The sequence below is a fragment of the Haliotis asinina genome, chromosome 1, assembly GCF_037392515.1.
Source record: "Haliotis asinina isolate JCU_RB_2024 chromosome 1, JCU_Hal_asi_v2, whole genome shotgun sequence".
Taxonomy (NCBI): Eukaryota; Metazoa; Mollusca; class Gastropoda; order Lepetellida; family Haliotidae; genus Haliotis; species Haliotis asinina.
Window position 1 is genome coordinate 95,739,774 of NC_090280.1, and position 144,179 is coordinate 95,883,952.

At 40.2% G+C, this 144,179-nt stretch overlaps 6 protein-coding genes across 7 annotated transcripts; 3 read left to right on the forward strand and 3 right to left on the reverse strand.

Annotated features, from left to right (window-relative positions):
- Nucleotides 1-10,039: 10,039 nt before the first annotated feature.
- LOC137255814 (ketosamine-3-kinase-like) lies at nucleotides 10,040-21,510 on the reverse strand. 2 transcript variants are annotated; one of them, XM_067793370.1, is made up of 9 exons: nucleotides 21,323-21,510; nucleotides 20,257-20,428; nucleotides 19,381-19,464; nucleotides 18,788-18,888; nucleotides 17,921-18,080; nucleotides 16,168-16,218; nucleotides 15,564-15,705; nucleotides 13,803-13,977; nucleotides 10,040-11,714 (listed from the first exon to the last, which is right to left on the reverse strand). In XM_067793370.1, the coding sequence occupies exons 2-9, from the start codon at nucleotides 20,395-20,397 to the stop codon at nucleotides 11,636-11,638; spliced, it is 933 nt and encodes a 310-aa protein (XP_067649471.1). In that variant the 5' UTR covers nucleotides 20,398-20,428; nucleotides 21,323-21,510; the 3' UTR covers nucleotides 10,040-11,635. The 2 variants fall into 2 exon arrangements, with proteins under 2 accessions (XP_067649471.1, XP_067649478.1); XM_067793377.1 differs by lacking the exon at nucleotides 21,323-21,510 and having other exon boundaries at nucleotides 20,257-20,445.
- Nucleotides 21,455-30,742, forward strand: LOC137255810 (N-lysine methyltransferase setd6-like). Its single transcript, XM_067793357.1, has 11 exons — nucleotides 21,455-21,662; nucleotides 22,081-22,225; nucleotides 23,433-23,580; nucleotides 24,152-24,280; nucleotides 26,490-26,724; nucleotides 27,061-27,159; nucleotides 27,891-27,989; nucleotides 29,062-29,139; nucleotides 29,514-29,613; nucleotides 29,997-30,042; nucleotides 30,563-30,742. Exons 1-11 carry the CDS (start codon nucleotides 21,462-21,464, stop codon nucleotides 30,714-30,716), a joined length of 1,434 nt encoding a protein of 477 aa, XP_067649458.1. The 5' UTR covers nucleotides 21,455-21,461; the 3' UTR covers nucleotides 30,717-30,742.
- A 4,421-nt stretch (nucleotides 30,743-35,163) lies between these two features.
- On the reverse strand, nucleotides 35,164-51,432 carry LOC137255826 (ran-specific GTPase-activating protein-like). The gene is made up of 6 exons (XM_067793392.1): nucleotides 50,956-51,432; nucleotides 47,518-47,621; nucleotides 47,059-47,216; nucleotides 38,727-38,855; nucleotides 37,130-37,201; nucleotides 35,164-35,712 (listed from the first exon to the last, which is right to left on the reverse strand). Exons 1-6 carry the CDS (start codon nucleotides 50,968-50,970, stop codon nucleotides 35,549-35,551), a joined length of 642 nt encoding a protein of 213 aa, XP_067649493.1. The 5' UTR covers nucleotides 50,971-51,432; the 3' UTR covers nucleotides 35,164-35,548.
- On the forward strand, nucleotides 51,065-72,454 carry LOC137255800 (tRNA (uracil-5-)-methyltransferase homolog A-like). The gene is made up of 20 exons (XM_067793344.1): nucleotides 51,065-51,293; nucleotides 52,479-52,853; nucleotides 53,743-53,834; nucleotides 54,701-54,776; nucleotides 55,453-55,504; nucleotides 55,880-55,940; nucleotides 57,519-57,573; nucleotides 58,129-58,208; nucleotides 59,710-59,758; nucleotides 61,547-61,610; nucleotides 62,406-62,512; nucleotides 63,914-64,060; nucleotides 66,304-66,407; nucleotides 66,814-66,862; nucleotides 67,070-67,130; nucleotides 67,640-67,761; nucleotides 68,644-68,719; nucleotides 69,425-69,541; nucleotides 70,821-70,917; nucleotides 71,833-72,454. Exons 2-20 carry the CDS (start codon nucleotides 52,587-52,589, stop codon nucleotides 72,308-72,310), a joined length of 2,154 nt encoding a protein of 717 aa, XP_067649445.1. The 5' UTR covers nucleotides 51,065-51,293; nucleotides 52,479-52,586; the 3' UTR covers nucleotides 72,311-72,454.
- Nucleotides 72,455-74,050: 1,596 nt separating this feature from the next.
- On the reverse strand, nucleotides 74,051-83,891 carry LOC137284683 (ceramide synthase-like). Its single transcript, XM_067816599.1, has 5 exons — nucleotides 83,744-83,891; nucleotides 81,596-81,679; nucleotides 79,629-79,833; nucleotides 79,115-79,210; nucleotides 74,051-78,146 (listed from the first exon to the last, which is right to left on the reverse strand). The coding sequence occupies exons 1-5, from the start codon at nucleotides 83,884-83,886 to the stop codon at nucleotides 77,874-77,876; spliced, it is 801 nt and encodes a 266-aa protein (XP_067672700.1). The 5' UTR covers nucleotides 83,887-83,891; the 3' UTR covers nucleotides 74,051-77,873.
- Nucleotides 83,892-95,512: 11,621 nt separating this feature from the next.
- LOC137284693 (potassium voltage-gated channel protein egl-36-like) lies at nucleotides 95,513-104,044 on the forward strand. Its single transcript, XM_067816609.1, has 4 exons — nucleotides 95,513-95,679; nucleotides 97,535-97,731; nucleotides 101,157-101,635; nucleotides 102,628-104,044. Exons 2-4 carry the CDS (start codon nucleotides 97,644-97,646, stop codon nucleotides 103,477-103,479), a joined length of 1,419 nt encoding a protein of 472 aa, XP_067672710.1. The 5' UTR covers nucleotides 95,513-95,679; nucleotides 97,535-97,643; the 3' UTR covers nucleotides 103,480-104,044.
- Nucleotides 104,045-144,179: the final 40,135 nt, after the last annotated feature.

Here is a 144,179-nt window from a genome sequence, read left to right on the forward strand (position 1 = left end):
GCTGCCGAGAGAGTGCGTAGTTTGAAGAACATCCAGATGACCAAACAGATAGAAAGGACTGATATACTGGTACTGACGAGGACAATAATGGCATTTGTGTCAGGCCAGGAGCTAGGGATCTGAATCATCTGACCATCGAGGAGGGGTTCCGCTAGATTCTGGAAGATGGTCTGATCATTTTTGGCGCGCTCAGCAATTCGCCTGAGACTTAAATGGGTATTCTTATCTTGTGCAAGTATATTGGAAATTTTGTGAGAGTAAATATGAAAGTCTGGAATTTTAACTTGGATGGCCTTTTTGAAATGGGTGTCACCTGCAATGGTAGCAAGGGTGGAAGGATCAAAGAAATGCTGTAGGAGAGCAAGATTCAAAGGGTGCAAATGTGTCGGTTTATCAGATGTGTTGTGACAGGTGCCAAAAGGTGCAGGATAATAAAGTGTTTCTGTGGAAAGTGTACAAGATCAGGGAGTGCCAAGGACACAGAAGGTACAGCCAGGAACCATACGACGTTGACCTGGGCATGTTAGTGAGAGAAAGGGTTTTTGGTAGACCAGGACATGGGAGGGATCAACGGGAATAGGTTGCGATGGTTGGGGATGAGTTACGTATCTAAAATTACACATGGACTTGATATCACTTCTTCTATCCTGGAAGAGAGCAATTGTACATGATGGATTTTTCGAAGCTTGAAGAGGAAAGCGAAAGGGACAGTGAAGAAGTGACTCGCCTGTGCAAGACGATAGCTGAGAGGTGTCAAGTGTAGCATAGTGCTTAGAATCAAATGAGATAGTAAAATATGCTGGGAGATCCAGAAGCTGAGTAGAATGAGATGATGTTTGATTGACTGGTACAGGGAGGGAAAGAATTTTGTACAGATGAAAAGGCTTGCTGAGACAGGAAATAGGAAACTTGATGGACACATAGATGTTTAGTTTGGTTCTAGCATATAAGAATTGGGCATGTGCATAGTAGAAGGAAGGATCTGTTTGTAGAAGATGAAAGCCTCTATACTTTTCAGATAGGAGACGTGACAGATGATGGATTGTTTGTTTTAAGACCTCAGGAGAGAGAAGAAGTGGTGACAGACGACCTTGAACCAAATCTAAAATGCCTGATTTCAGTTGATCCAACTGATGTTCAATATCATAAGCATGTCGTATTTGATCGGTTAGAAGAGTAGAAAGTACAACAAAGGTTGCCTGGAGAGACTTGGTATTTCTGTCAATGGTTTGTGTAACATATTGCATGGAGTCATGGTTGGCTTTGATACCTTGTAGTGCATTTGCAAACCGTTTGTCAATGAGTTGCATGAAGGAAGAGAGGTGTTGAGAGTGCTGTTGGAGTGTGTTTATGACATTCATTTCATGCTTTGTGAGAGTGTTAATGTGCTGTGCAAGGATGTTGACATCGTCTGTAGTTGCAGTGCGAAACAGAGTCTTAGAAAAGGCGCCAACAAAACTTAAAAGTGCCCGTTTGGACCTTGAGGGAGAATTCAATTTTGATTCCGGGATCAACTGCTCTATCTGTGCACGTGTGGTGTTGAGGTGTGAGATGCATTTGGTTTGCAAAGAAAGAAGGTGGGTTTGAATTTGTTGGATGAGAAGACATGTAGCATTTGAGGAAGGGCATGTTGACAAGGAAGGGATGGTTGGGTTAGATGGTAACCTAATCTCATACGTGTGAAGCCAGTATTCTGTTGCAAAATGTACTGGGGTTGATGGCTTAAACAGTACTCCATAATTTAGTCGCTGGATCGGTTTTTCAGCCAGGGCAGGATTCATAAATAGCAGCAGTAACGATAGGATAGTGGCTCCCCATGATGGACCTATGACAAAAAGAAACCAAGGGACAAGTCAGAGGGGATGACCATGATGCAGGAAAGTTGTGGCCTCAACATTTCACAGCGTAGCACTTATAAAACACAAGGCAATTGGATTACCTGTAAGGGTTGGTCAGAGCTCATCTATCTTGACCAAAGGTGACATATTGTCTGGAGGAATACCATGGAATATCACGACCTATGATTTTGCAAAATATCTGTGTTTCCGTTTTCGTCTGTGACCCGATCTGGTTCTGTAAGTGTGGTAATCACTTATCAGTTCAGGACTAAGGTTAGAGGCTGGCTCCCAGGTACGCTGTGGGTAACCTTCCCATTCAATTAGGTAATGGGTTTCTCCTGATCTCCTTCTGGTTTTGTGAATGCGCTTCACTGCATATAGTTGATCATCTTGTTGAGAAGATGGTGAGTGAGTGTCGTCTGGTGCATTGTCAGGTGAAATTGTTTGTTGGCTTGACATGTGTTGTGGTTTGCCAGGATTGTGAGGCTGTGAAGATGTTGAAGGAGTTGGAGTAACTGTTTGTGAAGTGTGTCTATGAGGATTGTCAGGCTGGGAGGATGTTGACTGAGTAGGTGTTGCCAGATGTTGGGTGGGTTGTGACACTTGCATACGTGGGGTGGGAGTTGTATAAGGCTTGAGTCTGTTGGCTTGTATGAAGGATTTATGTTCTTTGTTTGTGCTTGCATTCATCAGCTTGTAAGTGTGGTTCAGACCAATCCGAATGATTCTGTAAGGCCCTGTCCATTTCTTCGATAGTTTGGAAGAAAGGCCAGTTTTGACTGTGGGATCAGTCATTAGAACCTGATCGCCAACAGAATAGGAAGGTTCCTTGGCTCTGGTATCCAGGAGACCCTTGCTTTTGTCCTGTGCAGCAGACATGTTGTCCTTCGCAAGTGATTTAGCAACATTTAGATTTGACAAAAGGTCTTGGAGATAACCCTGTGCATCTTTGCCAAGAGTAGCTTTTGGCAGCAAGGTAGTGTCAAGGGGGAGATGCATTTCCTTCCCAAACAGGAGGTAGTGTGGCGAATACCCAGTAGACTGACAAGGTACATTGTGCATGGCCATCATTACACATGGAATGAGTTTGGCCCAGTTGGTTTGATCAGGGTCAGCATACGTTCGGAGAGCCTGTTCTATTACACTATTCCTCCGTTCACACATCCCATTAGTTTGGGGGTGATAGGACAAAGTGTAGTAGTGCTTGATATCCAAGAGTTCACAGAGGGCATTTACCAACTTGGAAGTGAACTGCCTACCTCGGTCAGTAAGAAGTGTACGAGGGGCACCAAATCGTGAAAACACTTCGTTAAACAGGATTGATGCAACCTCAGAAGCTTCTTGAGTGCGCATTGGAAAGCCTTCAGTCCATCGAGAGAAGGAATCCACGGCAAGGAGAACATACTTGTAACCTTCTTTAGTCTCAGGTAGTGGACCAAGGATGTCAACATGGACATGAGAGAATGTGTCTTCAATGGGCATAGGTACCACTGGAGCTGGCTTGGCACCTGTCCTTCTTTTGGATCGTTGACAGGCATCACAGGACTTGATATATTCTTCAATATCCTGGTATAGACCTGGCCAATAATACTTAGTCAGTATTGTTTGACGTGTGGCATCTCGTCCAAAGTGGCAACCACCAGCTTTGGAATCATGGTAAGCAAAGAGAAGCTCTTTGCGACAGCAAACAGGGACAGCTAGCTGTGTGACCATGGGAGGGCGGTTGTTTTTCTGACCTCTATGTTTTGCAAGATAGAAATGGTACAGAATACCGCCACGAATGTCATACTCCTGGGAGAGGCCTGTAAGACCCTTTACTTGAGCGTCTGTATAGGTGGAAGGAATTTCACCTTTCTCAATGTAGTCAATAATCGGACGAAGGTCCAATGACTTACGCTGTTTTTCTGCCAAGCCTTCATCATCTAGATCAGTTCCTATAGTAAAGACCATAGGTCCAGGGGGAGGTGGCTCTGATTTGTAGACAAAATCTACAGATATAGACGATGACATGTCATCTCTTTGCGTGTCATATGATGAAACATCATGTGATGGAAGTGGTGTAGTTGTAGACTTTGTGTGATTTGTATGCTGTGGAACTGTGTCTTTTGAGAACAGTGGTGATTTGTCTGAACATGGAGCTATGCATTTTTGACCTTGTTGATGTCTTTGCGATAAGGCTTTGGAGGATGTGGACATCATGTTGGCTGGTTTTAAATTAGCATGTGGATGAAAAGTGACATTTGAGCGTGTAGAGCTCTTGTTGCCTGCATTTGGATGAGCATACTGTTGAGAAGAGGCAGTCGAGGGTGTAGACCTCATGTTGCCTGCATTTGAATGAGCATACCGTTGAGAGGAGGCAGTCGAGGGTGTAGACCTCATGTTGCCTGCATTTGGATGAGCATACTGTTGAGAGGAGGCAGTCGAGGGTGTAGACCTCATGTTGCCTGCATTTGGATGAGCATACCGTTGAGAGGAGGCAGTCGAGGGTGTAGGCCTCATGTTGCCTGCATTTGGATGAGCATACTGTTGAGAGGAGGCAGTCGAGGGTGTAGACCTCATGTTGCCTGCATTTGGATGAGCATACTGTTGAGAGGAGGCAGTCGAGGGTGTAGACCTCATGTTGCCTGCATTTGGATGAGCATACTGTTGAGAGGAGGCCGTCGAGGGTGTAGACATCATGTTGCCTGCATTTGGATGAGCATACTGTTGAGAGGAGGCAGTCGAGGGTGTAGACCTCATGTTGCCTGCATTTGGATGAGCATACTGTTGAGAGGAGGCAGTCGAGGGTGTAGACCTCATGTTGCCTGCATTTGAATGAGCATACTGTTGAGAGGAGGCAGTCGAGGGTGTAGACCTCATGTTGCCTGCATTTGGATGAGCATACCGTTGAGAGGAGGCAGTCGAGGGTGTAGGCCTCATGTTGCCTGCATTTGGATGAGCATACTGTTGAGAGGAGGCAGTCGAGGGTGTAGACCTCATGTTGCCTGCATTTGGATGAGCATACCGTTGAGAGAGGGCAGTCGAGGGTGTAGACCTCATGTTGCCTGCATTTGGATGAGCACACTGTTGAGAGGAGACAGTCGAGGTAGTAGACCTCATGTTGCCGTGGGGGTGTGGAAATGACACTTGCTTGAAAGGGATGCCTGACTGGGGTGTGATATGTAAAGTTGGAGTGGGCAAGAGTGGTGATGAAGCAGTGGCAGCTATTTGTGCATATGTGCGTGCAGGAGTGATGGGTTTTGTTGAAATAGGTGGGGAAGGTATGTCTTCAGTGTTGGGCTTGTGTACCTGTTTGGCATGTGAGATGCGAGATAGGGCATCTGCATTTATGTTAGCTTTGCCCGGTCTGTGTATAATTTCAAAGTCATATTCTTGCAGCATCAGGGACCATCTACTAAGTCGACCAGAGTCAAGTTTTGTTTTCTTTAGCCAAGTAAGAGCTTTGTGATCTGTGTAGACGGAAAATGAACCATTGGCAAGATATACCCTGAAGATTTTTATACCTTCTAGGACAGCTAGGCATTCTAAATGCGTTATACCCCAATTCTTTTCTGTAGCATGGAGAGAGCGACCCCCATAACAAATTACACGTTCTCTGCCCTGTGAATCCAGTTGACCTAAAATATATCCTATTGCAGTTTGCGATGCATCAGTTGTAAGGATGAATGGTTTTGTTTGGTCAGGGTATGCAAGGATAGGTGCAGTTGTTAGAGCTTGTTTCAGCTTTTCAAATGCCTGTTGACAATGGCTGGACCATTCAAATGACACTTCTTTTTTCAGAAGGTTAAACAGTGGGGAAGCAATACTAGAAAAGTTGGCTACAAATTTGCGATAATATGATGCTAAGCCTAGGAAATGTCGCACGTCATGAACATTTTTAGGAGGTGGGATTTGTATGACTGAGTCTATTTTTGAGGGATCAACATGGATGCCATCTTTACTGAAGATATGTCCTAAATAGGGAACTTGTTTGGTGGCGAATTTGCACTTGTTTGGCTTTAAGGTGAGACCTGCATCTTTAATCTTTTGAAACACTGCCCTGAGGTGACTCAAATGTTCCGAAAAGGTTTTGGAAAATTTGATGATGTCATAAACATATATTAATATGTAACGCCAATTCATTTCTTTAAGTGCTTCTGAGATTGTTTGCTGAAAAGCCATTGGGGCATTTTTGAGACCAAAAGGGAGGTGATTCCATTCAAAAACGCCATCAGGTGTAATGAATGCTGATTTGTGTTTTGTATCGGGGTGAAGTGGTATTTGCCAACAACCACTAGCACAGTCAAGAACACAAAAAATTTTGGCATGGCTATCACCTACAGCATCAACAACATCTTCAAAACGTGGTAGAGGGAAAAATATGGGGTTGGTGACCGCATTCAGACGTCTATAATCTACGGCAAAACGGTAAGAAGAGTCACGTTTCTTAACCATGACAACAGGGGAGTGCCACTCTGAAGAACTAGGTTGAATGATATTAGCTTCTAACATTTCTTGTACTTGTCTAGAGCATTCTTTCCTAATGGCTGCATTTTGTCTGTAAAAGGGGAGTCTAATGGGTCTGGCATCACCTGTGTCTATTTTGTGATGATGTAAGTGAGTGTGTCCTAAGTCTGACCAATCTGTGGCAAAAACTGATGTGTGTGATTGTAGAAATGTGTGTAAATGTTGTCGTTGTTCTTGTGTGAGATCAGCATCGCTGAGATTGAAATCAATATCTTGTGAATGTGATATGTTAGCACTTGTAGTAGAAGGAGTGTCAGAATCAGAAGTGTCGGGGAGGTCAAGGACAGATGTAGGGTCAATCTCTGAGGCAACAGCAATGACAGTTTTTGAAAAATATAAAAATATATGAGGAAATATATGCACTGTAACAATATTGTTAGATCCCACAGAATATTGCCAAAAGTGCCGTTATTCTATACTCACTCCCTCGAAAGACAAAACGCTAATCCTCAAAGGTATGGTGTCTGGGGTTTTTTGTTTGGTTTATTGAAGACATATTTGGGGCCTGTGTTGGTGTTTGTCTATCCATATCACGAACTGGACATCTACAACGACGACGTTCTCTACGCCAGAAGTCCCGGTAGGACATGACCAGAAATTAATGAGAAGTTAAAGATTGTATTTTTTTTCACTCATTACTGACGTATTAAATGTGAATATTAGCAGAACATAACTCCAGATTCAAAGACAGGTGAACAGTACGTACTTTGTCAAGTCACCATGGGTAGCAATGCAGGCTTCAAAGTGCCTATCAAAGAAGTAAAAATGTCGTGGTCCATGCTGTTCCAATATCGGACCACCTCTTTTTTTCATTTCAGCAATATTTGTCAGATTTTTCTTATTGGTGTTTTCCTTCAGAAAGCCCCAAAGATTTTCTATTGGATTTAGGTCTGGGCAAAAAAAATAGCTTAGCTAATCTAATAATGTCAAATTTTGGGTCCGAAAGCATGCAGGCTTGTGAATACTTCGAACGATATTTTTGGTCGTTGTCCGGATGGGAAATCCGAAAATTTCCATAGAACACGTAAGCAGATGGAAGTAAGTGTCTGTCGAGAATATCTGTGTATCGTTCACTGTTCATTTTCCCTTCAAAATTGAGAAAGGGGCGTGGCACCCAACATGCACAGTTTTGCCACCCCACACGATAAATTTCGGACTGTACTTTGGGTGCTGATACAAAGCTTTTTCAGTTTGTGTGGTCGACAATTTCAGTGTATTAGGAAACAGCCACACAGAACTGTCATCTGAGATTACAGGAAGAATCGCTCTCCAGTTATAAACACATCATCCAAAACAGACATTGAACAGGTCTGTCCCGAGCATCGATGTGTGAGTTGGTACACTGATCACAGGGCATCAAAGTAAACAGCAATTGTGAAGAATTGTTTGTTTGATAACAACTAATGTTGCTGCCCTACATGACACTGCTCGGGCCAGAATGTGGTGGCAGTTCTGAGAGACATATTGTCGATGAAATCTGTCGCTACATTTGATGAAGTTTGCCATTCTTCATCCCTGTGATGAGCTTGAACACTTGAACGTATTTCACACTCATTTCGCGGGGCAGCTCTCCCTGAGAACATCGATCGGTTCTTGTCATGAGTAGTGTGAACATGCTTGGGACATCTGTAAGAACTCATTTAAGGAAAAGCATACATTGTCTTAAAGACCATTTAGTCGTACAGTCTACTTTTTATTTTGAAAGGTTGGTTTAAAATCCCAAGACTAAAACCTCTTAAAACGTGCGACAAGGCGACAACGTCTAGACTTTCTTAACCTGCCGTGTTTCGTTTCCAACAGTTCATTACTAAAATAATAATATTTCATTTGGAATTAATTAGCAACATTTTCAAGAACTGATGTCATTACTGGATAGTCCCCCCTTGTTTTATTTGGATGTCGAATATTATTAATGGGGCTGACTAAAAATCATCAAACTTAGATATTTGAAATACCTACTGTATTCAGAGCAGTTACTCATAACTGGAATATATTCGACAGCACTCAACGCAGCAAATATTGACTACTATCATCAGTTATTAAAATAAGCTCTAGGATGAAAACAATGTGAATGAGGGATGTTTGATGGTAGAATCCAACAAAGAAAGTGTTCACTTCATGCTTTGACAGAAAGAATGCTAAACATTATCAAAACGGCTTCTTTGAAAATAGCCGCCAGAAGACTGCATACAAGAGGTAGAGAACCCAACTGTCATACCTCTTTCTTAGATACATGGACGCGTATTTTTTCAGTTGACTTACCCGTAACAGATTGATCGTGTAAAACATGGAAATCCAACGATGCTGATGTGTCCGACTTTCCAGTCGAATCCATAAAACCCAAATTTAGTGCAACCAGCCCGGGTATACTATTCAAAACAAGTTAAAGAACGCCCGATACTTCACATATCTATAGTTTATACTCTGGTGAACTTATTGTAAGGTGAGAAATCAGTAGTTCCTTAACATTCTTTGAGTGGTATATACACAGGATACAAACAACAAAGCAGCCTCACGTTTCAGCAAGTCAGACTGGCATAGGAGATGGGACGCTGGAGAAATGATGTTTGGTGCATATTCGGTTAGATAAACTGGTGTAAATTCATTTAGGTGAAACAGATGTCAGAGGCAAGAAGTTAATGTGATATATCCCAGTCATCACGGAAAACTGTATTAAGTAAAATGTTTTAGTACAAGCAACACTGCCGTAGTACCAGACTGTTAGACGCATACATTATTGAGCGTTTAAGGTGGACCTTTGTGTTAGCTAACAAACATAAGTTCGATGTTAAGGATTGCATGTCTACCTTGATTTTGAATTCCATATTCATATTGTTAGAATTGTCGCACGTTGTGTTTTAGGCAGGTAGGTCATATCTCACTATTTGAGCCACAGTTCAAAAGACATGTAATGTTAAAACATCCTCACTCACTAAATCTTGATTTATTGGTAGCATTTCCAGTTTCTCTCCTTTCTCATATGTCCCAGCTGAAATGCCACACCCTCAGTTATATATGGTCACATACGTGTGAAGGATGGGCCTTCAGCCACCCATGCTAGAACCAAAAGGTCACTATGCCTTTCCTATGAGGCAACTAACGGGATCGACTGGTCAGACTCACTGACACGTGTCATCGGTTCGCAGTTGGGCAGATCGATGCTCATGTTGTTGATCACTGGTTTGTCTGGTCCAGAGTTATTTACACATCAGCACCATGTGGATGGAATATTGCCCAGTGAGGCGTAAAATTAAACTCACTCACATATGTGTGGTCAGTCCTTAATCAAGTGAATGTAGATACATACTGCTGCGTGGTTGCCATTGAGTTGTGTCAACAGTTTTAGCAGCAATCAGCAGTATATTTGAGCCTATCTGACAGTATTCTGTACATAATCATGTCTGGATCAGATAACCCAGTGATGAACAGCAAGATTATAGATCTACACAATAGGGATAGAATGAAGTGTAAAGCAAGTCAGTGAGCTTGACCACCTGATCTGTTAGTCGCCCGTGACGACAAGCATGGGTTCCTGAAATAGCCTGTCTGGGCTGGTCCGGATTCCATTATTTATTCTCTATCTCTCTCTCTCTCACGCACATAGAAGAAAGAGAGAGAGATGTGTATATACATATAACAATTTATCATGACTGGGCCTCCTACGGCCACACACTGTAAGAAGGTAACAAGAATTGTTTCCCTTCAATTTTGATTTATTCAAAATAACAACATAATACCATCAAATACACAGTGTCAACAATAACAATACAAACACAATGCCAGGACACTTTAAGTATAACTTATAAATTGCTGTAATTAAACACATCACATCATAAAGACTCCAACAGCTGGAGAATGCTTGGGTGTCACAGAATATACCAAGGGATTGACAAGTCAACAATCAGGCACCAAATCAACAAGACTAGTCCAAGTGGTAGTCACAGAAGGAAGGATTCAGGTACCGGTGATATATACATGGCTTGGTAGTCAAGCTACATAAACTATTACTGAAAGGTCAGTAAAGTTAACAATTGCAATAAATAGAGATTAAAAGGTTGTTTTCGTACATATTTTCTTTGCCTAGAGTGGATCACAGCTTTCTCACAACTAAAAAGTCTTGCAGCAGGCCACAAGAGACATTTGATGTCCGAGGTATAAATCTGACAAGAAATCATAGCAATGATGATTACTGGCTTCACAAGTAATCCTGCACATACATCTACGCATGAACATGACAAACAAATGCATCCATACACATATACATCCAAGTTCTCATACATGCACACACCTAATATGCATGCATGCACAAGTGTTTGCCCTGATGCAGAAAACCTGCATATTTCACGCACAAATTATTTTAAATGCACAGTGAATTTAGAAGCTTGCATCATTGCTTGCACAATTCTAACTGGGCCCTAACGTCAGATAACCAAAGCTTGTAATTTGTTGTTGTTTAAAACAACTTGGTTTACTATTTGCCAGTTACCTGATCTGCTTTACCTTGTTTTTTTATCATTATTAAACAATCACAGTTGATGTCTTGATGAAAGTTCCATACTGAAGTTGACTCCCAAAACATGTCCATGACTCCCTCTCCCGACACCAGGGAGTCATGATGACTCCTAAATTTTTATGATTAGTGCAAACACACACATCTAACATGCATGCATATACACATATTCAAGCACCAACACACACACCACACGAGACACACCGAGGACACCACCTAAGCAGACATACACCACTATCAACCTCACACATGCTACTGTATATGGTGTTCCTATTTTTTTCAAGACAATGATATGCTTAGGACATCATAACATATGAGCAGAGACCATTGGCTACATAGATGTAAATTTCATCTATAAAGATAAAAGTATTTTCTACCAAGATGTAAGCATCATTAACATAAATGTATATTTTAGACTGTGTCAGTAATATGCCTCCATTGTATATACTTACACAAATATCTCGTACACTGTCAGACAGATACTTCAATACTAACAACATGCAAATAAATGACAGTCTTCAACAAAGCAAAGTTAATGTCTCAACAATTCTCATCAGCCAGTTACAATAAAATTAAGTAAAATAAATGGAGGTAGGCATTAGTGACTATTAGCAGTAGATTATCAAGTTCACAAAACAATGAATAAGAACTATAAATAAAATATAATTCAAATTAATGCTCTATGGCACAAAATCCTCACAATTTAAAACAAAAAACGTCTTTGGCTGGATAGCACTTCAACATGCCTGCAAGTCTTTGAGACTGTAGACTGGTTCACACCTCAACGTTTCTGCAACTCTTTGACTAAGTGTTTGAGTATTCCCATGGAGGAACCTCTGTAACTGCTTCCAAAATGATTCCTGCATCAAAGAGAACAGAAAAAAATAACCCTAAGACAAGTTAGGGTGTACAGAGTTACTCCCCTTGAGCAAATCCCTCTAGTTTGTTTGCAAGGGTAATTGATAAATCTGGTTCTTGTGTGATGTTTCGGTGAAGTGTGCTGTCATAGACATTTGTTAACATGGAAGTATAAACTGATGTGAAAATGATGTAAAATAACTCCTGACTTGGAAAATAATTTGCACTAAAACATTTGTGGAGTAGTAAGAAACGAATAGGAACTGAGCAGAAAGTAGAGTGCACATTGAAGAATTTAGTTTTAGTTTGGTTTAGGAATATTCCAGAAATCTCATGGGCTTCGAGAAATCATCCTCGATATCTCCAGGGTATACGTTACGGTAAGTCTCCACTATACCCTGAACGCATCTACGGCTCTGCCAGATAAATTTATTACCTCCCTTGACTGTCTTTTCATCCAGTCAGGTGTCTACGCTGGGAAGTTAAGTGAACCAATTACAACTCACTTTCGTTTTTCGAATTATCTAACCGATTATACTTGGCAACAGAAACCATGCAGAGGTTCTCTGGAAGAGGTAGAAGGCGTTCTTGCATATGTTGTTTTAAAGTTTCGGACCTGTCAATTTGTTTGTATGATTTCCCTAAAAATGTGGGCAAACCTTTGCAGTTGCGACCGCTACCTTTGTTGACACTGGCAAGCTCTGTTATAACGGCAGCCTAGCTGATTGGCTAGTGTGAGAAGGCGGAGCCAGCAAAGGGAGGTAATACATTTATCTGGCAGAGCCGTAGATGCGTCCAGGGTATAGTGGAGACTTATCGGAGCGTATACCCTGGAGATTTCAAGGATGCGAGAAATGGGCTTTGCACATTGTACCTACCTCACTTACTTCCTCAGTCACATGCTTACACACTGTATGCTGTTTACTTTATTGAGAAGGATTGTTCCACTGAATAAACCAGTTTGGTAAAGAGTGGTTGATGCAATGAATAACTTTGTAAACCTATTATGCAGGAAACACAATCAATCACTGATGCAATTTAGCTGAGGCATACTACAAGTAGTTGAGTGCTTTTGAAGCTCTCCCAGTCTAGGTCCTCACGGCATCACAAACCGAGCAGTGTGGTTGAGATTACGTTAGTTTGTTTGTTGTTAAAAGGGTGGTCATAGTGGTGAAAGTGCTTGTCACACTGAGGCCCAGGTTTGATTCTCCGCATGGGCACAATGTGTGATGCCCATTTCTGGTGTCCCCCATGATATTGATGGAATATTGCTGAAAGTGGCGTACATTTAACTCGCTCATTCACTCACTCACATCCTTGTGTTTAATGTCACATTCAGCAATATTCCACCTTATGTAGCAGCAGTCTGTAAACAATTGAGTCTGGACCAGACAATCAAGTGTTCAACATTGTCAGCATCTATTTATTCAGTTGGGATACAAGGACATGCGCAGTGTATGAAATAAGCCCAAATCCCAGACAGACACCAAATTGGATTAAAAAAGACCGGACAATCCAAAGAAAATATCTGTTTTCAGCAACAATGAATAATACATTGATTTTGACACCTGAGACATGTATTTTCGGTATAACAGTCTATTCACAACAGTATGTTTCAAAGAAATCCGTCTCCAAGTTTGCAGAACTCTATGCATTGGAAGGTTTCACCGATAATATATATCAACACAGTGGTACGATAGGTCAATGTTCAAACAGTAATTGTCAACTAATGTCAAGTCGAAACATAACGCTCAATTTGGCATATATACATTGTATGGAACATGTCATTTAAAAGTTTCACCAGATCATCAGGTCGGCTAGTTTTCACTAGATCACCGGGCTGGCTAGCTGTAAATTTAGACTTTCCGTCATAAATCTAGACTGTCTTGGGTGGTTGGATGAGCCTTATTTCATAGACTAACATGTGCTAACCAAACATACATGCAGGTCTGACTACCCGATCCTGATAATCGCCACTTATGACAAGCTAAGGTTGCTGAAGACAAATTCTAACCAGAGATGGTTGAGGTTATGAAACTAGGAAGTTAAAGTAAACGCAGTTGAGGTTTTAAAAGTGAACGTGAACGTACCAGTGGTTCAGTTTATGGAAGAGTAGATACAGCTGTAGTCTTGTCTCGTAGCCTGGCTGTTTGGGCAGGACATTGAAGTAGTTGTTGAAAAATGCTGAATTAAAACCTCCAAACATGTTGGCAATTCCCAGGTCAAATTCTGCATGTCCATAGAAACTGCAGGGGTCAAAGATCACTGGAGAGAAAGCAGACACACAATCATTCATGTGGACCTGTAAAGTGGCTGACATACAGCTTGAAGATGTCACTCATGCAAATTGTGAAAGTAGACATTAAAATCTATGTTACTGTGGTCAAAACCAAATTGACAGTTTGCGGAACTGAACTTATCTCATGGATAACAGGACAGAGTAGAAATAAAGTTCTTCGAAGCTTAAATTCACATTTTTGCAATGAATGCAATGTCAAAGTAAATATATATGAATGAGTGAGTGAGTGAGTGAGTGAGTGAGTGAGTGAGTGAGTGAGTGAGTGAGTGAGTGAGTGAGTGAGTGAGTGAGTGAGTGAGTGAGTGTAATTTCACGCCTGTGGGATAAGTACCATCAAACGGGTGGGGTTGCAACGAGACCTGGGCGTGGTAGACCAAAATCAACGACACCACGACAGGATCGTCTCATTACGTTAATTGCTCTACGCGATAGGTTTAAATCGGCCCCTGCCATCAATAGAGAATTCCGCACACTCACTGGAAGACGCATTACAACCTCAACCGTTCAAAACCGACTCTATCAAGCTCGTCTGAAAGCAAGACGGCCTTTTAAGGGTGTCACCCTTTCAGCTCACCATAAGCGCCAAAGATTGGCATAGGCTAGGCAGCATCAGGGACGGGCTATGCGCCACTGGCGTTACACCATGTTCTCTGATGAGTCAAGGTTTTGCCTACGATTCACAGATGGCAGAAAACGTTGTTGGCGTCGGAGCGGGGAGTGATATGCCAGAGCAGCAATTCTTGACCATGATCGATATGGAGGTGATAGTGTCATGGTGTGTGGTGGGATTACACATGACAGACGATCAGATTTGGTCATCATTAACGGAGCCATGACTGGTCATCGATACGTTGACCAAATATTGCGTCCTGTTGTGGCTTCATTGGCTAGAGTTATCGGCCGAAATTTTGTATTCCAAGATGATGATGCCAGACCACATCGGGCCCGAATTGTCTCCGCTTATCTCCGACAAGAAGGTACCCAGACATTGGACTGGCCCTCTAAGTCCCCAGACCTGTCCCCGATTGAACATCTCTGGGACGTTCTTGGTCGAAGGGTGTACGCCAGGGACCCGCCAACCTGGCCCAGCTTGGTGCAGCTCTCCAAGAGGAATGGCGGGCAATACCACGGGCAACCATCCGGAAATTGATTAACAGCATGCCATCAAGGTGCTGTGAATGTGTTGCCCAACATGGTGGACACACCAGATATTGAACTTGACGCCGAAAATTGATTTAGTGGATATTTAAAGCAGTTTCAAATTCGCTATTATTTCATTAGTTCCCTTATTTCTTGTCAGTAGTATATATCATGATGTACCAGTTTAATGAGTGTAGAAAGGCCAAACTGATTCTGACCAGCAAAGGTTTGTGTCTAAGGGACACAATTCTGCACAGCAAATAATGTCACTCTGGGTGACTAGACAAGCACTGGCCTCCATGACAGGACAGACTGCAGTAATGGGAATGAACTGGGTAGTTGTAAACTTTTTTGAATGGCGCATGATGCATACACCTGACACAAGTATGTTCAGTCCAGTTACAAAATGTACCTGGTCTGTCTGACAGTTGCCCGACATTTCCAGCCCACAGATCCCCATGCAGCAAAGCAGGCTGAATGTCAAGGCCGTCGAACAACTTTGGCATGCTGGGAAGAATCTGTGACCACAGTTCACGAGCACCTTTGTCTCTATACTGAAAACAATCAAGAAGGACATCATTAGGATGCTCATATGAAAAGGGCTAGAAAAATCAAAGACTATTTCTTCCATAAAATGTGTCATTATTAATAATGAAAGAGTTTTGACTTATACCTCCCTCACATCAAACTATCAACAGAGTTCAAAATAACTGCCGACCCAGAGGCCCTGCGCGGGTTGTTATTGTATTGGGCCGTCAAATATTTGCAGGCCCTGTGGCCTTCAGTAATTTTCTTTTCAGGAAATTAATTTTTTTCTACAGAAATTTGATGTCATTTCATATAATGACAGAATCAAACAACGTAAAATTGTACAGGGTAATCTCTTTTTTGGGGGGGTTTGACCGTAACAATTTGGGCCTGCAGATTTCATTCAAGGCCTGTAAATTTTAAAGCCGGTCCTGATGGTCAACTGGCTAATCAAAGAATTGCAACTCTGACTATCAAGTACTTCTCACCTCAGATTCAAGCCTTTGGATTTGCTCTTCTATTTTCTGGGCATAAAATTGCTGAAAGTAAACAAAAACTAGTTTTACATTTGGGCAACCCTTCACTTACCCCAGCATTCATTTCCATGGTTCTCACAATCTCAGATTACCTGCCCTTGATTTCTCTGTGTCTGTTTAATTGGCTATGCTGCTAGGTCACAGTAAAAATGATTATGATTGCATTCTATAAAAAAAATGAAATATTGAGAAACAAATTGTCACATAAAAGAAAGTTCTCAAAAGTCTTTCTGATGGAAAGGGATTTCAAAGTAATACAATTTACCTCCCCTATCCTTTCCCTTACAACAAAATTTCATTGGTTGGTCCAAACTTGATGAAAATCAAGGGCAGGTAATTTCTGATCATGAGAACACTGAAACACTGGGATAAGTGTTGGTTCCCCGAAACATGACCACTGGAGATATCCTGGATGGATTTTACAATGTCTTACAGAAATATTTTTCATGCAACAAAATATGAAACAACCGACAAAAGGATAACTGCACAGTTCAGTAGAGATGGAATCAACAACACATGGCCTGTTTTGTATTCAATGTTTTACTTCAAAATGTTCCTTTAGTCATTTTTGGAGGACATCCACTATCAAGATATCTATCCACCATCCCCCTGTCTCTACAACTGTTACTCATCACCCACCTGCCTATTCAAGCATTACTCACCACCCACCTGTCTATCCAAGTGTTCTCACCACCCATCTGTCTTTCTAAATGTTATGCACCACCCACTTGTCTATCCAAGTGTTACTCACTACCCAGCTATCTATTGGAGAATTACTCACCACCCGCCCGTCTATCCAAGTGTTACCACTCAGATAACTATTCGAGCGTTACTCACCACCCACATGTCTATCCAAGTATTACTCAAGACCTACATGTCTATCCAAGTGTTAATCATCACCCAGCTATCCATTCGAGCATTACTCACCATCCACCTGTTTATACAAGTGTTACTCACCACATGTCTATCCAAGTGTTACCACCCACCTGTCAATCCAAGTGTTACCACTAAGCTATCTATTCAAGCATTACTCACCACCAAACTGTCTATCCAAGTGTTACTCACCACCCACCAGTCTATCCAAGTGTTACTCACCACCCACCTGTCTATCCAAGTGTTACCACTCACCTGTCTATCCAAGTGTCCTCACTACCATCCTGTCTATCCAAGTGCTACTCACCACCCAGCTATCTATTCGAGCATTACTCACCATCCACATGTCTATCCAAGTGTTACCACTCAACTGTCTATCCAAGTGTCCTCACTACCCTCCTGTCTATCCAAGGGTTACTCACCACCCAGCTATCTATTTGAGCATTACTCACCACCCACCAGTCTATCCAAGTGTTACTCACCACCCACCTGTCTATCCAAGTGTTACCACTCACCTGTCTATCCAAGTGTCCTCACTACCATCCTGTCTATCCAAGTGTTACTCACCACCCAGCTATCTATTCGAGCATTACTCACCATCCACATGTCTATCCAAGTGTTACCACTCAACTGTCTATCCAAGTGTCCTCACTACCCTCCTGTCTATCCAAGGGTTACTCATCACCCAGCTATCTATTTGAGCATTACTCACCACTCACCTGTCTATCCAAGTGTTACTCATCACCCACCTGTGTATCCAAAAGTTACTCACCATCCACTAGTCTATCAAGGTGTCACTCACTACCCACCTGTCTATCCAAGTGTTACTCACCACCCAACTATCTGTCCAAGCGTTATTCTGAGGAATATATCCACAACATGTCTCCACATCAAACCCGAACTTGTCCACGTAGTTGAGATCTGAGTCTCTGTGTATAGATTGCTGTTCCTTCAATATCCGCTGACCTATCTCAGCATTCTGTTGGTGAAGTCTGGAACAACAAACATGTACAATATAGTCAGTATTCATCATCTGCATCAATATTTCATCTTTGTAGCAGGTAAACCATCTGTTGCTAGGTTACAAGGCAAGAAGTCACTAATGAAAAAGGTAAAGTAATGCTTTAGTTTCGGGAATACAGATACATATGCATGATTTCTCCGCACCATTTTGTCAGATATGCATACAATTTGAACTGATTTCCACTTATAATGACATCCAACCTGTAATCTGGTATTCACAACACTTCAATAGCTATATAATAGCGGTCGGGTGTCTAATAGTTAAGCACTGGCTCATCACTGCGAAGACTCATGTTTGATTCCCCACATGACACAATGTGAAGCCCATTTCTGGTGTCCCATATTGCTCGAATATTGCTAAAAACTGCTCTGATACAAGACATGGCCCATCTTGACCAAGTTCAATTTTACGCCACACTCAGCAATGTTCCAGCTATATGTCGGTGGCCTGTAAATAATTTAGTCTGGACCAGACAATCGAGTGACAACATGAGCATCGCTCTGCCCAATTTGGATATAATGACATGTGTCAACCAAGTCAGCAAGACTGGCCACCCAATCCCATTAGTTGCCTCTTATGACAAGATTGGGTTACTGGAGATAATTCTAACAAAGACCTTCATGGGATTGTTAGTTCAGCATCACAAAGTAGAGACAGAGTCTGTCTAGGACCTACCTAGCTAGTTGCTGGCCGAGCACTGCTGAGTAGGAGGAGAGATTGCGCATGTCCAGATACTCCATTACCAATATGGCACCACCCTCAGGGTTTGTTAACACCTAAAACATGGTAATACAAATTAAAAATCCTTAACATAAGGCAAACACATGCATATGTCTTAATGTGGGTGAACTTTCCATCAGTGAGAAGACAGAGAAATTTAAGAAGTACTCTTGGCAATATCAGCAAGGACGAGATCGCCTAGAGGACCAGAGTCAGGGCCCTATTGCTCAAAGCTGTTTTATTTCAAATGTATTAGTAATTCCCTCACTTTAACAAACTTTGTGATGATCAAAGCACTAATATTGGTGTGTGTCAGGCTCTGCCTTAATGCTAAGGACAAGGTAAAATAAAAATCAAGTCTCCTTTTAGTTTGAACATACTAGATGAGGCTACCAGCCTCCTGCTCTCCGGCATATTGTATATCCTCTGGACTATCGAGACAGTTTGGGATCTGTATAAGGTCAAAGGGCAACATAAGGGTGTACCCATAACAAACCATTTAGATTTTATCCCTGAAAACTTGCTGAGGAACATGAGCCTCTTCTTACCTTGATGGGCTTTGGTACTCTCACTTCATCAGCTTTGTACAGAGCAACAAGACTTGCAAACTCTCCATCAAACATCTTCCGTGCCTGGAACAATAAGTGCCTGACAGTGACACACTGACTGATGTCTCAGGTGTGACAGATGGAACACTTACAAGATGATGTGACCAGCCAAATGAGAAAAAGGTAGTGATCTGCCCATCAGATGTGACGTCCAAAATGAAGTGAGAGTCAGATGGCAACTGGGTGTTCCAGTGTGATGTACCTTGCACAATGGGAGTGATCTCCCCTTCAGGTGTGACTTGCCTAAAAGAAATGACCTTCAAATCAGGTGTAACCTGCCAAAAGTGTATGACCTACCAAATACCTATCGAACAGAGTGACCTATCAAAGGGTGTGACTTGCTAAACAGGAATGACCTTACCATTGGTTTTGACTTCAAAATGACTAGGGGTGATCTACCAAAAGGTTGTGATTTTCCCATAGGAGTGACCAGCCCATGATAGGGTGTCACCTCCAACATGAAATTGAGTGACCTGTTAAAAGGTTTGACTTGACAAAAGGAGAGGCCTGCATACTGGTGTGACCTGCAAAATGGGAGTGACATGCCAAAAGGATGTGACATGCCAAAAGGATGTGACTTGCCAAAGAGGAGAGACAAGCCCAATGCGCCATAAAACTAATTGTCAGTGTAGGTGACAGAATGCATTGTTGTGACAGTCATTTAAGTTGCAAAACATTGGTTTGTCAATCAGCTTACTATAATAGTCAGTTATTGACAATCAGGGACCTTTCTCATCTGGCATTATCAGTTACATATTGCAGCCTTTGCACAACATTTTTGAAGCAAGTAAGCTAATAAGCATATTTTGTATTCACCTCTGATTCACGGTTCATCTTGACGAAGACTAGACCCTCATCAGTCTCATATGCCACGCCCTCACTGATGCAACCTCCCCCGCCCATTCTGGTTCTCTTCAGCACCGAGGTGCCAAGTTCCTGTTTCAGCATCTCCTCCATACCCAACACAGGCACTCAGGAATTCCTCTCCCTTCAGTGAATGCGGAGGTTATATAAGGCAATTTCTTGATAAATACATTTCAATGTCGGAGTTCTTTTGTTTGTTTGTTTGTTGCTCAATGCCACACTTTGCATCATTACAGCTTCATGGCATTGGTCTGTAAGTAACTGATGCAAAATCACACAATCCAGTGACCAACATCATGAGCATCGATCTAGTGATATGACGACGTGTCAACCAACATCCATATTTACCTTGAGCGTGTGAGTTTAGTTTTACGCCACACTCAGCAATATTCCAGCTATATGGTGGCAGTCTGTATGTAATAGAGTCTGGACCAGATAATCCAGAGGTCAACATTATGAGCATCGATTTGCGTAACTATGAACTGATGACATGTGTCAACAAAGTCAGTGAGTCTGACCATCTAGCTGATACCATTAGTCACCACTTACAACAGGGCCTATTCTACACCTGATCTTCACGGGTCGAACCTATAGTTAGTTTTAAAATATATAACAAGAGTGAAACGATGTGATTTTATGTGACAACGGTTTAGGTTATATTTTATAATTAACAAGGTGACGAGGTTAACAACATTATCTGCTGTTCTGTCTTGTGGGTTTCCTATTTGTACGCCAATGATCAATGACTGAGGGCGTGAGAAGGGACGGCAGGTGCCGTTTTGTTCAGCTTGGAAACATACATCACAATAGATCTAATGTCAATATATTGAATATGACAGTTGTGACATGTTAACATTAACCTTTCTAAATACAGCTAAAACATCGACAAATCGTATCATAGCATTTCGTTACATTCCCCGTTTGTTAAAACTTCTGTCTGTGAAGGTCTCACCTAATGACAGTTGTTGTCATTTTCAGAGACACAAAAATCAGCTGACCAAAACATGCAAACACCAACCTAAGACAAAGCTGTCGCAATCTGATCCGGATGCAAGTAGGACCTGACGAAGCTACGTTCTACAGCCGCCCTGAAAACATGCTCCTTATAGCGTTATTTCTATCACTTATCAACAGAGGAACAAACATATAGGGCTGAGATGGAGCTCGTTGTGGAAGTAGCAAGGGAGGTAACTGCCGGCGCACCGACTGCGACAAATCAAAACATGGCGACCAGGAAACACGTGGGTGATGGAGAGGACGAAGTGCCGGCCAAAACATCCACTGACTCCGTCCAGAGTGAAAAACTGCTGTTATTTCTAAAGTGGTGTGATGACAACGGATTTTGTGTCTCGAAAAAGGTGAAAATGCATGCACTGATTATCACGAATCGCTGTTTACATTGTCACCATTGTTTAGACAAAGTAAACAAACGATATTCAAATTTCTTTGATTCTTTCAGGCATTATTTCATGCACTGTTGCTTTCCTTTTCACGTCAGTTCAATAAGTCGAAAATGAACTTCCAGTATGATTTGCCAGTTTGGTTTTGTCACCTGTTTTTGAAGTAATATCTGAATTTGTCAATATATTGATTTTATGTCAATCGTTCAACGAGACAAAAGGCTTGAAATCAATGGTGTACGAAATGAACTCAAGTTTGCGTTTTGCCACATTTCATATTGTATCGTAGCGATAAGACCTGGGGTGTTTCGTGTTTTACTGTTCTTTGTTTATGTAAGAATTGTAGTTTTAATGTCTCATCATGTTTATGTTTTAGGTGAAAGTTGGTAAAGAAGGATCATGTGCACAGAATGGCATGGTCGCTGTAGCTGACATTGAGAAGGGAGAAACTCTCTTCATCATCCCCAGACAAATGTTACTGACACCAAGCACATGTGGCATTGCCAAATTGTTGGAAGAAGGTAAAAAGCAGTATGCATTATGAACTTTTCAGTTTATAATATAATTGATTAAAAAACTTAATTCAATGTTCACAGCATCAATAGGAGGGATTCATCAACATGTCTATGGAGGATGGGACTTGAATAAGTAATTTATTCGAATACTGGGTATCAAAAGAATGGATATTAAACTTTCTACTAGCCTGAATAGTTCTAGCATCTCTTTAATTTGTTGTAATTCCATTAACATGCAATACGTACAAAACTTTTTCAGATTAGGTTCATATCCCAGTCTCAGCTGAAAAGACTCTCTTGTCTTGTTCAGTTACTGTTGTTACATACCTAAAGAGTAGTACTGCATTAAATACACTTTGAGACAATAATGATATATATTCATGAATTTAGGGTGAAGAATGTGAATATTTCTTCATGAGTACTACAGATTTGATAATTCATTATGTATTTGCTTACACTGAAGCCTTTCAGTGGTAATTTCTGTGAAGTGAAAAAGCAATGCATCATTACAAAGTCACTTATAGCCTAACGACAGGACCCTTAGGTGCCTAGGCAAATTGAGTTAAGCTATTATGCTTGATTATATGTATATTCTATTTAGGTTATCACATTTTGCTAAATAATAAACCAGTTCCAAGTGAAAAATATTCTTTTAAGAAGATGTTTGTCATTTTTTCAAAATAGTGTACATTTTGCTTATCACACTTAGATAAATATCAGAACAGTTCCAAGTAAAAAACTCTACTGACTACTAAACACCATCAGGAATCTGACTTAGTTTGCCAACAATTGGAACACATTCACAAAACAAATGCAATTTATCTAAGTTAGTTTTCCTCTTGCATGCTTGGTCTTGTAGTTCCCACTCTTACAGCAAAGACACCAGGCTCCAAAGATGGTATATTGCATAACTCACTCTCTATGCTCTCTAAAAATTCAGGTAACATGAACATGTGTGTATGTTACTGACAGTCTTCATTGGTGTCAAGACTTTGTGTTATTGGTGAATTTTCACAGGCAAAATGTTCAGAAAAATTGGCATATTGCTTTTCACTTTTTCACCATGTTGGCAAAATCTGCGTTCAGGTTCATAAGAAAACATGAAAGAAAAATATTGAGGTACAATTTGGAATACATGAATTATTATTGATATACGAAATACAGACTAATGTGCATCACTAATTTTTGTTGTGACATGAACTGTGTGTTTCAGGATCAGCTGAGCTGCAGAGCTCCAGTGGCTGGATTCCCCTCCTGATTGCTCTGATGTACGAATACAACAACCCTCAATCAAAATGGAGGTCATATCTGGACGTCTGCCCAGACTTTAAGGAGCTGACACTTCCTATGTTCTGGTCTCAGTGAGTCATCATCCTTTAAAGCTCACACTCATGCTAATGTAAGGGTGGTGACGTAGTACTTTATGTCACACTGCTCTGTCTAGACTCGTGTACGCCAGTTTCAAGACAAATATTCTGTCACAAGTGGGTAGGCTTACTGATTTGGTAACTGTATTTCCAGGGGCTATATTTTCTAAGCTCTCTTAGCGCTATGATTGCTATACAGTAACACCAACTTACGATTGTCTTAGCGCTAAGAGAGCTTCGAAAATATAGGCCAAGGCGTAGATCAGTGCTCTTGATGTTGATCACTAGACTGTCAAGGACAGACTTGACTATTTACATATTACTGGAATATTACTGAGTGCTGCATTAGGAAACAGACAAATCATTCAAACCTTGTTTGTGATGCCATCTTGTTTATGACACAATATTAGGTTTTCAGCCAAAAGTAGATTTTCCTGTAGCCATCCCTGATATATTCATGTTTAAATAGTTTTGTTTAATTGCTAGAGATTCTGTTTGGCGTGTTGTTCTTCTATATCAATGCCTATATGAATTATATGTAATGTGCTGATACTCATTTGTACAGGTCTGAACGTGAGGAGCTCCTGAAAGGCACCGGTGTGATTGAGGCAGTCGACCGTGACCTTGTTAACATAACACATGACTTCAAGAAGCTTGTGCAGCCTTTCATCCAGAAACACAAAGATGTGTTTGGGTAGGTTAAGTACATGTTAGTTTTGGGTCTGTTGAAATATTATAGTAAGTGAGTATGATTTCACTTGATTCCATCTTTAGTTTGACATGGGACACTAGAAATGGTCCTCAAATATTACATCCATGGTTGGAATCAGACTGGGGTCCTTTTAAGAAGCAAACATTTTAATCAGTGCCAGAAGTATTACACGTATGTTAACAGTAAGTAATGGTGCATTAATCATATGAATGAATTAAAATCTCAACCATTTCTTTGATAATTGCATAAGATTACTGTTATGACACTTGTATATATCCATGTTTGACGTAAGAAATAAGTAAGAGGATTGGGTGTCCAGACTTGCTGACATGGTTGACATGATGTCCCATTTGCATAGAACAATGCTCATGCTGTTGAACACAGGATTACCTGGTCCAGGCTTGCTTATTTGTGGACTGAGGCTATATTGCTGGAATGTTGTTGACTGTGGCATTAAGGAACAATCTATCAATCAATCAAATTGTTAATCAGGGCTACCTTGAAAATATTGATTTTCAGTTTTAGATAGAGGACTCTTGCATATTTCAAAGTCAATGAATGCATATTAAGTAACATTCTATGCCCTGTGTCATTGAACTGTCATTAGGTTTGTGCATAAAATAATAGTAAAAAGATATGCTTTAAAAAAAACATGGGAAGTGGGGGGTGGTGACCAATTATTTTGTATATGGGGAGTCACTTACTTTGAACATAAATTTAGGGTTGGGGGGTGGGGGGAGTCAATCACATTGTACATGTGTCTCCATAAAAATGATCATCGTACCCTATCTAGCCATAAATTAGAAACGGTTCCTGAAAGAGGTATAAACCATACTCATCGATTCAAAGTCAAAGCGAAAGACCTTTTCAAGGAATATTGGTATTTAGAAGATGTTGAAATGGCTGCGAGTAATGTTAATTAATGTTTTATATTCCTGACAACATGTAGATTGATAATCAGTGCTCGGTGATCAATTAGTAATCAGTTGCAACTGTAAAGTCCACTGCAACATGCCTGTAGGCTGGAAAGAGACACAACCATAACATTAAGCAAATAAAACAGGCAAGGATACTCTCTGTTGAGACGTCATCAGTTTCTGTTTAAAAAACATACTTTCTAAAGTTTAATGCGATGAGAAATACCCTATACATATGAGAAGTTCTCAAAACGTTTTGGCCTCGCCTTGTGTGAGGTGAACTTATTTATTCCCCAGTCGGTAGATATCTATTGATATCAGTGGACACTTCTGTGGGTGACATGGGAGTGTTTTAACAGGCAACCCACCCGTCAATACTACAGGATTGTGATACCTTGTAAGTAGAGTGTTCAGTATTTGGTTATGCTGTGCACAAGAGATAGGGGTGACAAGTGATGAGCACTGGGGTGAGGGTGACAAGTGATGAGCCCTGGGGTGAGGGTGACAAGTGCTGTATAAGTGAAAATGGCTGATGACCCATGATTTGAAATATGCCAAACCCAATCAACCAGGTGGTCATTACAAATCACATTACTCACAGAAAGACAGAATAACCTGCTTGCCCTATGACCCGGTAATGGAATGATCCAAAACATTCAGAGACCTGCATTAAACACCTACTACAAAATACTACTAGCTGACATCTACTCATTGTGAACATAATGAACGTCTGTTGAACCAAAAGATTTATATATGCACAGATGTATATACATTTTGATAAAAATAACGCAACACATGAAGTTAATGTAAATGCTTTTATTTTGAGTCTATTACAATAGCTTTGAGTACATCATTGGCATATCGATTCCACGCAAGTGAAAATTCAAATTTTGAAACAGGTTATTAATCACTGTGTCAGGTGTGTTAGTACTCTGGACTTAGCTTGAGTTGGTGCCCTCTATAGTGAGGGCATGAAGTTCTCAGTTGTACTCAGTTTTAGAGTTGGTGCCCTCTATAGTGAGGGCATGAAGTTCTCAGTTGTACTCAGTTTTAGAATTTTCCATATGAGTAGGTCATCTCTCTTCCAATTATCACAATATTAATACTGTTTGCTGCAGGGGTGTTTTCACAGGTGCCACATGAATAATCATTATTTGCAATACTACTGATAACAACGCTGTTTCACAGCTTTAGGTAGTGAGTTCCACAAACATTTTATCTCTCCTCATAACAGGCAAATGATTTTATATCTTTCAACGTCTTTATCAATGCAGGCCGGTATATGATGACATTGAGTTCTACAAGAAGATAGTGGCGTTTGTTATGGCCTACAGCTTCACTGAGCCTGTCAAAATGGACGGTGAAGAAGAAGACGAAGCTGACACTGTTACCTCCCCTCCCATGATGGTTCCTATGGCTGACATCTTAAATCATGTGGCAAAGAACAACGCAAATCTGGAGTTTGAAAAGGACTGCTTGAAGATGGTTGCTATTAATGATATCAAAATGGTATACAAATGATACTTGGTGTGGTAGAAAAAAGAATTTGATTTATTTAAACTAATTTGGAACATCTTTGAACAACGATAGTCCATTGACGTATTTGGAATCTGATTTCTCAGGTATTGTCACAGGTTAATTGTATTAACCAAACTACATGAATAAAAACATGATATTCACCATAAAACCAAATCATTTCGAATTTTGAGGGAAAGTGTTGGAAGTGAAAAATCCAAAGGATTTATTGCAGTAGTTATCATTGAAATTCAAGTTTATATTTCATTTGAATACATTCCACTAACACTATTGTCATACATATTGATAACTGTTTGCCAATGTTTCCAGGGTGAGGAAGTGTTCAACACTTACGGTCAAGTGGCCAACTGGCATCTTCTTCATATGTATGGCTTTGCTGAACCCTATCCCAATAACCACTATGACACTGTGAGTACCATACTTCACCATTGTTCACTGTAACTGATGATTTTCTAGTGTCAGTTTTGTTACTCAGAAACTGGAATGTTTATGTTTTGATTCCCTGGGTATGGAAAACAAAAGCGGTTTACCTGCCATGTGATCGACATCAATGGTTTAAAACAGTGACAGGTTGGGTTGGAGTCGGTAAATTGTTAACATCCAAGGCCTAGATTTTTTAAGCTCTCTTAGTGCTATGCCATACATTAACATTAACTTACGACAATCTAATAACAGTGGTATGGTATCTGAGTGCTATGGCAGTGTAAAACTGGCATTAATCTGAGCTGATTCAAGCAGTCTACAACAAACTCAGAAATTTTTGCAAGTGTGGGACCCATGAAGATGCAGTTTAGAACTGATCTTCAGTATACCTTTGCTTGTCATAAAAGGTGACTTATTGATGACGTATTAAGGCTTGTTGACTTGATTGACACAGGTCATTGTATTCCATTTGTGTAGATCGATGCTCATGATATTGATCCCTGGATTGTCTGGTCCAGACACTATTATTTCCAGACTTGTGCTATTTAGGTGAATTATTGCTGAGTTCAGAGGTTAACAACAAACAAACGAAATAAACATCATATATGTGGCTTTGCAGTAGTGTGACATGAAAACCCAAGTTGTCCTTAATCTTTAAACTTACACAGTGAGATACCTTGCATCAACATTACAACGTCCCCTATCTTATTGTACAGGTTGATATCCCCCTGCGACTGGTGCTAGATGCAGCTAAACAACTCGATTACAACACCCCCCAGCTTCTGCAGGACAAGTGGGCTTTCTTGCAGGCCATGGTGAGATGTGCTCCTTCCTGACATTAGCTTGCTGGCAATCTCTATATCATCAGTGCTTACACCCATATCTAACAAATTACCAACCTTTGATTTCCATTTGTCAATCTGATGGGCTATGCTCAAGGACTAATATCCAGTAGCAAACCACCTCTACCTTGCTGATTATTATCAGTTTTGAAAAAGTGATTGACACAGAAAAGAAAGTCCTCAAAGATCATTTAGATGTAAAGAATGTCTCAATGTAGCTTCGGTTCTGTGTAACACAAGTTCCCTTTTCCGTGCACATATTGACTCAAGATTTTAGTAAACTGATAAAGAAAACCAAGAACAGATAGTTTAGAATCAGAAGAAACACAAGAATGGGTCCAGGATCTAGTGTAGGTGTCTGGAAATGGATAACCTTGAGGGTTAGGGGGTGGGGTTACACAGTTCTCCCAGACCTACTCCTGATTGTCAATCAATGGTCTCGTTTCCTAAATAATACATAGCCTGGATGTATAATCTCCGTGTAGTAGCTTCCACTGTCCATCAAGCTGTAGTCTCATTTAAACTCAACTACTGATTCTCCCCATTTATAATAAAGGTAAAATTATAATGATATGGTCAGGTTTCATTCTCAATGTTTGTAATATTGTCGAGTGGATCTTAAGGGTAAAGAAGGCTTGTTGGTTCCTGTTGTCTAAGAGTGTACACGGATGAAAATGAATTTTGGGACCGTTCATAAGTTATGAACGGGGCTGATGATAATTTTGTTCTGGGGTGGTAGGGGGGTAATAAATTTTGTGTACACATACTTGGGTGTGTTGGGGAGGGTGGGTGGGGATTGGTCAGTAATTGTACATGCTTAGAAGATTTGAGAAAGAGGGGAGGGTAGGGGCCATTCAGTCAGGTACATTTTGTACATAAATGTTGATTTTAGGGGCAATCATCACCACCCCCTAGCCATGCATTATGTATGGTTCCTTCCCACAGAATTTACCACAGAGTTACATTAGGCCATTACATCATGCACGTTGTCCACACAGTCAAACCGTGTTCATGTGTTGCTGTGTGTGTCTATGTTTGTCTGCAGGACCTAGCGTCAGACGATGTTTTTGTGGTGGGCGTTGATGGCATTCTCACCGAGGAAGAGCTCTACAGCACACTAAAGGTGGGTACACCATGTTGATTAGCTTTGGTGAAAACAAAAGGTGTTGTATATATCTTGTATACATTAGATATGGTTATATAATGATTATTGCTCAAGTCTTGAATTGAATGAGATGTTAGTATCAAGATCAAGCAAATATGTCAGGTTCACTTTGGTCAAAAAAGCGTCAAGGTACAACTCTTAACTGTGATTATTGTTTGTAGGAGTAGAGGACCTGGGTCCAAGTCCAGACAAGGTTCATAGTGCTACAACATTCACAAACCTATGATAAACTATTATTACAGGTCTTAATGCTACAAATGCTTTATGAATTAGGAGTCTTCAGTGTGCAAAACGAGAAAAACATTGATGCATGTCACTTTGTTGTGTTAAAGGTATTGTCAATGACAGAGCCAACGTTCAAGGAATACCAGGAGAAAGATGGATGGAGTGACGATGACAGTGATGATGAGGATGATGAATCTCTTTCATTTGGTATGTGTGTTTGAGCCATTTGTAAACAGTGTTCATTCTTATTGTTGAAAAGTATTTTTGAGGTTTACTTACAAAAACCCCAACATTTTCTTGATACAAATGGCTCAACAGTGATGCAGTGTGATCAGTTATCTCTTATTGTTTTGATTGCTTATCCTGGAGAATGAATTTATGTCACGTATGTTGATTTAATACGTTTTCCATACGCTTACACTCAGTAAGTGAAACTCCAGACATCACTGTCAGTTACCTGACGGATGGGTTAGGAGCTTGTCTACAAGAACCAATCAAACAGCCTGTTCCATAAGTCAGATGCTATTTGCAATCAGAACATCTAATCAAGATGGGCAGTAAGGAACTGTATGAATCAATTATACTTTCAGAAAAAATGAAAACCCTTCCAGAAAGCTGGAAGACCATTTTATCGAGGTATGTGATTTATTTCTATATATTTATATATTATACTTTAGTAGTCTGGAGATAAGGATGCATGAACATTGGCCCCAACTATTTTGTTTGATTACATTTTCTATGAGCTATATTCTGTACTTCAAAATAGAGATAAAGTCTCTGTGAGATTCTGACAGATACTTCCCCTTTGTAATGTTGTATCTAATAGAGTGAGTGAGTGAGTTTAGTTTACGCTGCACTCAGCAATATTACTGCTATATGGCAGCAGTCTGTAAATAATCGAGTCTGGACCAGACAATCCAGTGATCAACATGAGCATCGATCTGCACACTTGGGAACCGATGACATGTGTCAACCAAGTCAGCAAGCCTGACCACTCGATCCCGTTAGTCGCCTCCTACGACAAGCATAGTTGCCTTTTGTGGGTATCTAATAGACTTAGTCAAAGATAAGCCACAGTGATTCTTATTTCAGTTGTGTACAGTGTGTTAGTCTTGTCCTGTCAGTAAAATTTTAAGAAAATCTGTCCTTATTTCAGTTGTGCACGTGCCTGCTTGAAGCGTTACCCAACAACCCTTGAAGAGAACGAAAAGACGGAAGTGTCATCATTACCCACAATACACCGGTTTGCCTTGTTGACCCGCCATGGTCAGATGAAACTTGTACAGAAAATAATTGAGTGTTGTACATAATGTAGAATAAAATGATCTTATGTAGATATTCAGTGTCTCTGACATTTTTGTTTGTCAGTAAGTACTTCATGACTTGGCAGCCAAGCTTCAACAACATGGTTTGAGCATTTGAGCTGTGGAAGAGTCTAGTGGTTCAAGTCTTCACTTGTCACACCTAAGACCAGAGTTTGATTCCCAAAGAGACAAAATGTGTACAGCCCATTTGTGGAGTCTTTCAGATGTGATATTGTTGGAACATTTCTAATAACTGCATAAAACCAAAGTCAGTCACTCTTGATGAAATTTTAGAATTTTTTTCGTATTTTCTCCTCATATTCACCTGAATCTTTGGCCAAACATCTGTAAAAAGGAAGATAGAGTATTTGCCCTTACATTATCAGCATGCTGCTTTATAGTGGTGAATTTATTAATGGGTGCAAGGTAATCTTATGTGCAAAGGCATAGAGATTATAAACTAATGATCAGTGTCCTGGTCCTAATACCCACTCCACGGATCTCAACACCAGTGGGCAACAGTTACATTACAAATCCTCTTATAACAGATTATTTTTGTTTGAGACATTGGTCATTTTCATGAATGGTTACATCTGGTTTAGAATTTGTCTTCAGCAACCCATGCTTGGCGAAAAAGGTGACAAATGGGATTGAGTGGTCAGGTTGACACTTCGTTTACCATTTGCCTCGACTGATGCTCTTGATGTTGATCACAGGATTTTCTGGCATGTTTCTTTTCTATTTTTGACAGCTGTGAAAAATGCAGTGCACTTTAGATGCAAGCAGAATCTAACCATAATTAATTTTGTTGTTTGTTCAAGGGCGCACCTTCCAATATTCTAGCTATATGGCAGCGATGTGTATACATTTGATTCAGACCCAGATAAGTGCTTGCTTTCAGTGGCAGTAATTTGTTCAGTGGAGTTGGTTTGGACAGAGGAAAATCCTGTATCCATTAAGTTAAAGCTTTCATAGCTTGCAAAATCCATTCACACGTCCAGATTTCTTCGTCTCCATCGTAATGACTGAGTTTAGTGGTATGCAGCCATTTTCCAGTGGTGGTCTGTACGTAATCGAGTCTGGACCAAACAATCCAGTGATCAATAACATGAGCATCGATCTACACAATTGGGAACCGATGACATGACAATATGATTAGTCACCTATGTGTTGCTGAAGATCGATTTTAGGTAAAGAAACTTTGTCAAACGGGAGGTTTTGCTTTATGCTGGGTGTAACCTGCAGACCTAACTAAATAAGCAGAACTCACCAAAACTGACTGCGCAATCCCCCAATGTAGGCTGTCACCAAATTTGAGAATCTGAAAAGTGGCCAAAGTCTAATGGTGACCTTGAAAATAAGGTCAAGGTTACCAAAACTGACTGGTGTTTGCTTGGTCCCCAAATTTAGATCTTCACCAAATTTGAAGATATTGGGGCCAGTAGTGCATGAGATATCGCCTCAATAAAAGTCTGGAAAGAGACCTATTGTATTGTCCATATAACTGTATCAGTTTTACCTTTCCACACTAGTTTTAATGCTAATTGTGATATCCTAGTTGTTTTACTGTCCTTCGTTGACAGGTTTTATAATGGACACAATAGTCGTTTTCATTGATGAATGTTCTCGTCACGATATGGCTGAAATAGTGCCGATGTGACTTTAAATCGTAACTCACTCACTCATTCACTGGAAAGTGACCTAAGTGCCACTGTGACCTTGCAAATAAAGTCATGGTCACCAAAACTGGCTGATGTCTGCGCATTTTAAATAAACTTAGTCTTACTGTTATTTGTTACACTCCACCACTGAGTTTAACATATCTCCCCAGCCCCCATGTATTTTAAAGGACAAATCACCTGAGAGTTACTTGATGTTTCCTTAGATTAAGTTTGAATCGTTTCCATGAAAGTCATGAAAAATATAAATGCCATATATCTGTAAACAGCAAAAGGCACCATTTCAAGATCTGTCTCGTATATCTGCCAAGATCTGTTGAAAGACATCAAATGGTTTTCGAGGTGTCCTCTGGAAACAAAGCCTATACCTCCATTTCAAGACTATGTCAGAATTGTTTCAGTGGAAAAAAATACAAATGCCAAAACACTGTAAATAAAAAAAAGGCACCACTTTGTGGTCTGCCTCAAATATCTGCCAAGTTTTGCTGTAAGATATTAAATAGTTTCAACTTGTGCTCTGGAAACGAAGCCTATCCCTTCATTTTGAGACTGAGACTAAGAATCGTTTCCATGGAAACTGAGATGATGATAAATCACAAAAGTCTGTAAATAGCTTAAGGCACCACTTTAGGGTCTCGACTACATATCTGCCAAGTTTTGCAGAAAGATATGTAAAAGTATTTGAGTTGTGCTTCGGAGAGCACAAAGTCACAATTTCAAGATCTGTCTCATGTATCTGCCAAGAACTGTTGAAAGATATGAAATGGTTTTCAAGTTGTGCTCTGAGAACGAAGCCCATTCCTCAATTCTGAGACAAAGTCCGACACATTTCCATGGAGACCAAGAAAATAAGAAATCACAAAAAACGCATTACATGTCGGGGGGGGGGGGATAAAAATATGCACTTAACAGTTATTTGACTTGTATGTACGCTTTGAAGATTCTGTTAACAGGGTTACCATTAGGTAGTATTTCTGCATGACATCCTTGAATAACCCAAAACACAATTTTCAGCGACTGTTCACTCGCCCATTGTCACGGTTGTAAGTGCTCAGCACCCGGAAGCGTTCGTACCCTAAATAGCTTTCGGAATCGTTCAAGTACGAATCTTTCCGAAATAAAAAGTTCAAAAGGTATGTGCAAATGTCCACTTTGGCGATTTGGTAAGCTGTGTTCTGATTGGTCAGTCTCAAAGGTTGCCTGACGTGACATCCCATGTTTTGTTAGACACAGCTGTGGAGCATAACGAAATGTACTGCGACTAAGTTTACTTAGACTGGTGTCTGCGTAATACCCCAATGTGGGCTGTCACCAAATTTGAAGGTATTGAGTACAAGAATCTGAAAAGTGGCCAGCGTGTCATGGTGACCTTGAAAATAAGGTGAAGGTAACCAAGACTAATGTCTGTGTAATCCCCCAATGTAGGCTGTCACCAAATTTGAACATATTGGGTACAATAGTTCATGACATTGTGTCAACAAGAATCGGGACGTACATACCTACAGACGCCCCTGAATACTTAGTCCCCCACTCCGTGTTGCAGTGAAGGAAACAGATGTACCAATCTAATATGTGGTGTTAAACACATTCTGCGGACCTGTGAAGTACTGGGTTAGAATTTCAGTGTGTTCACATCAAGGTTCTTCAGAGGCATTTAGAAGTTGGTATTCTAATATGCGGCAAAATGTTATGGATGTCAACTTTTTCTTTATTGTTTTCACGTTTCTGGGCTATTCCTTGCCCCTTCATCACATCAAGGAAAAGATATAGGAATTTCATACAAATAAATCTACATTTCATGCATTGTATTTTCTACCAAGATGTTCTGCATGCAAAACATTTTCTGTTCTGAGTAATTACATTATTACTTCAATTCTGAAAAAAATGAAACGTAACATGGTCCAGTTTGACATGTTACTGAAACTTCAAATTCAGCAGGTTTATTATTAACCTGTGTGCAAAAATCCAAACTGTATGACCATATGTCACCAAGTCATACCATATATCCTCATTCATGGCTTAAAGATTAAAGAAGACACATATCACAATTTCACAGATTGATATTAATGATGCCAATTACTGAACTGTCTGGTCCAGGGTTGATTATTTACGCACTACTGTCACATAGCAGGAATATTACAGAGTGCAGCATTACAAACGCTAATACAGTGAACTGATAACATGGTTCTCAGAAGCAGGCTATCCACAGATTATACAACAGCAATTATTCAGTCCCCCAAAACATGTAATTAAGCGAGTCACCACCTCTTGCGATCAAAATAGACTGTTGGTGTTAAACTGCTGATCACTCGCAATACCTGTCTTCATGGTAACCACACAAGATGGGGTGCACAGCATGGTTGATGATATGAGAATCTGACAAGGGTCTTAAACCATCTATCACTGCCTGTAACTATGGCAACAGTTATCACATGTAACAAAAGGTGTTAACTGTGCTAACAACAGCCAAAACCCTCAACAGGCCACAACTGACATGCTCCTATTCATCCTGATCTACCTTCAACAGAGCTCTTGCAGCTGAAATGTCACATCTACAGTAGTACTAACTACACAGCAAAGACAATACCTTTCAGCATGATGCATGATTTATTTCATTCCAAAATTTTGTAAAATTTCATTAAATATTTTGAAGTCAGACTTTCCTTGAAAATTAGACAAAAGACTTATTTTCTTCCTTTGAAGACACAACATCTGCTGAAAATCCAACAATGAATCACCAATACTCTCCATGTACATAAGTAATTAAAACAAAAATATTTCACGTTTTATTCAGATGTGTCATAAATTATCACTTGTGAATGTGCATGGGATCTTTAAAAGCAGGGATATTTACAATAAACAGCACTGAACACCTTCGACCATCCAGCCAATACACGATTTAAATGACATGAATTTTACAAAAAAATATGATGTGAATGTTCTCATAAGTAATACTTTCAGAATTGTCCATCCTATCAGGATCACTGGGCTGCACCAAGGTGGCTTCGAGGGTCACTAAAATGTGGATTAAAATACCCTTTTTGTTCCACTGCAGAAACTGATCAGCCAGTTCCAGCTCCTGCAATGGAATCGTCTTGACCAGAGTTTGCTGTGGTTTCAACCACATGATAAAAATCTCCTCTAAAATCACTGTCCTTATCAATCAGTCTTTGTTTCACTATTGCTTGAGACATCTGATGCTGCCTCCTCTTTCACTGACATATCACCAAGTTTTTCTGTCAATGTCTCAGCTTCACTGTCCTTGGATTGTTCCTTCGGTTTCTCCAGTGAATCTTCTGTTGACTTCTTTTCTGAAACGCCATCTGTAAACAAAGCAAAATACCCATTCTGAGATCTGCAAGGTAATTCCAGGGGTATGGCATTTGATTACCTTACCTCACACATATATGTTGTTTTCCGATTGACTAAGCTCTCTTCTATTATTTTCAATGTACCCTGCTGCTGATGGCAAGTGTAAGTGAACTTTTCACGTAGCTGTTGCAAGTGAGTGAGTTTGGTTTTACGCCACTTTTAGCAACATTCCAACGATATCACGGTGGGGCACACCAGAAAATGGGCCTCACACATTGTACTTATGTGGGGAATCGAACCCAGGTCTTCGGTGTGACGAGCGAACACTTTAACCACTATGCTTCCCCACCGCCCCAGCAGCTGCAAGACTGCTGCCAGTAAATAACTGACTTTGGGTCAGATCTCTAGTGGAGGACATCATGACCACAAACTCTGGGCATGTTATGCCCATCAGCTGCCTCTTTCAACAAATGTGGGTGGCTGGACAATATTCCTTGGCAAATCCATTTTCTAACTGCTCCTGTATCACGTAAATGTGTGGACTGATTTCAACACAAAATTTATTTCTTATAACATTATCCAGCCAAGAATAGAGTCTGTATGGGTTCAGGGCCTTTACAATTACATTAAGCCAGGTCACAATGATTAAAAACCAATGCTGCCTGTAACCCTGAAAAGGGGTCAGCACTGAGGACCCAGAAAATAAAAAGTTGTGGGTCCTGATCATAATGTGTAGGCCCTATATTTTAGCTAGAATATAAATGTATGGAATTTGCAATGCATTCTGAAAACTTGATCATGGTTAAGAGACCGTATCTCAGAAACCTGAATTGTTTGCACAAAAAGCATAGATGTTTCACCTGCAGACAACTGCTGCTGATCAAGATAAAAACTAGAAATAATTGAAGGATATTTTCTAAAAAAAAAACAACATTACTCTTAGTTATTGGAGATGAAAAAACTCTTGGCCTTAAAGACCTGCAGAAACAAAAGTTTTAGGTCCAAATGGTTTTTAGTGGGCTTCAGGCCTAAGGAGCAAGCGAGTGAGATGAGCTTTACGCTGCCCACAGTATTATATCATCCATGTGGCGGCAATCAGTAAATAATGGAGTTTGGACCAAACAATCCTGTAACCAACAGCATGAACATCGAATTGTGGAATTAGTAACCGATAACATGTCAACCAAGACAGCAAGCTTGACCACCTGATCCCATTCGTAGCCTCTTACGACAAGGACTGACATGAAACCAATTCTCAAACCTTGGACCAACATTATCTTTCTTTATAAAAGTCTTTCCACGTTTAGGTTTCTTCAAAACACAATGTTCCTGTCCAGTTATAACAATTAAACTTGTTTGCAAATTTAACAAGAATCATGTAACTATGTAAAATACAACACAAACAAATGCAAATCCAGTCTTTCTTACTTTGAGCTTTCTTAACTGTTTCCTCAACTGACTTTTGTGACTCTTCAAATTTCTCCTTGAACTTCTGAGCATCTGCAAGGTTAACACAACAAACATAAGAACTATTATTACTCTCCTGTTGAAGATACTGCAGTGTAATATTTTAACGGCAATATTGCACTAGTGCAATACCGCTTGACCTATGACGTCAAAATGGTTCAAAGTTGTGACGTCACAATGCTAATGCAGATGTCGCGATTTTACTAGACCTTGCTTGACTCACGGGAAGCTTAGAGTCCTCACACTGTAGGGAATTTCACGGCAGTTTCTGTCAATTTATGTTGGCGAGTAATAAACAGAATACTAAACTCGCTTCCGTGAATTATCATTTGTATTAAACTCGTTAAAGATTTCGTATCAAACTCGCTTTCGCTCATTTGATACCAAATCATTAACTCGTATAATAAAAATGGTATTACATGGAAGGTTGTTCAGTATTCCATATTTATACACAGCAGAAAAGGGAGTGTACTCATAAAATGAAACTTTCTACTGCATGGCATCCATTACATTTATGAGATAAAAATTATGTGTTGGCCAATTTCGAGTACTTGAAGCACAGGAATACATTTGGAACCAACGGCATCGATCATTATAAACAAAAAAGTAAACCAAAGGGTTTTACTGTCTGCACTAGTTTACATCGGGTACGGGTACAGCAGTGAAGTGTAATCAGCTGGCTGTTTCAGCTGGTTCCCATGGCACCATCTTCAGTTGCTCATTTGTGACATCATTCTAACTTTACGTCACAATATGATTTGAATGACGTCAACAAAACAATTGTTTGCGATATTTCTATGAGTCAATACACAGCAGTGTTGCAGTTTCCAGGAATCAAATACCATTTCATCATGTTTTTCAAAAAATCAGATTACAGAACAGTTACATTTGTTTTACAATTAGTGTTCACTTCAGCATTTGAATAACTTGGGCCAATTAAAAAAAGTGTAATATTGTACAAAGCTAGTCAAACCATCATGGTTTGTATCTCATTCATTGTTAACCAACCTATAGACACGTTTCTATCCATTTAGCTTGATATTTCAGTGTTCGCAGTACATTTTGTAAGAACGCGTGCAGAAATAAAATGATAAATATGCAGTCCAAATCTTTTGCGCATGAAATTTTCATAAAAAATCCTGAATCATGTTAAACTGTATAGTTTGTCTATATGTTGCATTTTTAAGGTACTTTCAAAATTACACGGATCAGAATCTATGCGCCCAAAACACACACGCAAAATATTGTGGTTCTATTATTGTTTCTAGCATGAAAAATGCAGGTTTCACAGTTAAGGTGAACACTGTATTTAGTATGATACATAGTACATGGACCCTAGTGGATTTACATCATCCCTTCAGTCCCTGGTGATGTTAGGACATAGTAACTAATCATTAAAAGACCAAAGATACTATGTTTTAAAAATCACCTTGATTGAGATATAGGATTGAAACATGCAGATTTTCTAAATACTGTGCAGCTAAAGGCCTAGTGAGTGATCTGCTGTAAACTGTCTTAAATGAGTGCTGTGTGCTATCCAATTGTTGGTGGCACTTACTTTCAGCATTTGCAAATCTTATTGCTAACAATTCTGGTTTGGACTCCTCATCGGCAAAATCTGCTGGTGTTGACCACACCCATGCCCGATCACTGCCACAGTTTGGTTTCAGTTCCATGTGCGGTGATACTGAAACAAAGTTGTTAATAGTTGTGAGAACTTAGTTATTAGCCCTTGATTTATGACTAGATGATTCCATTGATAGCACAAGAAAGTTGATTGGTAGATTTATTTTGCTGTCTTCCTGAGTCTTTCTAGGACATCATCTCTACCTCAATGAAGCAAACATGACATATAAGGTCTCACTTTATGCAAGCGTGTTCAAACTGTTCACACAGCAGAAAAATGGGTACCCTGTAGGTTAGGAGATGCGACTATTAACCTTCAAGCACATCAACAGCTTGGGTTGTCCAAGGCCGTAATAATGAGACTGTTTGTGTGGAAATGCACATGGTAAATAGACTATTATTACATACGATATTAAGCTCAGGAAAACTAAATCACCTAGCATTAACTTAGTTCATCACTATATTCTTCAACATAGTCACTGACCTCAATCACCCAAATTTTTATCACTAAGTTACATAAACACAATCTGTAGAACCAAACAAGGATGAAAGAGGGGTTGTCATCTACATTACATGTTGAAAAATGTTCCTTTAGTTGCTTGGTAAAGAATAAGGAAAATTTATACAAACCTGTAGAGGTTATGAATTCTTTGAAGAATGTCCTCCTTGGGGTACATATATAGCATTAAAATGTCCATTTTAAAATGCCTACGACAGTTGTAACAATAATGAATAAATATTTTACAAAACAAAAAACTTGTTTTGTCTTGTGAGACCACCCCTACAGGGCCCCTACCTGGGCCCCTTGACAGCCAAGAGCAGGTAACTCCCGCCGCGAACCTCGCACCTCACTTTTCATGCTGAACTCGTCAGACAGAATGTGGGGAGGTGGGTGGCCGTACCCCAAGGAGGACATTCTTCAAAGAATTCATAACCTCTACAGGTTTGTATAATTCTTTTTCAGAGAAGTCCTCCTTGGGGTACATATATAGCATAAAACAGACTCCCAACGAACGTGAGTCGGGAGAGGCATTCTGTCTGCTAACATATACCCTTCACACACTCTCATACACTGCCGAAGCTGCGAGAGATAACAGAAACACTTACCCAAACACCGAGACTGCTGATGTCAATCAGGCGGGGGCGTGGCCAATGTGGGGTATAGCCAATGAACGGCTGCGCTCAGGACTGATGGACATGAGTCCACGCCCTAAACTCTACACTGTATGGTACATTCCCCAAACCAGCGAACAGTGCCGGGAATAACAGTACATAATAACAGTAGCGTATATCGACGCTATAAGAAAGTGCCATCGTCTTCTTGGTACTTTTTTTTTTTTTTTGTAATATATATATAAATATATATACAAAAACCACCACCAGTATAAAATCCACCACCATAATGAATTTACTGACCCATCACCAGAGGTAAAAAACACATGATCTCGATGTCATTAGCTCATTCAGCTAGGGAGGGTCACGACACTGCCCACTGGAGAGAACTGTCTGACCAAACCGAGCACGCTCCCTCGAGTGTTTGTCCAACTGATAGTGTCGGATGAACGTGCTCGGCCGGCTCCAAATAGCCGCTGAGCAGATCTCCTCAATGGGCAGTGCCGCTGCATAAGCTTGTGATGTAGCCACTGCCCTAACCGAATGAGCTTTCAGCCCTTGGGGTATAGTTAACCCCTTATGGGTGTAAGCCATACAAATGGCAGAGACAAGCCACCTAGAAATGGTTTGCTTGTTCGCCGGCAGACCAGCTCTCCCCCTGCCATAACAGCAAAACAACTGTTTATCCTTCCGGATATCAGCAGTTCGTTTGATATAAGCTCTGAGAGTTTTACGGACATCTAAGACGTGAGCACGTCGAAGAGAGGTACCGGACGAGGGAGGCTGCATGAGCGTAGGTAGCTCGATAGGTGCTGTAACATGAAAAGCGCCTGCGATCTTAGGACGGTAAGAATCCGGCAACCTAATACTGACCCTGTCTTTATGAAAGACGGTCAGAGCAGGATCTGCTGACATAGCGTGAATGTCGCCAACCCGCCTGCCGGATGTTACCGCCACAAGAAAGGCAGCCTTCCAAGTTAACAGCTGGAGAGAAAGAGACGATAGCTCGTAAAAAAGAGGACCGGACAGCCAATCAAGAACGATTGACAAGTCCCACGGGGGACTAGTCCGCCGGATAGTCGGACGGATCCTATCCACGCCTGCTAGAAAACGCTGCATAAGAGGGTGCTGCCCCAAGAGAGCACCGTCGACAGGAATATGGAAAGCCGAAATAGCTGTGGAATAGCCCCAGATAGTAGACGCGGCAAGGCCGTTCTCTAGCCGGGACTGTAAAAATTCCAGAACTTCAACTAAAGTTGAAGAAAAGGGATCAAGAATCCCCCTGTCGACACACCAGCGCGCATAACAGGCCCATCTATCCTCATATTGAACGTTTGTCGAATCCCTCCGCGAAGCCAAAATTGTATCTGCAACTGGTGCAGGAATTCCACTCGCCTGGAGGCGATCCCTGACAGTGGCCAAGCCACCCATTGAATCCTGGGATTCGGGTGCGGCGCTCCGTTCTGGGATATTAAGTCCGGTCGAAAGGGTAACAGGATAGGAGGCAGTGCCAGAAACCTGAGTAACACCGGAAACCAGCTTTGAGACGACCAAAGAGGGGCAAGAAGCACTAACAGTCGAGCTGGTTGGGTGGCAAGCTGCGAGAGAACCCTGGGAATCAGTGGCAGAGGTGGGAACGCCCACAATACCCTGTCCGTCCAATCGAGTTGGAAGGCGTCCTGGGCGATGGCTCTCGGATCCGGTATCCGAGAGCAAAACACCGGAATCTGGTTCGTCCCCCCAGAGGCAAACAGATCCACCTGGAACGACCCGAACAACCGGGAGATAGTCTCGAATATCTCCCGATGTAACATCCACTCGTGTGGAGCCAGAACACGTCGAGAGATCGCATCTGCTCGAACATTGTCCACCCCCGGGAGATACACGGGAAACACCCGCACATTGAACTGGTCGCACCAGAGTAGAAACTGCCACGCCTCCTGAAGGAGAGACGGAGACACCGTACCGCCCTCTTTCAGGATATAGGTCATTGCCGTCTGGTTGTCCATCTCTAGACGCACCACACAGCCGCAGACCATCTCCCGAAAATGTCGGAACACCAGCCGGACAGCTCTCAATTCTAGCACATTGATGTGCAGGTGCGTCTCGTTCTGCGACCACAGGCCCGAGACTGACTGACTGCCCAGTACACCCCCCCCACCCCGTGAGGGAGGCGTCTGTCTGAATTGAGAGATCTGGTAAGGGAGCGTCCAGGGGCAGTCCCCTGGATAGATTCCCTACCACTGTCCACCACCGTAAATGAGGAAGTAACCACCCCGGAGCGTGGAGCATTGTCTCGTAGCTCTGGGAATGAGACCACATCCGAGCCAAGGCGTACTGAATGGGCCGCATCCTCAACCGCGCTCTCCAAACGATGTCCACTGTCGCCGCCATGTTGCCTAGCAACTGGAGCCAAGTCCGAGCTGTGGCCGAGGGGGACTCGAGAAATTGTAGAACAACTCTCTGAACTTTGGAGATTCGATCCGGAGATAGGGAGACCAAGCCTTGCGCTGTCTCGAATCGTGCGCCTAAGAAGATCAGATCCTGTGTGGGAACGAGTTCTGATTTCTGTAGATTGATAATCCAACCCAACTTGGTGAGAATACACATGACTGCAAACGTCGCGTCTCGACTCAGGTGAGCGGCAAGTGCCCGAAGGAGCCAGTCGTCCAGGTACGGATGACAACACCTGCCCTGTGACCTGGCCACTTGCGCTGGGATTAGCATAAGCTTGGTGAACACCCTCGGAGCCGTAGCGATGCCGAAGGGAAGCACCCGAAACTGATAGCATACCCCGTCGAAGGAAAACCGGAGGTACTTCCTGAACTGGGGATGCATGGGAATGTGCAGGTATGCATCCTTGAGATCGATGGACGTAAGCCAATCGCCTCTTTCTACAGATGAGATCACCGACCTCAGTGTCTCCATCTTGAATGAAGGGACCTGCAACAATTTGTTCAGACCTTTTAGATTTAGAATAGGTCTGAACCCTCCGTCCTTTTTGGGAACTAGGAAATAAGTGGAATAAAACCCCTCTTGTTCCTGTCCCCTCGGAACCACCTCGATGGCCGCCTTGACCAGTAATGACTGGACCTCGGCGCGGAGCACCTCGGCTTTCTCTGGAACAGCCGGCACTGGCGTGCAACGGATTCCGGAAAAGAGAGGTGGGTCTCGCTTCCACTGTGGTAAGTGGCCATCCCTGAGTGTGGATAGGACCCAGGGATTGGATGTGACCTTTTCCCATTCCGGCAGGAAGAGAGAAAGGCGGCCACCCACAGGGACATGTGGTAGAAGGCAGTGAATCCCCGACGTCGGCAGTACTCCGCCTGCTTGATTCGGGGTCATGAAGGGCACCAGAGGAGAGACTAATGGGAAGTCGGTGCCGACTTCCCTTTCCTCTGAAAAAGCTGCTGGGGCCCGGCAGCCTTGCCCTTACCCTTACCTTTACCCTTGCCCTTGCGCACCTCCAAAGGCTGCGCCCATTTGGCAGTGTCCTTGGTTGGCACCGAAGGATACACCGAGGCAAGGGTCGAGGGCCGCGCACGAGACGAATGCGGCTGCTCCAATAAGGGTTTTGAATCCTTAAAAGTGGAAACAGCCTCCGCGGCCTCCCGAACTACTGTTGCCGCTCCCGGAAACAGGGTGGAACCCATCCGGTAAGGCAACGCAAGAAGAGCCTGCTGCGTGGCCGGCGAATACCGCGCCACCGAGAGCCACAGCCTACGGAGGGCCATAACCGCAGACATCATCTGGCACGCTGAGGACCTAATCGAGTCCCGTGCCAAATGAGACTGCACCTCCGTAAGCTGCTGCGCTAGGGTCGAGGGGGTAGCCTCCCCCTCGCCCCCCTCACTGTCCACCAGCTGGCGCTGTAACACTGAAGTGTACGCAGCATGGATGGTGACTTTGAGACATTGCGCAGCGTTGCGGTACTGCTCCTCAAAAGACCTATAGGCGGATTTGAGGGCAGTCGCATTGGAAGTAAAGGGTGGTAGCCTCCGACCCTGCCTCGCCGAGGCAAGCGAGCTGCCAGATGAACCCCCCAGGGCAACCGACGCATAAATGCAGTCGTCTACCACAGGGGGGTTATAAATGCCGAGATCCCCCATCAGGTATCTCCGATCAAGCTCCGGTAAATCAAAGCGAGATCTCGATCCCGACAGGAGGGGATTGATAACATCGGCTAAAATTGACGGGATGATGCGGAGCCGAGTATCCGCCACCTTCGTCGGAGCGAATGCCTCCCCCGGGAGTCGAAACTCCATGGGGTCGGGCGTCATCGTGGCCACAACCACCTGAGGCAGGACAGTAGCTATACGCTCCCGTACCTGCCTCAGGGAGGCGCCGAGCGAAAAAGAAGCTTCGCTAGGCCCCTCCCGACCCTCCCCCTCCTCCATGATCTCCTCGACGCGATCCTCCAGCAACGACATCTCTGACTCGAGAGACAGCTCCAGAGGATCGGTCGAGGGAACATCGGAGAGTGAGAGAGGCTCGAGAAGAGCCGAGCGGCTCGACGCCATGGACCCGACCGAGACCGAGTCCGTGTGACGCATAGCCGGCCCCGCTTCCCTAGGAAGACCGAGAGAGGTCGTCCCCGAGTGACCGGCTACCGAAGTTGCTAACGGCACCGGTTCACTCACTAAGGGTGTCCCCACACCAATACCAGAGGTTTGGCTGGGGACCCCTTGGGACGCCATATTAGAAGCCACACCCCCATCCGGACGGACGCCGATCTCCTGACGGAGACCAGACATCGCGTCCGAAATGAGCGTGTGGACCGAAGCCATTTGCTGCTGTAAAAGATTAGTTAGCATATCAAGGGTTAAGGGTTGTGATGGTTGAGACGGAGGTGCACTGGATGAAGTGGAAGCCACCGCAGGGCGGGGGGGGGGCGACTGTACACTTCGCTGATTTGGAAGATTTCCCCCCCGCCAAAGAACCCTTCTTTTTCTCCCCTTTAGCTTTTTTTGAGGGTGGCTCCTGGGCCCAAATGTCACCCCCCGCCTGAATCAGAGACCGATAGAATATAAGGTCTGCGTGCCTAGTCTTTATGGCCCTGGGTGAAAACCCCTGGCAAATAGCACACCCCTGGTCGTCATGTGCGTCTTCAGCTAGGCACCTGAGGCAGGACGTATGTGAATCTTGGGGAGGCAGCATGGCGCTGCATGTTGAGCATCCTTTAAACTGGAAAAAACAGAACCAAGCTATGTAGTAGCAAGGTCCGTAAATCCACTAAGCACACATAATTTTTACAGAGAAAAACAAAACGCACCGGCGATATCTAATCTGTAAAAAATAGCAGCTATTATACTGAACTGTATGAATAGCCCCCAATGCGCTTAAGTAGAGAAGCCATAAAGGATACTATACTAAAACATACCAATTGCAAGCAAAGGAAAAATCCATAATCACCCCATAGCAATAGAATCCACGCCTAATTTTCTAATTAACAAGGCTGGAAACATTAACCATGCGGAACATGCTGACCGCCATCTTGTCAGCCACATGGCTGAAAGACGCGGACACCACGTAAAGTTACAACATTTCATGAATGAAAAGGTCTAACCTATGAATTCCTAATAGCGCCCGTGCATAAAAAAGGAACCATACATACAGAGTTAGAAGTCTTCTCACTCATAGTTATCCGTAAGCTTTGACAGTACTTGTGTCTTTGTGCTGGACGTCTGTCTCTTATGACGACAGTATGAAAAGTGAGGTGCGAGGTTCGCGGCGGGAGTTACCTGCTCTTGGCTGTCAAGGGGCCCAGGTAGGGGCCCTGTAGGGGTGGTCTCACAAGACAAAACAAGTTTTTTGTTTTGTAAAATATTTATTCAATATTGTTACAACTGTCGTAGGCATTTTAAAATGGACATTTTAATGCTATATATGTACCCCAAGGAGGACTTCTTCTGAAAAAGAATTCAAGGATGAACAACTTTTCTACTCTGTACAGACAACACATCAACATAGAGTCTTCTGTCATCAAGTAATCAAGAACAGTCACTAATGAGCTTCCAAACATTAGGATATATGTCGAAATGTCACCTAAACAGAGTGTAGCTTTATAACAACATAACTGTTATACTTCACCTAAACTTTTAGAATGCCAAAGAAATCTATACTCATGGAAAGAAATAAGGGAACATGCAAGTACAAGTGTTCCTTGACTTCCAGAATTTCACTCACAGTGAAGAAAGAATAAAGGAACACTTTTACTTTCACAGTGCTCCAGAAAAGTTGAAATAAATAAAAAAAATAAATGCCTGCTTATGAAAAACCACTAAATATCTACATTTACTCTATGTCAAAATAACAATGAGTATTTACCCAATTGCGTATTAATATGTGTATTGTATCAATTCAAGCCAATCAAAATAAGCTTAAGTTTTTCCATCTCCAAATTTTCGTGCTTAAAAGAATCTTGAATAATTCTAAACTTAATTTAAATGCACAACACAGACTGAATAGCAGTCATGGTTTGTCAACTCTTCAATGATTGGCTCATCGGTAAATAGCGATTGAACAAATAGCTGTTTTCTTTCTACATGTCCTGTAAACAATTGATAATGTCCAGCAAATGGTCAAAAGCTTAAACACAGTCAAAATAAAATATCTAGTTTTCCTTAAGCCACAAATAGAAAACAACTTCATTACATTACTACTAGATAACTTAATCGATGAGTGATGTGTTTCACAATCGGATTCAACTGAAGGTGACACTTTAATAGCACTTACAACAGCTGTTCATGGCACAAAATGAAGGTACATATTTCTTTCAGAATAAGTGGATGAAACCATATTAGTTATTAGCTATAATTTATCATTATTAGTTCAACCTGGAGGATCTTGGCTTTATCTATTATTAAAAACAGCTCTTTAACAAGTTATCTGAAATACATACCCAGATTTTTAATTAAAAAATATTGCTTGAAACTGGAAGTACCCGCTTTGTTTCAAAACTATGCGTATCATACCTACCTGGTCAAAAGTTTATCTGGAGCTCTGCTTTCATGTAAAGCCTTATTTGCTTCCAGGAATATACTAGCAAAATGCTTACAAGTACCAAAATTAGAGTCCAATTCGTTTCTTTCCTTTGAGAAGACTCATTCATTACAGGACAGTTGATACACATAAAGTAGAAGTTCACTCACTATAATGATTTGCACATATCTTCAGTGTTTTATCTCGCCTCATCAGTACTCGTATCAAGTGCGTAACTTTGTGTTTCAGAATTTTCACTTCTCCTGTACCTCGCTCCTTCCATTCAGCAGGCTCTGATGTGTTGTCAAAGCGGAAAAGTTTGGCCCGGCTGCATAACAAAGAGCAATTTGAAGCAAATCTTCAACATTAAGCTGTTGGATATGCATAACATTAAAGACCAGTCCCGTTTGAAAGAAATCAATCATTCATTACCTGGCATATATATTTTGATGATCCTTGGGAAGCAAACACTTCAATAAAGGGTATAAAAGAAGGGATTCCAGAGAAATAAGATTTAATTTACATTGATTTACAAGTAGTCAAAAAAACAAGAAGCCCATAAAAGTGTAAGCAGTGGATGTCATTTCTCAACCTAAACAGATAAGCCCTGCATATTCATCTATCCTTACAGTTTCAATATTTCTTCCTCTTCCTCTTCTAACGTCTTTATTTCTACCGGATTCAAGGTCACAACGGGTTCAAAATGAAGTTCTGGGGACTCTGGAGCATCATCCTGAAAAACATGTCCAATCATCAACTGCAATCAAACTCCACCACAGAACTCATGTTGGCATTAACAGGACAATCATAACGAAATAGAAACTGATTAAAACTATGATCAAGACATATTAGGATACTTCTTGCAAATACACGCACACAATATGTTGTTTACACTGTGTTTTGCAAGTCAGGAAACTGCATGAAATGTATTTTTGCTTGATATACCAAACATAACAAAAAGAACCATACTTTGTAAATTCTAACTGAACTTCTATAAATATTGATTATTCTCCTATGCTCACAGATAATTGCTGAAGCAAGCAAGACTGATTATTCGATCTACTCCAACACTTAAGCTTTTAATGATAAAGTTGAAGCACTCAATCAAAACACTTCCACTCAAGTAATCTTTCAAAGTACACATTCAGTCTTGGATGTTTACTAATTGTTACAATACACAAGTTTGAAATCAAGGTTTACGTCCAGGGATTGGGAAAGGCAGGGGCCATGTGCCATTTTACACATTAGAATGAAAAATGGCCACTTAAAATTTTGAAGTTTACTGTTGATATAAAGGCAGTGTCTCATCCTAAATTCAGAAAATGGCTAATAATCCTGACAATGGCCTATGGATAAAGTACTCTTTCACAATCCCAGTACGTCAGCTGTGCATTACAAATTAATCCAATATGATGTGAAGAAACCTTGTACAATTGCTTTCATTGACATCAATGATTCAGTGTATAAATAATGTCAAATAAAGTCAACTCAGAACACTGACAAGTCATTCATTAGACTTTCTTAAATGTATACTGACAAGCTGAGCTCAATCCTCTGTGGGACACAATGGAAATCCGGCAAAGATAATCCAACAAAATAGAGTATGCCCATTATTCTACCAAATGTGAAGTAACAGGCCAACAATATTTGATGGGAACAATCCAAAAGGTTCAGATCAAAGGCTACTCTAGCCAGGAAGACTATACACAGAAGGAGAGGAAACTAATCGAAATCCCCTAACATATGCCTCAGCTCGTCATGTCACCAGTGTAGCAGCAGCTTAGTACTTAAGATTGAGCCCGGTATATTTTCCCCAGCTGATTAAATTCGCTGTGTCTTGTGTCTACTGAAAACCTACATGTAGAAGACAAGTTAACTATTTTTTTACTTCAGTTTATGTCAAATAATTGTGTCAGTATTAGGACAGTAGATCTGTAGTTAAGCTTCAAGTCGGTATTTTATAGCTCACTGGCCTCCATTCACTGTGAAGATAGCCTAAATTGTGTCAATAATTTCTAGACGGGAAACATACCTTTAGTTAAAAGGTATTTGCCAGCAATAGTGGTAGTTTTGAAACTCAAAAATTTGTTAGGGTATATTTGAGGCGAGTGAAAAATTAGACATATCCCAATGTGATCTGATCCACCATTGAAATACTACACTGTGTAGCTTGAGAGTTAATAGTGATAGTTTTTTTAATTTAGAAAAATTGTTAGGCTGTATGTGATGTTAGTGAAAAACTGACATATCGCTGATCTGATCTGCCATTGATGCTTGTGATGCTTGACAGTTACAATTCTGTAACTTCCCTCCTTCTTGATTTATTCTTGATGATTCTAAAATTCGTTTTTGAGGGGTGTGTGACAGTGTCAGGTAACATTTTGTTAGCGTCCATGCCATTCCCAACAGGCGATAAGATATCTGAATTAATTATTAATGTAAACCAACTGTTCCAATAAACTGGCTGAATTTCTGTTCAATGCACCTTTAGTTGCGATGGGAACAAGCCAAGTCATTGCATGCGTTAGAGCAAATACAAATAGTAAAGAAAGCAAACGAGTGACTTATCCCTGTTGTAGATTTTCCCTGCTCCATCTATATAATTTATCACAGGCCTATGAATCTGGTACTGACTGAAACTTTGTAAAGTTGGTTCCTCATCAATGTAACTTGCTTTGCTTGGCGAGTCACAAGAAAGTAAGATTCTTTATGGATAACAACTTCTTTTATTGTACTTGATGCAATGTTTCAGTATGGACTTGTATACCTTTGTTTAACAAAATCTTACACACTAGAAGAAGTTGTTATCCATAAAGAATGTATATAGAGATGTTGGGTTTTGTAAACACATGTTCTCTGAATTTGCATTCGAGCCAATCAAAAATCATCTCCGTTATAGATAGTGAACTACTATGTGGCTGGAAACTGTCATTCGTCCAAGTACAAAACAGGACTTGAAACTGACGAGAGTTTGCACCAGTTTCTGTCAGGAAAATGGATGCAGTTTGTGTGCACAGGTCATAAATCAAATTTTGTTTAGCCTGATAGTGTAAAGTTCAAATTGCATATGGTCAATGATTGAAGGTGTGTACTGCATATTGTCTTTAGCAGACAGGCAGGCAGACATAGGTGTCAATAATCCAGACATTGAGCTTCCTGTGACAGAGGCTACTTACCACAATCAAGATTTTTTTTATGTATCGAGTAGATTATTGACTTGTTTGAGGACACAACCAAGATTAGACTACTGCTCATGGCCTCATACTGTGGGCATGCATACTGTTTCACGCTCCGCGAACCTATTCACTGTGCGAGATGTGAGTGCAGCAAAGCAACTTTTGAAACCGCTTTTTCCCCAGCGCTGGGGGAAATTTAGTGAATCGTTTAACTCTGATTTCACTGGCTTTTTTTTCATCGCATTTTTTTTTCAACTTTAAAGTTGTGTTTTATGTTGCATGTAAGATTAGGAAACTTGAGTTTATAATTTTTTGTTTGTTGTGCAATAATGCATTCAGCAATATTCCTCCTCATCGGTTAGTATATTTATATTTTTGAAGCAGGTTAATACTTAACAAGTGAGCATGTGAATCTCGTCCTGTATTTTACCACTTGCAGGCCCTGTAACCCTGTAATGCTTTGTCAGTGAACACGTTATTTGCACCTCACTTCATCTCCACAAAAATTAATAAAAGATGAATGACTTTATGTACAATTGTAGATAGTTATTGAATCAAATTCTATACCTTTTCGTGGAAAAATATTTATTTCACCAAATTCGCACTTTAAATGAACCAGAATCACGCACAAGAGAGATCAAAACCCTTGACAGAAAAACTATGCATTAAACGAAGTTAAGATTACAGCAATTAACACTCCAATCAACATTCCAGGTAAGTACAACCTGCCGCAACAAACTCTAAATCTTATCTGTGATTTTATCTGCACTCGCAGGTGAGGTGAGCTGTCAAAGAAGTTTGTTTATGTCTACATGCTACATCCCCGTTGTCCATCATCTGGAAATTAAAGTTGATGATTAAATTTCAAAGCAACTACAATACAACAAATACCTTTTCATCTGCCATTATTGAACGCAGAACGACTGATTGACTTGGATTTCTTGTTCGATGGCTTCTGTCAAATCAATCCAGCAAATATAGTCGACTTCCCGCTGAATTCAGATCGAGGCTGTTACCTTATTCCTAATATTCTTCCGGTTGATAAGTTATGATTTGTGGATTCGTACGTTCTATTGGATTTGATATTTTTTGTTTTCAGTTATTTAACACACCATTACATCTAATTTCAGAGATATCTAAGGGAAACCAACTATTGTTGATGAAAATTATATAATTTACCATATTCTCCGAAATAATGATACAAAATGGCTGCGCCTATGTAGCACGGGGTGAGATTTCTAACTTTCCTTATTAATGAAAGGATTTCTAACAGATTTGCTTTGCAACCTGACAACTCTAGTAACATTTCGCCCCGACAGCATCGAGGGTAACCTCAGTCTTTCATAAGCTGTCAGTTTCCCTTATACTGTATACTGTTTTTCGGGCCACCGCGAGATTTTCTCCTGTGCGTAAAACAACATTCACACATCTACCCTTCTTTGGATGAAACTAACTTTAACGGCGATTATTCTGAAAAACGTGGACCTTTCGGTTTTGATTAGTAACGGGTCATTTCACCCCAAACACTTTAACCCCAATTCGTTTCACCCCATTTTCATCACATTTGACCTGTGAAGGTCCCGGGGTAGAATAGGCCCTCAGCAACCCATGCTTGCCACAAAAAGGCGACTATGCTTGTTGTAAGAGGTGACTAACGGGTCAGGGTTGCTGACTTGGTTGACACATGTTCATGCTGTTGATCACTGGATTGTCTGGTCCAGACTCAATTATTTACAGACAGTCGTCATATAGCTGGAATACTGGTTAGTGCGGCATAAAACTTAACTCACTCACTGACTCATTTCAATGCTGTACCTTTTGTCCTTTTAAAAATCACAGCAAGGCTAGCTGCAAAAATGTGCACAATATAACAGCGATATTTTGTAATGTACTAATAATAGTAAAATCAGCATCAGATCGTACAAAAAAAGTATTTTGTGATCTCTCGTGGGACATCATTAGAACACTGAGTGTTGAAATGACAAATGAAATGAAAGTGATAACTCAGTAAGGTCAGCGAAGCATGCATTTATTGTTGGAATTTCATTCACATTTTACATTATTAGGCAAGAGGGGCATTTTGCTTTTATTGCTTCTATAAATGTTTGTGATACATATATGTCCGGTATGAATCATGTAGTTCTAAGGAGAAACAATTCTTCAGCAATTTTGTTCAGTAGATACTAGGTAAAAGCATGGGAAACTTAACCTCTCAGAAGAACATTCAAAGCAAAACAGTTTACCATAACAAGTTCTTAATTTTAAACTGAAGTCAGCTAGACTGTCAAGGTTTGATTTAGATGTTAACCTATCACATATCTTGAAATTAGCTTCAAGAGATATCAAGGATAGCCTTTAGATGATATTACCATTGCTGAAAGTAAAATTTTCATTTGCTTTTTAATCTGTTTCAGATCTGGAGATTTTCATGTCAAGTTGCTGAAAGGTCATACCGGATTTACAGGACAAAATTTCAGTTGGTATTGGAATTGCAGTTTTGAAGCACTGGGAAGCATCGTAACATGGAGGCTGAGAGCACTGTGATGAAAGAGGCTCCTTCAGATACTCCTGATCCTGCGTCTGTCTTTGAGAAGACAGATGCAGTGGATGTGATGGAAGATAAAGTAGATGTGCATCAAACAGATGACAATTCTTCAAACTTATCTGATGATGGGGAAACTGTTGCCATGGAGACTGCACATCCCTACAGCTACACACAAAGGAAGGAATTTACATCAGAGATCTACAAAGTTGAAATTGAAAATCTGCCAAGACATTACGGATTTGCTGTAAGTGGAAAAGGATGATCAGAACTATGATTATTTCTACAGAATGACATAAGAGATGTTCAATTATTGTTCAGTCAGACAGTACTCTAAAATGTCCACTATGACAAGTTTGATAAAAATGGACATTGACAGACAGCCTTCTCAACAGCACAACAGACAATGACAGTTTTCGTAATGTTAGAATATTTTCTTTGTTTTACGAAAATGTGCAGTATAGCATTGATTTTTCCTAGGATTGTAAGCTATTAAATTGCCTGTGGAATTTTTGGAGCAGATTTGATGCCAAATATCAACCCCAAAAGATTTGTCTTTTGAAGTGTATAGTATTTGGTCCATCATAGCTTCAGTACCAATACCAGGGCCCTTGCTAATTATCAAAACGTTCATAGCCCTAGAAAGTCTAACTTTGATTGTAGCAAGTGTGTTAAGAATGGGCTTAAGAAGTTTCTAGGACGGCTAATGTTTTGAGAATAGCTAGTTGAGTCTTGAATGAAGACGTTTTCTTTCTTCCTTCCTTTATTAATTCAGAAAATATATATATGCTCATGGAAACAAATAGGGAACACACGGAAACAAATAAGGAACACATGAAAGTATTCCTCTGTTCCTTTTGACTGTATTCCTATGTTTCTCGTGAATGTAATCCTACGTTTCTTGTGACTGTATTTCTATGTTCTTTGTGACTGTATAGTGTGTTAAAACATTAAAAATTAAAAAAGAATATGTATGCTTATGGAAACAAATGAGGGAACACAGGAACATTCCTCTCTTCCTTGTGACAGTATTCCTCTGTTTCTCGTGACTGTATCCCAATGTTTCCCATGACTGTAGTGCTATGTTCGTTTTCCTATGTTTCCCATGACTGTATTGCTATGTTCGTTGTTTTCAGCAACTGAAGAAGAGGCTGTCTACTGCACTCAAGCTGAATCCACACAAAATCAAAGCCATGCCACAAACCAACTTTGCCTTTGTTACATTTAAGTGAGAAGCTTTCAGTTATATGATAGTCAGTAAGATACTGTGAATAGGATTTGTATTTAGTGGAGGCAGTCTGCTAGCCTAGCGGCTGCATTTACTCATCATGGTGAAGACCTGGGTTCAGTTCCCCACTGGTAGTAAAATTCTGAGTGAATCAACTCTGGGGAATACAATGGGCATGGAAAAGATGCTGAGGGAAAACCACATGGGAACAATGTGTGAAGGTCATTTCTGGTGTCCCCTGCTTTTCTTTTGTGGGAATATTGCTAAGAGAGGCAGAAAAGCACACTTGCTCCATTTTTATTTGGTGTGAGGTATCACAATTCTGGTAGTGATTAATCATGAATAGCTTCAAGATAGTTGATGATGTCTAAAATAATACTCATTCGGTCAGTCAGTCACAAATACTAATGATTTTCAGCTAAATCTGTTCTTTGCTTTTTCCTAATGTTTTACGCTATGAAAGTATGAGTAAATGAGTAACATAAAATTCAGTATACACCATGTCATGGTTTGGTACATTGATGACGTCATAAGGATACGTAAACAGCAAGTTGTGAATCATACCAGTGCACCTAGCATCTTCATTGGTTCCCTGTTGGATCTGCACAATGTCATAGTAAATGTGAATCTGAAAAATTAGGAACACTAAACATGCTGAGACTTCACTTGTTTTTAACAAATAAATTTTTGCCAAAAGGTAATTAATGAGTGTGAGTAAATGTAGTGAGTGAGTTAACATTTAGCATCATGTAAGAATATTGCAGCCATGTCTTGATGAGAACAATTTTATTTGTATCAGTATTAAAATCAATAAATTTAGAAAGTAAAGATTTGTAAATGTAAGATGTATTATTATTGTCCCATAGAAATGCTGAAGATCGGGATGCTGCACTTGCAGGGATTGAAGGTCACGTGTGGAAGGGCAAGGTCCTTCGTGTCAAGGTAGGTGACAGGTTCAATGTGGTAACACTTTGCCTAGCAGGGATTCCAGAGTCATCACTTCACGTTGTTGCTTGCCAGGAATAAATGCAGAGTTGCTAATGCACCATGTACTAACTCACCTAGTGTGCAAAATAGCAACTGGCCCGCTAGGCTGGCTGTAAGTTGAGCCAGCAAATTTCCACAGTCACTGGCCCAACTGGTAGTGAATTTTCATGGGATCATTTTGTAATATATCACTCTCTCTGTCCAACTTAAGTTATTATGCACTTTTAAACCATGCTAGTGTATACTGCTAGTGTAACACTGCTAGACATATGACATCATAATGGTTTATAGGTATTAAGATCTTGCGTGGTGTGCGGAAAAATGGGAGTAAGCAGACTGTAGGCAGTTTCTATTAAATTATGTAATAGACAATACTTAACTTGCTTTTGTGTGAGCACCAAAATATAGGGAATCCATTTCCCACTCTGATATTACTTGAATGCTGCTGAAACTAAACCTGGCACAAAACACAACTTACACAGCTTGACCTTACTTGACTTGCTGAAAGCTAAGAGTCCCCACACTGTAGGCAGTTTTGCCGCAGTTTCTATATGTTTGTTTTGGAGAGTAATAAACAGAATACTAATATCATCTCGCAACACACAAATATCTGATCACATTTCTTCTTCAGAAAGCCCAGCCAGCAGCTGATCCTCTGTTGAAGAAACGGAAGTTGCAGGAAGGTCAGTTCACCAACCTGTTTTACACTTTTACATCACTGTAACTCTGGCCTGTAATATGAAATTACTTACTTGGTTAACACATGTCATCGTAACCCATTTGCAAAGATTGATGATCATGATGTTGATCAGTGGATTGTCTGGTCCAGAATCAATTATTTACAGACCAAAATATATAGCTAGAAATGTGCTGAGTACAGTTCCCCTGCTCTGAGCTCAGTGTCCCTACTTTAATACAGGATGTTATTTTCAATGTCTTTATAACTAGATTGTGGAGATTTTGGTGAGTATGTCTGCATGGATGATACTGTACATTGGTGTGAATCAGTTGTTTTTGAATCCTTCATCCATGTATTCTGTATATAAGTGCTGTTTCAGAGCAGCAGGGAGAGAAGAAGCTACGAGTGGATAAGGAGGATGACACTCCCTCTAATGTCAGGTAGGGACGTGTCCATGCACTTGTTCATTACCATATCCACCACATACATTGTAGCTGGAATATTGCTGAGAGCCGCATAGAACTAAACTCCTCCCATTACCTTACATCCAGTACTGTTCTCAAGGATAAAGATTATCGGCCCCTCGCAACCTTCTTGTGAGAGGTAACTAAATGGATTTCATGGTTGGTTGATTCCACTGTATGGTATCCAGTATGGATTGATGTTAATGACATCAGTTACCTGTTTGTTCATGAGCACTGACCAACCAACAAAAAATATCAAGAAAAAAAAATCACTTCAAGACTGAAGATCTGTTTGTTATTTCAAAATTTAAATTAATGGCATGTAAGTGATGCTCTCATTCCGCTATATCTTCTACTCAGTGTTTGATGTATCCAGAGATGGAATATCAGTGCCCACTGGTTGTTACTATTATTACAGTGAGACCGCAAATATCCGGACACATTCATTTTTGCGTAAATCATAATAATTGATATCCGGATATCTTGATTTCTGTCATCTGGGCTTCATTGGTGAGCATGCATTTCTGGGTTAAAGTCACTTCCCAAGCAGCATAGCCATTTTGATTTACCAGTTGGAATTCACCCAGTGTCAGATAGGCCTTTCTTATCATCACCAATGCCCTGCTGATATGTCATAAATTCGGATTAGCAGACCTTGTCTCATGTCAAAACATGTATACACTCGGGCTTCACTTCACATGGTCAGAGATAGATCAAAGCTTCACATGGATAAGTGAGTCAATTTTGTGTTGATTTAGTTGGTTTGTTTGTAAAATTTCCCGTCTGGAAACAGAAACCGAATATCCGTTATAGACAGTCACTTTTATAGTGTAAGAGATTGTGTTTTTAGGAGAATTGACTGGAAGGTCTCACTGTATTAATGTTATTATGGGATACATATAGCACACATATCCACATAACTCATACGTGCTCATGGTGCTGGTATTGTTTCCCTCCTTCATTGGATGTAAATCTCAACAGCACATCATATTATCAATCTCAACGCCCCATGGATCATACAACTCTTGCAGCTACTAGGTGCAATGGGTTATTGTGGTTTTCTCATCTTAAGGAGGTCGCCAGATAGACAAAACAACCAACTTTAGCTGATCGCAGACAACAGTAAAATATAACAGACCTTAAAGCATGAACTATAGCTTTGTAAAAATGTGAACATTATGCTATTTTAGATGTCCTTGTCATAAGTTGGATTCCACTTTATAAGACAGTGATTGAAAATGAAACATACAGCTTTATGGACAAGAAAGAAGTAACACAGTGATTGGTTGATTATTTGACTGCGATCTTGCAATAGACAGATTTGTTATTCATTAGTCATTATTGAAATACTTTGGCAGTTTTTATGTTGTGACCACATATTATTTAGGTCAGTAATTTGTACAAGCAGCTTTTGCATGCAGGGGGAAATGTTGGTCGTTATTATGGTGAATATTTTGATATTACAAGCAAAATTGCTGATCTCCTACCACTCCAGAATAAAAAGGGTAACACATCCTTTCTCTCTCTGCTTCATGAAACATATGTCTGTTGTAGGCTTCTCAAGTGTGTGGCACCCTACTGGGGGGTTCCTTACGAAGAACAACTGAAGGTCAGTTAGAGGTCAACAAAATTTCTTCTCCATGGATGTTCCATGATGTTGGGATTTGGTTGAATTTTCATGACTGATCATTGGATTATCAAAATGATCAATGATAGATCAATGATCAGTCATAAAGTTACTGTTTAACATCCAGGCAATATGATACAAAGCTATTGCGAGTCTTGTCATTGGCTGTTACTGGTCACATGCAGTCACGTGTCAGCTCCTTGTTTTGTACTTATGTGCTTTCCTTTATGATGTGATATTGACTTACATGACCCAAGATGGATGCACAGGTCATGAAATAAGTATTAAATGAGTGAAATTCACATAAAAAACAGTAAATACTCACTGGCTTACATTTTCAGACATGTTGATACATTAACCATCATGACTGATTACAGATATTATTCACAATTCCTTAATTACTATTTTCTACAGATCAATCATCTATGAAATCAATTATTTGGAACACCACTAATGTTCAAAAACAATACTCTCAAATATTCTTTATCCTTTGACACTGGTATGTTTTGTCTTTAATGGTCAAATGATTGTTTCCAGAGGAAGCAAGCTGACATTGTAGATGTCCTAAAGTGGCTTGGCAGCAATGGAGAGACCAGACATATCTTCCAGAAACAGAGGTACTGGTAATTAGTGCACAGAGTATCAAGAGGCCAGTTTGTTTTCAGGAACGTAAATAATCCTCAGTATCTCTTGCATCCCCTATTTGCACAGGCCAATCTGATTTTCTGACTCACTGCAATTTGTTGTGGAGAGTTTATCCATGGCATTTCAGAAACTTGACATTGTTGATTTGAGTTTGCCCTGATGGTTTCTTGTGGGAGCCCAAAAGGTTTTCACTCTCCATTCTCTCATGATGGAACTAGTAGAAACAACTTTCATTACTCACCCATGGAAGATAATATTAGACCTTGCTTGACATCACTTGCCAAAACCGGAGAGTCATTACAATGAAGGCTATCGATATATGTTTCTATCGATATATTTTGGAGAGTAGTAAACAGAATAATAATCTCGTTTCCATGAAATGCCATTTTGTTAAACTTGCAGTGATTAAAATATCCCCTCACCCAATGCCCAGGATATGTAAGTTTTCATTTCGGGCACTCAAGTAATGGTATCTTACTTTTCCATGGGCTACTACTCGATAATTTCCATGTATGGTTTTAAATTGCAAATAGACTTGGTAAACATTAACAGCTAATACCATGTTGATTTCTTCTTTCATAATTACATCATCACAATTATGTCACAAAATCAATCAGGGCAAGTGGAAAATTAGTCAGGACAAGTTACTTTCTTTAAGTCACTTGCCCTGTAGCAAGTAGCTTTTGAATAAATGTTTGAACCCTGACTCATGAAAGATTTGGTATGAAACTCGTTTTCACATGTTTGATACCAAATTGTTAACTCATTTAATAAAAATGTTTTTTCATTGGTAGAAACAACAGAGATCCTTTTGACTTTTTGTGTTTTTGTGTAGATTTAAGTAGCATACATGTATCTTGCAAGATTCTCATGCATGAGTGAGTGAGTGAGTTTAGATTAACGCTGCACTTGGCTATATTCCAACTATATGGCAGCTCATGCATGCTATAGCATTATGGATTCTTCAAGTGAAGAAGAGACACTAGTTTTAATGTCAGTATGTATATTGGATTGTTATTGAAAAGGGAGAAAGCCTAATTTGGTGTGAGATCACAACTGGATTCTCAAAGGTCAGTTTCTTCTCTGGTAAAATGAAGTTTCTTCAGTCATGTTAGAAATGATGTTGATACAAACAAAGGGACATCATTCTGAGCTAGACACATATCTAGATTTGATTGGTCGAGAGCCTGTAACTTGCAGTAGGAATCGGGGCAAGTCCTGTGTCTTACAACTCGGCTGCACCCACCTAGTTGTATAGGATTATAACTCATTACTGTCAGGATGTTCTAACATGTAGTTGTGTGGCATGCTACTAGTTGTTGAGAAAACAACTAAATGAATATTGGTTAAATGAAGCCTTGGACCTTCAAAGAACTGTGTGAATTATGTCATCCTGATGGTCAGGCTTGTTAAAAACGCGTTCTGTGAGAGGAGAAACCACCTCACTCTGTTCTCACTATCTCTTTGTTTCAGGAAGGAGAATGATGGCCTGTGCTGTAAACTGTTTCCAATCAAGCCATCAGTGAGTTAAACAAAATGCTCTTTAAAAATGACAAAATGTTCAAACAAAGAATATGCACCCTCACATGACATGCTTTGGGCCATCAACCATTCGGTGCCTCAGACCACCTTATGACACCAGCTTGATGACATATCATAAAAGACAGTTCAAAGCTTACCAATGACAGCAAACTTTTGCCCCTCAAGTTGTTTCAGTTTAGGCTAATGTGGTAAGATGGTCAGTAAGTATTGGAAACTAAAAGAGTGATATGATTTTGACTTACTGCTTCCAAACAATGTCAGCAATTTCCAGTTGAAGAGGAAGTAAGACACAACACATATTTGTCAAGTGAAAACACAAGTTGTTAAAATTTTTAAAATGTTATGCCAAATTGTGAAAGTTGTTAGATATGTGGGACATGTTCATGACAGAATGAGAACAGTGTTTTTCTTCAGTCACTGTCAGTCACGTTGTGCAGAAAGATCTTAAATTTGCCAAAATGATGTGGAAGATTTCCTGTATATATTCTTGCGTATAAGCGCTGTATTAAAGTTTGGCACAAGTTGTTGGAAATGCCATCATCACGTTTTCCCAGAAAATGGTATAATTTAATGTTATTGGATGTATCCAATGGTAAAACTAACTGGGCTGCAAAACTTAGAATGTTGTTATATAAGATGGGGTTTGGGTATGTGTGGGAAAGACAATGCATTAATAATATTGATGCATTTTTATCAGAATTCGTGAAAATATGTACATCCAGGGTTGGTATGAATCTCTGTCATCAAGTTCTAAAAGTTATTCTTATTCACTATGTAAACAAGTATTTAGACAAGAACTTTATTTACAGTGTATACAGGTGAAGAAATTCCGTTTTGCTCTTGCTCGCTTTCGTTGCAGTTCTCACCAGTTAGCCATTGAAAATGGTAGATATCATAGTATACCTAGATATATCAGATATTGTAATATGTGCTCAGGTAACCATATTGAAAATGAATACCACTTTCTCTTAATTTGTCCAGCTTATAATCATCTACGCACTCTTTATATTCCTCAATATTATTATAACCCTCCGACTCTGTTTAAATTCAATGCATTGATGTCTGTAGACAACCCAATGGGATTAAGAAATCTTGCAATGTATGTCTTTCATGCAAATAAAAGCATAAAAGCCGTTTGTTGGCTGCAAAATAACTCATACAAATGCTATGTATTATGGGCCAATGGCCTACATACTCCTGAATAAAAGAGAAAAGATAGCTGAACTCTAAATAGCACATCCATAATCTGAGATGACGAAACATGTTTAAAGGTGTAATCCTGGGGTGAAAATGAGTTTGCTATCGCACTGGCGAATATTTCACTCATATGACAACATGCATGTTTCTGGAAGTGTGATTACTTGTACTAACCCAGACTTAAGGTGATTTTATCGTGCTAGCTCACAGAGATACCATACCACAGTTAGGCATGAATACCTAACTCATTATACTGAGTTGTTCTGCCCATTAATGCCGAGTGCCATAAAGGGACCAACAAGTGGCAAATTTTAACATCTTCTGGTATGACACGATTGGGCATTGAACCCACGACCTTCCACTTGAACCCACGCTGTATCCACTACACCAGTGAGTCGATCCCTGACCATTAGAGGAAACATTATTCTACTGAACCTCAGTCCAAGAAGTTTCATAACCTGTTCCTGATGTGTTCATTTTCTGGCCAGAAATGTTTATTAAACAAAGAAGGCCTAAAGGCGCTAAACTGACTCATGAATTTTGACTCTTTGAGTTATTACTCCTGTTTCAGCCTCTGCTTGTTGGCTACAGGAACAAGTCTGAGTTCTCCATTGGGAAGGGTGTCAATGATGAAGGTAGGGAAGAGATGTTGGAATGTTTTCTTTTGTATGTTGCCACATGCTACTCTGAGAACTTTCAGTGTGTGGATAATCAAGTGCAGAGTACTAGTCACATAGTGATGGAAAAAGATGTTTCTTTGGACCTCCTTCTTTGTCTAAAGTTTTATGCTGCTTTTAACAATGTGTTGCAGAAATATCCTGAGAGCGACTGCCAGAAAGTGGCTTCAAAATTGGTGCTCACATAGATTTGAATACTTCGTATTAAAAGCATAGATACTTCCACTACTGTCAAGAATAGAAAATTGGCCTTCCGTAACCCATGCTTTTCCTAGGAGGTGACTAACAGGATTGAGTTGTGAGGCTCGCTGACATGCACAGATCAATGCTCATGTTGTTGATCACTGGATTGTCTGGCCCAGACTTGATTATTTACAGACCACAGTCCTATAGCTGGAATATTGTTGAGAGCAGCATAAAACTAAACTCACTCTCTCACTAAACTGAATATGATCATGATGTTGATTGACTTTTTTGAGTGGCATTTTAGAAGTTGGGAGGTATGATATAGAGAAACTAGGAATAACAACTTGTTTAGTTAAGGTTTGTATTGATATTGAGTGAGCTTTTGTTTATTGACTGGGCTTGATGGGCTAGTCTTGTTGTTAAAACTTTGGCTCATAACGCTGAAGACCAGAGTTCAAGCCCCCACATGGGTACAATGTGTGAAGCCCATTTCTGTTGTCCCTCTGCTGTGGTAACCCTGGAATATTGCTAAAAGTGGCGTAAACAATACTCACACTTTGTTGTCAGATGTAATTGTTGGATTCCGCTTCGGTCTGTACAAAGACGGACATTGTAATGTGGGACCCCCTGATGACATCCCTATCATTCCTGACTCCATGAAGAAAGTTGTACAGGTAGGAAGGTCGAGAAGGACAGGTGTAAGAAATAAATGAGTTTAACATTTTTAAGTATTTCAATTGTGTCTTGTCATACCAGATGAAGATGAAGCTAAAATCTGAAACCATTAAGATCCAAGGTAGAATTGGTCTTGAGCAAGCCATGCTGGTAGTAAAAAGTTGCCAACAGGAGGGTCAGGGGGTCAGGCTTGCTGTCAGTGATTGACACATGTTTTATCCCAGTTGCAAAGGTCGATACCTACACTGTTTATTACAGTATTGTCTGGTCCAGACTCGATTATTTACAGACTGCCTTCATATGGCTAAACTATTACTGAATGTGGTGTAAAACAACAAGCAAAACTGTAAAGACTGAAAAGAGGCAGGTCTCAAATATATACTACCTTGATGTCCAAGGTGACAGACATGGAGCTTTCAGTCCAAGAAATATAATCAGTAAAAGACCAGCACTGAAGTTTCTCGTGTCTTGTGTGCCCAAAGGTTGTCACTGTGTGCAGTTATCACGAATAATGTGTGCATTATTTCCTGGTTCCGATACAAGGCTAGTACTTTTTTAATCCTCCTGTTTTGGACTTATGATTAGTCTATATTATTCTTGTTTTCATCCTTGATTTTCCAGTGTATAATATTTCCAGTTTAATGTGATAAATGCCCTGGCCACATTGGCTGCTTTGTTTCACTCTTCAAATCTGAAACAGAGACAGATGTCCAGTGACCCTGTGAAACTTATGATTGTCATCAGTGGCAAGTGACTTGGTTGCTTGTAATGCAAGTCATTTTATACAAATTGTGGGGGTCGGTGCTCATGATGTCTTTCACAGGATTCTCTTGTCCAGGTTTGATCATTATCTGATGCTGTTTTGACAAGAGAAACCAGTGACAGAGTGAAGAGACAGTGGTCAGTGCTGTGTATGAAATCAATCAAAGAGAATAGTTAGGATATAAACATCATTTTGTGTCCAATTTCTGAAAATTTCAAGCCAGGAATTCATTTAGAAGCAACAGCGTTATCAACATTTTAAACGCAGAAGTAAACCTAAAGATCCACAAGAACTCCACACATGTTTTACTGTCTGTACTCACTGACATCGAGTATGGGTGCAGAGGTGATAGTTTCAGCAGCCAGCAGTTTGTCATGGCAATATCTAAAAGTGCTTGTTTGTGACACCATTCTGACATTACACCACAATATTTCAATGATTTCAATGACACTACCATTGCCGACAACGCAGAAATACAATTGGATGCATAATAATACGCAGTGGGAATCAAACATGGTTTGATCATGTTTTTCAACCAAACGCATTAAAGAAAAGATTGACTTTTGGTCTACAATTCAGTACAAGACCTCAAAAGTTTACTTTAAGCATGAGTAGTGACCAGTGAACCTCCCTTCAGGCCTTCCAGCACTACTTGACCACAAGTCAGTACTCTGTCTTCAACCCCGAGAACCACTCCGGCCACTGGCACCAGCTGACTGTCAGAACCACAACTGGGAAGGATGTCATGGCCATAGCAGAGTTCCATCCTCAGCAACTCAACAAGGTTTGAAGAGTTCGCATCCCTTGTCTAGAGACGACACAACTTTATGGATGATCAACATCTTTATTTTAGCAAAAGCAACGTTTCAGTATAGGCACTTAAACTGTTTTCAAACATATACATGTTGAAGCTGGTCATCCATAAAGTTGTGTCATCTCTATACCAGCAACTTCTAGAATGCCACTCAAACAAGTCTCCCTTGTCGTATGCTCTCAGCTGAGTGTTAATGATAGGGTCTCTCAACAGCTACCTGTCAAATTTCGGGTTGAACTGCAGTCTAAGTAAACTTATCCTCAGTACTTTTCATTACAATCCACTACTGTGTCTAACCAAACCTTATGGGAGGTTGCGTCAGGTAACTTTTGAGATTGACCAATCAGAACACAGCTTACCAAATCGTGAAAAGGGACCTTTGCACATACCTTTTGAACTTTTTATCTTGCAAAGGTTCGTACCCAAACGATTCTGCATGCTATTTAGCGTTTGATTGCTTCTGGGTGATGCACACAGCACACGTTACAACCATGACAACGGGTGAGTAAACAGTTGCTGAAAATAGTGTTTTTGGAATAGTCAAGGATGTCATCTTGCAATATTGCAATATCTAATGGTAACCATGTCAACAGAAACCCAAAAGCGTATATACTGCAGGTCAAATAACTGTGATGTATGCAGATTTTTGTTTGTGGAGAGATCTGTGTCAGTGACCTGAATATTTTGCAAGTCTCTCCAATCCCAATGTAGTATTGATTGGACGGTCATATGTATCTCAAAGGTTACCTGACACGACCTTCTACAAGCGTTTGTTGGACTCATTGGTGGAGTGTAACGAATAACACTGAGACTAAATTTACTTAGACTGGGTTGAACTGGTCTCCAGCAACCGATGATTGTGGTAAGAGGTGACACACATCATCGTATCTCAGATGTATAGATTGATGCTCATGCTCTTCATCACTGTATTGTCTGGTACAGACACAATTACTGCTAGACACATACACATATATTAGATGATCCTGCACACTAAACGCATTTGTGACAAGAGAGGCGGTACAACGAACTGGGCGAGTACACTTGGCTGCTACAGGTAACTTGACGATTATGCATGTGCAATACATGCTAACCGTGACATGAAATCAACACCGCATATTCCTTCGAATGATAAAACTGCAATTTCAGGCATAAGATACTGATATTCCACGCTAACCTTTAGTTAAGACGAAGACAAATAGATGATTGGGGCATTGACAAGCATTTTAGATTTTCAACAATTTTGTTAAAAAAAACCCAGGAAAATGTCATTTGCTTCATGAAATGGATGGGTGGTCCTAAACATATTTGATCAGTATATTGTGTTGATTCAATTCATTGGGATTGTACCTGTTCCCAAATCGAGTGTGCTATAACAATTCATGCTTCAATTGAACTTCTCGATATTTATCAGGCAACCTGTCTCCCTCTTGTTTCAAGTGGATCGTTCTGCGGGGCGTTCCCAAGTATGCAGATTGGGGTCATTTGTCAGGTCAAGGATCATCTTATATGTGTTTACCAGTATATACAGACTTCCACCATATAGCTCAAAAATTGCAGAGTGCAGTGTTAAATAAATAACCAACCCAGAAAAGCTGTAATTTAATGTGTTTGACCTACTAGTTTAATTTATGAATTCTCTGAGTGCATCATGATCTTATTTAGTACTTTAACACAGACTAAGGAACTAAACATTGTTTAGCATGTTGATTGCAGTGTTTAACTAAATCCATGTTAGAATTGGTCTTAAGCAATTTATGCTTGTAAGAGGCAGCTAATGGGTCAGGCTGACTGACTTGGTTGACGTATTCCAGTGACGGTCTCATGTCATCAACTGGATTGTCTTATCCAAACTAGATTATTCACAGGCTGCCACAATATATATGGAATGTTGCTGGGTATGGCCTTAAACAATAAACAGAAAACAGTGCAAAACAGGAAACATGCAAACCTATAACTGTCTTTATAGTTGTAATGCAGTGTGTTGCAACACAAAGTTGATGTTGTGTTGAAAAAATGTTCTTATTAAAGGAGTAAAAAGAATGCAGCTGGGTACAAACCACACTTGCCCGTGCAGAGATGGGGGCCATGTGTTTGAATCCCAGATAAATCTGCACCAATCCAGGGCTGCAGAACTTTTAAACCTCAAGCTTGCTGCAGTTTAACTGAAATAATGTTTGAAATGACTTTAAGCCAAACTCATGCTTCTTTTGCAGGAGGCATTGGAGGTGGAGAAGGAGTTGATAAGAGTGTACTTTACTGAGGGAAATGGGAGGGACTCGGGAGTAACATCCTTGTACTTCCATCAAAGCAGGGCCAGGTAAGATGACATAGTAACAAAGTAAGAATATAAGTAACATTAATAATAAGTAACTACCTTAGAATCATTTTAAGTGAGTGAGTTTGGCTTTAGATCAATTTTAGCAATAACCCAGCAATGTCACAACTTGGGACACTAGAAATGGGCTTCACTCTTTATACCCACAACTGGAATATTTGCAGAGTGAGAACAACTAAACCAAAAGAAACCAAATTGTGTGCCCCTCTTGCCTTCCCCCCTCCTTGAATATTGCTGAATCTGTGTACCATACTCACTCACTCTCAAGGAATTAAAAATTGCCTTGAATAAAGTAAAGTGGAAGAATAGAGTAACATGAATCATGTATAGATTGAGCCTTTTATATTTTTTTAAGTTGATTGTAATGTTTGGCTGTAAATATTTTCAGAGCATCAAGTGAGAAGAATGAACCGTATGAGCTCGTCTATGGTGAAACTGTGAGTACATGAGTTTGTTCGTTCACTTTGACCAGTCAAAACATTCTTGCTGGGTAATGTTTCAGATTTTCAAAGGGGACATGAATTTCATGGACATAAAACCAGTAAAGAGAAAACATCATGACACAGTGTTTATGCTGATATATCTCTGAAATTACCAGAGTTTTAAGACCAATTCACTCCCTCACTCCCATTGATATTTTTTAGCATATCTATGAGGATGTCCTTGGATTGAAGTTTAGAATATCTCCTGACGCTTTCTTCCAAGGTTGGTTTAATCTTAAGTTTGTCTTTCTATTTGTATTCTTTTTTTAATGCTCGCACAGCAATATTTCCCTGCATGATGTTGGTCTGCTTTTGATCATGCATGGCCATTTTTGAAACAATGACATTGATTTTTGACGTTTTAACTACAACTCTGAACCAGGTTCTTGCAGTCTGTTTGTATATATGGTTCAAAATTTACAAGTTCCAACATTGAGTGTACAGAGTTATGTCCCTTCTTTGAGTGACAGAGACTTGGTTGACACATCATAGTATCAAAATGGTCATTCGATGCTCATGCTATTGATCACTGGAGTATCTGGTCCAGACTATATTATTTACAGATCGCTACCATACACTTCAAATATTACTGGGTTTAGTGTTCAATGACAAACAAACAAACCTACAATAGATGAGAGTAGAGAGATGGAAGAAAATGTAGTTCATTGTAAGGAATATTTTCAGTAGTGAGGCATTCACCCTTCAAGTTACTCCAGTATGGTTTGGTTTCAGTGAACACTAAAGCCGCTGAAGTCTTGTACAGCCAACTGGGCGAGTGGTGTGGCCTCACCTCGGCAACAACTGTCTTGGATATATGCTGTGGCACAGGGACTATAGGTCTCACTCTTGCTAAGGTAGGCGGCAAAAACTATAGGTGTGACCTTGGCTAAGATAGATCACTAAGTCTACAGGTCTTGTCATGTTGTAGGCCACTAAGACTATAGGTCTTGCCCTGGGTAGGGTAGGCTACAAGGACTATAAATCTCACCCTCTCTAAGATAGAACACTAAAACTGTTGATCTCACCCTCGCTAAGGTAGAACACTAAACTGTTGAGCTAACCCTTGCTAAGGTAGAACACTAAACCTGTTGATCTAACCCTAAGACAGTAAGTCTCTCATGGTAGGACCCCAGTCTCACTCTAGCTATGGTCTAAGGTAGAGTGGAAATGAACATGTGATTTATGGCATGCAATGATCAGGGTTTACTAAGATCAGTATTTTACTCATTTGCTGCTACGATCACTGTATAACTGAGGGAATCCTAAGATCACTGTGTAACTGAGGGAATCCTAAGATCACTGTATGACTCAGGGAATCCTAAGATCACTATGATTCGCGGAGTCCTGTGATGTCTGCATGACACATGGATTCCTAAGATAACTTTGCAACTCAGGGATTTCTAAGATAACTGTGTGAGTCAGGGAGTCCTACAATCACTGTATGACTCAGGGAACCCTAAAATGAACGTGTGACTCAGGGATTCCTAAGATCTTTGTATGACTCAGGGAGTCCTAAGATAACTGAATGACTCAAGCAGTCCTAAAATCATTGTATAACTCAAGTAGTCCTAAGATCACTGTATGACTCAGGGAGTCCTATGATCACTGGATAGCTCAGGGAGTCCTATGATCACTGGGTAGCTCAGGGAGTCCTAAGATAACTGTATAACTTAGGGATTCCTGAGATTACTGTTTATCCTGTGCAGCATGTTCTGATACCAGTTCTTGTGTTCCAGAGAGTGGAGAAAGTGATTGGGGTGGAGATGTGTCAGCAGGCTGTGGAGGATGCCAAGGAAAATGCAAAGTTAAATGGTCGGTACAGTTTCATTTGTGACTAGCCATAGTCACATCCTTGTTCATGAGAAGTCCACTCATAGTGCCCCACACTGTGTCAGGCACTGTAGAGAGTCTCAGTTAAGGCATGCCGGTTGTGAAAGGCAGCGATGTTAACCAAGTGACTGAGGCAGGATATTAAACATGTTGACTGCTTCTCATGAGTATACTCATAGTATCAATTCGGTCAAATTTGCCCCCATTTGATTTCTAGTAGCTACATCAGTGGTATTTTAAGTTTCACATGTTTTCAAAAAGGCACAAAAAGCAAAAGTCTCCTGGCATTCTTAGTTACAGCCAGGAGAAAATTGCCTCTTATGCCTGTTTGCCAAGATGTGAAACTTGTTTTAAAATAATTCGACCATATAGCTGAAATATTGCTGAGTGTGGCGTTAAACAACAAACCAACCAGTTATCCAACCATCTGCATACCAACTTCGTGGACTGTCATTTCCTAGAAGGTCTAAATACTCATATATTCAAACTTTATTTAAGTGTACATCCTGGGCATTCTTACGCAAAGCACTAAGGTGATCATAAGTCACTAAGGTGATCATAAGTCACTAAGGTAACCTTGGTGTAATGTTATAGAATGGGAGTTAAGGTTAACCTCGGTATTGTTGTTTCATGAGTCAGTGAACAGTCAGATTATGTTGCTGAGTTAGATCATGTTGTCATCGCCAGGTGTGACCAACGTGAGGTACTACTGTGGCAAAGCAGAGGATGTCATCAGTCACATGACATCATCGTTATGGTCAAGAGATGTTGTAGCCATTGTGGACCCACCAAGAGCTGGATTACGTAAGTAGACTTTTCTGTAAAATATGACCAGATCTGCATCATTGAAAGAAGTGTTTTGGTCTGAAAGAGATTGTTCTTGTGAATTCTATTTTTAAGGAATTCTTTTGACAGCAGTCATGCAGTACTGTCAGAGTGTCCATTAGCATTTTTTTTTGCAGCTGGACATTGTGGCCAGCTGTCATTTCAAATATCACTCAGTAATTTTTACTGATCAAGTGATCACACTTTTGTCACTATGCTTGAGACCTTGCACCTGAACACCCAGTCAGAAATGTAGAGAGTATCGCAATACAGCAGTGCTGCTAGTTTTAGCCTAGGATTTTCCAAGACTGCTATTTTTAACTTGACAGCACCTTGATGCAATTGTTAAAACAGATTCTTTTTCGATGATAAATATAAATAACAGAAGTAATTAAAAAATTTATTCTAAAATTTGCCACCATGACTGACCACCTTTGAAATTACCCAACATTCTTACTTGGTAGTGGTAAAAGTCTGGTATATAGCAGTGAAAGTCTGGTATATAGCGGTGAAAGTCTGGTATATAGTGGTGAAAGTCTGGTATATACCGGATAATGGAAACACTTGCTATGATATGGCAAGACACTCGTACAATCCAGTGACCGAATACTTTAGAGAACTGTTTATCACTCTGTCCAAATCCATCTTTTTGTGGTATATATTTAACTGTCAGTCTATTATTCTTTACTACATCTCTTCTCTTTGGACATATATTGACTCAAAACATGTCGCAAATTGTGCAGTGTGTTCCTCCCAACAGAGAGTTACCTATTAAGTCCTAAGTTAACATGCTCATTATAAAAGGGGACAAACGGGATCGAGTGGTCAGACTCGCGGACTTGGTTGACACATCATCATATCCCAGTTGCGTAGGTCAGTGCTCAGGACGTTGATCACTGGATTGTCAGGTTCAAACTAGATTAAGTACAGACTGCCACCATATTGCATATATAATCAAAACTAAGTGCACTCCCCATACCCATCAACACACACACACACATGCCTAGTTCCTCTAACTCAAATGACCCTTCACCTTTTATTAAGTCAAAGGTCATGACTGGAGTTCATCACAACTGAAACTCACAGCTTTGTGATATTTTTTGGTATAATTTTGTGTAAATTCAAATCCTACATTTCAGTTGAAATATCAGTTTGATATACTTGTCATATAGTGGATTAAGAGGCTGATTGTTTCTGCATTCGAATCATGTTTGCTGCTCGTGCTGTCAACCACAGTAAATGAATCATGTATTTTCAGACAAGAAGGTTATCAAGGCTCTCCGAGGCTGTCACAAGCTCAAGAGGCTCATCTATGTTGCATGCAATGCTAAGTCCGCCAAAACAAACTTTATTGAGTAAGTATCGTCACTAATATATACCGGTATATGACAGTTAGGAGATAAACATCATGTGTTGGCCAATTTCCGGGTGTTATTGAGTATTTGAAGCACGGGAATGCATTTGGAACCGACGGCGTCAGCCGGAGGTTTCAAATGAAATATTCCCGTGCTTCAAATACTCAATAACACCCGGAAATTGGCCAACACATGATGTTTATCGACATTGTAAACACAAAAGTAAACCAAAGGGGTTTTACTGTCTGCACTCGTTTACATCGAATACGGACACAGTAGTGAAGTGTCATCAGCTGGCCGTTTCAGCTGGTTCTCATGGTAGCATCTGGAGTTGCTCATTTGTGACGTCATTCTAACTTTACGTCACAATATGATTTGAATTACGTCACCACTGTTGATGACACAACAAAACAATAGTTTACGTGTCAATACGCGGTGAATAGTCTTTCAGTTTCCGGGAATCTAATACCATTTAATCATGTTTTTCAACCAATCAGATTACAGAACACAGTAACTTTTGGTTTACAATGAGACAAAAAGTGTGTGTAGGGCTGTATGAGTCCAAGAATGTATCAGTGTGAATCCAGATGTGTCATGATAATATGTAAAGCTTTGTGAACACTGTTCTTTTGCTTGTAGAATATTTCAGAGGCCTCTTTCCCCTTGTGATTTCTTTCCACATGAAGCACACTTTTGATAAACTGAAAGAGTGTAGGAAGGGATGTTAAACTAAACTCACTGGTCAGTCCAGGAATTGTCATTGTCACTGATGTATCGGTTATTTGTTTGACATTTCAGAATATGCTGTGCAGAGTACACTCCCTTGGATGTGCCAGAATCCATTTCACTGAGGAATGTTGCATCACATTTTGACACTGGATAACCCTTTAATGACCATCTGCATTTACATTTCAGTCTTATTCGCATGGAGAGCAACAAGCATCGAGGAGCGGCCTTTCTGCCAGTCAAGGCCATGCCTGTTGACCTCTTCCCCCAGACTCCACACTGTGAACTCATCATACTGTTTGAGAGGGACATGGACTACAACAGAACTGACCAACAGAGCGGGACAGAGGTAGGGGATGACACGTCAAGTCAATCTCAAAATGCCCGAGACACTGCATCGAGTCAGAGAGACAATGCCCAAAACACTGCTTCAAGTCAGAAAGACAGTGCCCAAGACAATGCTTCAAGTCAGAAAGACAGTGCCCAAGACAATGCTTCAAGTCAGAGAGACAGTGCCCAAGACAATGCTTCAGGTCATTCTCAGTGTGGCACTGACACTGCTTCATGTCTGCCCGGAAATACAAAGCACACTGAATGTACCAACGATGATGACGATTCCAAAGATGAGACGGAAGGGAAGGCAAACCTTCCGATAGTGATGAACTGAGGGAGGACACTGCTAAGTGAGGGAGGACACTGCTGGAATGGGTTCAAACAAATGACTGAAGTAGAAACGGGGAAAATGTTTTATGTTCACAGATATACCTTGTAAGATAATATTCATATTTTGTAATAAATATGTCAAGGTAAAGATTGTCTTTAATGGTGTTATAAGGGTTTGATAAGTGAAAAGTCAAGGTGATTGAAGTGAATTTAAATCATTTAGCACATGATCATAAGACCTTGTTTAACAAAATAAAATTGATTGTGAGTTTTAAGCTTGCAAAGCTGTCCCAGCAAATGCTGATTCAATGAGTGTGTTCGATGCTACGATCAGTGATATTTCAGTTCCATCATGTCAGACATCCTGTTGTCCATGTCGATTATATAAATGGGAACTAATACATATATATTGTTTTCATTCAGCAATCTGCATCATGATGCACAGGAATGTTGTTTACGGAGTATATTAATCAAAACTGCAAAAATGCCCTGGACATTGACCATTGCACCTACATTTGTGCATACTCTATAGATATTCCTACAGTCTTGCTTATTGAAGACACTTCACTTGTTAGTGCAAGGGATCTCCAATCCCCAACCCCCTTCAGATACACAGGACCACAGAGTCTATCCTGTTTCCGAAAATGGCCCTTATTAAACAAAAATCTGCCATATGATAAAAATAAATTATCCCTTCACATTAACTTAAAACATGTGGTAATAACTTCCTTTCACTTCATAATGACATACCCTTTGTCTGTAGATTTGGGGATTTGGTAAGGGTGAAAGCTGATACGTTTGATAGAAGAAATAACATGTATAGGCTCAAGGTGGCAGTTAGTGCCCTGACACTGCTTCGAGTCAGACAGATGGTTCCGAAGACACTGCTTCGAGTCAGACAGTGCCACAGACACTGCTTCGAGTCAGACAGATGATGCCCAAGACACTGCTTCGAGTCAGACAGACGGGGTCCAAGACACTGCTTCAGGTCATTCTTAGTTTGCTGCAGGCACTGCTTCGAGTCAGACATTGCCCAAGACATTGTGATTTAAAGTTGTTCTGAGTGAGTGAGCATATGGGAATGTCTCACTTAGAAACAGCTTTAGAAAGACATATAGGTAAAAGCCTCAAGAGAGATGGGATGTACAACAGAACCCACACCATCCTCTATCAAAGTTAGATTTCACCACATACAATGCATGTAAGGCCCCGTCAAGGCCTGTGGATCGAAAACAAGATGATTTCCCCACAAGATGAGTTACACATTGACAGTACCTATGTTGGGCTAGATTCGATCAGCTGCAGCATACCACAGGTCTGAAAACTTATTGCAATGTCTACATATCATTTCCTTTGACAGAAAGCAGGCATTTTCTACAAAATCATCATACTCACTTGTCAGCCACATGACAGGGACGATAATGTGTGGGACACACAGCAAATGGAATCTGTACTGGACATAGATGATTATGTACAGACATGGAGAATATGGATTCTCTAAGGACAGTGTACATGACACAGAGCAAATGGACTCTGTACAGGACAGTTTTGGTTCTGCACAGACATGGAACAAGTAGAATTTGCACAGGACAGGGCTGATTTTGTGCAGGACATGTAGAATATGGAATCTGTACAGAACTGTTTTAATAATGAGTAAGACACTGAGTAAGTAACAGTTGACTCTGTTCTGTACAGTCAAATCAGCCCAGAACATTGTGCAATACACAAGGACATGACATAGGACTGTAATATATATCTTTTATTTATTAAGTGCTGAAATAAATAGAAACAATAATATAACAAATAAACTTGAGCATTACTTGACCACGGTCAACATCAAAGCACTGTTCCTTGGGAAATAGAGAATAAAGACCAGGGCCCTGTTTCTCAAAACCATCACAGAGCTAAGACTGCTATAAGTCTGTGTAAAAATATGGGAGTTACAATTATCTTGGCATTATGATTGCTTTGCCAAGCAGGGCTCAGGACTGGCTTATCAGTGGAGATTGGCTTCAATGAACAACTTAGACAATGCAGACAAGGCAACAATTAACATAAAAAAAATACATCTTTATGGATGATGTCCTGTTTATAACATTGAGAGACATTTGAGTGTAGTTTCTTACACCATATTCAAGCATCCAGGTCATGAGATCTATAGATACATATTGGTGGTGACAAGCAGCAGATTAACAAATTAACAATATAAGTAATGACAAGTATCACACAACTCACTGGAGTAAAAACAAATTAGTGCCAGTCATGAAAGAAAAATAAATCATAAACAAGCATACTGTTCGTTAACTGAATAGTAGATTGATAGTCTGTCACATTCTAAATCTGCCAGGCTGATGGTCATACAAGTCTTGTTCTCCCTGTTGATAAAAGATTTGTGGAGGTGGATTTCTTTGGATTCCAAGAGACTTCCATTTGTGAAATCACTTTGTCAAACAATTTGAAGGCAAGGAAACATTTGTTTGTAATCTGACAGAGCTGATTTACTGTCTGCTTGGTACATAAGTAGACTGCTGATTTGATGAGACACCTTGCCATGCTGCTTTGTGTTGGAAAGAAGCCAAAAGTGGTACAGCTGAAGACTTTGCTCACAGGAATGATAAGATAGTTAGTGCAAGCATTATGCAGAACAGAAGCCGTCTCTCATAAACACTGGTTAACAATTTGCCTGATGAAGATTCAGCTTCAGTATGGCACATACTATACAAAGACTCTTCAGCAATGAGATACACTATTCTGAGAAAATATAACACACACAAATGTCTCATATTTGGCAAATTATGGGATTTACATACAAGCAGATACTGGAAGCTCTAAACATGTTACACCTCTCAAAAAGTTAAGATCTTTCCACTCTTCTACATAAGTACAGCTGTCATGTAATGCCAGGACAGTTATGTTCAGTAGGACTGAGTGAATTAGGTGATCCTGAACATTTTGAGTAGTATACAGCTTCCAGATCCTGAACTGACAGCATCGAGTCAACAGCTTTACACATCCATTACAACATAACATGAGTACAATCATGGACAAAACGGTTCTGGAATGTTGGAGGGCTTCAAGACACTGTGCGACTATTAATAATCAAATATGTCCCTTACATTGCCTTCATACACTGATGCATTGATACCTTTTTTAAAACAATACAACTACCGATATATTAAAAACTGTTTTGATATTCAGTTTTGAAAGTATCATTTTAGGTCTACATTTACATTTTGCAATAGCATTTTTCTTGATCATATTAGAGTTATAAATGATTATTTTTCAAGCATAAAGTGGGAAATTAGAACTTTTTATTACTGAGAACCCAACTGTTGATCTTTACATGGACAATTATAAACTATTTAAAATGAAACCAAATTTAATAGTGATGTGCCTAATGTCACTATTGTGCGTTTATGATGTACGGTATTTGTATTATATTCAGAAAATGATCTGTGTATCAAGTAAAGATAGAGATATCCCTTGAAAAATCAGAGTAGTACCTATACAGGTGATGGATTGCAAGCACGTGCATGCACGCACGCACTCTGAAATCATGATGAACACTTTCTAGAATGATATGCTTGTTGTCTGGGACAGACAATCCAGTGACTGATATCATGATTTGTCATCCACGCAACTAAGATATGATGATGTGTTTCAGCCTAGTCAATGAGTCTGACCACATGATTCTGTTTAACACTACTTACAAGAAGTATGGTTTGCTGAAGTCCAGTTCTATCTTGGATCACCAATGGTAAATAGTTTTTGTGAACAAGTATATTGTATAAAACATAACATGCCACTGACTTACCTCACGCATATTAAAACACATTTCACTGTAAACCAGATTTTGCTAAATATTCATCAAAATATACAAGGCAGTCTAAGCAGAAATTATTATTAGGTTTAGATACATGTTTTAGTATCTTAAAGAAACCATCAAAAATAACATATAAAAAAATACTTCTAAAGCAGTTTTGTACACTTAACTCCAAAGGCAACAGAAATTAATTTCAAATACGCAATGAGAACTGGACAGAAATAATAAAAAGTGTATTGCTTCAACCACACTGATAAAGGAAACAAAACCATCCAAAGACGTAAAAAATGAGGCAAAATATTATTACTATTTGCAACCAACTATCAGCAGTAAATCAACACAAACCACAGACTGATTCATGGCAAAACAAAAATCAAAACAAAAATCATATATTACATCAATATCTTTGTCAGTTTCATTTACCAAGGTGGCCTTAAAGATTCACTTACTCTCATTTGCAGCCTTCATGAGGCCAAGTGGTAATCTCAGAAAATACTGCTTTCCCAATTACTGACTTTATAAACAATTCATGTTTTGTTACTTACAAATGAATGTGTAGCAATAAACTGTATTGTTTACATGAGAAATGATCTTTCTTGACTGCTGATAGGTTGACCTTAAATCAACAGCTATTTTGCAGGTAAAAAAGTATTACTGAACAGCAATTCATCACAATATCTACGAGGAAATACTGCCTTTGTTATCAGTGTTCTGTTGACTTTTCAGCATGACATTTCAATAGATTCTTGTAATGTTCCACTCACAAAACTTAACAATTTGTTATCCATAAATGTGACTTATTGTATTTACAATTCCATGATACATGTACAATACTTTCAGTTCATATTTTAGACTGAGATTGTCATCAACATGATAATACTTTTGCTTGATATGCACATATACGTTAAAACAAAATGGACAAATATAATACAATATTAAGAACAGAGAAGTCCATTTCCAGAATGAAGAATAGAAGAATAGTAAGGGGGTTCTTAAAATACCGGGTTCAAGTTCCAGACAGGAAAGTTTAACCAATCTGATGCTGATCTGGCATAAATAATCATAACATCAGTTAATGAGCATAGATTCATTGTAATTTACAGTGCAATACACCTAGAGTTAAACTGAAAGGTACTGCAGCAGAGAGAACAGAAACAGGGAATAACCTTTGATAATATCAGTAATTCCAAAACACTTAACGTTATCAAAGTGGCAAGGGTTTGTGAATCTTGATACCGTCAGAAAGGGCACAATTGCTGTGTTTCATGGTAAATTTGACGTCTCGTTATGTTTCAGTGGATATGCTCTCCCAGCTCCCGACTGCATCCAGAACAATGACCATATTCCTTCTAAAAAGTAGACACAAGTTCAACTTGTTGATTTTAGTTAAAACCTGCATAATCCTTAATGCATTATTATACGTAAGCAGTATAAACCCCTCCTGACCTGCAAGTTTCTGCAAATACCTGTAAAGTACACATGACACATGGACTGTTGTGTGAATACATGTATGAGATCTTATACACAAGCCTTTACAATGAATACTTGCAAACTGGTCTAGAGGGGCACAGGAAGCAATATGCCAAATACAGAATATGTTTATATAACTGATCAGTTATTCCTTACAAGATGAGATGGATGAATAAAAGATGTGATGTTTCATCATTAAGGGTAGAGTTATCTCCCCTGAAGGTCACACTGATGTATACATCATCTAGATTCCGTATACATCACAGTGCAGTCATCAGCTCCTTTTCCTTTGAAGGTAGATCTTATAAAACACTCTAACTGCACCCCGGATCATTAAGTACAGCCAGTAGAACTGCAGAAGAAGAAGTCCAAGGCAGCTGACATTGCATTTGATGGGGATGGTGTAGGGGACGTGGCTGATGGGGATGTTCATGTAACAAGCGTACGACCAGTACAGGTAGGGAAATATCAACACACGGCTGATGAAGAACATTGCGATCATCAGCAGCCCCACCACAATGTACAAAACTGTATTCTGCATCTTTAGCTGAAAGAAAACCATTCTCAAGTAAGGAAACAACAAATATTAACAACTTTTCCATATAGATTATTTCACTGTTATCAAACCTGAAGTGCTCTACATTTAACTTCCCCTAATTGATAAGAATGTTATAATTTGCATCTAAATTATCACCTCCCAAACTGCTACAATGCTATTCACACAATTAGATTACAAATAATTCAAGAACATTAGTTGTTCACTGTTCATGAGGTGGTGTTTGTGTTACATAGAGGGTACATCAACCTACTGGGCCCTGAGGGACCAATAAACAATGTATTTATCGTACAGAAAACCTTATTGTTAGTTCTGAACTACTAGTATTTGAAGCACTGGCATTGGATCATAATAAGGAATCACAGAGTTAAGCAACAGCCAAAACACTACTAACACAAAGTACTAAATGAATTCCCACAGTTCGGTTTTTCCAGCAGGTAACACAGAAAATGTTACTCACTTGGAAGAGAGGTACAATGACAGGCTCAGCCAGTCAGAAAGCGACATTTACGTGTGAGGTAAGGTAAATGAACATATTTACACCTGTGGATATACTGAGCTCCATGGCAACTGGTTCTGTCATTGGTCACTGATGTATTGCTTGTGGCCAAAACACAAAATATGATACACTAACCCATTCATCAAACCATGTTTTAGCCATGTTTACTATTATTGGTTTGATTTAACATTTCTGATATCCTTCACTAACCTGATCTTACCGATTAGGTAAAATGACTGAACCAAGCAAACATCAGATATCAGTACTACAAGTAAAACAAACTCAGTCACACATAACAATGACCCTTATCAGCTATGCTCTTTGTAATATTGAGCCCTTCATGCAAAAAATCACTCTTGTTAGGATCTTATTAAGACTCACTATCTTGATCTAAGTGAAACAAGAGTGAGTGGTAACACCCTTTCATGCACTATAAACAAGAAAATATGGTTATACAAACCTGCACTAGGGCAAATCTGGCAGCAATGAATGGTACCGCCATTTCAAAGAGGTAAAACACTCCAACAAAGAAATCACCCTTTCCCTCTCGAAAAAACTGCAAAAAAGGACAGGTACTTGAATGACATGGTGACAGAATTAGTTTACATCTGAAAAACAATCCATAATCTTACAAAGCCAGCATGAAAAATGACAACAGTTAACAATCACTTACTAATCTGCTTAGGATTTCAGAGCTATTGACATTTGCTTTTTTGTCAACATTTAGTTACAGATTATCAATCTCTATTGATAACTACAACTCGCCATCATCAGAGTTTAGACTCTGATACAGCTCTACACAATGGAAGATGAGGACAGTAAATGAACTTGGAGAGTAAACATGGGAAATGATTTGAATGCTGTTTGTTTTGACATTTTTAAATCTTGAAAATCCATACTCTGTTGCCATCAAACACTGTGATCATGATATTTCTTGTGGGCCTGAGTGAATGAGACAGCACTAGACCACACACCAGCACTAAGGGGAAGAACACCAGGGGCAGTGCAACATGGTGGACCATCATCATCGCGTTGGATTGCAGGAAGTGTTGAACTCGCTGACCTCTCGTCATCGTCTGCACATCAGGGTAGAGGTACCAGTGAGTTCTGTACATGGCCCAGGTGTCGTAGTAGAAGTATGGCACCACAAACTTTGCATAATTGTTGGTGAGCCAGTTCCTGCATAACAAAGTAATCTTTTGGAGACAAGTAGAGTGGCCACTAAAGAAACCTGTGCGTTTGTTAAATGTTGCATCCTTCAATATTCCTGCTGTATGGCAAAGGCATCAATATTCCCCGCAACAGCAAAATACTCTTCATGAATATGTCAACTAATTCTGATTATAGTATGTCAATGTTTTGGATGGCAGAGTGGAAGTTTCACAGTTCTGCTCCGGAAAAGAACACTACCACCAAATTTAGTCAAGGTCAAACTTGTTGTTATGGAAACCATAAAAATAAAATTCACACAATGGTGTAACCTGAGAAAGGCACATCCAGGGATCATGGTGAACATGGCAAACGTGTACCAAGTTTGATGAAGCTAAGATTTGGGAGATTGCTCTGGACAAGACACCATCCTCAAGGTCATAGCCTAAGTCATGTTTCCATGGAAACTACACAAACTAACATTCATATCTCTGTCTAATCCCCAAAAGGTACATCTATGGATCATGTTCGACATGTGTACCAAGTTTAATGAAGCTAGCATGTAATTTGGAAGATCTGCTCCTGACAAGGTGACATCCTCGTTGTCACAGGCTAAGTCACGTTTCCAAGGAAAACGCAAAAATTTTTAATCATATGTGGGTCTAACCCCCAAAACGCACATCTAGGGATCATGTTTGACATGTCTACCAAGATTGGTTAAGTTATCATGAATAGTTGATATGCTTTGAACAAAGTATTGTGGAAGCATGGACAGGCGTATGGACGAACGAAACGTGTTTCTATATCCCCTGCAACTTTGTCGTTGTGGGGAATAATAATCAAGACCAGACCAGACAATCCAGTGATCAACATCATGACCTTCGATCTATACAACTGGAATATGAAGAAATTTGTCAACCAAGTCGGCAAATCTGACTTCCAACGCCATTAGTAACTCTTATGTAATGGAGTAAATGTGTATCTAGACTTTTATATTGTTTGAGAATAGTATGAATGTACAGACCAAAATGATCGGTGCATATTTTGTGAGTGCATTATCCAATTTCTTGCATCGTATAGTGTTGTATGAAGACTGTGTGTGTAGAGGTAATACAAAAAAGGTTTGTAAACAGTCTAATTTCGTAACATATGCATGCATACTTACATTTTGTTTCTCATATTATAAGAAACATTTGTAAACAGTATATCTGTTGCAGTCATCTTAGAATCATCTTTCAATCATCTGTTCGCACATTATCAAATCTATAATGCTATAGGATGTATTCAGAATGTGAGAGTGAAACTGGAACAAATGAAGGAATTAATGAAAGAAAAGACTGACTTTATTCCAACATACAATCAGTTCAGAGTGAACAAGGACTGATACTATCAAATTTAGTGTTTTTTATTGATGTACAAGTTTAAAAAACTATTTCATCCCTCAAAAGTACAACAGCTGCAATGTTTGCTGTGGAATAATGGCGCCTCAGATATATCAACTCCTTTGATGGAACTCATCACTCATCATGAAATGGAAGATTTGGAATTGATTTCAAATTGTTTCCATATAGTTTAATGCTGCTGCTATATTCTGGTTATGTGTTGGTCATGTGTAATGTAAGAATCATAACTGGACCACACATCTAAGATATGATGTGTTTAAATAAGTCAGTGTGCTTGACTACCCAACCTTGCTTATCTCGTCTTGCCAGCAACAAAGGTTGATGAAAACGAGATCAGTTCAAACTCTGAGTCACATCACCAAAGTGACGCTGGCGACAGCAATACTTACTGATCATACATGATATCAGGGCAGGACGTGATGATGAGCACTCCCACCACACATGATATCAGTGCTTGAATACTCGAGACACATCTGAAACAAAGAAATTATTGATATTTTTTGATAATATTAGTTTAAATTTTTTTTACATAAAATGGTCCATTCAAAACTTGTTTAATTCCACCTTTCTCAATATCTAAGAAAACTGATGGCAGTACAGTAATGTGTCATGGCAGCTCACGTATGTGCCATGGGAGCACAGCAGTGTGTCATGGCACAGGGCTCTAGATAAGTTTCCAACATGAGGAGTATGTATGCCCTATTGTTTCAATACAAGAGTACTGGGAAAAGTTAGAGTACTGAATGGAATTTAAAGGCATGTAAGTAAACTCATGTTTCATTTCATATATGCACCACAACATTGCTACTCTTGTGTAAACAGGTCAATAAAAAATAAAGCAATACTTTTTCAGATAATTATGTCTGTAAACGATTCTAAGACTGTACACCATTGCTGTGGTGCGTATCTGCTACGTTTTCTGATTTTTCTTCCTAACATTATCGTGCATATTTTTTATCCACATATATGCTGACACAGTCCTTATCTGGAGCCCTGATAGCAGTCCAGTAATATGTCATGGCAGCACAATAGTTGTCATGTCAGCCCAGTAATGTACCATAGCAGCACAGCATAGTGTCATGGCATCACAGTAATGTGTCATAGACAGGTCACAAGTAGAGATCTGTAATGTGGTTGTCTAATATGCTTTAAATCTGGCTTGTTCATACATTTGCATGAAGACACTAAAATTGATGAAAAATTATGAATTCTATTTACCTGAATAATTGTTAAGCTGTTGGTGACTAGAAGTGGTTCGATTAATTGAAATAATCCAAGATTGGTCATAAGGACAAAATGACCAAGTAATTGATCATGTTTCTTTATGATCAAACACAAACAACACTTGTTTGGAATAAGAGTATTATTCAAAAGGTTGGTTTTGTCTATTACATTTCCTTAGGACTACAAGCTTGTTCCAAGTCATGAGTGAATTTATCTTAAAGGCTCCAGAGAATTCATGTTCCTTACAGTGCAAGTCATCCTTCAAAGATGCAAAACTTGCAAATGCAGTTTGTGCATTCTGCAGAAAAACAAAAGAACGTTTTCTTTTATTTTTTTGTGTGCATTTATAGCATAACCAAATTTGATGTATGATGCTAACCAATTACTTTCTCTAACTGATCATTTGTAGTGAACCAATCATAAAATTATGAGATTTAAACCAATTCCCAACACTTGTTTGCACTGCATGTAAAGGTCAGGTAATCAGACCAGACAGCAGGAAACACAGTTTTCCTACCAGCTGTCTACACATATATTTCTATAGTAACTGATTGTTGGCAAAACAAATTTCTGAAAGGTTTTTGTTTAGTTGTCGAATATTCAGACAAATGTTACGAATGAATCAGTTTCTCAACCATGTCAATACACTCATGCTGATTCTGGTTAGAACCAGGACCCAGCAGCCCACAAATGCCACACTAAGTAAATAACAGACCACATAAACTTGAATAATTATTTATCAACAGAGACCATAAAACCACCTGCTTTATAAAACATGAATTCGTTGTGGCCTTAAAAGCACAAAATGCTTCTTGAACATTTCTTCAAAAAGTAAAAAATAAATAAAAACATTGCAAATGCTAGTCCATCATATATATAAGTTATAACTCGACGACTTCGCACTATACCAAGTTGTTTATTGATATGAACTATGCAAATGCCTTCTTCAAAATACGTTGTTTGTATCGAAACGGAGATGTAAAAATATATGTACCATACTTCTTCATTCTCAATGTTTCTGAAGGCAAAACACGGCAATGCATACCGCCCCTGTGATAATAATTTTGACTGATGACGGTGATTATGATTATAACAATGATGATTATGATAGAAGTTGACCAAGGTAAATTGATATCTGCCAGTAGGTGTCACTAAATACGTCCGCAACGCAAATAAGGCTATGAAAGAGCGTACAACAATAAGTTGGAGTATGAAGTGCATGAGTTCAGTATCTAACTCTAAGATCACGACGATCTCACGGCCTAGGATACCGAGAGCAGTGTGATCACTGATGACAGAACATAACAACATACCGTAAGCTCAGTTCGAAAATGTCACACACAGACAATCTCTGTTTCCAAATACGTTGTAAGCCTTTCCTGAGCACGTAATATAATGAAGGATAAAACAAGGAACCGGCAACTAGTAGGCACACATCCGTGGCCACAGTCGCCATTTGACAACAGTATGGTAACCTTCACCTTCTACGACCAATCAATATCGCGCTTACAAATCTTCTGCATTTTCAAAATATAGATTCAAGCACCTGTTGGATAAATCCGGAAATTGATTGTTTTCTGTTTAGCGACGATAGTCCTCAAACCGAATTGCCAAACGCATGATAAAATTGAAATCTTATGAAGGTAAATAAATAAATAAATTATGTTGACTTCACTCCTTATAATGCGCAAAGCAATCACGTCAGTGCGTATAATGCTACGAGTCAGTCCACTTCTATATACAGTATGGTTCAAAATTATTGAGAATAGCTAAAGCATTTCATATTATTAAACGAGAACAAATCAGATAAAATTGAATGTATTGTGAAAGTGAACTGACCTTTTCATGTTGTGTAGGTAACAATTTAATATTTTATCAAGTCTCCTTGAGCTTCACGGCACAGTCTAAGACGGGTAGGCATACTTCCTATCAGAGAGGTTAGTGTCTCGTGAGTTATGCTGTCCCAGTATCGGACCACTTCTCTCTTCATGTCTTCAATTTTTGTCAACCCCTTTTGATTCACACATTCCTTCATCATCCCCCAAATGTTCTCAATGGGATTTAAGTCAGGACTATATGCAGGAAATGGTAATGCAGTCACATTTTTCTCCTGAAACCACTGCTTGGCATGTTTTGCGGTGTGTTTAGGATCATTATCTTGCTGCAAAATCCAGTCATTTCCATAAAACACATGTGCACTTGGAAGCAGAAAATTATCTAATATGTTAGTGTAGCGTTGACTTGTCAGATTTCCCTCAAACACACACAGCGGGGTCGTTCCTAATAAGGATATCCCTCCCCATACATGAACCTTTGGGCTGTATTTAGGTCGTCGATACAACGGTGCTGACGCAGACTTTGTCAATATTTTCACATTATTGGGATATACCCATATTGAGCTTTCATCAGTAAAAATCACATTTTCCCAGTCAAAGTTTTCATGTGCCAAACACCACTCAACACGCCTGTCTTTATGTTCTTGTTTCATGAGAGGAGAAAGAATTCCAGTCTTTTTCTCCCATCCAAGATCAATCAAATTTCTTCTAACTGTAGATTTTGATACAACTGTTGATCCCCTTTCTATCATTTCATACCTGATGTTGGAGATGCTTGCCCTTTGCTTTTTAGACGCTAAAATTCCCAGCCGGACGCGATCTGAGAAGTCCAATTTTCTGGGTCTCCCTGCTCCTTTCTGATGCCCCAAATCCTTTCCCTCTTTAAAATTCTTCCTAATCCTATACACAGTAGAAAGAGGAGTTCCTGTTCTCTCTGCCAATGTATTTACATCATCAATTTCTTGATTACACAACTCAAAAATCAACCTTCTTTTATCTTCAGCAGACATTGTTGACAGTGCTGAGGAAAATGACGTCTGCTACAAATTCAGGGGAGGTAACTCTAATTGTACTATACTCAGTAGGCCAAGATGAGTTACCTCCCTTATACCATAACTTAGTTTTAAGTATCAGTGAATCAGTTGAGGTGTTAGGATAGCTCAAAGTAAGAAGAAAAATTCTCAATAATTATGAACCAGACTATACTTGTACACGTCCCTGTTACTTGAATGCGTGTATATTTGAAACATATGCCCTATCATTCTAAATGCATAAACGTTTTTTGAACATTCAGTGAGTATTATTCTGCCATTTCGCAATAAGTTCCCTTCCTGTTTCAGTAAATTAATGTAAAGCACGCACGTACACGCAATACTTCAAACTTCAAGGTAACTTTGTATCAAGAGACTGCACACATGGCTATATTTACGATCAAATTTCAAACAACTTGAAATTAAAACTACTTGAATACCGGAGCCGGGCTGACCTAGCTACCAAAGACACCCCTACGTAGGACAGTGTCTCTGTTGAATATTAAGCGATGAAAAGTACATTTTCCCTACATTTTGGTCTGTGTTTTAATAGAAATTTATTTTTATCACTGATTCTTTTCCAACATTCCTTCGTTATTCATTTCAGTCATTTCAGATATGTTTTGGGGGTTTTGCGACGTGACTATCAATGATGACGTATCAGTTATTCCCTCTTTAATATCCTCGCAAAATTCAGTAAAATAGATTGATTTTACTCAACTGACCGAGATGGCGTATTGACGTGTCATTATTTGAGCTTAGTAGGTTCGGATATAAGTCGGAGTAACAAGATTTTCACACAGCGATGTCTGAAAGGCTCACGCGTGACTTGTAACATCAACTAAACAAAGTCTTTGTTGGGAACATTTGTAACGAAGGATTAAAGAATATTCTCCGATCCTCCTGAATGATATCCATGAATTGCCAGCTTTTATGTATAATCCGTTACTAAAAATGACAAAATATGTCGTGGTGTTGAGTAGACACTTTTCAGAAGCGACTAAAATTTAGAGTTTAAAAGAAACTGTTGTTTCGCAACATCATACCCGAGTAACCACGATATTTCAGGATCTTTGCGTATACTTTCAATAGGTCAGTTAAGAGACGCGGTTCGGAATACGGGTGAGTGAGTTCAGTTTTACGCCGCTTTTAGCAATATTCCAGCAATGTAGATAAATCGGAGGGGGGACACCAGAAATGGGCTTTGCACAATGTGTCTATGTTGGGAATCTAACCCAGGTGGGGTTACCAGCTATCCAGCCAACAGAGTTTTGGTACGAATCACTATGGATACGGGTTATCGAGTTCCGGAACCAATGTTTAAAGCGATGTTCAGCCTCACTCATTCATGATCACCCATTCATACAAACACCCACGCACCGCCCCCTTCCCCCCCCCCCCCCCCCCACCCCGTTCCTCATATACATGGTATCCGCAAAGAATATTGAAATTGAAAACAGATTAAAATAAGCATGATGTTTTTTAAATCTTAAATGTTTTTTTTTAATGTTTCACAGTACAGTGAAGTAGGTTTTCGAATAAATATCTGTTAATGCACTCCACTGTGCTATGTCGTATTTCTGTCGGACCATCGAGAATGAACTGTATGTACCTGAATATTCGTGTATACTGGCAGCTCTAGAAATTGATATTCTTTGCATGACTACATATAGTTGTTCCTGGTATGTTTCGCAGGAGCTGTGTTTACCCAGGTATTTCAGTGCAGGCTAACATTGCTTATTTCGCTTCGTTATGGACAGTCTGATCAAGCTTGAACGGCTTTGCTGTTATTTTAATATCTTCAGATATGATATTGGTTCGCATGTGGAAACATACTTGCTCACCTCTCTTTTAATGTTGATGCTGCTTTGGTACATCACACTGCATCTGTCATAAGTGGCACTTTGTGTTCCTGCCTATTACGGGTGCATGTACACCGTGTGCCCCGATTGTCTATCATTATTACACTGTTTACTCTGACTGCCAGTCATTGTTAAAATATGTGCCCTGATTGTCTGTCACTGTTACAGTTTGTTTCCTGAATGTCATTTTCACATTGTGTATCCTGACAGTTTGTCACCGTTACAAAGTGTGCATTGGCTGTCCGTCCTTGTTACACTTAGTGTCCGTTATCAGTCTGATTGTGTTGTTGTACCCTATTGGAATTAATTGTTTCATGAATAAAAAAACACCGTTCTCTGCAATATGTCTGTGAGTGTCAGAAACCGCACTACTTGACTAACTCAGATTCCAGTGTCGGTTGTACTTTGCCACTTTCGACAGGTATAGGCTGGTTTATAACAACACTGCTTGGGACATTGTCCCGTGCACAAAATGCAGACAACAATCTGTTACACGTTGGAAAACAACGTTGGTCAAGGATACCAGATGGTCGCTTTCGGCAGACTGACCTCTGCCGTCACGGGTTCGACCTACGCAGCATTTCAGCTTGGATGTCACTAGGCAAGCATTTGAAATACACCCTTGGTCATCCGACAGTGCACAGATACTCTGCAGGAGGACATGGTAACGTAAATGTTCACACTCTAGTGTTGTTTACTTCTCATGAAGCTGAGAATGAAGCCTTATCCGTGAACGGGGTAGTAATAAAGTACTTGAATATGCTTTATGATGTACATTTAGCCCATTGTAGATGTCCCTGTTGACCTGAGCTAGAACTGGTCTTCAGCAACCCATGCTTGCAAGAGGCAACCAACGCGATATGATGGCTAGGTTCGTTGACTTGGTTGGCACGTCCTCGTATCCCAGTTGCGCAGAACGAGTGCGGCGTAAAACAACACACTAAACATAAGACGCACTCGTGGCGACGTTTCTGGTTACATGGGGTGATTTGCATTCCTCGTGAAGCCCCACACAGAATTGTGTTCAGATTTTGTCGAGAACATTTCACGTCGTTCACAACAAAGAAGTGTATTGACTGTGCTTATTTTATTGATTGAGTCCACTGTGACACAGACTGACGTAAACGTAAATCAATTTTAAAAGTCGAACTCAAGTAGCACATACCACTGGAGCCGTAGGACCCTGGTTTTAGTACTGTTCCGAAGTGAGATATTCCGTGCGTGACCCCAGTCCGGGTAAAGAATGCAAGTCATTACATTACTGAGTGAGCTGCTTCTAGCAATACTCCAGTGGTATCATGGCGAGGGAACACAAGAAATGGGCTTCACATATTGTACCCATATGGGGAACTGAACCTGGATCTTCGGCGTTTTACCACTAGGATGCCTCATCGCCACCTAAAATTACTGAGTCATATGTTTTTCGGGGACGCAGCCGATACGAAGACTTACGAAGGGATGTCAAGAAATTTTAAGCCTAACGATATTTTCGATGTCCAATGGTCGTAAAGTTACCCTTTTATTGCTTAAAGTCTATCAGTAAACGTGACGTGTAGTTTCAAATCGCTTGTTTATGCACTTTAATACATAAGTTTGATTTTTGGCGGGGATTGGATAGGGGTGGGGGATTACCAAGGTAAAAAGTAAAAAAGAAATGGGGATCGTGAGACTGGTACATAGCAAACCAATTTGCTGCGGTTTACAGATATTGTGTAGGAAAATAAAACTTAAAAAACAGCACCATTTATATCACTATCGTGGTGAGGTTCACTACATTTTTGTCATCATCTCGTACTCAAGGTGGCAACTGTACTTGCAAGGTGGCAGCTGTAATGCGTACGACTATGGCCGTTGCGCACGTACCGGTTTATCATTTGTGCATAATTTATGTTACATGGGCTCACAAAATTTTTCAATTGACATTTCAAAGTACCCCCTCTGCGAGTGAGAATATGTTGACATTTAAAAGTGAAACGGCCGCTGGGATCCTGGGTAAAACTGATGTTCGCTAAGTTCAGAGGAGATACAATACACTTGATTTTTCTGAGGTAACAGTGTCCACCAGCTTGTATCAGCGCTTTATTCAATCTTTGCTATTTTGTTGTGGTTGGGGTTTCCCGTTCAGAACACGTGTTGAACATAGTTACAACCATTGAGATCAGTGTTCTTGTCTTCTGTCGAATGGCTTCCCAAAGGCACAGCTCCCCTAGGAGAGAACCCGGTCGATCAGATGTCGAAAAGATCTGAGATTTCACTTCTGTCAGACAAAGTAAATCATAAGTTTCCTCAGTAAAGATCCTTTTCTCATTTTCTTAAATAATTTCAGTACAAACTCAATAGGCCAAATTGTAGAATACTTTTTATCAGAACACAGGAAAACGTTCTCTGATTGGACAATCGGTCCTATCATATTTCGTCAGGTAAAATTAGTCTCGAAAAGACAAAGTCGTAACTATTCTTTGATATATTATGACAGACACTCACACCGAGATGTGTGACCCGCAGGTGTCAAACTAAAGGAAATGAGTCTACCAGAGGTATCGCAAGATTGAATTGCTATACCTCGTATAGACGTGTTTCAGTGAACCACAGGAATATATTTCGAACAGACAGTGTTAAGCGGAGGTTTAGAATGAAACATTCCCTTGCTTCAAATGCTCAATAACACCCCCAAATTTTCAACACAAGGACCCATGAAGACCCGGGATAGAACAGGCCTAAAGAAGTGACTATGCTTCTCCTAAGAGGCGACTAAGGGGATCGGGTGGTCAGCCTAACTGACGTGGATGACACATGTCATCGGTTCCCATTTGCACAGATCGATGTTCCTGTTGTTGATCACTGGATTGTCTGATACAGACTCGATTATTTACAGACAGCCTCGATATAACTGGAATATTGCTGAGTACGGCATAAAACTGAACTCACTCACTCACTTTCAACACAAAAGTAAACCAAAAGGCCCACATGGGTTTTACTGTCTGCGCTCATTGACACCAAGTACACTGGCACTGCAGTGAAGTGTCACCAGCTGGCCTTTTCAGCTCCTTCCCATGACAACATCTGGAACTGTGACGTACGTTCTTCAGATTTACGTCACACTATGATTTCAGTGACGTCACCTCTACGGTTGTGTGCGTCTTGCAATTTCCGGGACTTGAATGCCATTCGATAATGTTTTTCAACCGTTCCGATTAAAAAGAACACAGCGACCTTTGGTTTACACTGTTTTACACCTCAAACCACTGCGCTATAGGTTCAAGTCAGTATGCACTATGGTAACCTGATATAAACCCCCATGAAATCGTTTGCCGATTTCGCGTTTTTCATTGAACAACTTTCTGAGACATGTGATATTTGTTTTATTGAACAACTAATTGAGATATCTGATATTAATTATATCGATCATAAACAACAATCAGTTTCTAGAAGGAAGTGTTTCGTTCATGTCTGGTGAACCCGTCTCGTAGGTACAAGTATTGATAGGACAGCCTCATGCTAGGGGATTATTTGCCTTTGAGGTGGAGTTAACTTTTGTTATCATAGTTTATCCTATTAACGTTAACTAGTTTATAACATTCGAAATCAGTAGCGACGAATGAGAGGCTATTGTAAGTAAACCCGTCCTCCACGTTATTAAAGCCTCACAGTCACGCCATATAGACAAACAAGACTAGAAACAAGGTCTTCATACAGAGAATCCAAGATGGCCGATTCATTACGCGCACTGTAGCAAAAGTTACATATTAAAAATAAGGAGAGTTTACTTCTTGTTTTCCATGGTTTGCCCATACAGGATTTAACAAACAGCGCTAAGTTTAATCATTCAGACCCTATCTTTAAGTTTCAATTTGTGATCTGTAATATCAATCAGGGCTGATTTCTTTTCAGTGTGACGTTTCGGTATCTGCAACACATCGATCAACATGAGGCAGGACAATGTTACAGAGCCTTCCCCCAACAAAAAGCGGCAGTCTTTAAATAATCAAGTCTTGACGAACCACAACGGTGATTTACGAAATGAGCGATTGGCGCAATCTTGAAACGATGACGTGCATGAATCATTTTGTCAGACCACCCGACCCCGTTAGACGCCTACTGCGACAAGCATGGGTCAAGACAAATTGTAACCTGAATCTTCACGGGTTGAAAGATCTCTACCCTGAAAGGTTGAAATGAATAATGAATCAATACTGGAAACCCAAGAGTGATAATAACCATCATTGTCCTAAAGGAGCAGAAAATGAGTGAATTGTAAGAAAAATATATTATTAATCCCAACCTAAATCTTCACGGGTAGACACAGTGGTAAGAAGAATTAGTTAACGTTCCCCAATATCAAATTGCATGTTTTTCCCAGAATGTTACGTGAACGTTATTAGTTAACGTTCCCCAATATCAAATTGCATGTTTTTCCCGGAATGTTACGTGAACGTTATTCACGCATCGATGGCACAGCTATGCATTATTACACTCTTTTCGAGGAATATTCATGTGCATGTGTTTGGGTTCGAGTGATGATGGACCCATATCCTTTCAACCAATTCCTGGTATCATTAAATAACTGAATTACACTAATGTGAAAACTCACGTGGTAGTCAGAATCCTAAAAGAGAAATTCACTGGGGATTTCATGCGGTCATTGATAGGTATTTGTGTACTGTTCACAGTCGGTTTAATGTTCCATGAGCTGTGAATTGAGATAATGTATCTGATGAAAATGTTATTGTAAGGACCATGATCACGTAAGGCGTGATAACACTGCAGGACATTGTGACCATAAATGGTGATCATTCTCATCGCATTCACCACCGCCACCGCTACCACAACCACGACCTCAACCACAAACACCATAACTACCATCACCACAACCACCATAACCACCACAACCACCACCATCATGGTGATGATCATGATGATGATCATCATCACCATCATCATCATCATCATGACTTGCCATCGAGATGTTACTGTATTGTCCTTTCACATGCGCAAAACCGATATCAATAATTCACTCAGATTTTGCCCATTGTAATCTCGTTCTATTTGTTTGTTACTTCCACCTGCATTCACATGTATAATCTAGCTATGGGATGGCTGTCTATGAGTAATCGAGTCTGGCCCAAACAATTCAGGGTCGAATAACATGTGCATACACCAGCCTACTCAATTGGCCACCTGACCATCCGAATTCCAGTTATAAAATAGTTGCCTCTTACGCCCAATACTAGTTGCTGCAGACCGAGTCTAACCAGGGTGTTCAAAGAGAATGTAGTTCCAGACAGTGTTTGAAACCCTGAAACGCTGCAGAACCTAAGGACCCAGATCCCCCCAACGGCGTGGATATAATACCCTTAGTTATTGGGATGAAAAAGCTGTCGGCCTCAAAGGACCCGGGCAAAACAATAGCTGTGGGCCAGAGAGGTTTTCAGTCGGCTTCGGGTGTACAGACCGACATAAATTTCGAACGCTGGTTGCACGATCACCATGCTTATCTCTGTTACGGTGGATGACGCAGTTGGTCAATGCAGAGTTGTGGTCCCCGTGAGATGCAGCATCCTCATCAGAGTTTACTTGTCGTCACAGTGCCAACGTGACATTTCTCAACACTCAGCTTTACCTTCGTCATTTTTCATGTTTGCAATGCTCTTTAAAACGCCATTACAGACCTCAATCAATAAATGCAGTATCATCAAACAGACAATGTAATGAATCGTGAGTCAATCGCGCAAAAAACCTTCGTTCGTCAAAACAGGTTTGCGAAAAGATTCAGGCATATCATTTCGCAAAAAGCTGTTTAGCAGACGCATGCCAGCTATTGTCAAGCCGTTGATGAAACTGTCACAATGATTTCCCGTAGCCTTCTCCCCGAGTGGAATGTGGTGTTGCGTGAGATTGGCCTAGATTTTTTCGTACCTCACTTAGCGCTAAATAGTCGTAAGGTAATGTTAATTGATGGTACTTAGGAATTTCTCAGCGCTCAGAGAGCTTCGAAAATCTAGGCCCATGATACCAGGTCGTGTCACGTGATCATTTACAACATGTCGGTGTGTTTACACTGTGATTTAGCAAATATTCAAACAGCTCCAGTTTTTGGGTATATAGTTCATAACTCGGATTACCCAGCAAAGCTCTTTTCACTAAGACTAAAGGACGTCATACTACCGTTGCTCTTAAGTTGGTTGATCAAGGTTACTACATTAAGGTCCTAGAGCTTTCAAAAGACATTTCCAAATGTGATGCATCAGAGACATCAATCATGTCCGATGCACTTCCCTATTTATACCATGCATTCCTGAATTATTCTAGAGAACAGTGACTAGACTTTGCATATTTATGATTGGTGGCACCGGTGGGGCAGGATACCTCACCTTTTCACTTACACCTGGAGCCATCACTATTTCATAGTGAATTATAAACACATATCGCATGGTGATAATCACTGGTTTATCTGGTCCAGACACTATTGTTGAAAAACAGCTTCGAGCAGTTGCAATACTGATGAAACAAATACAATGATCTAGTCAGAATGGTACAGTCGGCTTCTAGCAGGGATCTCTTATGGGCGTGGAAAGGGCTTATGTTTAGATAATGAGATAAAAAGGATTCAAAGGTCAGTCCGCAGTTCGGACTGAGTAGATTAATGATCTCGTTTCACGCGAGATTTTCTTTTGAAGCATGATGGAGTAATTAAACTGGTTTCACGTCTCTTTGAGCAAGAACTGTTGAAAATGTCAACTAGTAAGGTTGAAAAGGTAAAGACCATTAACCTAAACATTACAACTACATTGTTTTACTGTTTCAGGTAGCGGTCGGATAGCCTTGTGGTTAAAGCGTTTACGTGTCTCGCCGAAGACCCGGGATCGATTCCCACATGGATACAATGCGCGATGTCCATTTCTGGTTTCCCCCACCTGAAATTAAAGGAATGTTTCTATTAACCATCAACAGCCACACTTTTCGGAAGAACGTAAGAACAATATAATCGCAGGTGTTAGCATGTTGCGTGTTGTCAGAATCCTTGATAACTGTTTGAATGAAATGTTCATTCATCTCCTCTTCACGAAATAAGATTTTACTGGACAAAATTGATCGCATTTTTATTGCATGGTATTTTCAGACACATAAAAGACAGATATTGAAACATGTGTTGATAGTCTTTGGGTTTGCTGGTTTAGTTATCTAAAGCTGCACCCAACATCATCCTTTCTATATGACGGTAAATAATCGAGTCTGTACCAGACAATCCAGTGACTGACATTAATGATACGGCAACATGCATTAATGACATGCATCAACTATCAGAAAGACTGACCACCAGATCTCATTAGGCGCCTCTAATGTCAAGGAAGGAATGCTGAGGAACAACGCCAACAGGTCATCTATACGTGTATTTCCATTATGTTAGAATAAAGAATTTCAAGAAAGGATGTTCCCTCGCACCATGTCATTGTCTGTTCCAAATTACACAAAGGGAATCGAAAATGTTGATATATGCTAAACGATTTGTGTCCAAAGATTACTACTTGAAGCTATTCCAGTGCAGGTTAGCTTTATACTCTGTTGGATCTGTGTCGAAAGATTACTACTGGAAGCCATCGTGTTGGATCTGTGTCAAAAGATTGCTACTGGAAGCCCAGGTGGATGATGCATGACATGTGATTTATCAATAGTAAATAAATGTCTCTCATGTCTGTCAGGGGTCTGTATCCTAAACATAGTGCATAATATATCAGTATATTAAGATATCCATTGTTACGTTTTATGTTAGGGCTTCATCAGTATTATGGTAAACCAAGAAAGACGTTCTCTTGTTGAAAGATGCAACCGAATGTGTCTTTTGAGTAACTTAGATGTCGAAAATGAGCTTCATTTATTAACTTGCTTTTCATTTGCATGAAGATGTGTGTACTAAATATATAACAGAATATTATCTATTATACCATCCACTACGTATTGCAACTTATGTATAACGTATTTGCATAACTTCAGTGTATATGGACCTTTTGTACAATAAACATCTTTGACTTTGACATGACTTATTGTAAAAACAAAAGGAGTGCATCTGGAATAATTTCTGTTATAAGGTCAAAATTGCATCCATGATTAATAGTGTAGTACCGATCACTGACATTGGAGTTGCTGTTTCTAGAGATAACATCAATACCCTTGTTTCGGAAAAGGACAATATGTCAGTAGTGGAATAAAATAGATTTATAAAGGATGATTCAATGATGGGAGTTAATGGAATTTTCCCTATCACGAGGCGTACGTGAGACCATGGAATGATGTAACTTTTAACAAATCAGAGAGATTGAATAGGGTCATGTGACAAGGTTGGAGCAGGTTTAACCATCTTAAAAAAGATCCCGTCAGCACTAAAAGCGTGCGGGTGCGGGTTACAGAATTGGTAGAACGTTCGAACGCAAGGATTGTATTTTCCCATAGTTGGTACAGAACTTGCTCCATCCTGTCCAGGCCACGATATTGTGTAATGAAGAAAAGGATCAAGTAATTCTATGTGAGTATAGAACCTTACTTTGTGTGATCCATGGTAAGTCAGGGTGCCAGTACATGAAGGCTATGTGTTAGTGAGGAGTCCCGGTCGTCAGACCACTCATTCCTAGATGTATAGCAGCCCGGACGGACCAAACGAGGATGCAACCAGAGCTTACATCACCCCCGACAGGTCAGAACGGCCATCGTAACAGGTAACTGGTAATAGGGTTACTAACACCCAAATCGCCAGTTACGACATTACTGTCATTTGCTTTGTCATTAAAACCCTTCTTAAACCGTGACGAAATAATTCTTCAACACTAGGCTATCCCACGCACGGACACACACCTGGAATGTTTATAACGCTATACAATTCGGTAATTAACGTATAAAGTAGTACCATTGGGACACAGATCGATACATTCATATGTAATGTAACACTACACCCTTCCCTCAAATGATTTTATCAATATCTTATACCTGAAATACCATGATCAACATTCAACACTGAAAACAGATATTGATCCGCCACGTGGTATTGAACACGACAGTGTTTACAGGGAAGCGTTCAGACTGCTGACAAATCCATTAACCACCTTCGTGGGGGCTATTTGTAATGACAACACCGCAGTAGCCTATTCATCTCACATTCCATCATTTGATATCTGACTGCGGAGAATGTCGGGAAACAGCCTCATACCCCGAATACAAAGATGTTAACAAGATATATAGGTCAGAACGACCAAAGGTCACACCGTGGGTAAAACGTTCAACAATATACCCCTGACACCAGAAATGGCAACAGCACTGTATGTGCCCAGATAGGACACCGAAAGTTCCACATACCGACATGTCGACATAAGACAACTAGATATCCTGGGTCCAAAAATGGCATCATAATAACAAGTGTGCAGACAGGTCAACAAGATACCCTTGGGCCCAAACATGGCAATTAGATGGGCCGGGACTCGTCACTGCAACAGGGTATCCTGACCGTCTATAGATTCACTAGAGGCTCTGGTTGTAAACAGAACAAGACTATATGGCTGTAAATGAGATAGGACCCGAGAGTTGTCAACAGGACTATAGCTGTAACTAGGACAAACACACTTGTTGTAAATAGGACAAAACACTATTGTTGTAAACTGGAAACAACACTATAGTTTTACACAGGAATGGACACAAAAGTGATCCAGTGCAATAAACCGTTAATACCACACACAACAGACTGCTGCACTGCAATACAATTTGGGTCTGGTCATACTGTTACTATTTCCATGGGCTGCTCAACAACATATAAACATCCCCGTCAGCTGTCGCGAGATGCTGGAACTGAGATAATTGTGAAATGTGGATACATAAATGCCGTGGAGAATACAAGTGCACCTGTGTCCAATATTACACGTATAAATCTGTCTAAATCTTTTCCCGAGCAATCAATACAACGGGAGAGTTTGTTGCAACTCCAGTGCACATTGAAGCAATATTGCGTAATTTAACACTCTAATCACGAGCGGATCCCGGTAAGTAAACATGTATTTCCACCATCGGTGTTCAGGGCATAGTGAAACCATAACATTTGCCAACAGATTATCACACACTGATACGAGTTTATCGAGCCCATTATTAATGAAATTGCTTGGAAAACAAAAAACGAGTGAAATAGATGTTAGATTTATTGATGGCTTCACAACACATAACCATTTACGTGACAAATGACAGTTTTGTCGGATTTGACCTCTTTTTATGGACAGAGAAACACTTTATTTAATGAAAATGTCCCGCGGAACATAAAACCGTTTATCTCCTTGAAGTGACAGGTTCTATTCGCTATAAATTTCAAAGTGACCTTATTAACGGATCCAGTGTGATGTTAGGGAGGTACTTCGGTGACAGCACACTAGTCGACGGTGACGTCTACCCTTCTGCAACTTCACTGACTGCAGCTTTTCCACAGGACAACAAAAACCACGTGATGGAGCAGATATGTTTAGAACACCTACGCTGTTATCCACGGAGAGCCATTCTGCCCAGCCGGACCGAGGAGGTGGTGCTGATGTTGGTGTATTGAAAGGTAAGTATGTCCAATTTTGTCGCTTAAACATTGAAAGGCAACTTTACCTTACCACTGAAACACATGCTGGCAGCAAACTCCGCGTGCCAACATGCAACATGTGTTTTCGCATGACGCACCAGGGTTGCGAAACCTGTAACATGCGCTTCTCTCAGCTCCATTTTGTAAGTATCCTTACATAGTATCTGAAAGGATGTAAGTTTCGTATATGTACAAGTAAATTTTGAAAAATCGAAAACATAATTAGGATTTTATGTGAAAATGGACCCTTTTGTTATTCTCTCTCTCTCTCTCTCTCTAACACACACACACACACACACACACACACAAACACACACACACTTTCTCAGTAGTGCAATAATGTAGCACTTTGTCGCGGTTAGATATTGCACTAAGTATTTACAATTAGGTAACTTTATTGTGAATTGTTCCAGCTCACAAGTATAATGTTGTTATTTCACATAGTGTTTAGTGGGAACTATCAGAGCGATTATGGAGCTAAACATCCTACGTTAGTAGGCATTTACAATGCCTACATCAGTAGTGAAGCAGGACAACCTCCTCGGTGCATACACAGTTGATCAGTATTTCACCAAATTCAGTGGAAATCCATCTTTATGTGCCCGATATGATAATATGTTAAGTGATATCTAACGTTATTTTCATGGCAATTTGGCCTCATTGAGCTCAATTATATGCAGTGGGTTGGTTCATGCGTTTCTTACACGATCCTGTGCGTTTAAACACACATCATACTGAGATTGTTCATCCCGCACTTGCGATAAACCACAGCATGGTATGTTTCACGCATTCAGCAATATTCTACGCCCGCGGCTGGACCCGTCAGTTTAGTGACCAACAGTATGAGCATCGATCTAATCGGGATGACATGCAAGCCACGTCAGAGACTCTTTTAGTCTATAGGGGATGGAGGGGTGTGCATTTGTGTTCGAGGTGAGGGTTAATTCGGTTCTTAAAAGCAAACCGGGAATTGGTTTTAACATGCTTGAAATTTGGGGAAATTTGGATGACCTTAAACCCTTAAAATCTTGCAATGGGCAAGAATCCACTACCGTGTCCGTCAGCCCCACCCCTAAATGACTCCTCCTCCATGACGTACCTCATGGCTGAGATAGCAAGGAGCTTCAATGCCACACCCAACGACCATTTTCGCATTCCCTTTCTCCTTTCATCAGCAATACCTACAGTAAAATGTCGTCTGCTGCAATAACAACATTTCCTCTGAACAACGTATTGCCAGCGCTCTTATCACCAAATCAACTTGCGTTTATTTGTAACGCTTTATACAATGATGGACCTATCCCATCACGTCTCATCACAGTCTAATTTTTAGCATCCTGACAATTTGCCCGTACACTTTCATTATGGATTCTGTTCAATATTTCCTCTCCTATTACATCAAAGACCTGCTCTCCCCACGTTCGGTATTTGTCGAATGCAGCGCTGCTTTAAACTCGCACTGTTACCGTCAATCACTAGGTACATCGTTCCCAGGTGTCACCTTCGATCCGCGTGAATGGTGTTGTGTCTTATCATTAAGTGCTTAATGGGAAACCGGTTATATTCGTGTATGCTTTATGGCGATAGGGGTACATACCTTTCACTCGGTAGACAGTTCGGAGTCGCCCACGTGTCGTTGATGACGTTAGATGTTACGAGTGGACTAGTGGCACTGCTTATACCATCAGTCTGTTACTACCAATAGTACTACTACTGCTGTTGCCTCTGCTGCTGCTGCACCTGCTCCTCCTCCTCCTACTACTACTACTGCTGCTGCTGCTGCTGCTGCTGGTACTACTACTACTACTACTACTACTACTACTACTACTACTACTACTACTACTACTACTACTACTACTACTACTACTACTACTACTACTACTGCCACCACTACTACTACTACCACCACCACCACCAATACTACTACTAATACCACTACTACTACTACCACAGCACTACTACTACTACCACCACTACCACTACCACAGCACTACTACTACTACCACCACAGCACCACCACCACTACTACTGCTACTGCTACCAATACCACTACCACAGCAACACTACTACTACTACCACTACCACTACCACAGCACCACCACTACTACTACCACCACTACCACAGCACCACCACTACCACTACTGCTACTATTCCATTGCCTGCTGTTACTACTGCTGCTACAGCTACTGCTACTGCTACTACTACCACCACTACCAGTACTACCTCTGCTGCTACTACTTGTTTCTCTACTACTACTGCTACTATTACTACTACTACTAGCACTGCTGCTGCTGCTACTACTACTAGCACTGCTACTACTACCACTACCGGTGCCACAAATATTGTGACGACGGCTGCTACAATAGGGCATCGGGGTATGCCAGTGCTTAAAGCGTTCCTACCGCCCGGGGTTCGTGACAAGGGTGACAAGAGAGGGAGTCACAAGCCAAATGCGTCAGAGTTGTCAGGTTAACAATCAATCCTTTCAAATTACCATTTCATGCAATACCATTAGCGGGAGGTATTACACGTCAATATATATCACGCGATCCATGGTACTGACATTTGTACATGTTGTGGGGATCGGGTGAAATGCCATCAGCAGCAACGGGCCCAGAGAACAAGAACGATGCCATTCTCTACATCCTCTTGAGTGGATGCATGAAGCAACAGATATATGAGGTCAGTGACGTTATAGACCATTGCTAATTCCCCTTGTAGGCAATAGACAAGTACAGCGTCACACATCGGGATTGTGAGGATAGAATAATTTTCCGAAAATAAAACAACAGAAATACTGTGAAAAGTCGCATTTTACTAAACTTACCACGTGGCAGTTGGGTGCGATATCTGTGCTGTTTGGGCAGCACGTAAATAATGTATATTGACAAGTTCAAGTATTTGTTCTGCTTGTTCTCAAGCCTAACCTATGTTGGGACTGATGTAATTTTTGCGAAGTTCTGGGACGGTGGGATAGCCTAGTAGTTTATGCGTTCGCTCGTCACGCCAAAGACAACTACTCTCTGTAGTTTTGCGTAATGCCTATATTTACAACAGCAAGTGATTTTGAGTCCGAGAATCAAATGCCACGTTCGTTTGATAATATATATATATAGGGGTTGACACAAAATTACAAAATCAATCAAACAATTTTAGAACATTTAAAAATTGTCGCCGAAACATTGCCAGCGTAAGGTCAGGAACTGATGCTCATGGTGTTCATCACTGGATTGTCCGGCCCAGACTCGATTATTTACTAACCGCTACCATGTACCTGGAATATTTCTGTTTAAAGCAAAGCGTTCATCAACAAACCAAACCAAACCGCCATGATAAAAGTATTAATGCTATGGTCACGACAACCAAACATTGTATTCTATTTGACTCGTTTATTTATTTTCAGACATCTCACCAGCTGAGGTAGCTGCAAATATGGAGAAAGTCAGGATCTGTGTTGGAGGGACTCATTTTGTAACAACTAGGGAAACTTTAAATAAGTATCCTAGAACACGATTGGCTGAACTGAACAAGTCATGTGACAATTTCGACGACTCAGAAAACGAGTATTATTTCGATCGTGACCCGGCGGTGTTTGCGTGTATTCTGAACATGTATAGGACGAAGGAGCTACATGTCACTCAAGCCCTTTGTGGAAATGCTGTCAGAAATGAACTGGAATTTTGGAAGATTCCAGAGACAGTTATCGCACCTTGTTGTTGGCGGACGCTTCACCAGGTGGATCAGGATAAGGAGATACTGGATTCACTGAATAAAGGCAAAACGAAGGGCTTGAGGGGAGATAACTCTGAAAAATCGTGTCATTCTTGGCGCTTTCGTGTGTGGAGGTGCATGGAACAGCCTAATTCTTCTCTGATAGCAAGGGTAATTTTTATTAGAGAATATTTGCGTTTGTTTATTGTTTAACGCCGTGCCAACCAATACTCCAGGAATATGACGGTGTTCAGTCTAGACAGACTAATCCAGTGGTTGATATAAAGAGCAAAGATATGTCAATCAACCAAGTGACAGAGCTCCGAACCATTCAGTCATCTTTTACAATCAACACACATTTAGACATAGCACTCCCACCGTGACCGTGTTGAGTGAACATCTTGTATTCTCTCTGATTTAAGCTGCTGACAAGCATGGTTTGTTATATACGGTAGCAATAGATTGGGCTCAGTAATATTTGGGTTTTTTTAGTGGGAAATGGGTGCGTATTGATTATCAAACTTAACTGCAACAAAATATACTTTCCTCATTCAACATCTAAAGCGTCAAGGTCACATAATAACCATTCGTCGAGAACATTCCTTTGGGTGTGAAAGGCAAATTAGCTTTGAAAATTATATGAATAAATCAATAAAAATCAGAGATAGCACCAGATGTTCATGGCGGGGTGGCAAGCACGTCCTGCCCTACTGTAGCAGCTGGCATTCACACAATTATTAAATCGAAAATGATTTTCATGACTAGTTGTAGATTTACAAACGTGTACTTAATCATGCAGTTTGTAAGTTTTTTTTCTAAATGGTTATCAACAATAATTATTCAACAATGTCCAAACATCTTCAGCTTCCCTTCCTCTTGTATGGGTTTCGTAGTCTTTCAATGATATTTCTTTTTTTCAAGAGAAGCAAGTGATGACCTTTGGATTCGATGTTTCCATTATGGCATAGACAAAAGTAAACAACTTGGTTGACAATCCCATTTGCTTAGATCGATGCTCGTTATCACTGCATTGTCTAGTCCAGACTCGATTATTTACAGACCGAGGCCATGTAACTGGAATAACAGGGAACATCTTCTCAAACGCTGACGTCGTATATATGCTCATCTTCTTCTAAGCATAATATATTGCTATCTGGTTTTAGATCTGGAACGTGATCCTGGCGCTGATGATACTACTGGCCTCCATTGTGTATTGTCTGGACACTGAACCAGGTTTTAGAATCATGCCGGAAAACGGAACCGATGAGTATTGGACGTATCGGTACATCCAGAGTACAAACACAGACAATAGAATTCTCCTCCTCATATTCACGGACTACAACAAAGTCATATATATTATTGACTTCTTATGTCTTCTCTTCTTCTCCGTCGAGCTGGCCGTGCACCTGCTGGTCTGCCCAAACCTACGTTTGTTCTTCTGCAGTATTATCAACTGGATTGACATCTTGACCGTTCTCATTGGCTGGTCTGTGTTTATGCTGGAAGAGGGTAGCAGTCAGGAACTGTTTGCGGACGCTCAAACCGCGTTTTATACCTACATGGTTTTCAAGAGTCTCTATGCCATCCGTATTTTTAGGATCTTTCGCCTAATGCAAAGCAATTCAAACCTGCGCATAATCTTTTTGTCCCTCATGGAGTGCAAGAGGGAGCTGATTCTGCTCGTCCTTTCGTTTTTCATTTTAGCAACAATATTTGGATCATTCGAGTACTTTTGTGAAGGAACAAATAGCAAGTTTGAATCCATACCGCTGGCCATATGGTGGGCATTGGTAACGATGACAACCGTAGGGTATGGTGACATGTACCCAACAACGCCCTGTGGATATGCCGTTGGTTCTGTCTGTGCATTGTTTGGTGTTTTAGCTCTTACACTACCCGTTGCTGTTATTTCCACCCACTTTAGTGATTACTACGCGGTTAATCAGTGGAGGTCTAAAGCCAAGAAAAGAAAAGAACGACTTTTGTCTAGTGAGGGTCAAATGGTGAGGGAATGAGCTAATACGGTTTAACAATGTATTGGACAATACTCCACAAATATCCCAGCCACGACAGGGGCGTCAGAGGTTGTTTCCACGTAGGGCTCTCGGCGTAACAGGCACACGGTAATCACAAAGCTACTCCACCACTCTGTCATGAGTGGATAGTGCATGCCTTTATCGTAAGAGTATGAGCTGGCATGGACTTTACATGGTTTAATGCTAAATGCTTGCACTGGCTTTACGTAGGGTAGTGGTAAATGTTTGCATTGGCTTTACATGAGTTAGTGGTCAATGGTTGCATTCAATTTGGCTTTTCATTGGTTAGTGCTAAATGCTTGCATTAACTTTACACGATTTAGTGCTGTTTGCATGGAATTTACACAGATTAGTGGCACATGCTTTCATTGATTTTACAGTGTTAATGTTACATGCCTGTACTGGCTTTACATGGGTTAGTGCTAAATGCTTGCATTTACTCTACATGGGTTAGTGCTAAATGCCTGCATTGGCTTTGCATGGGATAGTGCTAAATGCCTGCATTTACTTTACATGGGTTAGTAATAAATTCTTGCACTCTGGATACCCCGTTTTTTTTCTGCCTGGACGTTGATTCGTCATGAATGAGTACTAAATCTTTACATTGTGCATACGATATTTGTTCTGTCTGTGCACTTCTATATTCTCCAAGAGAAAGGAACCGGGTGAGAATTGATCTTTAGTAACCCACGATTGCCGTAAGACTCTCCAAACGGAATGGGGTGGTCAGACTCGCTGACGTGGTTGACACGTCATCGTATGCCAATTGCGTAGATCGTTGCTCATGATGTAGTTACATTCAGAGCACCATTGCCTACGTCTGTCAACTACTTCTTCAGGACTTTGTGCTAAGTGGATATATTCAGAACACCATTGCTTCGATCTGTGAACTAATTCTTCAGGACTTTGTGCTAAATAGATATATTCAGAACACCACTGCTTCCGTCTGTGAAGTAATTCTTCAACAATATGTGTAAACTGGACAGAATGTGCACACAGTGCTGCTTCTGGTTGTGTTGTCTGCTTTGGAGTGATTCATGAAATGCCCAAGGATAATATTAACGATATAACATTATTGATATGACATACGTCATTTCTTTCACTACATAGCTTTAACATTGAAAGGTCAACATTGTAGTCTGCAACCTAATGTGTTCAGATATTGAACTTTTAGAATTTACTTGTGGAAGGTCCAGTTTTAATGAACAAGCCATAAACACAATATGAACATGCTAACTGCGAAACCTTGAAGCTATAGTTAGACATGGTCAACCTTCCAATGCTTTCTTTTTTGGCTAGACTTATGGGAAAGCCTATCTATTGACAACACAAAGAGACTGTTTATATAAACGAACACAGTGTTTGCCCTTAGCTCTGAAAAGCTGAGGCCTCAAGGGCCCAGAACCATAAACAAAGGTTAAAGTTCCTGATCAGATTGTGTAGCCCCTATATTTTAATATGAAAATAATACTCTGATTTATTTGGTGGTGAAAAAGCTGCCACAATTACCAGCAGAAAACACAATCTGTGTCCCCGAGTGGTTTTCAGTCGGCTTAGAACGATGAATAAAAATCATACACCAAAGAAATTTTATACGATCTCCATCTTTGTTACAAATAGATATTTAGCAAATTTTAGAGAAGGTTGTCTTATAAAATTAATTTAGAGACAAACTTAATGTTAGCAATATTTTGATGTACCTGAAAAAATATATGTATATACGCAAATTATTTAACAAAGAGGATAGATCTCATTGTATCTTCACGTCCTGAACAATGAACTGATTACTATTGCTATCTAAGTATAAACTGATATAGATGAATTTGAATCGCTTGTTCAAAGCGATGACCAAGAGAAGGAACAAAAAGGAAACAAAATGTCCATTATGTGTAAAATAATCACGAAAAATTTACAACGCCTGATCATCGATGGTTTCAATTGTTTTATTAATCATTTCTTATGTACGAATTGCAGGTCGGTAGGTGTATGGTGTTTATGAAAAGAACAACGAGCGGTACTTTTGCATGCAGAGTCAAAGATAGCATCCCGCGATGCATCAATACGAACATGTTTATGTTGTGACGATTTAACATGGCGTGTACTATTTTCTTCATGAGTACGGGCCAATAAATCGTTATGAAATTGGAGTTTCAGTTGATCCTGTGGACATAAACATTTCTATGATGGTCAGCCTGGAAAGTATGCAATGATCATTTAGAAATAGAAGCACACGTAAATGTACCATGGCAGTCATTGACAAAAGTGGCTTTGTCCGACTGCATGTACCTTCAGGTGATACATTTAACACAGCGAGGTCATTTAACAGTCAAGGCAGTCTTTCGCAATGGCTGTTGAAGTTGGATCACTATCATGCTGGTCGAACTGGTTTAATTATGCTTGCTGATACTGTGAACGGGTAGTCTTTTGGGCTTTACCTTAATCTATACAATCTTCCCAGGAATATCCGCGAAGATCTTCAGAATCTTCAGCAACCCATGTCGACCGACGGGTTCGTTGACGTGATCAACACATGCCATTTGTTCCCATCTCACGCTGATGCTGTTGGTCACTGGATTGTCTGGTCCAGATTCGGTTATTTACAGACCCTTGTCATATAGCTGGAATATTGCGTTAAACAACAAACAAAAACCTTCCACGAAAACATGTCTGTATTCAACAAGCCGACACACGTATCTCAAGGCAAATGGCAATTTACAACACAATGTTGACTCGATTACTTGAAGACAGTCATCCCACAACTCGAATATCTGTGAGTGTGGTTTTGAAGCAACGAACAATTGAATCTGAGTGATGTTTTCGTGTCAGTTTCGCGGTACCTAAAACAACATCACCACAGCATCAGGGCAAGTCTCATATCACCATAAATAACGTAGTTTTTTTAAGCCCGAGTATATAGCACCACAAATTTGCGGTGAACACCAGAAATGTGCTTCACACATCTTCCTCATATGGAGTCGAACCTGGGTCTTCGGTGTGACAAGCGAACGCTTTAACCACGGTTGCTGCCCTTTCTTCCAAATAAAATCAGTGTTTTTTATTCACTTTAAGTTCCTGATAACTGATCTTATCAACAGTTTCATTTTCCTTGCCACCAATCAGAGCAAAATGCATTTCTGCTTTCTGAAGTCAAAAGTAATTTATTTAGCTTTACTGACCAATAGAACATGTGGGACGAAAGTCCTACATTTCACTAACCGTTGATATTTAATATTTCAATAAAACCCATTTGCAAGTGTCACTTTATTAAACCGAGAATCATAATCGGGGACATTCTTAGATTCGAACCCATTCCCAGTATAAAGTTCGATTTGAAAAGTCTTGTTTCAGATCATCCGAATATTTTGGCCTGTTTTTTTTTACCAGGGGTGCAATGAACGGTGCTGATTGTCAACATTTGTGGTTTGTCGGTACTTGTTCCTTTCTCTGTTAATCACACCCTGCACTCTGACATCCTGCATGCAAATACACCACAGATGCTGCGCGTTCACAATTTATATCTGAATGATAATCACAATCAATACTTACATAATAATGATCCGCTTAGTTTCATGGACCCATGTGGCAATATCGGAAATGCGACCCCATGAGCTTGTGCAGATTTACTGCACGAATCAAGCTACTTAGCAAGTATGTTTTTCACAAAGCTTTTGTCAATATTAATTCAATTTCATGATGGGAGACCCCAGAAATGGGCTTTACGTATTGCACCTGTATGGGGAATCGAATCGGGTGTTTTGCGTGACGAGCGAACGTTTAACAACAAAGCTGACTCTCCTCACCGTTGTATGTTAGGGTTTTCTTACATTGGATTACGTTTATTTATCTCTTGTACTTCTTGACAGCCTATTTTATTAAAGTGTGTGTTAAGTGTCGAGGCAATACATAATTTAAACAGATTCTTTTCTGTGTTCAAAATTCAAAATGTAGTGGTGAAATAGATGAACATATACCGAAAATTAATGACGATACCAGGTAGTACTGAAAATGTCAAATTTTTGTATCTATTCATTTCTTCCCTAATTACCTTGTGTAATCATAAATAAAAAATGGTTAAAATGAGTTGGGTTTAATATCACCACCCAAAATGATAATCAGTGAGTGAGTGGGTTAAGATTTTAAGCCACGTCCTTAACCGTTTTCACATTGAAATAGTTCTCCTTTATGATGGATAGTTCAACACAGTCAAACAGGATATGCATGACTGTGGATGATAGTCAGTTTCTCCATCCGGTGAAAATAGAGCACGGGAAAGGTGCTGGCACATATGGACAGGGCTTCGAACTGATTGCAGGTGTCTGACATCGCCAAGGGAGACAACTGTGCACAACGACCTTGGGAGGCTTTGGCGACACGGTCGTAATCCCTCTTGTATGTTTTAATATTCATATCAAAATGAATGATCAAAATCTTCGTCAGTCTATTTATTTCTCAACCTGATATTGTTGGCGATAAATACGAATCATGCGTATAGCAATAAATATCGTATACTCTTTTTCGTACACTGTTGTCTTAATACATTTTCAGTTAATAAACACGTTGAATATAAACGGTAGATTAACCTCATTCATATAAGCATGAATGTACAGTTCGCGTCAAGTAATAAAGTACACAGGTCGTAGACTGCGGGGACAGATACAACTTGTGTTAGCGATTGACAAGTCTGTCCATATTTGTCTTACCAGAAGTGTGTGAGTGAGTTAGAATTAGCAGTATTGTTCAAGTGATTCACTTACATGGAGGTTAACTTTGGGTCCACCATGTTCACAAATCTGTCTCATAGTCCCCGAACCACATAATTATTTTCCCTAATGTCTCGCCGTCCCAGGATTACTAAAGCCCTAAATGAAGTAAATCTAGATTCTGAGTGCTCATCCGAGGTTAGATATACCCTTATAATTTTGATAGTAACAAACGCTTGGTCTCTCAATATATATAGCCCACGTGCTCTCCGAGGTTAGATGTACTCTGTGGCATTACGTAATGTCACCTAGGTGAGTGCATTTTGTTTGACAATAACATGGGAAAAAGCTTCAGTCAAGAGTGTCACAAATATGTGTGTGTGTGTTGTGTGTCCACGGTTTCCACGTATGCAAGTGTTTACTCTCTCTCTCTCTCTCTCTCTCTCTCTCTCTCTCTCTCTCCCTCTGTGTGTCTGTCTGTCTCTCTCTCTCTCTCTCTCTCTCTCTCTGTGAGTGCGTGCATGTATGCACTGCACATTTGCAAGTTACAAATAAATATGTGTGTGTTGCGAGCCCACGTTTGTGTGCACGTGCATGTGAATGTGTGTGTGAATTAATCGTAAATAAGGTCGAGTACTAAATGAATACATCGGGAAAACAAGTGAAGGACTACTGACGAAAGAGATATAGAGTATCAACATGGTAAACCTGCTCTCAGTTGACAACAGAAAACACGCGGCTTTCATGTGTAGAATTTCAATGGGTTTAGCGAGTGGAAAGAAAGGCGTATTCAACAGGAATTACTATGAGAATAACAGACTAAAGTAACAAAGCATACCCTTCACCCCCTTCACCCCTCAAAGAAACCTCCTATCGTCTCTTCTGGAGTGGCGGGGTTGGCTAGTGGTAAACGCGTTCGCTCGTAACGGCGAAGATACGGGTTCGATTGCCATCCTGGTATCCCCGCCGTGATATTGCTGGAAAATTGCTAAAAGCTGCGTAAAACTAAACTCACTCAAACTATTTCAGATTTCAGGAAATGGCCAAGTGAGCACACCTGATCCCGGTAGACACCTCTTACGGTAAGCACGGCTGGAGAACCAGTCGTGCTCGATTGGACTTGTTCAGGTGATACTGATATTGGCCAGTACTACGGTGTAACAGAAAACGTACACATGCATTTGTTATTATCACTATTTATTTCTTAAACATTACATATGTTCATAGTAGGAATAACATACTGATCCCCTCTTATGATAGGGCTTAGTATTTTATATTTTATATTTTTATATCTGTCCTTCCGTGAATGTTATAATTAACTCAAATATGTATTCTTTACGGTAAATAATTAACGTAAATATGTGGAAGTTTTTTTTAAAAAAATACCATTTAATCAGAGTAACGTGTGTGACTCGAAGTTATTCCTATCTTAACCCAATGCTGTAAACACTTTTAAGTGTGAATTATGTGCTTGGGTTAATAGAAATAAAAAGTGTCAATAATCAAAAGCTCTAGAAATGATAAAGCAAAACACGCATGCATGTTTACCCTTTTGTAGAAAAATCTGGGGCCATCACCGATTTTCACTCACCCATTCATACAATTTCATCAGCTATAGTCAAGACTAGGTATATGTTGCAATGACGCATTATATCGTATGTAGAAATCAAGATGGCGGACTTGTTCAGGATCCGTTAATTCTTAGATCATTTCGTAGCAATGTTTCAACAAAAAAAAACATCCTATGTGAACCAACAATTCAGTAACTCGTAATTAACTGTATCAAACCCATTGAAATGCTCATGACATATCACAATAACCAAATATATTTCAGGCTAACTCTGCCAAATGTAATTTATTATACCTTTTAGTTCTATACTTGATAGTTCGTAAGCAGAAAATATCGTACCCCTACAATGATTAGGTAACACGCTAGGAGTCAGTAAATGATGCATACCCATGCAGTTCCCTATGGAGAAAACAACCAAATAATTAAAGCATTTATTCATGGATATAAAACCACAAACAGCCCAACCCCAAACTCCACCACACACAAAATGTTTTTAAAAAGCTAAACCAAAACCGTAATAAAGATCAAATGGAGTGTACTTTGGTAATGTACATATGTTTATCAAATGACAAATGGATTTAATATTAATCATTAAACAATCTTTGTAGTTAAATATCCTCACCCACAACCCTCGACCACATCCAAATACAGGTTTTATAAGTTAGAGCTACCTTGACTGCATTTTCATATTTGTTTGCAGCACCATCGTGGTATTTATGGAAGTGTTACGTTTACCTCTCAAGAGTGTGTATTCTTTTCATTTCTATGCAACAATGCGTGATTTCTTTCGGCGATGGGTTTTGGGCTGATTGGCTTCCAGGCATGGCTAATATTGTCCACCAGATTGCTGTCAAGAAAATATTTCGACAAATGCTTAGGATCCACAATATAACACAATCACTCCACAATTGAAACCTTTCAGTTAATTCACCAGTACACACAAACTGATACGCGTACCTCGGACAAAAACCGTTAAAGAAGCAATAAACTTGTTTACACACGAATACCCCAGGGAATGACCTTCAGGGCAGTGCTTCGTGTGACCAGTAACAGTGACTATGGAAAGAGCGGTCACTGTATGGTTCTAGCCATAATAGAATGTGTTGAATGCATCATTTCTTATGAATTGTTTACAACTAAGCGCGACAGCAGTCATGCTATATACACAATTGCGGGACTGACCGTACAGTTTAGAAGATGACTTTCAGTATGACAGTATCCTGTAGGTGTTACCTTGTCCAAGCGGTCCTTCTTGGTGTATACCGCTCTACAGCCTTACCGACGTCACGTAAGTACGACTTAAGTCAGTCTTTCATAAGTTTCCAGACCTGTTTCTACAGTGATTGTGGTAACACTGAGATAGAGGTTGTCTGATTGGTTGGTTGGTTAGTTGGTTGTTTAACTCTGCACTTAGCAATATTCCTGCCATATGGCGGCGGTCTGTAAATAATGGAGTGTGGACCATACAGTCCAGTGATCAGCAACATGGGCATTGATCTTCGTAATTGGGATACCATGACAAGGCGATTGTATCGACCACGTCAGCGAACCTGAACATCTGATCCCATTAAACGCCTGTTACCATAAATGAAGATTTCATGGGTTTAAGACAGTTTATATTCAGTGAGTGAAATTCACTACCGTTCATCTTTTTTGTGCAAAACACTAAACGAATATCAAGTGATTGATATCGTATATAGTACGCGAGTGTATGAGTGTGCGAGTCGGGTTAAACGTGATCTTGGTGTACCACTAATGTGAAACCAAGGTTATGAATGTGGAAAATATTGAAATCGAATACATAGTCATAGTTTCCTGGCGAGTTGAAGGGAGGCAACTGTGCATAAAATATATCGGTGCTTTAGACAGCCCCCCCCTTACCCGTTCGTTTAGGGGCATTGGTATGTATGAGTTGGTCCACAGCACAACCTGCTTCACCATCTGATGTCACTGTTTAAACAATGCTTTGCTGCAACGTTAAAATGAAACTGAAATTTCTTTGGATAGAAAAGTTGTTGAAATTCAATCAACTTTAGATATTTAGATTGGGTATCGCTTGTGTTGATACAACGCTTTGGCATTGTACAACCAGGTCTTAAAGGAATCCCGGTCCGACCTAGGGGGCGCAAGTCTCAGATTCATCTCGTCAGGCACACGCCAATTTCTGAAAGGTCAAGACAAGATAAAGACTCTAATAATGGGTTGTCGCTATCAGCTATGGGGAGTTATCCCCCTTAAATGTTTCGATTCTCGCAAGATCTCTTCTTTAACTGTAACGACGCCAAAGTCACTCACTCACTCGTTAGTAGTAAAATGGTAAATTAGTAAATTTGTGAAGCGAACCAATTTGGAATATTTCCAGGAGAAAGCTCAAAACAAATTAATATGTGTGAGCAGCTGCGTTTTGTTGTCAGGTTTTGTTAGGAATCTGCCAATTTTCATTCATTTATTGAACTCACGTCAGTAACCTTTTCAACGTTACGAACTTGGGTTACAATACATCAGTTCACGTGTAAACGGTACATTTAAACAGTATGGAATTTTTTTTCTCAAAATGTGGTTTAGAACAGCTGCCTGCACTAAGTGGCTATATTTACACTAGTGACTGTAGCATATATACAGACTAACTAACTAACTAACTAACTAACTAACGAGTCGATTCCAGACTGTCAGTTTGAGCGCTAAGACCATTTTAGGCTTACGTTCAGTCAGTTCAAGTAGTGTGACAGAGACAGCATTATGAAGGTGTACAGACGGCGTCGTGAACGATAAGCCGATGCGTGCGTTGACCAACGTCGACAGATTGGTGGTACAGGCGTTATGGTATGGGGTGACATCACATCTATTGTCATTGGCAATGGCAATCTGACTGGTTTGCGGTGATTATTGGGCCTTATGTGCAACCGTTTATTCAAGGACAGGGAAGTAACTCCATGCTTTAGCAAGATAATGCTCGTCCACATGTCGCGCGTGTTGTCACAGATTTCCTGCGACAACAGAACATTCCGATATGCCCCTGGCCAGCCTTGTTTCCCGACATGTCCCTCGTCGAGCACGCTTTGGATAAGATGGACCGACGGAATCCCAGGATCAGTGAATTGCTAAATAGGGATAAGACTTGGGTCAGACATGGAACAACATTCCGCAAGGTTTCTTTAATCGCTTAGTGTCGTCTATGCGTCGTTTCTGTCAAGTCTGCATCAACGCCAATGGTGGACACTTATGACATTGCAATCATGACCTGATTGTTGACATCACATCTCACCGGTGTCGTGCCATGACGCCTACCGTCAAATCCGACAGATACTGATATTATCCTGTCAACAGTTAAACGCCAGAAATCGCAATAGCATACCATCTGCATTAATGGACAATTAGTTTATTCAAGTAATATATGTATGTTTGTATGTTTGTATTTAGCAGAAATCTGGTCATAGATAATCGAGTTTGGAACAGACACTTCGGTGATAACAGCACAAACATCGATCTATGCAATCAGAATACGGTGTTGTGCCAACCAAGTCAGTGGGCCTGACCAACTGATTCTTTCGGTCGCCTCTTACTACAATCATGCGTAGACCAATTATAATCCGGATCTTCATGGGTCGATACAGCATTGAGATGAAGTGGTCGATGGTACAGCTAGGTTCGGGAGGGAGGACTGCATTTTCTCATAACCATAATGGCAGGATTTGCCTGTTTGTTTGTTTATTTGTTTGTTTGTGTGTGTGTGTGTAGCTTCAAATTCAACTGATAAATCGATTAAATCAGTGCCAAAGTCTGAAACAAAAGCTAAATGGGAAAATATGTTGTTAGTAGCGGGATTAATGCTATTAATAGTTCTGTCAAATAAAGCATGCTTTTGTCAAGAAGAATGAATATGGAGAGCTGTCGTTGGATCTGGTTTCGGGCTGGTGTCAGTTGAAATCTCACAGGCTTCAGGAGGAGTAATACCCGCAGCACCCATTATGGATGAAGTGTAAACAGATCGAGCAGACAGTTAGAGACCATTTCCAACCTAAACCCGTTGTTGAACAGATCAAGTGATCCGTGAACATCATAGACATGGTGTTCACTCAGGTGTGAAGACAATACACAGGATCATCAAGAATACTATACTGACCCTAGGAGAAGTGAGCAATGATTCGCTGTGATGGGTGCCATAAACACACTTGGCCTTGGTCTCGAATGCCCCGTTGAAGCATAGTGATTTAACGTGTGATGTGGACAGGGACACAGTTCAGGATACAACTCTATCTGAAAATGCTCATGGGATGGTCTCACCCTGTGGCCTAGTGGTTAAGGTGTTCCCTCGCCTCAACATGGTCGGCGTTTGATTCATCATATGAGTACAATATGTAAAGTCTACTTCTGGTGTCTCAGCTAGTGCCATTGCTGCAATATTTCCACTGATCTATGAGTGATGTGCATAAATACACTCAAGGACGTATTTCAGCACTGGAGAATGTTGCGAAATCTTCTCTGGATGATGAATTAATGTTCTTGGCTTGTCAGCGGTTAACTGACAACACATGTTAAAATTTGAGAATTTGGTTCAGTTGCTTGGATGGAATGGTTAGCCAAGCCTCTGCATCCTCAACCAGTTTTGTCTTATCGACGTACGATAAAATGGGAACAGAGAAACGCACGCCTTCGGATATCAATTTGTACAACATGAATGAATAAATGTATGAATGAATGGTCTGTATTTCTTCCAACATGCCATGCGTTCATTCCTCTGTTAACACAACATGATTATACGTACGAGACATTATAAATTTTACAAAGCTACATATTTACACGATGCTGGTAAATATCAAGCTACTGTCTAGAGATCACTTCAACATGTGTATATACATCATTTCTTTGTAGTGATAACGGTGTAAGAATATACACCGAAACTACGCTCCATCAAGTTGCTACCCATAAAGTCGTATATCAAACAATGAGTAAAACGTTTGTCCACAGTGAAAATATAATCCTATGCCATCTTTCCACATGGTGGCACAGATTTCCTCTTTCTCTCTTTGACAAGAGAATAGCCGGTCGAAAGTCAAGTTGGTTGCTTCACATGCCATCTCTTTTGGAATTATCCCACAGGACATTGTGCCCGCATACGCACCAGTAAATGCGAGTTTACTTTTCGGTCGAAAGTCAAGTTGGTTGCTTCACATGCCATCTCTTTTGAAATTATCCCACAGGACATTGTGCCCGCATACGCACCAGTAAATGCGAGTTTACTTTTCGGAGGTCAATATCAATTTCTGTGGTGAAGACAAGCACACACAGCAGCATAAACAACAACGTTAAACCGAATGCATACATATAACATCTAAATCATATGTTTCCTTCAACCAATGGTTTCAATGGTGAAAAATTGTTACATTTTACATGTTTTCACAAATGAATAGGGCACTAATTAATCTTGTCATGAACTGTCAATGATGTCAGTGTCATGAAATGTTTTCAAAACGAGTGCAATGTTTGACCCAACATTTTCAATGCATAAAACCAATTCAAGCAATATTTACAAACATCGAAAGGGCTCATTGTTGGATATCAACAGATTAAGATTTACACACAAACTGCTCAAATTCATTTGTACTAATACTTGCAGTAACCATAAAATACACAGATTTATTAGGTACTAGGCTGAGATAGCATCAAGTCCTGTCCACATATAAGGCATGTAATGATAATATTAGAGTCGTTAAAACATACAAAATTGCATCCTCTTCAACATATAGCACATATATAATATGACATAATATAAAATGGCTTAGCAAGCAATACCTTTGAGATATGATGTCTCCACAAGAACATATGTTCCCGTCCTCAAATGATGAGATATGTCAAGATAATAGCAGTGTCATTGAAAAGTGGGAAACTACAAACTTAAACATACTTGTGTTCTCTGAGAACAAACGTTAGAAACAGGGAACACGGAAGTTTGTCTGAAATATGCATGCATTCTTCTATGGTTCTTTACTTCCGTATTGAATTTGACCACAATACTAATGCTTCTTATTTTATCTGTCTGACATTCAGCACCTCCAACTGGGGTATGTACAGACACTGACACGAAAGTGGAGAACTGCATGGCCTACACATGTATGACAGGGGCATGGATAGCATCGGGATTCACACCAACACCACAATGCTGTGGGCTACCACAACATTCGGCAGAAATATCATGTGCTCCCTTTCTGACACGTGAGTGCTTTCCAGCTAAAGCCAAAATGGTCTGAAGGAAATGACCCATGTACGGAAACGTCCTTTTCATTTGCTGAAAATGCTTTGACATAAAATAAAATGGCTTAGCATGCAATACGTCTAAGATGTGATTCTAACCAAGAACATATCGTCCCATCCTCAAATGATGAGATATGTCACGATTATAGCAGTGTCATTGAAAAGTGGAAAACTAAAAATTAAACTTACTTGTGTTCTCTGAGAACAAACGTTAGAAACAGGGAACACGCAAGTTTGTCTGAAATATGCATGCATTCTTCTATGGTTCTTTACTTCCGTATTGAATTTGACCACAATACTAATGCTTCTTATTTCATCTGTCTGACATTCAGCACCTCCAACTGGGGTATGTACAGACACTGACACGAAAGTGGAGAACTGCATGGCCTACACATGTATGACAGGGGCATGGATAGCATCGGGATTCACACCAACACCACAATGCTGTGGGCTACCACAACATTCGGCAGAAATATCATGTGCTCCCTTTCTGACACGTGAGTGCTTCCCAGCTAAAGCCAAAATGGTCTGAAGGAAATGACCCATGTACGGAAACGTCCTTTTCATTTGCTGAAAATGCTTTGACATAACATAAAATGGCTTAGCATGCAATACGTCTAAGATGTGATTCTAACCAAGAACATATGGTCCCATCCTCAAATGATGAGATATGTCAAGATCATAGCAGTGTCATTGAAAAGGGGGAAACTACAAACTTAAACATACTTGTGTTCTCTGAGAACAAACGTTTGAAACATGAAACACGGAAGTTTGTCTGAAATATGCATGCATTCTTCTATGGTTCTTTACTTCCGTATTGAATTTGACCACAATACTAATGCTTCTTATTTCATCTGTCTGACATTCAGCACCTCCAACTGGGGTATGTACAGACACTGACACGAAAGTGGAGAACTGCATGGCCTACACATGTATGACAGGGGCATGGATAGCATCGGGATTCACACCAACACCACAATGCTGTGGGCTACCACAGCATTCGGCAGAAATATCATGTGCTCCCTTTCTGACACGTGAGTGCTTTCCAGCTAAAGCCAAAATGGTCTGAAGGAAATGACCCATGTACGGAAACGTCCTTTTCATTTGCTGAAAATGCTTTGACATAAAATAAAATGGTTTAGCATGCAATACGTCTAAGATGTGATTCTAACCAAGAACATATGGTCCCATCCTCAAATGATGAGATATGTCACGATTATAGCAGTGTCATTGAAAAGTGGAAAACTAAAAATTAAACTTACTTGTGTTCTCTGAGAACAAACGTTAGAAACAGGGAACACGGAAGTTTGTCTGAAATATGCATGCATTCTTCTATGGTTCTTTACTTCCGTATTGAATTTGACCACAATACTAATGCTTCTTATTTCATCTGTCTGACATTCAGCACATCCAACTGGGGTATGTACAGACACTGACACGAAAGTGGAGAACTGCATGGCCTACACATGTATGACAGGGGCATGGATAGCATCGGGATTCACACCAACACCACAATGCTGTGGGCTACCACAACATTCGGCAGAAATATCATGTGCTCCCTTTCTGACACGTGAGTGCTTCCCAGCTAAAGCCAAAATGGTCTGAAGGAAATGACCCATGTACGGAAACGTCCTTTTCATTTGCTGAAAATGCTTTGACATAACATAAAATGGCTTAGCATGCAATACGTCTAAGATGTGATTCTAACCAAGAACATATGGTCCCATCCTCAAATGATGAGATATGTCAAGATGATAGCAGTGTCATTGAAAAGTGGGAAACTAGAAACTTAAACTTACAAACGATAGAAACATGGAACACGGAAGTTTGTCTGAAATATGCATGCATTCGTCTATGGTTCTTTACTTCCGTATTGAATTGGACCACAATACTAATGCTTCTTATTTCATCTGTCTGACATTCAGCACCTCCAACTGGGGTATGTACAGACACTGACACGAAAGTGGAGAACTGCATGGCCTACACATGTATGACAGGGGCATGGATAGCATCGGGATTCACACCAACACCACAATGCTGTGGGCTACCACAACATTCGGCAGAAATATCATGTGCTCCCTTTCTGACACGTGAGTGCTTCCCAGCTAAAGCCAAAATGGTCTGAAGGAAATGTCCCATGTACGGAAACGTCCTTTTCATTTGCTGAAAATGCTTTGACATAAAATAAAATGGCTTAGCATGCAATACGTCTAAGATGTGATTCTAACCAAGAACATATGGTCCCATCCTCAAATGATGAGATATGTCAAGATTATAGCAGTGTCATTGAAAAGTGGAAAACTAAAAATTAAACTTACTTGTGTTCTCTGAGAACAAACGTTAGAAACATGAAACACGGAAGTTTGTCTGAAATATGCATGCATTCTTCTATGGTTCTTTACTTCCGTATTGAATTTGACCACAATACTAATGCTTCTTATTTTATCTGTCTGACATTCAGCACCTCCAACTGGGGTATGTACAGACACTGACACGAAAGTGGAGAACTGCATGGCCTACACATGTATGACAGGGGCATGGATAGCATCGGGATTCACACCAACACCACAATGCTGTGGGCTACCACAACATTCGGCAGAAATATCATGTGCTCCCTTTCTGACACGTGAGTGCTTCCCAGCTAAAGCCAAAATGGTCTGAAGGAAATGACCCATGTACGGAAACGTCCTTTTCATTTGCTGAAAATGCTTTGACATAATATAAAATGGCTTAGCATGCAATACGTCTAAGATGTGATTCTAACCAAGAACATATCGTCCCATCCTCAAATGATGAGATATGTCAAGATGATAGCAGTGTCATTGAAAAGTGGGAAACTACAAACTTAAACTTACAAACGTTAGAAACATGGAACACGGAAGTTTGTCTGAAATATGCATGCATTCGTCTATGGTTCTTTACTTCCGTATTGAATTTGACCACAATACTAATGCTTCTTATTTTATCTGTCTGACATTCAGCACCTCCAACTGGGGTATGTACAGACACTGACACGAAAGTGGAGAACTGCATGGCCTACACATGTATGACAGGGGCATGGATAGCATCGGGATTCACACCAACACCACAATGCTGTGGGCTACCACAACATTCGGCAGAAATATCATGTGCTCCCTTTATGACACGTGAGTGCTTCCCAGCTAAAGCCAAAATGGTCTGAAGGAAATGACCCATGTACGGAAACGTCCTTTTCATTTGCTGAAAATGCTTTGACATAATATAAAATGGCTTAGCATCCAATACGTCTAAGATGTGATTCTAACCAAGAACATATGGTCCCATCCTCAAATGATGAGATATGTCAAGATCATAGCAGTGTCATTGAAAAGGGGGAAACTACAAACTTAAACATACTTGTGTTCTCTGAGAACAAACGTTAGAAACATGAAACACGGAAGTTTGTCTGAAATATGCATGCATTCTTCTATGGTTCTTTACTTCCGTATTGAATTTGACCACAATACTAATGCTTCTTATTTCATCTGTCTGACATTCAGCACCTCCAACTGGGGTATGTACAGACACTGACACGAAAGTGGAGAACTGCATGGCCTACACATGTATCACAGGGGCATGGATAGCATCGGGATTCACACCAACACCACAATGCTGTGGGCTACCACAACATTCGGCAGAAATATCATGTGCTCCCTTTCTGACACGTGAGTGCTTTCCAGCTAAAGCCAAAATGGTCTGAAGGAAATGACCCATGTGCGGAAACGTCCTTCTCATTTGCTGAAAATGCTTTGACATAAAATAAAATGGCTTAGCATGCAATACGTCTAAGATGTGATTCTAACCAAGAACATATGGTCCCATCCTCAAATGATGAGATATGTCAAGATTATAGCAGTGTCATTGAAAAGTGGAAAACTAAAAATTAAACTTACTTGTGTTCTCTGAGAACAAACGTTAGAAACATGAAACACGGAAGTTTGTCTGAAATATGCATGCATTCTTCTATGGTTCTTTACTTCCGTATTGAATTTGACCACAATACTAATGCTTCTTATTTTATCTGTCTGACATTCAGCACCTCCAACTGGGGTATGTACAGACACTGACACGAAAGTGGAGAACTGCATGGCCTACACATGTATGACAGGGGCATGGATAGCATCGGGATTCACACCAACACCACAATGCTGTGGGCTACCACAACATTCGGCAGAAATATCATGTGCTCCCTTTCTGACACGTGAGTGCTTCCCAGCTAAAGCCAAAATGGTCTGAAGGAAATGACCCATGTACGGAAACGTCCTTTTCATTTGCTGAAAATGCTTTGACATAATATAAAATGGCTTAGCATGCAATACGTCTAAGATGTGATTCTAACCAAGAACATATCGTCCCATCCTCAAATGATGAGATATGTCAAGATGATAGCAGTGTCATTGAAAAGTGGGAAACTACAAACTTAAATTTACAAACGTTAGAAACATGGAACACGGAAGTTTGTCTGAAATATGCATGCATTCGTCTATGGTTCTTTACTTCCGTATTGAATTTGACCACAATACTAATGCTTCTTATTTTATCTGTCTGACATTCAGCACCTCCAACTGGGGTATGTACAGACACTGACACGAAAGTGGAGAACTGCATGGCCTACACATGTATGACAGGGGCATGGATAGCATCGGGATTCACACCAACACCACAATGCTGTGGGCTACCACAACATTCGGCAGAAATATCATGTGCTCCCTTTCTGACACGTGAGTGCTTCCCAGCTAAAGCCAAAATGGTCTGATGGAAATGACCCATGTACGGAAACGTCCTTTTCATTTGCTGAAAATGCTTTGACATAATATAAAATGGCTTAGCATGCAATACGTCTAAGATGTGATTCTAACCAAGAACATATGGTCCCATCCTCAAATGATGAGATATGTCAAGATCATAGCAGTGTCATTGAAAAGTGGGAAACTACAAACTTAAACATACTTGTGTTCTCTGAGAACAAACGTTAGAAACATGAAACACTGAAGTTTGTCTGAAATATGCATGCATTTTTCTATGGTTCTTTACTTCCGTATTGAATTTGACCACAATACTAATGCTTCTTATTTCATCTGTCTGACATTCAGCACCTCCAACTGGGGTATGTACAGACACTGACACGAAAGTGGAGAACTGCATGGCCTACACATGTATGACAGGGGCATGGATAGCATCGGGATTCACACCAACACCACAATGCTGTGGGCTACCACAACATTCGGCAGAAATATCATGTGCTCCCTTTCTGACACGTGAGTGCTTCCCAGCTAAAGCCAAAATGGTCTGAAGGAAATGACCCATGTACGGAAACGTCCTTTTCATTTGCTGAAAATGCTTTGACATAATATAAAATGGCTTAGCATCCAATGCGTCTAAGATGTGATTCTAACCAAGAACATATGGTCCCATCCTCAAATGATGAGATATGTCAAGATCATAGCAGTGTCATTGAAAAGTGGGAAACTACAAACTTAAACATACTTGTGTTCTCTGAGAACAAACGTTAGAAACATGGAACACGGAAGTTTGTCTGAAATATGCATTCATTCTTCTATGGTTCTTTACTTCCGTATTGAATTTGACCACAATACTAATGCTTCTTATTTCATCTGTCTGACATTCAGCACCTCCAACTGGGGTATGTACAGACACTGACACGAAAGTGGAGAACTGCATGGCCTACACATGTATGACAGGGGCATGGATAGCATCGGGATTCACACCAACACCACAATGCTGTGGGCTACCACAACATTCGGCAGAAATATCATGTGCTCCCTTTCTGACACGTGAGTGCTTCCCAGCTAAAGCCAAAATGGTCTGAAGGAACTGACCCATGTGCGGAAACGTCCTTCTCATTTGCTGAAAATGCTTTGACATAAAATAAAATGGCTTAGCATGCAATACGTCTAAGATGTGATTCTAACCAAGAACATATGGTCCCATCCTCAAATGATGAGATATGTCAAGATTATAGCAGTGTCATTGAAAAGTGGAAAACTAAAAATTAAACTTACTTGTGTTCTCTGAGAACAAACGTTAGAAACATGAAACACGGAAGTTTGTCTGAAATATGCATGCATTCTTCTATGGTTCTTTACTTCCGTATTGAATTGGACCACAATACTAATGCTTCTTATTTTATCTGTCTGACATTCAGCACCTCCAACTGGGATATGTACAGACACTGACACGAAAGTGGAGAACTGCATGGCCTACACATGTATGACAGGGGCATGGATAGCATCGGAATTCACACCAACACCACAATGCTGTGGGCTACCACAACATTCGGCAGAAATATCATGTGCTCCCTTTCTGACACGTGAGTGCTTCCCAGCTAAAGCCAAAATGGTCTGATGGAAATGACCCATGTACGGAAACGTCCTTTTCATTTGCTGAAAATGCTTTGACATAATATAAAATGGCTTAGCATCCAATACGTCTAAGATGTGATTCTAACCAAGAACATATGGTCCCATCCTCAAATGATGAGATATGTCAAGATCATAGCAGTGTCATTGAAAAGTGGGAAACTACAAACTTAAACTTACTTGTGTTCTCTGAGAACAAACGTTAGAAACATGGAACACTGAAGTTTGTCTGAAATATGCATGCATTCGTCTATGGTTCTTTACTTCTGTGTTGAATTTGACCACAATACTAATGCTTCTTATTTTATCTGTCTGACATTCAGCACCTCCAACTGGGGTATGTACAGACACTGACACGAAAGTGGAGAACTGCATGGCCTACACATGTATGACAGGGGCATGGATAGCATCGGGATTCACACCAACACCACAATGCTGTGGGCTACCACAACATTCGGCAGAAATATCATGTGCTCCCTTTCTGACACGTGAGTGCTTCCCAGCTAAAGCCAAAATGGTCTGAAGGAAATGACCCATGTGCGGAAACGTCCTTTTCTTTTGCAGAAAATGCTTTGACATAATATAAAATGGCTTAGCATGCAATACGTCTAAGATGTGATTCTCACCAAGAACATATGGTCCCATCCTCAAATGATGAGATATGTCAAGTTCATAGCAGTGTCATTGAAAAGTGGGAAACTACAAACTTAAACATACTTGTGTTCTCTGAGAACAAACGTTAGAAACATGGAACACGGAAGTTTGTCTGAAATATGCATTCATTCTTCTATGGTTCTTTACTTCCGTATTGAATTTGACCACAATACTAATGCTTCTTATTTTATCTGTCTGACATTCAGCACCTCCAACTGGGGTATGTACAGACACTGACACGAAAGTGGAGAACTGCATGGCCTACACATGTATGACAGGGGCATGGATAGCATCGGGATTCACACCAACATCACAATGCTGTGGGCTACCACAACATTCGGCAGAAATATCATGTGCTCCCTTTCTGACACGTGAGTGCTTTCCAGCTAAAGCCAAAATGGTCTGAAGGAAATGACCCATGTACGGAAACGTCCTTTTCATTTGCTGAAAATGCTTTGACATAATATAAAATGGCTTAGCATGCAATACGTCTAAGATGTGAATCTAACCAAGAACATATGGTCCCATCCTCAAATGATGAGATATGTCAAGATCATAGCAGTGCCATTGAAAAGTGGGAAGCTACAAACTTAAACATACTTGTGTTCTCTGAGAACAAACGTTAGAAACATGGAACACGGAAGTTTGTCTGAAATATGCATGCACTCGTCTATGGTTCTTTACTTCCGTATTGAATTTGACCACAATACTAATGCTTCTTGTCTTACCTGTCTGACATTCAGCACCTCCAACTGGGGTATGTACAGACACTGACACGAAAGTGGAGAACTGCATGGCCTACACATGTATGACAGGGGCATGGATAGCATCGGGATTCACACCAACACCACAATGCTGTGGGCTACCACAACATTCGGCAGAAATATCATGTGCTCCCTTTCTGACACGTGAGTGCTTCCCAGCTAAAGCCAAAATCGTCTGAAGGAAATGACCCATGTACGGAAACGTCCTTTTCATTTGCTGAAAATGCTTTGACATAATATAAAATGGCTTAGCATGCAATACGTCTAAGATGTGATTCTAACCAAGAACATATGGTCCCATCCTCAAATGATGAGATATGTCAAGATCATAGCAGTGCCATTGAAAAGTGGGAAACTACAAACTTAAACATACTTGTGTTCTCTGAGAACAAACGTTAGAAACATGGAACACGGAAGTTTGTCTGAAATATGCATGCATTCGTCTATGGTTCTTTACTTCCGTATTGAATTTGACCACAATACTAATGCTTCTTATTTCATCTGTCTGACATTCAGCACCTCCAACTGGGGTATGTACAGACACTGACACGAAAGTGGAGAACTGCATGGCCTACACATGTATGACAGGGGCATGGATAGCATCGGGATTCACACCAACACCACAATGCTGTGGGCTACCACAACATTCGGCAGAAATATCATGTGCTCCCTTTCTGACACGTGAGTGCTTCCCAGCTAAAGCCAAAATGGTCTGAAGGAAATGACCCATGTACGGAAACGTCCTTTTCATTTGCTGAAAATGCTTTGACATAATATAAAATGGCTTAGCATCCAATACGTCTAAGATGTGATTCTAACCAAGAGCATTTGGTCCCATCCTCAAATGATGAGATATGTCAAGATCATAGCAGTGTCATTGAAAAGTGGGAAACTACAAACTTAAACATACTTGTGTTCTCTGAGAACAAACGTTAGAAACATGAAACACGGAAGTTTGTCTGAAATATGCATGCATTCTTCTATGGTTCTGTACTTCTCTATTGAATTTGACCACAATACTAATGCTTCTTATTTTATCTGTCTGACATTCAGCACCTCCAACTGGGATATGTACAGACACTGACACGAAAGTGGAGAACTGCATGGCCTACACATGTGTGACAGGGGCATGGATAGCATCGGGATTCACACCAACACCACAATGCTGTGGGCTACCACAACATTCGGCAGAAATATCATGTGCTCCCTTTCTGACACGTGAGTGCTTCCCAGCTAAAGCCAAAATCGTCTGAAGGAAATGACCCATGTACGGAAACGTCCTTTTCATTTGCTGAAAATGCTTTGACATAATATAAAATGGCTTAGCATGCAATACGTCTAAGATGGGATTCTAACCAAGAACATATCGTCCCATCCTCAAATGATGAGATATGTCAAGATGATAGCAGTGTCATTGAAAAGTGGGAAACTACAAACTTAAACTTACAAACGTTAGAAACATGAAACACGGAAGTTTGTCTGAAATATGCATGCATTCGTCTATGGTTCTTTATTTCCGTATTGAGTTTGACCACAATACTAATGCTTCTTATTTTATCTGTCTGACATTCAGCACCTCCAACTGGGGTATGTACAGACACTGACACGAAAGTGGAGAACTGCATGGCCTACACATGTATGACAGGGGCATGGATAGCATCGGGATTCACACCAACACCACAATGCTGTGGGCTACCACAACATTCGGCAGAAATATCATGTGCTCCCTTTCTGACACGTGAGTGCTTCCCAGCTAAAGCCAAAATGGTCTGATGGAAATGACCCATGTACGGAAACGTCCTTTTCATTTGCTGAAAATGCTTTGACATAATATAAAATGGCTTAGCATGCAATACGTCTAAGATGTGATTCTAACCAAGAACATATGGTCCCATCCTCAAATGATGAGATATGTCAAGATCATAGCAGTGCCATTGAAAAGTGGGAAACTACAAACTTAAACATACTTGTGTTCTCTGAGAACAAACGTTAGAAACATGGAACACGGAAGTTTGTCTGAAATATGCATGCATTCGTCTATGGTTCTTTACTTAAATATTGAATTTGACCACAATACTAATGCTTCTTATTTTATCTGTCTGACATTCAGCACCTCCAACTGCGGTATGTACAGACACTGACACGAAAGTGGAGAACTGCATGGCCTACACATGTATGACAGGGGCATGGATAGCATCGGGATTCACACCAACACCACAATGCTGTGGGCTACCACAACATTCGGCAGAAATATCATGTGCTCCCTTTCTGACACGTGAGTGCTTCCCAGCTAAAGCCAAAATGGTCTGATGGAAATGACCCATGTACGGAAACGTCCTTTTCATTTGCTGAAAATGCTTTGACATAATATAAAATGGCTTAGCATGCAATACGTCTAAGATGTGATTCTAACCAAGAACATATGGTCCCATCCTCAAATGATGAGATATGTCAAGATCATAGCAGTGCCATTGAAAAGTGGGAAACTACAAACTTAAACATACTTGTGTTCTCTGAGAACAAACGTTAGAAACATGGAACACGGAAGTTTGTCTGAAATATGCATGCATTCGTCTATGGTTCTTTACTTAAATATTGAATTTGACCACAATACTAATGCTTCTTATTTCATCTGTCTGACATTCAGCACCTCCAACTGCGGTATGTACAGACACTGACACGAAAGTGGAGAACTGCATGGCCTACACATGTATGACAGGGGCATGGATAGCATCGGGATTCACACCAACACCACAATGCTGTGGGCTACCACAACATTCGGCAGAAATATCATGTGCTCCCTTTCTGACACGTGAGTGCTTCCCAGCTAAAGCCAAAATGGTCTGATGGAAATGACCCATGTACGGAAACGTCCTTTTCATTTGCTGAAAATGCTTTGACATAATATAAAATGGCTTAGCATGCAATACGTCTAAGATGTGATTCTAACCAAGAACATATGGTCCCATCCTCAAATGATGAGATATGTCAAGATCATAGCAGTGTCATTGAAAAGTGGGAAACTACAAACTTAAACTTACTTGTGTTCTCTGAGAACAAACGTTAGAAACATGGAACACGGAAGTTTGTCTGAAATATGCATGCATTCGTCTATGGTTCTTTATTTCCGTATTGAGTTTGACCACAATACTAATGCTTCTTATTTTATCTGTCTGACATTCAGCACCTCCAACTGGGGTATGTACAGACACTGACACGAAAGTGGAGAACTGCATGGCCTACACATGTATGACAGGGGCATGGATAGCATCGGGATTCACACCAACACCACAATGCTGTGGGCTACCACAACATTCGGCAGAAATATCATGTGCTCCCTTTCTGACACGTGAGTGCTTCCCAGCTAAAGCCAAAATGGTCTGATGGAAATGACCCATGTACGGAAACGTCCTTTTCATTTGCTGAAAATGCTTTGACATAATATAAAATGGCTTAGCATGCAATACGTCTAAGATGTGATTCTAACCAAGAACATATGGTCCCATCCTCAAATGATGAGATATGTCAAGATCATAGCAGTGCCATTGAAAAGTGGAAAACTACAAACTTAAACATACTTGTGTTCTCTGAGAACAAACGTTAGAAACATGGAACACGGAAGTTTGTCTGAAATATGCATGCATTCGTCTATGGTTCTTTACTTAAATATTGAATTTGACCACAATACTAATGCTTCTTATTTTATCTGTCTGACATTCAGCACCTCCAACTGCGGTATGTACAGACACTGACACGAAAGTGGAGAACTGCATGGTCTACACATGTATGACAGGGGCATGGATAGCATCGGGATTCACACCAACACCACAATGCTGTGGGCTACCACAACATTCGGCAGAAATATCATGTGCTCCCTTTCTGACACGTGAGTGCTTCCCAGCTAAAGCCAAAATGGTCTGATGGAAATGACCCATGTACGGAAACGTCCTTTTCATTTGCTGAAAATGCTTTGACATAATATAAAATGGCTTAGCATGCAATACGTCTAAGATGTGATTCTAACCAAGAACATATGGTCCCATCCTCAAATGATGAGATATGTCAAGATCATAGCAGTGCCATTGAAAAGTGGGAAACTACAAACTTAAACATACTTGTGTTCTCTGAGAACAAACGTTAGAAACATGGAACACGGAAGTTTGTCTGAAATATGCATGCATTCGTCTATGGTTCTTTACTTAAATATTGAATTTGACCACAATACTAATGCTTCTTATTTCATCTGTCTGACATTCAGCACCTCCAACTGCGGTATGTACAGACACTGACACGAAAGTGGAGAACTGCATGGCCTACACATGTATGACAGGGGCATGGATAGCATCGGGATTCACACCAACACCACAATGCTGTGGGCTACCACAACATTCGGCAGAAATATCATGTGCTCCCTTTCTGACACGTGAGTGCTTCCCAGCTAAAGCCAAAATGGTCTGATGGAAATGACCCATGTACGGAAACGTCCTTTTCATTTGCTGAAAATGCTTTGACATAATATAAAATGGCTTAGCATGCAATACGTCTAAGATGTGATTCTAACCAAGAACATATGGTCCCATCCTCAAATGATGAGATATGTCAAGATCATAGCAGTGTCATTGAAAAGTGGGAAACTACAAACTTAAACTTACTTGTGTTCTCTGAGAACAAACGTTAGAAACATGGAACACGGAAGTTTGTCTGAAATATGCATGCATTCGTCTATGGTTCTTTATTTCCGTATTGAGTTTGACCACAATACTAATGCTTCTTATTTTATCTGTCTGACATTCAGCACCTCCAACTGGGGTATGTACAGACACTGACACGAAAGTGGAGAACTGCATGGCCTACACATGTATGACAGGGGCATGGATAGCATCGGAATTCACACCAACACCACAATGCTGTGGGCTACCACAACATTCGGCAGAAATATCATGTGCTCCCTTTCTGACACGTGAGTGCTTCCCAGCTAAAGCCAAAATGGTCTGAAGGAAATGACCCATGTACGGAAACGTCCTTTTCATTTGCTGAAAATGCTTTGACATAATATAAAATGGCTTAGCATGCAATACGTCTAAGATGTGGTTCTAACCAAGAACATATCGTCCCATCCTCAAATGATGAGATATGTCAAGATCATAGCAGTGTCATTGAAAAGTGGGAAACTACAAACTTAAACTTACTTGTGTTCTCTGAGAACAAACGTTAGAAACATGGAACACGGATGTTTGTCTGAAATATGCATGCATTCGTCTATGGTTCTTTACTTCCGTGTTGAATTTGACCACAATACTAATGCTTCTTATTTCATCTGTCTGACATTCAGCACCTCCAACTGGGGTATGTACAGACACTGACACGAAAGTGGAGAACTGCATGGCCTACACATGTATGACAGGGGCATGGATAGCATCGGGATTCACACCAACACCACAATGCTGTGGGCTACCACAACATTCGGCAGAAATATCATGTGCTCCCTTTCTGACACGTGAGTGCTTCCCAGCTAAAGCCAAAATGGTCTGATGGAAATGACCCATGTACGGAAACGTCCTTTTCATTTGCTGAAAATGCTTTGACATAATATAAAATGGCTTAGCATGCAATACGTCTAAGATGTGATTCTAACCAAGAACATATGGTCCCATCCTCAAATGATGAGATATGTCAAGATCATAGCAGTGTCATTGAAAAGTGGGAAACTACAAACTTAAACTTACTTGTGTTCTCTGAGAACAAACGTTAGAAACATGGAACACGGAAGTTTGTTTGAAATATGAATGCATTCTTCTATGGTTCGTTACTTCCGTATTGAATTTGACCACAATACTAATGCTTCTTATTTCATCTGTCTGACATTCAGCACCTCCAAATGGGGTATGTACAGACACTGACACGAAAGTGGAGAACTGCATGGCCTACACATGTATGACAGGGGCATGGATAGCATCGGGATTCACATCAACACCACAATGCTGTGGGCTACCACAACATTCGGCAGAAATATCATGTGCTCCCTTTCTGACACGTGAGTGCTTCCCAGTTAAAGCCAAAATGGTCTGAAGGAAATGACCCATGTACGGAAACGTCCTTTTCATTTGCTGAAAATGCTTTGACATAATATAAAATGGCTTAGCATGCAATACGTCTAAGACATGATGTCTCACCCAGGACATCTCTTCCCATCCTTAAATTATGAGGTATGTCACGATGATAGCAGTGTCAAGGAAGAGTAAAAGCTCTTATTTTACTCTTGCTTTCCAAGAAGAAACGGTAGGAACATGGAAAGTTAGTCTGAAATATTATTCCAATTTTCTTTTTTTCTTTACTTCCGTATTCCATTTTAACCAAAGTACTAATGCATGTTATTTTATCCTTCCGACATACAGCACCTCCAACTGGGATATGTTCAGACAATGACACGAACGTGGAGAACTGCACGGACTACACATGTGTGACAGGGGCATGGATTTCAATGGGATTTACAGCAACACCTCAATGCTGTGGGCTACTAGAGCATGTGGGAGAATTATCATGTGTTCCCTTGCTGACAGGTAAGTGTTTCCCACTTAAGTGATGTGGCTCTGAAACAGAATTCTCATATACAAAAATGTTTTGATTACGAGCTGAAAATGTTTGACATATCAAATATATGAAGTCCTACTAAGGCCATCTGTTCCCATGCTTTTATAATGGTATTTCATACGAGTAATGGTATATGCTGATTATATATGCTGAAATGTCGCTATCTGATATGTGCTTATATGCTGATATATTGATATGAACTGCTCATTAGATACAAACTGTAAGTGTCTTGGAAAGGCACAAAACTACACTCCTACACTTGTTTTTGGTTATTGTATAGTGGTTAACGCCTTTTGAACTATTTAAGTTTTATGGTTGCAGTTTATAGAAGCGAATAGGAGTTTGTGAATGTGTTTAGGCTTACGCCGCACTACAATGTTCCAGTTATATGCGCCGGTACGTAAATAATCGAGTCCAAACCAGACAATTCCGTAATCAACAGTACGAGCATCGTTGCAATTGGGAATCAATGACCCCTGACCACCCGATCCCATTAGTCGCTAATATTCAAACCCGGACCCTCACGGATGAAACCAATAGGAAAGATGAGAACATTTTAAGAAACGATTCCCTAAAAGGTGTTGAAATGTATAGATATACGCTCATTGAAAGGTAGGAAAGTATTGTCTGGAATATCGAGCTTCCCCGTATTACGTTTCGAGGTTGACTGCCCTCGAGTAAACACAAAAGGTAATTCCTCATGTAGGACTTGAAATGTAATCCAACACACGCTGTAAGCTGTTTATGAGTTACCGGGTAATGTTCAAACACAGTGATATATCAACCGAGTCGTTAGCTAAGTCAGAGATCCAATTCCCTTGACACCACGTAGTTCCGCTTGGAAACACGTCAAGTCCAGTTACTACCCGGAACTCTCGCAACGGGATGCAAAGGTGAAATAACATGCGATGAGTTGTATGGAGTTTGCAGCGATATGCAAGCAAGATCAGGGTACACCAGAAATAGTCATCAGACATAAAATACGGGTCTAGACCTATTGCACTACCATCAAAGTATATATTGTTCTGTTTCAGGAAACAACAGCGACATATACCTGAATTATAGTGGTGGGCCGCTTGTCTTACCTACCTTCTGGGCGTTGATGATGTCATGGACGTCGGGAATGTTTCTCACTTCTTCTCTCTACTGAATCACATCTTCCCATATCTCTTTTTCACTACGAAGGGTGTGTAGTCATCCCTAAAATATATTTTAATTTAGTTCAAAATTTTACAAAAGACTACGAAAGGTGTGAGGTCATCTTTAAAACTACAACTAAAACTACAATTTAATTTGGCATATTCACTATATTAACGATTTACCAATGTTTTAATTCAGTACACATTTCATCATTCTGGAGGGACAACTATTTGCAATGGTCAAGCAGAGTTTGCTCGAAAATTCAAACACTGTTGCCCTGTATAAGTCAAACGGATTGATTATACTCAGGTAATTAAAACAAGCAAACAAAGCTGTTCGGTATGGAGCCACACACATAATGTACACATAATCGTTTGCTTCTTGATTGTGTCTCTGATGGTCTTCATAGTTGAAACCCATCTGAATGAAAAGGTCACTCTATATGTTCATTACCACATGCATAATCCATCTGTATATGGCCACTCTGCACCTTCATTTACATGTATATATTTATGTTTCATGATTCAATCAGTCAGTCAAACAATGTGTTATAGGTTCAAACACCGCATGCCTGTGCACACTGATAAGATGCAGGTTTACGCCATACTCAGCAGTATCCCAGCTATATGGTGGCGGTCCGTACATAATCGAATCTGGACTAGACAATCGAGTGATCAACGGCATGATCATCGATATACGTAATGGGGAAACGATGGGATTTGCCAACCAATTCTGACGCCCCGATCCCGAAAATCGCCCCTTACGAATTGAATCTGGACTAGACAATCAAGTGATCAACGGCATGAACATCAATCTACGTAATAGGGAAATGATGAGATTTGCCAACCAATTCTGACCACCCGATCCCGATAGTCGCCCCTTACAACAAGCGTTCGTTACTGAAGACCGAATCTAACACAGATCTCAGGGGGTCACAACACGAGTACATAGTGACAGCAGTCCTCCAGATAAGGACAGTATCCGATACAAAAAATGCACGATACAGTAGGCAATCATTTCGAAAAAGTAGCAAATACTCGTCACAGCAACGGTGTGCAACTTAGAATCCTTCACAGGCGTATTTCTGTAAAACATTTATGAAAATGACGCAAGGCAGAATTTGCATGTTTTGAAGAATGATGTTTTGAAGTTTCCCTGAAAAATTCTATTTTCTATTATCTTTCTACTATTTAATGTTACCTATCGTTTTTGTCTAATGCTCCTGGCTTATCTGATATCAAGCAGTGTCCCACATTTGAATTTATGTGATAGCGAGACATTGGTGTTTAACTATTTGTTGCTTTGGAATCGTACAGCAGTGAATAATTTCGGTTAAATTTGATACGTCAAAAATGCTCACGTGTACGCAGACAGGGTGGCATAGAAACAAAAGAAAGTTTCTTTCGGAAACAAGACTGCCTTGACGAATTGTAAAGGTCAAATTGCTGTACGAATAATGAACGAACTACTACCAATATCACTCGTTCGTCTTGTCGTAGTTATACACAATTAAATCTCATTCTCTAAATGTACTGTTACGTTTTTGTAGTACTCCTATATTGAAAACATAAATGTTGAATAATTATATGGAACCCTGGTGGCATCTGGTCAGAGGGTCTTTTGTACATAGACTATCTTGTGTATGAACACAGCAAGTTTAAAAAAGACATGAAGATTTCCTAAAGATGATGTAAGCTGGAGTATTTTCAATATACTAAGTATATGAATACTTTTCATATCTTCGTTCATAGCGTGGACAGATCAATAGCACATGGTATACCTGCTCAACAGAATCACGGAATCATTACAATGGCTATTACAATAAGTTATACACTGGTCATGTTTTACTATAAATTTAAACCTGACCCCGGCTATGTTCACCTGCACATGAAGAACGTTTGCACGAAACTGCCGAGTCCATCAGAAGTTGTGAATAGAATATAAACTGAAAGTAAAATTTGAAGCAACGCCAATATTTCAAGATCTTTAAGTTAGATAAATTCGATTCTATGCAAGTGTAAGGGTTTCTCACATCTATAAATTTGACATATACAGAGGAAGAGGTATAGACAATGACAACATAAGGAAGGAAACGTTCATTTCTTTCAGTTTACTGAACAACAGCAGTTTCTTTACAGGTGTGTCAAATCACTGAAATGTTACCTGAAAAATGTTTGTCAGTTCATTGAAGAAAGGTCCATGCAATTGTACAGTAAGTTTTCGGGAAACATTCGATGGCATTCAGAGAAGCAGAATGACGTCATTAATTGCGTCAAAAGTTATGCAGAATCTTCAATAATGGGTGTATCCGCCATGACTGTTAATCACCTCTTGACAACGACGTCTCATAGACAGTACCAAGTTCATGAGGAAAGGCATAGGAAGGTGATTTCATTCGTATACAATTGCATCAGAGAGCTCTCTGAGATTGTTAACTGGTTGATCACGACGATAAATACGCCTACCAAAAGCGTCCCAGACATGTTCAATTGGATTTAAATCTGGACTCAGACTTGGCCAATCCATAGAGTCAATGCCATGTTGTTGTTTAAGGTCCTGAACAAGCCTAGCCCTATGAGGACGAGCATTGTCATCTTGGTAAATGTGGGCAACATTTGGATAAGCGTGTATGAATGGAACGACGGTGTTTTCAATGATGTCACGACCGTATTTTGCAGCAGTCATTCTCCCTTGGACAAGTTTGGGATCAACCGTGGCGTCGTAGGTAAAGGCTGCCCACACCATCACTGATCCACCACCCCAAGTTACTGTAGGCACAACATATCGTGGGTTAAGTTCGTCTCTGTTGCCACGTCTAACTCGGCGACGTCCGTCTCTAACGTAGAGATTGAACTTGGATTCATCGGACCATATTACCATACGCCATGTGCGTACGTTCCAGCGTTGACGTTGCTGAGTCCATAACAAACGTTGATGTTTGTGACGATCAGTCAATCTGGGCCGTTTCACAGGCCTGCGTGCTTTTAAACCCCCACGGAGTAAACGTTTATTAACCAGTTCCCGTGAAACGTTAACGCCAGCTGCATGCTGCCGCCTCTGACGCAACTGATTAGTGGAGTGGAATGGGTTTTCACGTGCCATCCGTAGCAACAGGCGATCATCCCTTGCAGACGTCTTTCGTGGACGACCGTGACCTGGTCTCACCTTGACCTCGCCCGTCTGGCGATATTTTTTAAAGAGTCTACTGACAACGTTATGAGAACATTCATACGGCTCGCTATCTGTCTCAAAGACATTCCACCTTTTCTCATGACAACAATTTGCCATTTTTGAGCTTCAGACATCCGATTTCGCGCCATTTCACCACGAACGCAGCTCTCAAAACCATGTGCTCAATACCGTGTTTTCACGAATCAGACACCACCTTTCCATTTGTGTCGTGCACGGGCATGCTGAGAAATGCACGTGCAAAACATGTGCTTAGATGTTAAGGTAACATATTGGGCGTATGATAAATTGCATTCAGGAGTTGAACAATGACGTAAATTTTTTATGATACGACTAAACATTTAGTGTTGCTTCAAATTTCACCTTCAGTATTCATTTTATAAATCCACATACAATCAATCCACATGTTTACCTATTTATGTTACCCAAACACTATCATCTCATTCCATGCTTTGAAAATAGATGGAAGTCAAATCTTGGTCAAGACATGTTTCGCCTTCTGTATATTTGTATATAAGTGTGAAAATAAATACTGTCAACAGAAAGAACTGATTAACTTTTTTATTTACTACAGTTCATGATCATATGACATTTGACGATGGTATTTTGCATTTGTAACCTCTCAATACAGTAGACATGTGGATAAGGCCTTCATAACAAAACTGATGTCCTATATTGTCCATGAGAATCCCTGTACTATAATTATGTTCATTTCCTTTAGGTGTGTCACTAACTTGCCTTTGCGTGTGTTTTGACACGTGTCACCATTAGAGCGGAATACGCTTCCATTTTCACGATGATCAAGATATAGACTCTGCCCTTAACATTATGCCAAAAGCAAGCAAGAGGACAAACAAAGTTTAAGCATACTTCGCAAAACACGAACGCTTTTACTTTAAAATTTATATTTAAACAGCCACATAAATGTGAAAATGGCGGTTTATTATACTTGTCCTTGTGACCTAAAATGTTCGTGGTCAGGGCAAAAGATTTCGGCTTAATGGTGTTTGTCATTTTGCGACCAAACCCATTTCCGAGTTTAAGTATTGTTTATATTCGATAGCTGGACAGAATACATATATGGTTTTTTATTTACGAAGTCGTTGACAAGTCCAAGATACGATACACCTTTACAGAAATGGGGAAATTCTGCATCTGATGCGACCCTTGTTACTTTTTTAAAGGTCACATGCAACGTAAAACACAACTTTGCAGATTTTGATACCTTAAAGTATGCACTTACCGAAACAAATCATCAAAAATGCCAATTCAATCTATAAAGTTGGAAAAAAAACGCGATTAAAAAAAGCCCGGAGTTAAAATCGGACTCTGTCACTGAGAAAACTCAATGTCTGGTTGATTGACACCTATATGTCTGTCTGCCTGTCTGCTAATGACAATATCCAATGCACAACTTCAATCACATGCAATCAGAAATTGACACAACACCTATCGTGCTTATAAGCCATAACCAAAGGGCCGGGTAAACGTATCGGCAAATGAACCAGTGGCCAATGACAAGACGTCGTTACACATGAGGGCACACCCACCGGCTCTGGCTGGGTTCGGTATCGCGGCTGCTTCGTTTCGAGGGAGGTAGACCCACGAAAAAAAATGTTGCACTTTTGATTTGCGATTATACGCTTATAATTTTTGTTATGTGTTTTTTCACAATCCCCATATATACCATGAGCAAGTGATAACTGTGTTTCAACTGTTTGATTTTCTTCATGTTGAATGTGACCTTTAAGGAACCTCTTTCTGTCTTTCTGGGATCCTCTTGTTTCGTACTTGACATACGTGACTGAGGTCCACCATGACGACGATGCTGACAGTGAACACTAAAAACAGGGTCCCTCCATAGCCAATGGCTTGCGCGGAAAGTCTGTCATCCGGTTCAGATTCGCGCATGCGCCTTTTTGATGAGAGAGTGGATTGGTCAACTTTCAGCCAATCGATCATGTCCTTCAAGAAGTCGTCCATCAAAGTCATGTTCTTCAGCGGGATGCAGATCTTGCATGGACAGGAGACGTTTCCATCTGGATGGGACATACAGCATTAAATAAACGATTGTCTGTGAGTTACCATTTGTCTTACGTGTGCAACGTTATCTAACCTTACCCACAATTCCTTGCAAACTATCCCGTGATCCCTGTCAAAATGGCACCGCTACCACAAGTACCTGACATGATCACCTTAATAACCCCCGATTCTAAGAAAAGAAAAAGAAGACAAAATTCAGTGCAGAATATGATTCAGACCATGGTTTATGAAAACGGGAGCGTTCTTAGCCAGAAACTCCGAAATCTGTATCATTTGTGTAATTCCTCTTCATTAAACTCAACATAATCATAATCAGGTTTTCTTAGCGGTCTAATGTTCATGGATGCTGAATTAGACTGCTAAAACCAACGCTAATAGTAACGTCCATCCTCCCCTTATATACGTTAACATGGTGTTAAGGGGACGGAGTTTTGACCCTGGTTACAAATCGTTAAAGTTGGGTAGGTGACAGTGATTGGCAGTTTATAGGACTGTCCAACACCGAAGCACATGCAATGCATGTGGTCTCACCTTAAGCAAATGGGTTTGCTCAAAACTGCCGTGTTCACTCTGCAGAAAGTGGGTACCCGGTGGGATACACCGTGAGACTTTTAACCTTCTAGTGCCCGAAAGGCACCATGGAGTATCCGGGGTAATGCCTATCATGTTTTCTGCGCTTGAGTATGCCTGTGCGACGTTCAACGATAAAAAAGTGGCTATTATTGTTTCAAAACAAAGAGTACAGTGGAAGCTGTCTAAACCGGCACTCATCGGGACTGAAGAAATAATCCAGTTCAGACAACGTGCCGGATTGTAGAGGTGATGATAAATGCTCAACCTGCAGACGGGACTGAGATTCTATGCTGGCGTTGACATCCTGTCGGATTTTGACAGATGCCGGTTTTGACAGCTTCCACTGTAGTAACATAATTGGTATCTCAGGCATTAAGGCAGTAAACTATTTATTACATCCTTCGATTACACCTTTTACACACTGAATCAACATATATACAGTGGCGCATCAATGCATACGCTTCCCACAACCTACTCATCCCCGTGTGAATCTGCACTCAGCCGTCATACTTGTGAATTAACAAGGCAGAGATGGTAGTAACACTCCTGAAGCTAATGGTTTGGACACAGACGTAGGTGAGCTCAACCGCAGCGCGACTAACTTATCCAGCTTTGATCACATCCATGGAGTAGCCAATCACGGACTTTCAGCTCACTCATACGTTTGGTGCCAGTTATTTCACAGAGGTGAGGTGAGGTGAGGTGAGGTGAGGTGAGGTGAGGTGAGGTGAGGTGAGGTGAGGTGAGGTGAGGTGAGGTGAGGTGAGGTGAGGTGAGGTGAGGTGAGGTGAGGTGAGGTGAGGTGAGGTGAGGTGAGGTGAGGTGAGGTGGAGTTTAACATCGTACTTGAGAATAATTCGCTCATTTGACGACGTGTATGTGTGACTGCTTGTACTAGCCCAGACTTCTATGGTATTATAGTGCTAGCTCACTGAGCTACCGTGTCTTAGCTTAAAATATTCCACTCAGACACTTTATACTGACTCCGAGCCGTCCAGTCCTTGTACCCATCAATGCTGAGAGCCAGGCAGGGACCATATTTAAACGAATGTTTTAGTACTGAATCGGGCTGTTGCTCTACATCATGGAGGCGGTGACATTGTTGACGAAATTCTCCCACCACTGATTCTCATTTCACTGGAAGTTTCTATTGTGTATTGAAATAGTTATACCTCATCTGTTTCTGGAGCGTGTTACACATTAGCAGGTAATTCTGGTACAAGACTTCTGTGCCAGACGTTTTCTATTGTTTGTTGTTTTATGCGGCACTCAGCAATATTTCAGCTATATGGCGGCCTTCTGTAAAATGTAATAATTCAGTTATCAACAACATGATCAACGATCTACCCAGCTGAAACAATGGCATGTGTCAGCCAAGTCATATGGCCTGGTCACGCGATCTCTGCGTCACATCTTACACGTTTGGGTTGCTTAAGACCAGTACTAACCTGGCACTTCACGGGTAGTGTCATAAGTAGTACATTCGCACGTAAATACTGCTTCCAGAAGTGCTGTGATCTATTGGTCGAAAATGAGTATAAATCTTTACCAGGTATGCATATATAAAATGTGCCAGGCAAACGAAAGAATACATTTGAAAAGGAGCATTGAATCTGTGGCCAATCGGTGAACGTTTCTCATTGCGAGATGCTGAATACTTCAACCAACGTCCATGATAATCGAAGGAACCACACCATTGAGTAACCTACCAAAAAAGAAGGCTTTATCTTTCCTTATGCACATAAGCATTTACACCGATTGCTGAAAAAGGTAGATATGTACATTGGTATATGTAGTTAAACATACGTATCAAATGTGAATGCAACGAAATGCCTTACTTTGTATTGAAGACGTTGCTGCTTTTGAGACTTGAGATGTTTCGATAGCTGTGGACGTTGACGCAGTTTCAACAGACGACGTTGGGTGGCTGTTGGCGGCGTTAGGCGTTGTTGATGTAAATGCGGGGGATGATGCACCGTTGCTCATGGGGCTTGTCACAGTAGGTATTGCAGTTGTAGAGTCTGATGTTGCTGTCGTTGCTGTGTGTGGGGAAGATGAAGGTTCAGTGTCTTCAGTGGATTTATCATAGGCAATAGCGGCGTTCGTTGTCACAGACGACGTGGTGGCAGTAGCTGAAACAAATGTAGTGGTAGTTACAGATGTTGCAGTAGTTGCGTCAGTAGCAGTAACCGCAGTAGTGTCAAGTGTTGTGGCAATTGCAGTGGTAGTGCTGGTAGTAGTAGTAGCTGTAACATCGCTGATATCAGTAGTAGTAGTAGTAGTAGTAGTAGTAGTAGTAGTAGTAGTAGTAGTAGTGGCAACATCCTCGGTTGTGGCAACAGATACTGTAGCAGCATCAACGGTCGTAGTTGTAGATGTCGTACATTTATGACCTTTGTCTGAACTGTAGGTTGTTGCTGATGTTCCTCTGGACGACCGAGTGACAACTGAAATGTTTAATCGACATCCAGTCATGAAATATTCCAGCGTCCTTCAGAAACTTTACACAAATTTACCGAAGCGCAAACATGAAATGATCATGGTAACTAGTTTGCTAACTGAAACTTACAGCTGAAACAGTTTCGAAATCCATATGGGTTTGTCTGGTCCGGATAGCTGGTACACCTAAAAGGATCCTCATCAAAGTACAGAGTGCATAGGTCATGCATGTGCTTGTAGATCCAGCAAAAGTTGTCATATTGCATCTCAGTATTGCACAACTCTTCACAGTCCTCTTGTTTCTCCACATTGCTGTAAATTGATATACTAGTAATCGTAGTTTCACATTTAGTTGTGCCATATGTATACACACACGTACCTGCAAGAAACAGAAGAAGTCGTTGAAGAGTCTCATACAGAGGACCTGAAGCCTATGATATGTAAATTTGAACTCGGTCATTCAGTACTGTTGATCACACTGAACATTGGCTATCAGATACGTTGTTACTTTTCATTTAAGTACTGTATGAAAAACATTTTATTTCAAAGGAAGTACGGACAGATAGATCATCTAATGATCCAATCCAATCGCTGAGGATTTCATCTTTGATGAGCTTTCCTCCTACATCGAATGTAATGTCGAAAAGTGTTCCACAAAATAAACGTAGAGAGAGAAATTGCCTTTGAGGTTACTGATTTATAAGTAAGTGTTAAGAAAGCAGAAAAAATGGTCACTGACTTTCACGAACACAGTTACCATCACTATGTGCTGATAATCCATAAACATTCGTTCATGATTAAGTCGAATTCGCACAACTGTTTCCACTAACAATATCCCTTTCTTGGAGTAATTAAAAACGATAAAATATACTTCCATAATCAAAATAATTCGTCAAGTGTAATAAAAACTGAAACCACATATAATCTCAACCTACGTTTCTAGACTATTGCGGAGTCATACGTGCAGGTAAAGTCTTCTTTAAAAGCAAGCAAATCAATGATCAAACATCAACAAAAAAGATGCATCACGACCATATATCTTCAACCTTCTGACAAGACAAAAAAACCTTTCCTTTACTTATTAATGTAACTTACAAATCGTAATCAACACTGTATGAAATGTAATGTTATATCATATAAATGAAATTGCAATTGATATGAATACTTGGCACCATTATAACTATACACATGCACAAACTAGTTTTGGGAATCTGCTACTTTGGATACTCAGTGGTAATCATAACGAGATCTAGGACTGTTTTAAGCCGATGTTGTAAACTTAAGTCATGCAAATGTTGTCTCAAAGCATGTCTATCTTATGTCCAAAACAATCTAAGCAAATTTATCAGCGACCAGGAGTTGCGTGTTTATAAAACACTGAAAACTGTAATGACATCAACATGCCATATCAGGTGTCATACAGACGTCGTATGACGTGCAGAGTCTATTGCAAAACAGAAACATCAGCAACGTGTGTATGATCCACGCACATTGACCACAGATTCAACCCTACGTCTCATACTCACTACAAGTTGTTGAATGGTTCTCTGGGGCAAACAGTTCCATTCTTCTCGAAGTGCGGCATTAAGTTCAGCGAGATTTTGAAGTGGGGGTTCGCGATATCTGGCTTTCCGTCCAAGAATGTCCCCGAGATGCTCTATTGAAATCCAATGCTCGCCAAGAAAGAGTATGAATAACCCCTTGACGCATATGAGCCAAAACTGCACGAGATCTGTGTGGTCTGACATTGTCGTCCATGTACACATGTCTTGTTCTAAGAGGATGGTTGTCAAAATGAGGGACTACCACTGGACGAAGAACTGCATCTTGGTATTGTTGGCCATTCAAGTTACCACGAATTCTCACGATCGGAAGTTTGCACTCGAAGGAAACGCAATCCCCTAACATTACAGACCCCCACCACAGGCTAACATCTTCTGGATGTTCCTTGGTGCAAATCTGGTATTACTTTGCCTCCAGGCACGTACTCGACCGTCAATAGTTCGTAGCAATATTCGACACTCGTCAAACCAATGGATCTTTCTCCAGTTTGCCAAGTTCCATCGCATGCGAGCACGACACCAGATCAAACGATTCCGCATGTGTCTCTCAGTCAGTTGAGGACGTTTTACTGGTCTTCTGACAGCTTAACCAGCCATTCTGAGGCGACGCCTTACGTTCATCGTAGAGAGTCTCTCATGGGTACCCCACTGCATTCGTAAATCTGTTGAAGTGGCAAAGGGATTTCGTCTGACTAACCTGAGAAGACGGCCTACCAGACCTATGCCTGTCATTGACAGCATTGGTTTGATTATGTTTGGCAACTAAACGGGTGATGACGCTGTGATGACGACCCATTTGCCTTGCAATGACCCTGTATGACATGCCAGCTTTTTACATGCCCATCACCTGTCATCTCCTAGTGGTAGTTAACTTTCTCATCACCATGACTGATATTCTAACTCTAAAGTGAAAGGAGAATCTCACAACAGGCCGGTTAAACCAACTGTGCGAAAGTTGATTTAATTTCAAGATTCAGATGGTAGGGAAATGGTGTTGCACGTGCAGAACGTTTTCCATCTCATATCTTGACAATCTTAGGTTCAAGAATCTATGGAAGGCTAATTCAGTCATAAACATTTATAGTTTGTATTTCTGTCCTTCAGTTGTGAAATCAAGACACTATGAAAATAGTGGCGCTTAACGTTTGTGCATGTGTATATATTTCTTTATACAAAAGATACAGATCTCCAATGATTTCAATACAAACTCCTTCATCATATTTTGCCAACAAATTGTTGTCTTTTAGGAATGAAATATACTGATCATAACCAATGTAGCTATTGCTTAAATTCTATAGAAACAACACTTCCTCTCTTCTGATTGTTGCAAGGTGACCCATATATGGCAGAAACTCAACGATTGGCTTAATGATAAACTGGATGTAAATTTCGTTTTCACAACACAACAAATTCTTCGTGGATTAAAAGACCCAATTAATGCCAAACTCACTCTTTTCAAAACCATTATTTTTTAATTGAAAAACATTCGGAAAATGCCAACATCCCAGTTCATGTTGAAACGGTTTACTCAGTGGAACAATTTAAAGAAATATGCAGCTATTTCAAGCTCCAGAATCGACGGGTTTTTTACAAATTCTGGTAGGCATGTCACAACCTGTCCAACGTCTGATTAGTTTGCATTGCCATTGTTACATGCTCTGTATTACCAAAGCTGACTTCCTCAATTGATCTCTCTCCTGTAAAATGGTATGAAAAATAAAACAATTCGGATCCAATGTACGATTCCCATAACTCAATGAGCATGTGTTAACTGTCAACTGTTCTCAGATGGATTCTTCACTAACCGGTGTCTTTCTCACAGAGATACTGATGCTTGCTGCTGCATGAGTCAGCCATCCACAAGAAGGTGCCCGTGTTCATGTAGACACATGAGTTTGTGTCTTGATCCTTTGGTTCACCGCGCTGCCACCTTGTGAAGGAGGAATTCAAGGCAGTGCAGTCATCCCAATGGAAGTTATCCTGAGAGTCCTCTTGCTTGCTCAAACCAATCCATATGCCGCCATTACTGCTAAAGGAATATCATATGATGTGTATATTATACCACAGAGGGCACATGAATTTTAGAAATGTGAAAATAAACAGAAACTCATAGCACGACTAAATGCAGCGAAATGCATATGAGGGAATGCATCAGTTTTGTTGGAGCATAACTATTGCAATTTGACATCATTATATCATCCGGGTTTTTTCTTTCTTTTTGTCTTTTTGTTTTGTTTTGTTTTGGGGGGATTATTTTTGTTCATTTTCTGTCTTCCTTTTTCTTGTTGTTTTGTTTTGGTTTTTTATTTTTTATTTATTTTTTATTTTATTTTTATTTATTTATGTTTTTTATTTTTTTATTTTTATTTATTTTTTTTTATTTATTTTTTTTATTTTTATTTTTTTTTGGGGGGGGGGGGTGTTTGTTGTTGTTGAAATATTCCAACTACATGGCCGCGCATTTTTGACATCAGTATCCTCCCAAACATCCCTGTATATGCTACACAGTCATACCTTACCAAATTACTTCTTTTACGCATTTAAAGATTAACACCCTCACTCACTCGTCACGGGTAGACTTTGGTTATATTTCCATTTACCAACAACAGTTTAGATACAATGTCCGTGTTCGTACGTAAACGTCACTAACTTTCATAACTTCAGGATTTCATCTCACCTGAAGTTGCCACGCCAGACCGAGAACAACTACAAACAGTGGTGCAAACCGAAACCGTCTCATTAACTAATTCTGACAAAATACTTTTCAGCCGATCCGAATCCCTGATGTGAAAGTGTAGAGAGAC

Coding starts and splice junctions, on each gene's coding strand:
- LOC137255814 (XM_067793370.1), bottom strand. CDS start 20,397: ATGGAGGAGATGCTGAAACAGGAACTTGGCACCTCGGTGCTGAAGAGA. Junction 18,889..19,380: donor GAGTACCAAAGCCCATCAAG/GTAAGAAGAGGC, acceptor ACCATGTTTTAG/GTGTTAACAAACCCTGAGGG. Junction 11,715..13,802: donor TTCCATAAACTGAACCACTG/GTACGTTCACGT, acceptor TCTTTGATGCAG/GAATCATTTTGGAAGCAGTT.
- LOC137255810 (XM_067793357.1), top strand. CDS start 21,462: ATGGAGCTCGTTGTGGAAGTAGCAAGGGAGGTAACTGCCGGCGCACCG. Junction 21,663..22,080: donor GATTTTGTGTCTCGAAAAAG/GTGAAAATGCAT, acceptor TTTATGTTTTAG/GTGAAAGTTGGTAAAGAAGG. Junction 24,281..26,489: donor AAACACAAAGATGTGTTTGG/GTAGGTTAAGTA, acceptor TTATCAATGCAG/GCCGGTATATGATGACATTG.
- LOC137255826 (XM_067793392.1), bottom strand. Junction 47,217..47,517: donor GAGGAAGAAATATTGAAACT/GTAAGGATAGAT, acceptor TTTGTTATGCAG/CCGGGCCAAACTTTTCCGCT. Junction 37,202..38,726: donor AAGATTTGCAAATGCTGAAA/GTAAGTGCCACC, acceptor TTAACCTTGCAG/ATGCTCAGAAGTTCAAGGAG.
- LOC137255800 (XM_067793344.1), top strand. CDS start 52,587: ATGGAGGCTGAGAGCACTGTGATGAAAGAGGCTCCTTCAGATACTCCT. Junction 53,835..54,700: donor TTTGCCTTTGTTACATTTAA/GTGAGAAGCTTT, acceptor ATTGTCCCATAG/AAATGCTGAAGATCGGGATG. Junction 66,408..66,813: donor TTCCATCAAAGCAGGGCCAG/GTAAGATGACAT, acceptor AAATATTTTCAG/AGCATCAAGTGAGAAGAATG.
- LOC137284683 (XM_067816599.1), bottom strand. CDS start 83,886: ATGGCGACTGTGGCCACGGATGTGTGCCTACTAGTTGCCGGTTCCTTG. Junction 81,680..83,743: donor ATTTTCGAACTGAGCTTACG/GTATGTTGTTAT, acceptor TCTTTGTTTCAG/ATGTGTCTCGAGTATTCAAG. Junction 79,834..81,595: donor CCTGATATCATGTATGATCA/GTAAGTATTGCT, acceptor TTTGTTATGCAG/GAACTGGCTCACCAACAATT.
- LOC137284693 (XM_067816609.1), top strand. CDS start 97,644: ATGTTTAGAACACCTACGCTGTTATCCACGGAGAGCCATTCTGCCCAG. Junction 97,732..101,156: donor TGATGTTGGTGTATTGAAAG/GTAAGTATGTCC, acceptor ATTTATTTTCAG/ACATCTCACCAGCTGAGGTA. Junction 101,636..102,627: donor ATTCTTCTCTGATAGCAAGG/GTAATTTTTATT, acceptor ATCTGGTTTTAG/ATCTGGAACGTGATCCTGGC.